At 35.8% G+C, this 115982-nt stretch overlaps 17 protein-coding genes across 44 annotated transcripts; 7 read left to right on the forward strand and 10 right to left on the reverse strand.

The window, feature by feature from the left end:
- The first annotated feature begins 5089 nt into the window (after positions 1 to 5089).
- LOC109155652 (protein trichome birefringence-like 41) lies at positions 5090 to 7088 on the forward strand. The gene is made up of 5 exons (XM_019303274.1): positions 5090 to 5415; positions 5541 to 5721; positions 5894 to 6069; positions 6210 to 6368; positions 6785 to 7088. The coding sequence occupies exons 1-5, from the start codon at positions 5090 to 5092 to the stop codon at positions 7086 to 7088; spliced, it is 1146 nt and encodes a 381-aa protein (XP_019158819.1).
- A 4435-nt stretch (positions 7089 to 11523) lies between these two features.
- Positions 11524 to 14086, forward strand: LOC109155653 (protein trichome birefringence-like 41). The gene is made up of 5 exons (XM_019303275.1): positions 11524 to 11843; positions 11947 to 12127; positions 13148 to 13323; positions 13474 to 13632; positions 13782 to 14086. Exons 1-5 carry the CDS (start codon positions 11524 to 11526, stop codon positions 14083 to 14085), a joined length of 1140 nt encoding a protein of 379 aa, XP_019158820.1. The 3' UTR covers position 14086.
- Positions 14087 to 14666: 580 nt separating this feature from the next.
- LOC109155971 (dirigent protein 22-like) lies at positions 14667 to 15431 on the forward strand. Its single transcript, XM_019303708.1, has one exon. It carries the CDS (start codon positions 14691 to 14693, stop codon positions 15249 to 15251), a length of 561 nt encoding a protein of 186 aa, XP_019159253.1. The 5' UTR covers positions 14667 to 14690; the 3' UTR covers positions 15252 to 15431.
- Positions 15432 to 20219: 4788 nt separating this feature from the next.
- Positions 20220 to 22921, forward strand: LOC109155972 (dirigent protein 22-like). Its single transcript, XM_019303709.1, has 2 exons — positions 20220 to 20826; positions 22905 to 22921. Exon 1 carries the CDS (start codon positions 20263 to 20265, stop codon positions 20812 to 20814), a length of 552 nt encoding a protein of 183 aa, XP_019159254.1. The 5' UTR covers positions 20220 to 20262; the 3' UTR covers positions 20815 to 20826; positions 22905 to 22921.
- A 137-nt stretch (positions 22922 to 23058) lies between these two features.
- LOC109155968 lies at positions 23059 to 25428 on the reverse strand. 2 transcript variants are annotated; one of them, XM_019303704.1, is made up of 5 exons: positions 24929 to 25428; positions 24027 to 24739; positions 23831 to 23948; positions 23237 to 23791; positions 23059 to 23121 (listed from the first exon to the last, which is right to left on the reverse strand). In XM_019303704.1, exons 1-4 carry the CDS (start codon positions 25223 to 25225, stop codon positions 23252 to 23254), a joined length of 1668 nt encoding a protein of 555 aa, XP_019159249.1. In that variant the 5' UTR covers positions 25226 to 25428; the 3' UTR covers positions 23059 to 23121; positions 23237 to 23251. The 2 variants fall into 2 exon arrangements, with proteins under 2 accessions (XP_019159249.1, XP_019159248.1); XM_019303703.1 differs by having other exon boundaries at positions 23831 to 24739.
- A 2762-nt stretch (positions 25429 to 28190) lies between these two features.
- Positions 28191 to 32619, reverse strand: LOC109155969. Of its 2 annotated transcripts, none has more exons than XM_019303706.1 (9): positions 32117 to 32619; positions 31126 to 31422; positions 30554 to 30882; positions 30145 to 30297; positions 29771 to 29863; positions 29627 to 29685; positions 29426 to 29519; positions 28809 to 29016; positions 28191 to 28634 (listed from the first exon to the last, which is right to left on the reverse strand). In XM_019303706.1, exons 1-9 carry the CDS (start codon positions 32553 to 32555, stop codon positions 28612 to 28614), a joined length of 1695 nt encoding a protein of 564 aa, XP_019159251.1. In that variant the 5' UTR covers positions 32556 to 32619; the 3' UTR covers positions 28191 to 28611. The 2 variants fall into 2 exon arrangements, with proteins under 2 accessions (XP_019159251.1, XP_019159250.1); XM_019303705.1 differs by having other exon boundaries at positions 31126 to 31452.
- Positions 32620 to 33134: 515 nt separating this feature from the next.
- LOC109155970 (xanthoxin dehydrogenase) lies at positions 33135 to 35324 on the reverse strand. Its single transcript, XM_019303707.1, has 2 exons — positions 35201 to 35324; positions 33135 to 34137 (listed from the first exon to the last, which is right to left on the reverse strand). Exons 1-2 carry the CDS (start codon positions 35248 to 35250, stop codon positions 33336 to 33338), a joined length of 852 nt encoding a protein of 283 aa, XP_019159252.1. The 5' UTR covers positions 35251 to 35324; the 3' UTR covers positions 33135 to 33335.
- A 3752-nt stretch (positions 35325 to 39076) lies between these two features.
- Positions 39077 to 42722, reverse strand: LOC109156126 (U-box domain-containing protein 44-like). Of its 3 annotated transcripts, none has more exons than XM_019303966.1 (4): positions 41736 to 42722; positions 41274 to 41574; positions 39493 to 40974; positions 39077 to 39173 (listed from the first exon to the last, which is right to left on the reverse strand). In XM_019303966.1, coding segments are annotated over exons 1-4 (2508 nt in total). In that variant the 5' UTR covers positions 42459 to 42722; the 3' UTR covers positions 39077 to 39171. The 3 variants fall into 3 exon arrangements, with proteins under 3 accessions (XP_019159511.1, XP_019159512.1, XP_019159510.1); XM_019303967.1 differs by having other exon boundaries at positions 39077 to 39181; positions 39491 to 40974; XM_019303965.1 differs by having other exon boundaries at positions 39077 to 39170; positions 39490 to 40974.
- A 7263-nt stretch (positions 42723 to 49985) lies between these two features.
- Positions 49986 to 56633, forward strand: LOC109156068 (protein LNK2). 5 transcript variants are annotated; one of them, XM_019303869.1, is made up of 9 exons: positions 49986 to 50342; positions 52280 to 52631; positions 52712 to 52841; positions 53420 to 53720; positions 53834 to 53923; positions 54767 to 55462; positions 55546 to 55694; positions 55831 to 56217; positions 56295 to 56633. In XM_019303869.1, the coding sequence occupies exons 1-8, from the start codon at positions 50238 to 50240 to the stop codon at positions 56186 to 56188; spliced, it is 2181 nt and encodes a 726-aa protein (XP_019159414.1). In that variant the 5' UTR covers positions 49986 to 50237; the 3' UTR covers positions 56189 to 56217; positions 56295 to 56633. The 5 variants fall into 5 exon arrangements, with proteins under 5 accessions (XP_019159414.1, XP_019159413.1, XP_019159416.1 ...); XM_019303868.1 differs by having other exon boundaries at positions 56315 to 56633; XM_019303871.1 differs by having other exon boundaries at positions 52699 to 52841; positions 55831 to 56633.
- Positions 56634 to 57379: 746 nt separating this feature from the next.
- Positions 57380 to 59903, forward strand: LOC109155897 (F-box protein SKIP5). Of its 2 annotated transcripts, XM_019303586.1 has the most exons (6): positions 57380 to 57663; positions 58027 to 58171; positions 58261 to 58339; positions 59151 to 59209; positions 59313 to 59466; positions 59534 to 59903. In XM_019303586.1, exons 1-6 carry the CDS (start codon positions 57489 to 57491, stop codon positions 59648 to 59650), a joined length of 729 nt encoding a protein of 242 aa, XP_019159131.1. In that variant the 5' UTR covers positions 57380 to 57488; the 3' UTR covers positions 59651 to 59903. The 2 variants fall into 2 exon arrangements, with proteins under 2 accessions (XP_019159131.1, XP_019159130.1); XM_019303585.1 differs by having other exon boundaries at positions 57386 to 57663; positions 59313 to 59874.
- Positions 59904 to 60269: 366 nt separating this feature from the next.
- On the reverse strand, positions 60270 to 61855 carry LOC109155894 (pentatricopeptide repeat-containing protein At1g77405). The gene has a single exon (XM_019303580.1). It carries the CDS (start codon positions 61688 to 61690, stop codon positions 60362 to 60364), a length of 1329 nt encoding a protein of 442 aa, XP_019159125.1. The 5' UTR covers positions 61691 to 61855; the 3' UTR covers positions 60270 to 60361.
- A 593-nt stretch (positions 61856 to 62448) lies between these two features.
- LOC109155893 (translation initiation factor eIF-2B subunit beta) lies at positions 62449 to 85247 on the reverse strand. 4 transcript variants are annotated; one of them, XM_019303577.1, is made up of 10 exons: positions 84896 to 85247; positions 84322 to 84657; positions 65174 to 65251; positions 64481 to 64768; positions 64037 to 64166; positions 63655 to 63762; positions 63423 to 63525; positions 63213 to 63338; positions 62875 to 63068; positions 62449 to 62766 (listed from the first exon to the last, which is right to left on the reverse strand). In XM_019303577.1, exons 1-10 carry the CDS (start codon positions 85005 to 85007, stop codon positions 62676 to 62678), a joined length of 1566 nt encoding a protein of 521 aa, XP_019159122.1. In that variant the 5' UTR covers positions 85008 to 85247; the 3' UTR covers positions 62449 to 62675. The 4 variants fall into 4 exon arrangements, with proteins under 4 accessions (XP_019159122.1, XP_019159121.1, XP_019159120.1 ...); XM_019303576.1 differs by having other exon boundaries at positions 84319 to 84657; XM_019303575.1 differs by having other exon boundaries at positions 84313 to 84657.
- LOC109155896 (E3 ubiquitin-protein ligase SINAT5-like) lies at positions 67381 to 69811 on the forward strand. 3 transcript variants are annotated; one of them, XM_019303582.1, is made up of 4 exons: positions 67381 to 67560; positions 68280 to 68512; positions 68722 to 69108; positions 69289 to 69787. In XM_019303582.1, exons 2-4 carry the CDS (start codon positions 68303 to 68305, stop codon positions 69607 to 69609), a joined length of 918 nt encoding a protein of 305 aa, XP_019159127.1. In that variant the 5' UTR covers positions 67381 to 67560; positions 68280 to 68302; the 3' UTR covers positions 69610 to 69787. The 3 variants fall into 3 exon arrangements, with proteins under 3 accessions (XP_019159127.1, XP_019159128.1, XP_019159129.1); XM_019303583.1 differs by lacking the exon at positions 67381 to 67560 and adding an exon at positions 67593 to 67740; XM_019303584.1 differs by lacking the exon at positions 67381 to 67560 and adding an exon at positions 67778 to 67974 and having other exon boundaries at positions 69289 to 69811.
- Positions 69894 to 72782, reverse strand: LOC109155895 (uridine 5'-monophosphate synthase). The gene is made up of 7 exons (XM_019303581.1): positions 72187 to 72782; positions 71581 to 71920; positions 71268 to 71351; positions 70801 to 70883; positions 70621 to 70708; positions 70289 to 70540; positions 69894 to 70176 (listed from the first exon to the last, which is right to left on the reverse strand). Exons 1-7 carry the CDS (start codon positions 72663 to 72665, stop codon positions 70048 to 70050), a joined length of 1455 nt encoding a protein of 484 aa, XP_019159126.1. The 5' UTR covers positions 72666 to 72782; the 3' UTR covers positions 69894 to 70047.
- Positions 77636 to 79314, reverse strand: LOC109155898 (two-component response regulator ORR9-like). Of its 2 annotated transcripts, none has more exons than XM_019303588.1 (4): positions 78703 to 79314; positions 78205 to 78290; positions 77781 to 78119; positions 77636 to 77731 (listed from the first exon to the last, which is right to left on the reverse strand). In XM_019303588.1, the coding sequence occupies exons 1-4, from the start codon at positions 78836 to 78838 to the stop codon at positions 77717 to 77719; spliced, it is 576 nt and encodes a 191-aa protein (XP_019159133.1). In that variant the 5' UTR covers positions 78839 to 79314; the 3' UTR covers positions 77636 to 77716. The 2 variants fall into 2 exon arrangements, with proteins under 2 accessions (XP_019159133.1, XP_019159132.1); XM_019303587.1 differs by having other exon boundaries at positions 77636 to 77726; positions 77776 to 78119.
- Positions 85248 to 87669: 2422 nt separating the features above from the next.
- Positions 87670 to 92411, reverse strand: LOC109155617 (phosphatidylinositol 4-phosphate 5-kinase 6-like). 3 transcript variants are annotated; one of them, XM_019303237.1, is made up of 8 exons: positions 90864 to 92411; positions 90587 to 90815; positions 90326 to 90493; positions 89773 to 89938; positions 89570 to 89686; positions 89283 to 89476; positions 88499 to 88738; positions 87670 to 88380 (listed from the first exon to the last, which is right to left on the reverse strand). In XM_019303237.1, exons 1-8 carry the CDS (start codon positions 91765 to 91767, stop codon positions 88095 to 88097), a joined length of 2304 nt encoding a protein of 767 aa, XP_019158782.1. In that variant the 5' UTR covers positions 91768 to 92411; the 3' UTR covers positions 87670 to 88094. The 3 variants fall into 3 exon arrangements, with proteins under 3 accessions (XP_019158782.1, XP_019158781.1, XP_019158780.1); XM_019303236.1 differs by having other exon boundaries at positions 90587 to 90692; positions 90732 to 92411; XM_019303235.1 differs by having other exon boundaries at positions 90587 to 92411.
- Positions 92412 to 93794: 1383 nt separating this feature from the next.
- Positions 93795 to 106303, reverse strand: LOC109156074 (exportin-7-like). Of its 11 annotated transcripts, none has more exons than XM_019303892.1 (30): positions 106144 to 106303; positions 106006 to 106063; positions 105090 to 105405; positions 104631 to 104791; positions 103753 to 103818; positions 103009 to 103126; positions 102812 to 102921; positions 102582 to 102677; positions 102106 to 102229; positions 101831 to 101898; positions 101014 to 101100; positions 100747 to 100899; positions 100552 to 100647; positions 100359 to 100418; positions 100141 to 100262; positions 99897 to 99984; positions 99197 to 99301; positions 99006 to 99110; positions 98877 to 98929; positions 98723 to 98786; positions 98458 to 98592; positions 97364 to 97476; positions 97196 to 97289; positions 96657 to 96876; positions 96414 to 96544; positions 95255 to 95401; positions 94953 to 95081; positions 94694 to 94792; positions 94323 to 94361; positions 93795 to 94194 (listed from the first exon to the last, which is right to left on the reverse strand). In XM_019303892.1, exons 3-30 carry the CDS (start codon positions 105328 to 105330, stop codon positions 94057 to 94059), a joined length of 3162 nt encoding a protein of 1053 aa, XP_019159437.1. In that variant the 5' UTR covers positions 105331 to 105405; positions 106006 to 106063; positions 106144 to 106303; the 3' UTR covers positions 93795 to 94056. The 11 variants fall into 11 exon arrangements, with proteins under 11 accessions (XP_019159437.1, XP_019159436.1, XP_019159429.1 ...); XM_019303891.1 differs by having other exon boundaries at positions 99897 to 99987; XM_019303884.1 differs by having other exon boundaries at positions 99897 to 99987; positions 102812 to 103126; positions 106006 to 106051.
- Between the last annotated feature and the right edge of the window lie 9679 nt (positions 106304 to 115982).

A 115982-nucleotide genomic window follows, 5' to 3' on the forward strand; every position in this document is an offset into this window, starting at 1 on the left:
CCCATCCCATTCCCCTACCTCCCATCCCATTCCCCATCGCCCCATTGGGCCCCGAGAGCCATATCACCAAAGCAACCCACCTCCACCCCCTTCCCCTACCTCCCATCCCACTCCCCATCGCCCCGTTGGGCCCCAAGAGCCATATCACCAAAACACCACCTCCACACCCTTCCCCTACTTCCCATCCCACTCCCCATCGCCCCGTTGGGCCCCGAGAGCCCTATCACCAAAGCAACCCACCTCCACACCCTTCCCCTACTTCCCATCCCACTCCCCATCGCCCTGTTGGGCCCCGCGAGCCATATCACCAAAGCAACCCACCTCCACACCCTTCCCCTACTTCCCATCCCACTCCCCATCGCCCCATTGGGCCCCGGGAGCCCTATCACCAAAGCAACCCACCTCCACACCCTTCCCCTACCTCCCATCCCACTCCCCATCGCCCCGTTAGGCCCCGAGAGCCCTATCACCAAAGCAACCCACCTCCACCCCTTCCCCTACTTCCCATTCCACTCCCCATCGTCCCGTTGGGCCCCGAGAGCCCTATCACCAAAGCAACCCACCTCCACCCCCTTCCCTTACCTCCCATCCCACTTCCCATCGCCCCGTTGGGCTCCGACTGAATTTGGGAAAGAAACCAGGATTGCTATTTGGAGGCATTGCTACGCTATTACTGGTGGTGTTTGTGGTAGCATTCTTGGTAATCAGGAGGAGACGAATGTTAAAAGCTTCAAACGTAAGTTTAACACTGCAATGATTTATTCTATGAAGTCAAGTTTGCTTAGATACGGAGATATTATTGAATCTGTTTTGTATTACTCCAACCCAAAAATATCCAATCTATGTTTCTGAGTATTTGCATTTAATTTAAGATATATGGTGTAATATCTTGGGTTGGAGCATAGGTTGCCACCAAAGCCCTTTTTTGGTAGGCGATTTATAAAGTGATCATATGGGGTGGTTTTTTTTTTTTTGTAATTTGAACTTTGAATGATGGTACCTCTGTTAAGGAAGTTTGCTGATATATTGCCATCTTTGTGCTTGCATGTGAAGAGTGAAGAAAATTCTGTTGTTGGAAGAATCTGAAACTGCAATGTGTCGGGAGAAACTAGTTAAAGTGCTGGAAAAAAGCCAAGAAAGAAACATGTTTACTTGTAATTATCTTCTCTAGTTCTAACTAGCTTTGCTTGTTGAAATTGCACCGTGACACTTGAAATATAAAAGCTATGTATTTTACTTGTTAATTAGGTTATGCAGTAGTTACGTTCATTAATTAAACTTGTTTAAGCAAATGTAAATAATGAAAGTTAAAAGCATAAAGAATGTAAAGCATAAAGTAAATTAAAAACACAAAGAAATGTTACGCAGTTCGGAGCTCCTTCTCCTACGTCTGCGGGGCAACCCACGTCTGCCCAATCCACTATAGATGTTCTCCAAAAGGAGTATTACAAGAGGTAAATACAGATGGCCTCCAGCCTTTACCACTACCACTCTTTCTAACACCTATCCAGGATTGACACACGAATACCCGAACAATCTTCACAAGATGCTTCAGCAGTACCACGTACTGATCATGCAGTACAATATAAATATTCTTACGAATTAAATCAGAAATTACATTCAAAATATAAATTGCTTTGTAAAATCAAGAGAGCTCTAGCAGTGTATAATTCTCAAAGTTGGGCAAATGCTTCCTTCGAACCGTGTGAATTTATAGCACTTCTTGAACCATTAGTTAGGATCCTTAGTAATAGCTTTTTCCTTAGCCACCACTTGTTCAAATGAATCACCACCACTTATTCTTGTTAGAATAAACCACTGCCTTTCCTTGTTAGAATAAACCACTGCCACACATTTTATTTCTTTGACATCTTCACACGCTGACTTCATACTCCAAGGCACAACATTCATATATTTATATCACATGGTCCAAAAATATAATTAACTTTAACAACTCTAATTAATTAAAAACAATAAATTAAAACTATTTACTAAATAAAATAGCCAATAACTTAATGTGTAAATTATTTTACACTTACAATTACTAAGTACAAACACATTGTCGAAATAAATAAAGAGTTTGATTCTCCTTAAATAAAGTCTCGTGTTTTATTTGGCTCTTTCATCTGAGATTTAACAATAATTCAACGATAAATTAGTTGAAACTTAATGTGACTACGAGATACTAGAAGTTTTCCTGCTGGCCATCTGAACAAATTAAATGAACTCACTCCTTCATTTTCCCTCACAGGGGCTGAGGCTCCTCTACACTCTGCAGCCACACCAAGTCATCTAGGCATGCATACTCATTTCTGGCTCAAAATTCAAAATCAGAAAAACAAAAAAAAATACCTTCCTGCTTTGGAAGAAACTCTAAGTTTGATTGGGAAAGAGTTCTACTGAAGCCATCTTAGTATCAGCAAGAAAGAGCAACAATGATGATTTAGTAGTCCCCTCCTCTCTTTGTGATCCATACAGAACAGGGAACGCTGTATATCTCAATAATAATGTGTATAATATGTTTTAAAAAAATTGAAGAAAACAAGTCTTCTAAAGGTATACAGCTTTGTGTGACAGTGAAAATGGGTTAATTATGAATTTTATGAAAATGTGACAGTGAAAATTATGAATTTACAGTTATGTAATTATGAATTTTCTGTAAATTTATAATCTCATAAAAGAAAATTCAGAATTTCATAACTGCACATTCATAAATCCATGCCTACACATTCATAATTTATGAGTGTTGAAGAAGCTTGCGCGAAAAGGAAGTGAAACCGCGAAATGTGAAAATTAAGAAGAAAAGTCGCACTGTTAATTAAAAAAAAAAAAAAAAAAAAAAAAGAAAGAAAGATTGGTGGAAGATAACGGTGCCACTTACGGGCACCGTTACGGTTTAGGACATGGTGGACACGGTTCCATGGCATAACGATTGATAAAAAGAAAACATGGAAAAAATTACAAAAATCGCAGTCAAAACCATTATATTCGATTACCATTTTGGGTAGGGAAAATGGCACTTTTTCCCCCTATGTTATATACTTATAGCACTTTTTCCCCCTCAATTATTTATGTAAGCACATTAGCCCCCTCAATTATTTTAAAAGTGGTGGTTTTCTCCCCTAATATATTAAATTGACATTTCTACCCTTAAAGTAAACATTTTATTTATTTTACTTCTCCAACAAATTATTGCGTATATGTAGCGATTACCACGGTTCGGTTCGAACTGAACCAGACACTATAGCAATCGAATTAAAAGTTTTCAGTTATGATTCAGATTTAGAACCCAATATTTGGATTTCAATTTATTAAATTTAAGAATAAAAAAAAAAAAAACTGGATCATGAACCGGCAGTTCCGGATCCCGTTCGCGATTTTGAACCGTCTTTATTTTAAAATTTTATTTTTTATTTTAAAATAGTTTAAATTCAACTATAAATGTATTTTATTTTTTCAGTTTGGAACATGAACCGGCCATTCCAGTTCGCGATTTTAATAAACTCTAAATATCGCGTTTTGATTATAAATTGTAATTGGAATATTTTGGTTTGGTTACCATAGTATCTGGTTTGAACCAAATTATAGTAATAATTTATTGGAGAATAAAAATAAATGAAATATTTATTTTAAGGGTAAATATGTCCATTTAACATTTCAGGGGGAAAAAGAGCCACTTAAATAATTGAGGGGGAAAAAGTGCTATAAGTATATAACATAGGGGGAAAAAGTGCCACTTTCCCTTTTGGGTATTAACACATTAATAAATTATTCATGATTTGTCAATTCATCTCAATATATATATATATTATTGAGAACATTATTGTAAATTGATCAATATAACCTAAAATATAACACTTAACCAAACAAGGTAATATTATATCCCACAATCCACACCAAACACATAAAATAATCTTACATTCCTAAAATCTCACATTACCTTCCTGGAGGTAATCCTATTACTTGGAGTAATTCAAAATTCCGTGAACCAAACGCCCCCTAATTGTTTATTATTAATACTAATATTATCTTTTATATATTATAATTCCTTTAAGATTTTTTTAATAAAAAAATTATTGCAAGCGCAATAAGAGCATCCCTAATAAATGGTTTTAGGGTGATTTTTTGTGATGTCAAATGTGGGGTGGAAGAGAGGAGGAGAACAGATCTGAGATCAGAATGTGAGAGATCTATGCAGGAGAATCAAATTTTTTACTTTTATTGTGAACCTCACTAAATAATTAAAAAAACAGTTCCTAGCAATTTCCTTTTTTTTTTTTTTTTTTCCGTTCTCCTCTCTTACTTGGCACCTAAATATTTTTGAAAAAAAAAAAAAAAAAAAAACCTATATTATGAAGATGCTAAGAAGATAAAGAGGGAGACAAAGTTCTGACTTAAAAAAAGGAACGCAAACCTGCAACATAACCAATACAAAAGTAAGATATAAGTATATTAACGGGTGTAGCTTGATTAACATGTAATTAAATTTTTTTATTAAAAAAAAAATTGGTAGTTACTATTAAAAAATATGCATTTATTTTTTTGTTTAATAACTCACAAATCACACAAGAGAATGTAAATATAATATTATAACAACAACAACAACAAAAAATTAAAAAAATTAGCACTACTGGAAATTATGGAATTTTCGACCACCTGAAAGTGATCTTAAATCAAATTGAAACAAAAAAGTGATTGAAAATAGCAACAAAGGTTTTTTCGAATACCAAAAAGTGGTCGGAACAAGGCTTTCGACTTGATTTAAGATCACTTTCAGGTGGTCGGAAATTCCATAATTTCCAGTAGTGTAGATGAATTGATTATGAGAGGGTTATGCATTTATTATATATGTGTGACTAGGTAAGCTTTGCTATCGGGACAATAAAAGAATTTTAATAGCATCTTCAATTCTTATATAACTTATAGTAGAACGGTTACAGATCCCGAAACACAATTCAACTAGTTACTCAAATTTAATTTATCACCCTCTTTAAACCCAAACACCAATCTTCTAACATCTCCCCCTAGCTCCTCTCTATATATATCAAACTCTTCTGTCTCCATTGGCAAACACAAGAAGACCTGGAAGATGGGAAAGGGAGCTTCTTCTAGTATTGTGCCATTTATGGCCGCCATGCTAATAATGGTGTGTGCAAGTGTTTCCACAGAAGCAAATGGAGCCCAAAAGGCGGCTGCAGCCGACAGTGGTACGAGGTTGACGATAATGTCGGCGCCGAAAAAGAAACATTCTTGTAACCTGTTCGAGGGAAAATGGGTTCGGGACAAGTCATATCCCATGTACAATTCCTCGGCCTGTCCCTTCATTCGCAAGGAATTTGACTGCATCAAATATGGTCGACCCAATCAACAATACCTCTCGTATCGATGGCAACCCAAACATTGTAACTTGCCCAGGTATAAATTGTTCAAACTCTATCGCATTTAAATAAGTCAAAATTAACTGATAAGTCACTATGTTACTAAACAGACCGGGCCAAAGTCTATTTTGATGGTATGTTAAGTTATCATTTTGCTTGTAGATTTAACGGCAAAAATTTCTTGAAGAGGCTCAAGGGGAAGAAGATCATGTACGTTGGGGATTCTTTAAGTTTAAACAATTTCAATTCACTATTGTGCTTGCTCAGCGCTGCAGCTCCCGGCAGAATCACGACGAAACTGAAGACCATAAACTCTCGAAGTTTTACTGTCGTCACATTTCAGGTATGACCTATAATGTTTTAATGTTTGTATGTTATTTTATTCTGTTTTTTTTTGCTTTTTTTTTTGCTTTTTTTTTTTTTTACAATTCAGGTGTCAGTGCTGTCATTGACATAAGGTGTTGAGATTCATACAATTATCTAATTTAATACGCACAATACGCAATAATATGCAGGATTATAGAGTTGAGGTCATTATGTTCAGCTCTCATTACCTCGTAGACATCGAAAAGGAGAGGATTGGCCGTGTGCTAAAACTAGGATCCATCAAAGATGGAGAAATATGGAAGCAGGCAGATGTTCTTATCTTCAACAATTGGTTGTGGTGGGGAAGGACCGGACCTAAACAACCGTAAGACAATCATCAATCTTTACAATATTTGATATGATGTGCTCACATTATTTTAGTACGATACTAACGTTAACGTGTCTTGTGACATTGTAACATTATTTTAAGTTAGTTTAATGTAAATGAAAACGTTTTGTATATAGGTGGGATTTTATTCAGAACGGTAATAAGATTGTGAAAGATATGGATCGAGTAGCTGCTTTCAAGGCAGGTTTAAAGACATGGACAAAATGGGTGGAGACACAAGTTGATCATAACAAAACCAAAGTGTTTTTCCAAGCTGTGGCTGCCATACATTACAAGTAAGATTATATTTTACTCAGACTAATCATCGTTTGCACCCCGTACTTTTAAGCTCGTACCATACTCAGACTAATTCCCGTTTCAGACTAAACTCCGTTCACACCGGGCCCACCTTTAAGCCTGTATTATACTCAGATTAATTTCCGTTCGCACCGGGCCGACCCAATTAAGGGACAAAGTGCTAGCCAGATTAATTTTTCCATACGAAAGGGGTTCGAACTCCTGACTTCTCTTAAAGGACAAGAGTGCACCGCCACTCATGCCAACCAAGCTGGTTACAAGATTATATTAGGTTTATCATATCATTGAAGAAGGTGACAAATTCGCCCTCCCATTAAGTGAATAGTACAATTTAGTTTCATATTTTCAATGAATTTTTCAAACTGTTATAATTAACTTATAATGAATGGTACAGCGGAACGGAATGGGGCGAGCCAGGAGTGAAGAATTGCCTGAAGCAGACGACGCCGGTGAACGGATCGAGTTATCCGGCCGGACTGCCGTTGCCGGTGCGGATAGTGAAAGGAGCCCTGAAGAAGATGAGGAAACCGGTTAAATATCTGGACATAACCGTTCTTTCCCAGTTAAGGAAAGACGGACATCCTTCTATGTACAATGGTTTCAAGGGCATGGATTGCACCCATTGGTGTGTCGGCGGCGTGCCGGATACTTGGAACCAGCTTCTCTATGCACTTCTTGTTTCTCCGGCGACAAAATAGATATATAGATGCATATATGCAATCATGCACCATTATATGTTTACATTATTATCTGTGGAATATAATGATAAAGGCAATTTTTTTTTGTTAGGAAGATAGTGTTCTAGTTCTTAGTAACTGATTGTGTTTGATGTGGTAAATACTTTCGGGTATACAGATATGAGTAGAGATTATAATATGATAGTTCGGATAGTTAAGATGTGGGGTTGGAGGGTCTCGAACTTTTGAATATTCTAGAGAGAAAATGTTTTAAAAGTCCCCTCTATCATCATTTAATGTGATATTTATAGGAATTTGGAGGAGACACATGCCAAGAAATCGACATGTGTGACACATGTCTTCAACACATCTTCCTAATATAAAAATGAGAGCTATACTATTAACTCCTTGCATGACTTTCACTACCGTCACGTTTTAATCACTCTCTAACTCTACCATTTTTCAACCAAAATGAAGTTCATAATATACCGCCATCATTGAGGATTGAACTCTTTATATTTATTAATTGTTCATGATTTTTTTTTTTTTTTGGTGATGAAAGAGGAGTTGAAGAACTCCAAAAAGAAAAACTAAGTAACTCTGCTAGTAGCCACCATGTTCGTATCCCGATCAAGAAGAGAGCTTATCCCAGCCGGTGGATCCTCTAAAACCGTGGTCCCCCAGTCAGAAAACTGTCCCAAGTTGGCCAAGAAATCAGCGCATTGGTTTCCTTCACGTAAGACATGCACCAGCTCAAAGTTTTGGAAGGCCATCATCAATTGTTTGCAATTTGTAATCAAGGTGTCAGCTTCAGGCTTTGATCCAAAGTTATTATTATTGAAAATTTGAACTAAGGCTTCCGAGTCGGACTCTGCAACTAGATTCATGAAACCTCTCATTTTAGCTAGAATGAGACCTTCCCGGAGACTCCAAAGCTCAGCAAGAAAGCTATTTGTTGAGCCAATTTTAGTGGTAAAGCCCACAATCCAATATCAACCCATCTTATTTTCTTTTATTGTTAAAAAAGAGATATTATTAGAGGTAAAATTAGTGGTCCAATTAAAAGGATTAAATTTCTAATGAATTTGACATTTAATTCTATTCTTAATTATCTCGAGATTAATTAATTTTCCAATCAGAATTTTAATTTCACAATTCGGTATATGATCAAACGTCATTACTAATGTTATTTAATTATTCTTACTACAGAGTTACTCGTATTTAATATCAATTAATTAATATTTATTAATTTCTCAAAACGTAATCAACTTCAAAATTTTAATTTCAACTTGGAATCTAATAATATTAAAATTGTACTTTTTTCGACGAGAAAAATTAGCAACCACTATCTGAGGACGTGCATTAGGTAAACTACACTCTTGCGTGCAACAAGCTCAAGCAAGATGGGATTGACAAAAAGTCAAACTTATGACATTTAGGTACGAGAATTATGTTTCATCCGCTCGTCGATCTATCCCTTTCGGGGCATAATTAAATATTTTAAACGTATCAATCAGTAAACTTATCACTGTGTCAAAATTTATATCTAACTACACATTAAGAAGACCCTATACAATGGCTAACAGGCTTGATCGAGAGAGTGTTGGCAAGAATCAAACTCGTGACCTTTAAGTACAAGAATGATCTTTCACCCACTCGACCACCCTACAAGATCGACTATATTTTTATCGTAAATTATATATATATATATATATATATATATATATATATATATATATATATATATATATATATATATATATATAGACTTGCGTTCAAATGAGGACAAGTATATTATAGAGGACTGTGAGGACAAATGTAGTGTGTGCCATTAGTCTGTATGTCGTGTGCATGGCCGAATGTAGTCGTGTGCCACAGTTTGTATGTCGCGTGCATACATTTGTTAATTAATAGAGTCTGGGTTCGAAACCTGATGTTTACATGTATTCTTGTGTGCCATTATGTATAAATTGTGTGCATGATAGTAATTTGTTGTGTGCCCATTATTTGTCCTCACAGTCCTCTATATATTGTTGTCCTCATTTGAACTCAACCCTACCCTCTATATATATATATATATATATATATATATATATATATATATATATATATATATATATATATATATATATATATATATATATATATATATATATATATGCTAAGCACTTGGCCTTGTGTTCAGATGGCATGTAGTGATCTCTTCCATGTGGGAGGTCATGTACATTGCTCCGGATGATGATTGGTCTTCAATCTTCTTGGGCATACACGTGTTCCCCACTACTTGACATCAATAATCTTCACATGGATAAATAAAGTATCCTACCTTTTTGTATATGATATTTTGAATAACTTGGGCGTTTGGTGCTTGTGTTATTATGTTAGAGGTCTAAGGCTTGAAACCCCCCAATAGCACCTGTTAACGTGAAAATGGGGTGAGATCTAGGTGAAAAATGTGTGTGTGTTTTTTAATGGTAATAAGGGGCTTTTTGTCTTTTTTCCTAATAATATCCATAAACGTTTTTGTTAACTGACTTTTACTATTCGCATGAGATCAAAGCTCTATTCTTCTTTCTTTGTGTCTAAATTTCATGTGCATAAATTTGATTCTTAAGGTGCATAAGTTTGCTCCTTAAGGTGCATGGATTTAAAGTTTAAGGTGCATTACTTTGAATTTTGATTGTCTTACATTAAAAATTAAAGCTAATAATTAATACTTCAAAGCCGAATGTGCACAACTTTACTCTTTAAAGTGTATGAATTTAAAACTTAAGGTGCATTACTTTAAATCTTGATTGTCTTGCATTAAAAAGCTGAGAATTACTACTTCCAAACCGTAGGTGCATAACTTTATTTAAACATTAAGGAGCACAAGTTTCCTCTCTTTAAGGTGCATGGATTTAATTGATGTGTTGAAGATGCAAAGATAACAGTGAGTAGTGGAGAAGATGTTGTAGCTTTGCTTTATTTATTTTTTTGTTTTTTATGTTTTTTACTTTTATACCCCTCAACACGTGAATTCAAACATAATCATCGGCGGATTAAAAATTACAATCAACGGGTAAAATCAAGTGATGAGTGTTAGATGCATGGATGGTTATGATTAATACATATGTTTCACCTGAGAGAAGTTACGTATGATCCATTGTCTATAGTCAAAGCACAACTGAAGCCTAAAGAAAAGAGAATAACAAACTAACTGAAGACTAACTCAAGTCACATGTTTGCCCGTTAAGCACATTTGACTTATCGCAATCACAGAATAGGTGATTCACTAGAAAGTAAGCATAGTGTAGCGATAAAATCTGATATATATATATATATATATATATATATATATATATATATATATATATATATATATATATTATTCTGATTACACGTGACAAATTGAATGTTAGTTATATTTATTTATCACACAATTCATACAATCCTAACCTTGGACACTCATTTTATAACGGAAATTGTTGGATGATTGATCGGTGTCAAGCAAATAGTTGCAGACAATAATTAAAATTGTATTTATTATCATTATTAATTATTATAAGTTAATGAAACGACGTGCAAAAACGAGCCATGCACAGATCGATGAGTTGTAAGGCATGTGGAAACAGCAAGTGCATCTTGGATCTCGTTTTGCATGCACTAATTGTTTATTATTAATACGAGTACTAATATTGTCTTTTATATATTATAATTCCTTTAGAATTTTTTATTAAATTTTTTTATTACAAACGCAACAAGAACATCCCCAATAGATAATTTTTAGGTGATTTTTTATAAGGTCAAATGTATTATGGAAGAGGGAGAAGGAGGAGAGAGATCGAATGTGAGAGATCTTTGCAGGAGGATTTAATTTTTTGATTCTACTGTGGATTCTAGTAAATAATTTATAAGCTCTCGGTGACCATTAGGCACACCAGAAACGTCCAGTTGGACGCGTAATATTTTTTTTTTGTTCTGACGACAATAATTTTTTTTTTTTTCCTTCTTACTTCTCTCCTACTTACACCTAAAAATTTGTGAAAAAACTATACGAGGATGCTAATAAGATAAAGGGACACAAACCTGCAACATAACCAACACAAAAGTAAGATACAAGTATAGTAACGAGTGTAACTTGATTTACATGTAATTAATATTCTTTTATTACAAAATAAAATCTGTAATCACTATTTAAAAATATGTATTATTTTTTTATTTAATAACCCATAAATTACACAAGTGAATGAAAATATAATTATAACAAAAAATAAAATAAAATTTAAAGAATGGCGAAGCACATTGTGCTCAAATAGATGTAGTGGCCTCTCACATGTGAGAGGTCATAAGATCGAACCTTAGAGTCTGGTAGCATCTAAAAAAAATTAGAAGAGGGTTATGCATGGATTATATATATATATATAAAACTCTGCCGTCTCCATTGGCAAACCGCAAACACAAGAAGGCCGGGAAGATGGGAAAGGGAGCTTCTAGTATTGTGCCATTTCTGGCAGGCATGTTAATGGTGTGTGCAAGTAGTGTTTCCACAGAAGCAAATGGAGCCCAAAAGGTGGCTGCAGACGACAGTGGTACGAGGTTGACGATGTCGGAGCTGAAAAAGACAGATTCTTGTAACCTGTTCAAGGGAAAATGGGTTTGGGACGAGTCATATCCCATGTACAATTCCTCGGCCTGTCCGTTCATTCCCAAGGAATTTGACTGCATCAAATATGGTCGACCCAATCAGCAATACCTCACGTATCGATGGCAACCCAAACATTGTAACTTGCCCAGGTATAAATTGTTTGAAATTTCTAACTAGTTTTGATGGGTGGTTGGGAATAGGGTAAAAGGTGTTATGTTTATAACTTAAACTCTATCATTTGTGTGGTTGTAGATTTAACGGCAAAGATTTCTTGAAGAGACTCAAAGGGAAGATGATCATGTTCATTGGGGATTCTTTAAGTGAGAACAATTTCAATTCACTATTGTGCTTGCTCAGCGCTGCAGCTCCCGGCAGGTTCACAACAGAGCAGAAGACTATAAACTCTCGAAGCTTTACTGTTATCACATTTCAGGTGTGACCTATAATGTATTAATGTTTATAGGGAAAATGGCACTTTTTCCCCCTAAGTTATATACTTATAGCACTTTTCCCCCCTCAATTATTTATGTAAGCACATTAACCCTCTCAATTATTTTAAAAGTGGTAGTTTTTTCCCCTAATATATTAAATTGGCATTTCTACCCTTAAAGTAAACATTTTATTTATTTTACTTCTCCAACAAATTATTGCGTATATGTAGCGATTACCACGGTTCGGTTCGAATTGAACAGACACTATAACAATTGAATTAAAAGTTTTCAGTTATGATTCAGATTTAGAACTCAATATTTGAATTTCAATTTATTAAATTTAAGAATAAAAAAAATTGGATCATGAACCGTGAACCGGCGGTTCCGAATCCAGTTCGCGATTTTGAACCGTCTTTATTTTTTAAAATTTTATTTTTTATTTTAAAATAGTCTAAATTCAACAATAAATGTATTTTATTTTTTCAGTTCAAAACATGAACCGGACATTCCAGTTCGCGATTTTAATAAACTCTAAATATCGCGTTTTGATTATAAATTGTAATTGGAATATTTTTGTTTGGTTGCTATAGTATCTGTTTGGTTTGAACAAAATTATAGTAATAATTTGTTGGAGAATAAAAATAAATGAAATATTTATTTTAAGGGTAAATATGTCCATTTAACATTTCAGGGGGAAAAAGAGCCACTTAAATAATTCAGGGAGAAAAAGTGCTATAAGTATATAACTTAAGGGGAAAAAGTGCCATTTTCCCATGTTTATATGTTATTCTTTTTTCTTCCAAAAGGCTGAACCCCAACCCTAAGGGTCCCCCATACCCCGACCCGAGAGAGTATTTGGGAGAATGTAAATCATGGTAACTCAACTGAACATGAACCACATAGGTTAGACCTGTGCTCACTGCGCACAAAGAACCCTCCTCACTTTGAGATGTGACGACCTATGATTCTTGTCGCTGACGTAAGGTCTTGACTCTTGAGATTCATATCGTTATCTAATGCAGGATTATGGAGTTGAGGTAATGCTATTCACCTCTCTATACCTCGTAGACATCGAAAAGGAGAGCATTGGACGTGTGCTAAAACTAGGATCCATCAAAGATGGAGAAATATGGAAGCAGGCGGATGTTCTTATCTTCAATACTTGGCTCTGGTGGAGAAGGACCGGACCTAAACAACCGTAAGGCAATCATCAATTTTTACAATATTTGATATGATATGCTCACACTATTAATTACTTTAGTACTAACGTTAACGTGTCTTAGCTTGTGACATTGCAACAATAATTATTTTAAGTTACTTTAATGTAAATGAAAATGTTTGTATATAGGTGGGATTTTATTGAGGATGGTAATAAAATTGTGAAAGATATGGATCGAGTAGCTGCTTTTCAGGCAAGTTTAAAGACATGGACAAAATGGGTGGAGACACAAGTCGATCATAACAAAACCAAAGTGTTTTTCCAAGCTGTGTCTACCTCACATTACAAGTAAGATTATATTAGGATTATCATATCATTGAAAAATGTGACAAATTCTCCTACACAAAGAGTCAAACTCACAACTTCATATAAACAACTTGGTGCCACTAGATCATAAGGCCTTTCAGAATGTTTAATATAATTAACGAATGGTACAGCGGAACAGAATGGGGCGAGCCAGGAGTGAAGAATTGCCTGAAGCAGACGACGCCGGTGAACGGATCGAGTTATCCGGCCGGACTGCCGTTGCCGGTGCGGATAGTGAAAGGAGCCCTGAAGAAGATGAGGAAACCGGTTAAATATCTGGACATAACCGTTCTTTCCCAGTTAAGGAAAGACGGACATCCTTCGATGTACAATGGTTTCAAGGGCATGGATTGCACCCATTGGTGTGTCGGCGGCGTGCCGGATACTTGGAACCAGCTTCTCTATGCACTTCTTGTTTCTCCGGCAACAAAATAGATACATGCACCGTTATATATATATGTGTTTACATTATTAAATGTGGAATATAATGATATAGAAGCAATTTTTTTTTGTTAGGAAGATAGTGATGCAAGGATGACAACATGAAGCACTAGTGTGGTAGGTTAAAGGCTAATCAATTAAAGGTGTGATGAGATCTCAATGAATAGAACCAAACATATTGGAGTAGCAAAAGTTATGCTCCAAGTGCAAGTCTTCATCATATCAAGCTAGCTTTAAACGAAAGCAAAACTCCATCCATCACAAGTCTAAGTCATGAGAAAATAATAGTAAAATGGTAAAAATAATAGTCTGGAATTAAATTTAGAATTATCCAAACACAAAGGACATCAGATGGAATTAACTCTTAAAATCAAGATTTAACTCATTATGTATCAATGGAATGATTAAATTTATTCTGAAACTCGAAGTTAAGGTAAACTTGATTTATCTTTTCATGGGTTTAAGAGGGGTTCATAAGATTCAAGATATAGCCTGAAATAGCTAAAAAATCTGGATTTAAAAAAAAAAATATGTATCATTTACCTATGCAACCACCTTAAAAACATCATATATTTGACACTTGAAACTAAAGTTCAAAAATGGCTTCTTTGCCTTGTTATTCTCTGTGCTTCTTCCTCTTCGTCTTCTCGGCGCTGTTTATTACCCTCGATGGGGCTTTCTACCGGGACGTCTCCGGAGCGGTGCCGGCGAAGAGGGTGAAGAAGACGAGCCACTTCCATTTCTACTTCCACGACTTCACAACCGGGCGAAACACCTCCGCCAAGATAGTTGCGCCGCCGTCGGCGGGGCTCTACGACTTCGGCACCACTTTCATGTTCGACGACGCTTTGACGGAGACCCCTGACCGGAGATCGAAGCTCGTCGGGAGAGCGCAGGGGATGTACGCCGTGACGGCGCAGCAGGAGCTGGACTTGCTGGTGGTGGCCAACTTCGCGTTCACGGAAGGTAAGTATAACGGGAGCAGCATCGCCGTTGTGGGGAGAAATCCGGTGGCCGACGACGTCAGAGAAATGCCGGTGGTCGGTGGCAGCGGCCTGTTCCGGTTCGCCCAAGGCTACGCCTTGGCGCACACCGTCTCGTTCGATCGGAAGACCGGAAATGCCGTCGTGGAATACAATGTGTTTGTCCAACACTTCTGATACGTATCATATCATATATCCATCGCTTCAATTCCTTCATATTTTGATATCTTACTATTGTTATTCATCAATAACACAAAACCATGATGCAAATATATTTTATTGGTGAACTGGCACCGGACGGAGTTGGTCTATCGTTGACTTGATAAATTATAAGATTCAAGTTTATTCTCTTGATCATTCTCTATGGGTTGTTCTATTTGCTTTTTCGTACACTGATAGTTTTTTTTCTGCTATTATCGACTACTCATAGAAAATGGTCAAACCCACTGGACTACCCTAGAAAGACCTTGTACGTGGAATTATGTTTTATTCACTTGACTATTTTTTTTTAGGCAGTTATATAAATTTTTGTGAGCGATTAATAATGTATAACTCTGTCTCATTTTATCTGTCATACCTACTATTCATAGGTCAAACCAACTATTTATTCTTTATTTATTTTCTTTAGTATTTTTTATTTATTTTTAAATTTGATTTTTTGTGTTTAATAGTACTGTTAGTGTAGTTTCTAAATATATAAATTTTGCATACTAATACTAAATTTAATATTATAAAAAATTAGATTAAAAATAACTTCAGTCAAACTCCGTTAACCAAATCAAACATATAAAATGGGACGGAGAGAGTAATTGTTTTATCTTTTGGACTATGGTAATTGGGCTACTGTAATTGTTTAATCTTTTGGGCTACCAAAATTGGGCTTCTCATTATACCAACTAGAGATTGGGGATGGACATACACGGAATGTTATGCTATGCAACTCTGTGTACCATGTTAGGTGTCGGTTTCAATTCATAATTTTTATATTGTAGATTCCTAATTTTTAAATTATAGATTCATAATTTAAATACGAGTAGATTAATAATTTCTATACTGTAAATTCATAATTTCTATTCTACAGATTCATAATATATGTACTGATGTAGATTCATAATTTCTAAATTGTATAGTTATCAAATTATGAACATATAGTTCTGTGATTTGTGAATACAAAGTTCAACAATTGAGAATATGGACATATAGCTCTATAGTTATGAACATATATTTATAAAATTATGAACATATAGCTCTATCACATGTTCACAAATCTAATACTGTAGATTCATAATTTATATACTGTAGATTCATAATTTAAATACATTAGATTCATAATTCCTAAACTGTTTGATTGCGAAGAAAGAATGGAATGTTTGATTGCGAAAGAAAACCGCAAAACACCGTTAACGACGATGAAAAAGGAATTATTTTTTTAATTTAGAATGGTGTCATTTTGTAACAGTATGCACCATGCATGGGCGTACATACACTTGGGCCTCTTGAAGGACCATTTCAAAACCTGAATGGATAAAGTAAATAACTGAATACATCTCAACAATTTAAGTAAATTATTAAATGTGTTCCAACAATTAATGGATAAGGTAGGTAAATCGTCAAATAGATACAAACAATTTAAGTAAATTATCTTATATGTTTAAGCCCAATAACTTCCTGGAATTGCTTACGCCAAACCAGGAGTAGGAGTCTAGGGATAGTTATGTTGTGCATCCGTATGCACTATGCATGGTGCATATGGATGCCAAAACAACGTCGTTTTATTAAAAAACGCGTGTCTCCCCTTTAAAAAAAATTCAGGTTCGACTCCCAGCAACAACATTATATTGTTCATTCATTCTGGAATTTTAGTTCATAGATTATGGAATTATAGTTCATTGATTATGGAATTATAGTTCATCGATTATGGAATTGTAGTTCATCGATTATGGAATTTTAGTTTATAGATTATGGAATTTTAGTTCATTCATTCTGAAATTTTTAGTTCATAAATTAGATTATGGAATTATAGTTCATCGATTATGGAATTATAGTTCATCGATTATGGAATTTTAGTTCATATGTTGTTGCTGGGAATCGAACATAATTTTTTTTAAGGGGAGACGCGCGTTTTATTAAAACGACGTCGTTTTTGCATCCGTATGCACCATGCATGGTGCATACAGATGCACAACATAATTTGCCGGAGTCTAGTGTTCCGACCAGCAGCAAAGAGAGGGGTTCGACCAACCACGGAGTGATTGGTCGGTCGCGCCTTAGTATCTCATCCACCAATACCGATCAAGGATGACCTTTTGAGATACTAGCTATGTGCCTCTTAGGCTAACCTCAACCCACCAAGTGGTTCACTTGCTAGGTGAGGTGGCTAAAAAAATATTAATTTTTTATTGCATATCATGTCATGTGTCTAGCAAGCTTTCTAACACTCACAAATGCTATCGCATGGTAGCTTTTGTGTACTTTTTTATTTATTTCTTATTTGTGTACTTTAGTTATTTATTATATTATTTTATTATTATATTTATAATATAATATGAAAGTGAGAGAATATTACAGAGGTGTAGAACAAATAGTAGATAATTTATAAATTTGATGATGTTGAAGTGGAATCCATTTTAAAAAGTGAGAGAAATTTCTAGGATGAGTATAGCCTTACTAGCTTGTTTTTCTAGGGTACGTATGACATGTAGAAACAAGACACTTTAATATGCCATGGACAAGGAAGAGGTTTTGCCACTATGGAGCATGCTCAACTGAGATGGTATTAGTAAGAATTGAATCCATGACCTTTTATACCATAGAGTTTTACTACATGTATTTTTAAATGTTACTCTTTCAAACTTACTCTCATGTAGCGAGCACTGATATGTTAATTTTTTTTTTATGTGGGCCCTTGTAAACATGTCTACATCAAAATTTTAATTGTATGAGTAAAAGTTTGACATCAAAATTTTAATTGTATGAGTAAAAGTTAAGAGTAGAAAAAATGAGGACATATAATATTTTCTTATACCATAGTTATGTTAGTTTCATACACTCAATCACCATTTTTAAGACTTTGATTTAGTTAGGGTAGTGATGTAAGGATGACAACATCACACACTAGCTAGTGAGGTAGGTTAAAGCTAGGCTAATAAAGGTGTGATCGATGAGATCTCAATGAATAGAGCCAAACATATTGGAGTAGCAATAGTTATGCTCCAAGTGCAAGTCTTCATCATGCTTTAAACGAAAGCAAAACGTACTCCATCACAAGTCCAAATAGTTGTTGACTGCGCAACTGCAAGGAAAATTATACTATGGTCCATGGTTCAAAATGGGACAAATTATGTTGTGCAAGCCATACACAATTGAATTCATAATTTTTATACTATAGATTCATATTTATATACTATAGATTCATAATTATTGAATTCTATATTCACAATTACAAAACTTTATGTTCATATTTCCAATTGTTGAACTTTGTATTCACAAATCATATTGATAACTATACAGTTTAGAAATTATGAATCTACAGTATAGAAATTATGAATCAATAGTATAGAAATTATGAATCCAATTTCGTGTGCACATTGCATGGTACACACGGTTGCACAGCATAACGCTACAACACCCGTTCCGCATAAGTAGTTCTGTTTGTATAACATATTCAGTTTCATTTTATATACATTGTAGTTTCATTTCAGCACAAATATAGTTGCATTCGACATTATACATATAATAATAGTCTTACCACCCTGATACATGTTATTGAATTTCATTTTATACACACTGTAGTCTTATTACAACACCACTGAATTATAATTCTAATTCAATTACGGTTTCATTAAACGATATACACCCAAATATGTGAAATTGTTATTCAGTTTCATTTTATATACATTGTAGTTTCATTACAACACAACTACAGTATCATTTCGATATAAGTGCAGTTTCATTGCACAATATATACTCAAATATGTGAGACTGTTATTCAGTTTCATTTTATATGCATTGTAGTTTCATTACAATACAACTACAATATCATTTCTATTCAACTACAATTCTATTTGACAAGAATTAATTTCACTTTTGGTCCCACGACTTTAGAGGATCTATCACTTTTGGTGCACAACTTTAAAAATTTTTAATTTTGGTGCCTAACTTTGTTGTTTTTATCAATTTTGGTCCTTTCAACCAAATTGACGGCGAAATATTGCCGGATTTTATATTTTTAGGGGTAAAATCGTCATCCCAATGAAACATCTTCAATATCTAAACAAAATCACTCTAAAATCATATCTATAAGTGTTTGATCGATGAGAATAATTGGGAAGACGGACAAAAACTAGACACAAATCTATGAGATTTATAGCATCGACGATTGCCAAACTCTTATATTTCTCTTAACATGATTTTTCTTTTGTTTAGATATTGAATATCTTTTCTTGGGATGACGATTTTGCCCCTAAAATGTAAAATCCAGCAATATTTCACAGTCAATTTGGTCGAAAGGACCAAAATTGATAAAAATAACAAAGTTAGACACCAAAATTGAAAAATTTAAAGTTGTGCACCAAAAATGATAGAAACTCTAAAGTCGTGGGACCAAAAGTGAAATTAGTTCTATTTGACAATATACACTCAATATGTGAGACATTATTCAGTTTCATTTTATACATACTGCAGTTTCATTTCAACACAACTAAAGTATCATTTCAATTCAATTACAGTTTCATTTGATAATATAAACACAATATGCGAGACATTTTAAATACACTGTAGTTTCATTTTGTTATGAACACATAAAAAAAAAAAAAAAAAAAAAACAGAATTTGTTAAAATGTAACGGTTACTGCCGTTTCTTTAAGGCGCCGTTTTCTGACCATGGTCCACAGTATAACAACCGCAAGTGCAACGTGTACCATCAAAATTAAACCTTACACGAATAATTTAGAGATGAGTTTCACCAATTTAGTCTGATGTTAAAATTAAGATTAAACTCATTATATACATATTGAATGATTAAATTGGAAGACTCAATTTATCTTTTCATGAGTTTAAGGAGTTCCTAACATCCACATAAGCTAAGAAAACTGAAATTTAAAATTTTTTTTAAAAAAAAACACATTATTTACCTATCCAACAACCTTATAAACATCATCAGTTTGACACTTGAAACTAAAGTTAAAAAATGGCTTCTTTGCCTTGTTATTCTCTGTGCTTCCTCTTCGTCTTCTCGGCGCTGTTTGTTACCCTGGATGGGGCTTTCTACAGGGACGTCTCCGGAGCCGTGCCGGCGAGGAGGGTGAAGAAGACGAGCCACTTCCATTTCTACTTCCACGACGTTACAACCGGGCGAAACACCACCGCCAAGATAGTTGCGCCGCCGTCGGCGGGACTTTCCGACTTCGGCACCACTTCCATGTTCGACGACGCCCTGACGGAGACCCCTGACCGGAGATCCAAGCTCGTCGGGAGAGCGCAGGGGATGTACGCCGTGACGGCGCAGCAGGAGGTGGACTTGCTGTTCGTCGTCAACTTCGCGTTCACGGAAGGTAAGTATAACGGGAGCAGCATCGCCGTTGTCGGGAGGAATCCGGTGGCCGACGACGTCAGAGAAATGCCGGTGGTCGGTGGCAGCGGCCTGTTCCGGTTCGCCCAAGGCTACGCCTTGGTGCACACCGTCGCGATCGATCGGACCACTGCCGTAGTGGAGTACAATGTGTTTGTCCAACATTTCTGATGCCTATCATATCACTTGATCGGCCGGTTGGCCTAATGATTATAAGATTTTAAATTTATTTTCTTGATCATTCTCTATGAAGTGCTTTGTTCACCTTCTTGTACAGTGAATAGTGTTTTTTCCCTATTATCAACTGTTCATAAAAAATGGTCAAACCCACTCGACCACTCTGGAAAGTCTTTATGTACGGAAATAATGTTTTATCAACTTGAGTACTCGACTATGAAAAATTATACTTGCACCAGAGCACACAATGTATCGTGCGGGCCCAAAATAATATCATATTGTACATTTTCGTGTGTCTGCTGTTAATTTTTTTAAAAAAAGTTTAATGTTTCTAATGTACATAATTGTATAATAAAAAACACCGAATTTTATAATTAAAAATTCTAATGTTTCGAATGTACCTGAAAACACATAATTTTATAACTGAAAATTCACATGTTTCGAATGTACAGAATTATATAATAGAATGCACAGAATTTTATACCTGAAAACACATAATTTTATACCTGAAAACATAGAATTTTATAACTGAAAATTTTTATGTTTCAAATGTACAGAATTTTATGCCTGGAAATACAAAACTTACCAAAACGACGTCGTTTTGGAATGCGCGAGGTGCACATTGCTATGTGCGCCCTGGTGCACGATATAACGATTGCTCGACTATCCCTTTTGAGGCAGTTATATAAATTTTTGTGAGCTTAATTATATATATTAATGTAATTGTTCTATCTTTTTGGGCTATGGTAATTGGGCTCCTGTAATTGTTTAATCTTTTGGGCTACCAAATTGGGCTTTTCATTAGGAAACATACCAATTAGATTGTCAATTGTTATATCGTGCACTAGGGCGCACAAATGCATTGTGCGCCCTAACCCAAAACTACGTCCTTTCAGTTAAGTTAGTGGGGAATTACGGTCACCGTTTCGTCTATCCAATCTTATTACAGTTTTTTTAACACTTGTGTTTATGTGTATTATGTTAAGAGTTTATGTATATTATGTATTATGCTAGATTATGTGTATTATGTTAGGAGTTTATGTGTAATTGTGTATTCTACTATACAATTCTGTATAAACGAAAGATGAATTTTTTTTTAAAAAAAGCTAATGGCATAAACGGGTTTAGGCCAAAGTGTACAATGCATTGTGCGCCATTGATATAAAATTTGCCTTAGATTTTGGGGTTGGACATACACTGGGGCATCTTGAAAGATCTTTGCAAAATTTTAATGGATAAGGTAAATCGCTGAATAGATCCCAACAGTTTAGATAAATTACTTGATACGTTCTGATGGAAATTTTTCTTAGTTTTTGCAAATGCAAGTAAGAGAGATAAGGAAGAGTTAAAAGGAAAAAAAAAAAAACAAAAACAAAAACAAAAACAAAAACAAAAATCTGACCCCAAAAACAAAAAAAAAAAAACAAAAAAACAAAAACAAAAAAAAAAAAAACAAAAAAACATAATGAATAGTAACATGCCCAAACGCCTGCCCCAAGTAGCAGGCTTTCTGCTTTTTTTTCTCAGCATAGTGAGTTCCATAAAAAAAAAAAACTAAACTTACAGGAGAAAAACTCATAAAAAACTTATCTCCCGCATTAGTTAAAAACTCATTTATTAATTTTTGTTCAGCAAAAAAATCCAAAAAAAAAAAAAGAAAAAATACCAGTGTGATTGTTGTAATGGATAAGATAAATAGTTAAATAGATCCTAACAATTTAGGTAAATTATCTAATATGTTCCAATGGTTAAAGTAAATTGTTGAATATCCATAACCGTCTATAGATTATTTCACAAAGTGGTCGTACACAGTACACGGGGTTGTTTGAGCATGCATACGACAGAGTTGATACATAACCTTATTATTTCAGAACTACTGCCAATGAAAAGAAAAAAAAAATTAAAAAAAAAATAAAATCACAAGGTTAAGAAGTTATAAACACACCACACAAAACACAAGCTAAAATTACACAACAGATTGAGGGAATGGTTACCCTCTACAGCAGGAAAGGATGGATGAGCTATCAATCTATCATCATCCATTGGAACAAGTTTAGAACACTGTCAGTTGCTTTCAGTTATTACATATATATATATATATATATATATATATATATATATATATATATATATATATATATATATATATATATATATATATAAATATATTATATATCCCTCCCCAAGCAGCAAACTTTCATCTGATTTCCATCAACCCAAGATTTTCTTGATCTTGCATCATCACTGCAGACAAGGATTCCCTCTCTTTGACAGCAGATTCATGGAACCAAGAATCTTTGTCTGTAAAGATTCATCCCATGTTGTAATTCAGTTACACAAACAGACAATTATAGAGATTCAAGACTATTTAGTACCAAAAACTCAAAAACTCAAAAAGTATGTTTTTTTTTTTAACCTGTGAGTGGTGTCATCAGCTGCAAGCTTGGATGGATCTTGAGGGTGGTGGGGGGAACAGTTTTGTGGTATGGCTAAGGTGAGATTCAAATTTGGGGATTGGGGAAACGGTTTCGAAAGCTTCAACTAGCAATGCCACCTTCTTTCGTCTCGCAGGGGCGAGCTTACTCACTGCTTGTCTCAGTGCATAGTCCACCATCCATTCCTCTCCATTCTTTCGTTCCTCCATCATTTGATGCTTCAGATTAACTCTTTCTGCTTCGGGATCAGGCTCTAGTGGCAGAAAATTCGGCCCTCGTGGATTGAATTCTCTCAGTTCCTCCTCCTCGGTCTCTCTATTGTTCTTGCCAGTTCTTCTCAGGTTTGGCAGCTCATCAAGATCTAAAATCTGGTTTCCAGATTTGTTGTCTGCTTTCGCCATCTTCTTCACTTCAACCATCAATTCTTCATCCACATTGTGAAGTTCTTGAACACAATCACTGCAGATAGAGTCATTTGAATCATTGGATTCTTGATTTTCTCTGCAGATTTCCTCATTAGAAACTTGAGTGGTTTCATTCTCATCTTCATTGTGGTGATCGCAGCCCGGGGATTCTTCAACATATACACAGAAACTGGATGATTCTGGGCATGAAATGGAGGATTGGGTGTCATCATCATCATCATCATAACTCAACCATGCTCCAGAGGACATACTTTCTTCATCAAAGGATCTTTGCAGTATATTTTCATCAGAAATGAAGCCTGTTTCTTCTTCTTCTTCTTCTTCATCAAAGGATTTTTGCACCATATTTTCATCAGAAATTTCATCAATAATGCAATTTGTTTCCTCTTCTTCTTCTTCTTTATTGTGACAGATGGAATCAGAAACCCCAGCATCAATAAACAGAGCAGAATCCTCCATCCCCTCCATATCTGAATCTTCAGAATCATGATTTTCTTCACTCAAGCATTCATACCTTAATTCCTCTGCCGCCATGGAAGCTGGATGAATATCTTCACCTTCTTCTTCTTCTTCATCATCTTCACCTGCCCTTTCTTTGCAGTAGATTTCAACGGAAAAATCCATATTTTCTTCTTCTCCGGCAGGGGGCTTTGCTCGGCGGGGAGACAGGCACCCAATCTTGAAGCTCCTCTGCGTTTTCAGCGCCCGCCGCCGCGCCGACACGAAGCACTTCAACGGCGGCAATGGAAGACGATGATGGCCATTGAGAGAGCAGTAAGTGTAAGGGCAAACCTTCATGGCAGATGTCCCCTGAGATTCCGTGCCGCCGGGACTAAGTTCCAGGTAACATGGAAACTTGGAATCTTTCAACGTTGAAGAACACGTAGCTCTCTGCGCGTCCAAATCCTCGCACAGAACAACCTGCGAACATTTCTTCGACGAAGCTCTAGCTCTCGCAGGTTTAAAGCTCGGAGCTTTCGTCAACGCCCTCAAACTCGTCGCCCTAGCTGAAGCTCTCGCCGGATTCTGCCCGGATTTTGATCCGCTTGAACTCTTATGTTAAGATTATCAATTACAAGAAACAAGATTTACGTGATTTGGCAATATAAACAGAGTGAAACTATTCTTTTATTAATTGTGATGAAACTATTCTTTTATTAATGTGATTTGGCAAGAGTGAAATTATTCTTTTATTAATTGTGATGAATCTATTCTTTTATTAATTGTGATTATGGTTCTGGAACTCACCGGAGACCGCTCTTTCCTGGCATCAGAACTGCTGGTTGACTTCATGTAGTTCGGCGTGGAGCTCGGGGAAGCTCTGACCGGAGAAGACCGCTGCGGCGGCGTTAGCGGCGGCGGCGGCTTTCTCAGAGGCGGTGACCGGAAATTCTCGAACGTTGTTGTTTTACCTGATTTCTTCATCTTCTTCTTCTTCACATCCTGGTGTTGGGGCAGCAAAGAAGATGGTTTAAGGCTGGGTAGCAATGGCTTGCTGTTCACCATTATATGATCGAGCTTGCTGGGAAGTTTTCTTTGCACCATGTTGGGTTCTTGGGAGGGGAAAGGATTCCTTCACGGCAAAGCCATAGCCATGAAGGAATGATGGTTCCCTGAGAATGAGAAAAGGGACTTTTTAGTTATGGAAGAAAAGAAAGGGAATCTCAACAATTCCAAGATTAGGCAGTGGGTTTTGGGTTTGAGTTGGTGGTGGGCTCTGATTTTTTTGATTATTTTTTTTTTCCAAACGTTTGATTTGAATATTTTGAATAGTATTTTTGTTTTGAATATGGTCGAGATAAGTATTAGGTGACACCGACCCTAAGGCACTAGATTGGGGGTAGGGTAGCCTAGTGGGACCTACTTTATGATTTTGAAAAAATATATTTGGGATATTAGTTTATGTAGCAACATAGCATATTATGCTAAATTTTTTTTTTGAAAGTAGATATTATGCTAATTCATTACAAATTGATACGATTCCAAAAATATCTAAAATATGGTAACAAGTTATCCATATTGTTATTTTCATAAATAGAAAATCTCATCTTGAAAACTCAAGTTAACTGTGCCAAGGACAAGGACAACCAGACCCCTTATTTTCGCCCATCAAGAATTATTTTATATGATCATAAAAGATAAGACGTAGTTGAATAAATATTTGTTATAGTTCTCAACAAGATTTTCTACACCTATCCTCGGCAAGGTCCTTTGTATTTATTCTCAACAAAGACTTAACAAATTGCTCTATGTATCATGTATGTTTGTAGTGAAAACCCTACATGTATTCATAAAAAACTATTTAGACTACATGCTCTCTAAGCTTTGAGTTGACAATTTGAATAGCATTGATAAATATATTAGAGATAGACCCGGTGGAGAAGAGCAAAATGGGTTCAAGTGGTCTCGGGGCCCCGAGATGGAGCCTTGCGTTTGATCCTAGGTCGAGCCCGTGCTCGACCTGGGCCTCGGCCTAGGCCCCATGCCATGCTTGGCTTGGGCCTCGATTCAGGCCTCCGGTGCCCGACAAGGGCCCAGCTGCGAGGCTGAGCGCGGTCCAAATTGTTGCAACTAACTCCCTTTTTTTTAGGGGACAGTTATATAGGCATTTAGTATAACTATCCATTTAATTGTCTTGTTAAGACATCATCCAATCTATTGTAATAGCATTACAGAAACAGTAATACAATCTTTATCTCCGTAGCTACATTTCTTGTCTTTGTCACTTGTTATTTATTATATCTTTTCGTTCTTTAATTAATTGGGTTATTTAGTTCCGACAACCCATCTCAATTCATCCATCAAGCATCATCAAATATTCTTAGATAGTATGGACCATCCTCAAATATGAATAAAGGAATTACAATTTTATTTGTTTATTCACTTTTAGATTTAGATAATTTGGTTGTGGAAGAAAAGAGTGCAAGGTTGAAGATCTCTATCGAAATTGAAAACAAAATTGAGTGCTTCCAATAGATTTCTGGGGGCATTAAATGCATGATGAAGTTGATAGATATGAAATTGTCAAAGACGACATGGAAACATGGAGAGTGACAAAGTTTGTATACAGGGAGGTGAAGTGATAACGTTGGACCATCAAAAAGGCAAAAACCTTAAAGTGGTCGGCACGCTACGCTTTAATCTGCGAAAAGGAAAAGATTTTGGGTGGCAGTGGTCGGCCAAGAAAAGCAAAGGGCCGCCAGCAGCACGGCGGCAGGAGCGTATATGTGCACGGAACGCCCAGCGGAGACGCTCCACCCGGCCTGCTTTTCAAAAAGGTGAAAGCTTTAGCTTAGGCCCCACTGTTTTCAGTGCCACCAATGCCTAATTGCTGACTGATTGATTGATGCCACCACCACCTCGTGTCATTTTTAAAAGTGAGAAATATATACTCCATAATAATTAATTCATATGGTTCTCCCAGAGGTTGAAATCTCAACCCTCCACGTCCCGACTAAACAGAATATTTGAAAATGTGTAAATCATGACAATTCAGTGGTTTAGTAAACAAGGCCAAATGACAATACGTGCAATGGATCTATCATAATTCCTATATTATCGTTGTCGAGATTCGAACCTCGTTAAACTAATAAAGCAAATAAATTAATCAGCTGAATTATGACCAAGAGTTACGTTATGCTAATATTATAGTAGAGATAGATGCTTTACAAGTAGAGTTATAGGTGGTCTAATGGTACCCGGGTTTAATTTTCATTTAGAAGATTATGTGTTCGAGCCTCAATAGAGGCGTTATTGGTTCTTTGTGTTTCAATAGGTTGAGAAAGTATATAAACAGATGCTACAATGTAATAGAGCCAGTAACTTTCAAAAAGAAAAACAAGTAGAGTTATAGGTCTTTTTGCCTTTTTTTTTTTTTTTCCAATTTGTTAAATGATCAGAAAATAGTGTTACTCATCTTAGTCAGACATTTTTCTTAACGTAATGTATGATGTGGTTTGACACTCAAAATATTAGTATTATGCAACACTATTTTATTGTATTTGATTATTATATAAACTCTTATTAGTTCATGATGAAGTCAGCTAATAAGCTAATTTGATTAATATAAAAATATAATCCAAAAATAGAAAATAATATTTTCTTTTTTACTTAATAAAGGGTTAAGAAAGAACAAAAATTGTCTTGGTCAAGTGATTAAAGCATGACTTTTATATTTGAAGACCATGAGTTTGGTTTTTGCCAGCACTTTAACCCTCTTAATTGAGCCCATCCATCATACAGTAATTTGTGAGCTGTTACACAATAGCAAAATTTACCCAACACATTTCTCTTGCCATAAAAAAAAAAAAAAAAAAAAAAAAAAAAAGGAATATAATTTCTAAAAGTCTTATATCATATGAATAAATTATATAATAATTTTGGGTAGCAACTAGCAACATAACATATGATAGTCAGTGGGGTGGGGTGGGGATTTATAGAATCTTTCATCATCAACTAACTAATGATAATTGACAAAATTATTATGCAATGAATATAGGATGGCATACACACTTCAACAATCCTAAAGCAACCAAAATGTCTCAAGTCTCAACATAACATTATGTTATCTTAATTGTCTTCTTGTCTTGCTCTATACTAATGCCACCTTCCATAATGCAAGTTCATTGTATATCTAACACCTTTTCAAACTGCACTTTCTTCTGGAAACTCATCATAAGTCACAAAAACATTATGGTAGCTCAGAACAAGTTTTTTTTTTTTTTTTTTTTTTTTTTTTTTGAGTGACAATAGGAACCTGCAGTCATTACCCGAGGATATTCATTGGGTAAACCCCGTCTTGTGATCTTATCTAGCAAAGGACCACAATGAGGTAAACCAGCCCAGATTGCCCATAGCGGACTGGCCCAAACCAACAGGGCCAATAAGTCACTCTCGATGGGAGTCGACCTTGTAACCTTCTGGTTATCAAGTCAACAGTTTGACCAACTTGAAGCTGCCATTGACAGTTAAGAGTTCAATAATATGTATCAAATTCTCAAAAATCGAACCATATATAGACATCCCAACAGGCTACAGCTCATACAAAAGTGCAGTTGAAAACTAGCATTCATTTTACACTGATTCTGAGATTTGGGAAGATGAGAACTTCAAGTAGTTAGTTAGTTACCCTTTAGTGCAGCAATGAGTAGCACGATAAATACAGGGGAAACGAGAAAGATGATGTAGGGGAGAACTTGACTGAGTGTGCCTTCATCAACCTCGGCTTCTTTAAGAGGGTAGTCAGCTTTGTCCTCGACAAATGCATCAAAGTAATTTTGATAGCCCGTGGCCTTTGGAGATTTGGTCGAGCCTCTAACCTTCATCATTTCCATGGCCTGCCATCAACCAAGCCAAAACATTAGTTTCCCTTCACCATTCCACTTAGTTTAACCAAATAAATTGTTTTTATAAGATCAACAAGCCAGGCCATTAACCAGCTTGGTTGGCGTGAGTGGCCATGCTCTCTTGTCCCTTAAGAGAAGTCGGGAGTTCGAACCCCCTCAAACCAATCTGGTCAGCACTTTGCCGGGTTTGCCCCTTAATTGGGCTGGCCCAGTGCGAATGGGGATTAGTATGAATATGGTACGGGCTTAAAGGTGTCTCCTACAGTTAGAGCATGCTCAGGACACCTCGTGGTCTAACCCAAAAAAACAAGGCCAGGCCAGCATCCAACTATTAGTTTTGTTTTTACGTGTTGCATTTGCATCGTTTTACTATCTTTGGAGATTTGATTAGTTTAATTACCTGGAAGCTGAATGCAAATTGCTTTGCTTTCTTGCTCACTTGAAAGTTCGGGTGTGACTGAAGTTTCTCATACATGTTTCGAGCTTCGTTTCGCCTGTAGACATTTTGTTGGTTACGATTTCTTTAACTACTGAAAAATAAAGATAGGTTACGACACGCCAAAGAAGAAGACAAGAGAAAGGATCATTATTATGCACATGCCTTTGGAGTGAGTCTTGGCAAATAGACCATTGCAAAGCAGCAAGTCCGTAAAGTTCAGTCTACAAAAAAGGAAGAAAATATTAATTCTTTTTCTTTGGCCGCTTCCCCCTCAGTGTTTCAAGAATAGATACAAAATAGTTATACCTGGAATGACAGTTGATCCATTACTTTTTCATAAAATGGAATCGCTTCTCTTAGCTTCCCAAGTTCCATCAATGAATCGCCATCATTTAATGCCTAAGCACAACAGCGCTATAACTAAGAAGTAAGTTGTATGTTATGACTCTTAATCCCGAGAAGAATGAGACACAATTCACGCATATCATCATGTTAATAACACCAGTTCATCACTTTGAAGAAGGCTTCAAAGCTTTTTGCCAACTCAATTCAAAAGGTAGCTTTCTTATCGTAGTTCAAGATTTGTTTTCAGTATAAGGCGGCAAGTGAAGTAATTAATTGTTATATACTTATATTATATGCTCAAGGAAAAGAAAAGCAATTGAAAATAGTCAAAATACCTTCTGACACTCAAGTTTAAGTTTCGGGTCAATAACTAAGCCTTTTTTGGCCTTGTAGGCAGCAAGAAGCTGTCTCGATCGTGCCTCTTTGGCTGCTTTCTCTTCTGGTGTTTCAAGTGCCTCACCGGGATTAAGAGTTCTTCCACCACCAAACTATGCACAAAACAAAAAATAAATGTGTAAAGAAACAATTAAACGTATAACCAGGTTGAGATCAAGTTTTTTAACTTTAAAGACACTAAAAGGTTTAATCTTTTATAATAATTTCATTTTTCCAGTCCAAACAAAAACTCGGGCATATCATCAAACGAAGGATAAACCCTTTCAACCGTGCAAGTCTGATCTTGCAGCACTGAAATTTGTCAATAATAATTCATTTTATAAAGAATGAGGTCCATAGACAACTTACGGTTTTAGATATGTTGCTAGGTCTAGGGAAAACACCCCACGTGGAAACCTTTGGCTTGTAGACATCCATTTCTTCCTCCAAAACAGGTTTAGGCTTTGTTGACGCTGCATCTCCAAACTTGCTAGTATCCCCAACTATTATTTCTACTTCTGGCAAGTCGTCTTCGGGGAAAGGGTCCGATAGTGGAACTAGCCCGGCAGGCAGTCGCTTGCCATCCTTCTTATCAGAAAAATTAAGCCCCATAAAATCTATACTCGAAACTGTGAATTCTTCCTTTTTACTTTCTTTCATTTTGGGTAAACTATTCCCAGGCCCTTTGTCATTAAGTCCTACAAACAAATGCAAGTATACCCTTCAGTTCTGGAAAACTACAGTTTCATAGGATATAAAAATCAAGAGGATACTGCAACACAAAAGTATGTATACACAACCTTAAAAAATTAAACTATGTATAAATGTACACAATTAACTAAATGTAGAGCATTAAGGAAACACTTTTTCCCAGAAATTTCTTGAAACATCTAGAACCATATAATTTTGCAAAAAAAAAAAAAAAGTCATTCAGAAAATACCTGGTATTTTCTCACTGCCTTGTAAACCTGTACCACTACCCATAACTTCTTTGTTCTTCCTATACTCCTTTGCTCTCTCGAGTGCAAGTTTGGCTGCAGAAGGCAACTCCTGTTCCTCACTAACATTACCTTCCTCCTCTGACCCACCACCTTGCTTTTCTGTTTCTGCAGATTCCGGAACTGGGTTTTGAACAATCTTTGGAATGGGGTTGGTTTGAACTTCTTTCTTGTAGGCCTTGGCTTTGGCAAATGCGAGTTTTACAGGATCAACTTTCTCAGATTCTGGAGTCTCCTCTTCTGAAATGAGTGATGACGATTCCAAAGAAGCTGAGATGTTTAGTCATGAATTTCAGGGTTTTGAAGTGTAGAGTTGTTGGATAGAGGTCAGAGTTATGAACGAATGTTGCTGTATCTAATTCGTTTTCTGGTCCTAGATAACAGTTCTTTGGTTCCCTTCACATTTATGTATAAATAATAACACTGTTTTAACAATAGAATCAATCTCTTTGTCATTAAAGTCCTACAAACAAATGCACTTCACACCCTTCAGTTATGAAAAACTAAATGTCCATAGGATTCCAAAAACTTCAAGAATGCTGCAAGTTTAATCAAGAGGATTTTTTTTGGGTGACGAGCAAAACCCGTAGCCACTGCCCGAGGGTAAACCCCGCCTTATGGCTCAAACCAAGAAGGCCCATTTATGCTGGAAATTGAACTTATAACCTTGTTGTTAACAAGTAAACCGTCTGATCAACTTGGTTGAGGTTTTCCCTACTCAAGAGGATATTGAAATCACAAAAGTATGTATACTGCAGACACAACCTCAAAAAATGATACAGTACTATGTATGAACTACACGATTAACTAAATGCAGAGTGTAAAGGCAGAAACTTTTTCACTAGAAATTGCTTGAAAGCATCTAGAATCATATAAATTTGCAATAATAAACCAAACAAAATTAGAAAAAAGTAGAATTCATCACAGAAAATACCTGGTTTTTTCTGAATGCCTGGTAAACCAGACCTACTGCCCACAGTTTCTGTGTTCTTATACTCATTGGCTCTCTGGAAAGCGAGTTTGACCGCAGAAGGCAGCTCCTGTTTCTCGCTAACATTAGCTTCATCCTTCGACCCATCAATTTGCTCTTGAGTTTCTGCAGATTCTGGAACTGGGTTTCGAACAGTCTTCGGAATGGGTTTGGTTTGGATTTCTTTCTTGTACGCCTTGGCTTTGGCAAACGCAAGCTTTATACGATCGAATTTTTCGGATTCTGGAGGCTCTTCTTCTGAATTGGGCGATGAGGATTCCAAGGAAGCTGAGATTTTTAGAGCCTTGAACTTCAGTTTCTTGAGGCGTAGCTTAGTTGGATAGAGATCAGAGTTAATTGTCCTGAAAGAAGAGAAAACTGGGGTTTGGGGGACTATCGCCATGGCTCTTTGAATCAATGTTTCTGGTCCCGTGCTAGATAAGCGTTCTTTGGTGATCCTATTTTCAGCCTCATTTTCTTTTCATTTTTGGTCTCTTAATTATAACAAAATAGTAAAGAAAAATAAGGAGTAATAATGTTCGAGATAACTTTAGTCAAATTAGTCCGACTTTGACTTAATAAGTATATTAGATTATAAGTTAATTCTCAGTAAAAACGATTTATTGATATTTTTATAGTCTTTTACTGACTAGGACACATGGAGAAATTTATTCAATACGCACTCTCAGAGTCTTAGGTAATGGTTAAAGTTTTCCCGCATCATTCCAAAAAAAAAAAAAATGTTAATCTAGTCATTACTTAAGGGTGTGCAACTCCTGCCTCATGACCCTAACTGACAAAAAATCACAAAAAAATAAACCAATATAGATTTTGCATAGTTAATCGACTCAAATCAAGAAAGACAATAGAATGGTTCCACGAGAATCAAATTTGAAACATTTTTGTAATTACCAAATCAACAACCTGAGTTCCTGACCAACTTGGGTATTAGTCCATATCTATATCTATCAGGTAGAAACATGTAAAAGTTCTAAAATGTCCACAATTTTTTGCAAAGTGATACAAATACAGCAATTTGGTACACAGATTTGAGATTCTTGTGCATATGATACATAATACATTGATCTCATCAAATCTGAATTTTGAATGCTAAGGCAAAGATACATGTTTACATTAACCGCTAACCGGTATCTGCTGATTGTCAAACAAGGCCGTTATGGCGTTATCCTCTAAAGACTCGAAGAGAATGATTGACACAAGAGAAACCACCATCCACCATAAGGTTCACCCCACTAACATACCTTGCTTCATCACTAGCTAAGAACAGCACAGCATTGGCAACATCCCGGGCGGTCAACTCCACGCCCTGCAAGTTAGCGTTTCGGGCTGCAAACGCCCGAAACCCTTCCCACGCTTCCTCGGTTCTCTCGTCCTCGGGCAAGTGAGCCAGCGCTAAGGGCGTGGCAACGGCGTAAGGGCCCACGCAGTTCACCCGGATCCCGTGTTTCCCCAGCTCTGCAGCCACGTTCTGAGTTAGCCCCAAGACCGCGTGCTTTGAGGCTGTGTATGAGTGCGGTCCAATTCCAGCAATCGCACTCGCAACGCTGCTGATAGACACTATCGAGCCCTTCCCCAGCGGGATCATTACCCGAGCAGCGTGCTTCATCCCCAGGAAAACGCCTTTCACATTCACATCAAGTATCTTCTCGAATACTGACAGCTCAAAGTCCCGGATATCTGGAACAGCCGGCCCTGACAGACCAGCATTGTTCACTATTACGTCGAGCGTGCCAAACTTATCAACTGCAAAGTCCACCGAGCGACTAACATCGTCTTCGAGCGAGACATCACAGTGGACGAAACATATACTGGACTCGCCCCCGAGGGATCTGCAGATTTGCTGACCAAGATCATCTTGAATGTCTGCAACACAAACTTTCGCACCCTGCTTGTGAAATAGACGAACGATGCTCTCCCCTATCCCACTCGCACCCCCAGTCACTAACGCAACTTTCCCGAATAGCCTGAAAAATGAATTTCTATAGTTTTATTGACTCAACAAGTATCTTCATACACAATTGACACCCCCTCTCAACATTTGGCAAAAGAAGTTTAAACTAACAAACACAATAGAAGAATCAGCACATTTCACTTCATACTCAATTGACAAGCAAAATATTAACTAGAGGGACACTCCAAAATATTAAGAATCAAGATTCATCAATAAGAATTAAACTTCTGAATCAAGATTCCTGTTCTTTTTGTGCTATGCCCCAAAATTTCTGGGGAAAAAAAAAGAAGTTGCAACTCTCCCATCTGTCTTTTCTATCTTAATCAATGTTTCTAGCCTGATGTCAAATCTTGTGAGCATCTTTATGGTTCTTTTCCATCTTAATCCAAGTTTCTAGCCTGATTTGCTAGATCTTTTGAGTATCTTTATGATTCAAAAATTGTCCCAGTTGTGTTATGATTACCAAGAATCTGAAACTCAACTTCTGCAGATTGTAAAGCAAGAGGACTATTGGACTAAGAGGGTGTTCTTGATTTGAACCTGTCAGCTATAAGAAACCTAGGTCGGGTTTACCTCGTTGTGATCCTTTGCTGGCTAGGGTCACAAGGCGGGGTTTTAATTAGTGGTTGAGGCTTTGTTAGAGGAAACAATCATGGAAGAAAACCTGCATCTTCAAAACCCAAACTCAGAACAGCCTAACATGAACTGGGGTAAGAAGAAAACAGCCAAAGATTCCACCTTTAATCTCTCCCTTCAGGATAGTAATATGTGGTCTATATTCTACTAAAAGGGGTGTTTTCTTCTTGGTCCTAGAGTATGCATGTTCAAACCACATTAGATCTTTCACTTTAGCTAAATCCCATCTGCGATTCTCAGCAAACAGAGCAGAAACTGAGCTCCCAAGAGTAAAGAGGCCATAAAAACACACACCCAGCTCAAGATCCAAACATGCTTAATTTGAACCAATCAGATTCACATGCGAGATTATATATTTAGCTCAATCAAATGCTCTAATCTGAAGAGAACTGTGTGGAGAAAAGAGGAAAGGCATCTAAAAATGAAGTCTTGAATGTTACCTTTGGCATTGGATAGGAAGAGGAGCTTCAGTACCAGTACTGTCTGCCATTGCTGATAGCAACAGATAAACAGAAAAAACCAAAAATATAGAGGAGTTGTTATACAACTTTTCTTTGGGTGTGGACTGAGGAATAACCCTTAAGTACAAAAGTTATGCATGCAACTAATTAATTTCATTTGGCTTGGACTAAAACTTCACTATGTGTCTTGATTTTATTAGAGGAAGATGAAATAAATAATAAAAACTTTGCACGCATTTTTTTAATGAATCAAAGGGTAACATGTAAGTAGAGAGTAGAAAATGGGATAGAATGCAGAAATACATGTAGTATTTGTTGAGCATACAACCATTAATGTGAAATCCAACTATCAGCTTAGACTTTTAGTTGAGATGTAGCACATGCTTTAATTTAGTATCAGAGCCAGACCAAATGTCATGGGTTCAAACTACGGTCCATGTGTTGCTCGGAATCCGCAATCCAACTATCATCAATAAAATGATATATGCGCATTCCAAGGTAGAAAATGGGGTAGAATGCGGGAATATATATAGTATTATTCTGATTCATTTTTAATCTATCATTTTGAAAGATGATCTATGCACACCCCAAGAGAGTAAAATTCCGTCATGTGTCTTGATTTTGTTAGAGGAAGAGGCAAAAAAAAGTAATAAAAACTGTGGCTCACATTTTCTTCAATGAATAGAAGGATAACATGTAAGCAGAGAGTAGACAATGGAGTAGAATGCAGGAATACATATAGTATTACTCTTTCATTTTTTTTTTATGTACAGAAAATTTATTTTGAACATATTATCTACAAATAGATATGTAATATACTAAAAATGATTATTTATTAACCTCAACTAAGTTATTAGGTTTGATTTGATAATTAGTTAATTACTGTCTTTTTATATTTGAATCGATCAATTATAGATAATATAAATTGATTTTCGAATCACAAAAGAAGATTTACCTAATACTTTGCTCTCAAATATTGATTTTGACTTTTGAGTTTCCCTATGATAACCTATAAACATAAATATATAATTCGCCGATGGGGCGGTAGAAAATTCTTATCGGCCCATGTGTGAGCAAGTGATTGGATTAGGTTTGAGACAAACATGCAAATTTGAAAAGTCATGCGTGTCAGAAACTTGCAAGCTAGAAATGACGTCCAAACTTCAAAGTCTTGGATGATTACAACTATTATTTTATTTATGAGTTAATACCAAAATTATCTTTCACTAGTGGTTTTTCTCAATTTCGTCCTAAACGATTTTGGTGACCTAATATAGTCCCAGACTTTTGTGTTTCGCTCAATTTAGTCATCCGTTTGTTATTCCGTCAAATTGGTGTTAAATAAAGGGACAATTCAATAATATTAATATTGACCTCTCTTTACTTCCAACCTGCGAAGTGAGAAATCTCTCTTTCTTACACGAATTACACCCAGGGTTACTCTCAGACCTATGAATCAAATTTTATATTCGCAGCTTTAGAAGTGATTCTGGGAGTAATTCGTAAAAAAAGAGGAATTTCGCACTTCACATGTCTATGAATAAAGAGATGCCAATATTAAAATTACTGAATTGTCTATTTATTTAACAACAAAGGGACGGAATAACAAATGGGGGACTAAATTGAGCAAAAACACAAAAGTCTGGGACGAAATTGAGTAAAAACACAAAACTCTGGGACTAAATTAAGTCACCAAAGTCGTTTAGGACAAAATTGAGAAAAACTACTATAGTCGAAGACGATTTTGGGTATTAACTCTTTTATTTATTATAAAAAAATCATAATTATTTTAAAATTTGTCAAATTTATTTAAATTATTATTTTACCTAAAACACTACATGTACGTCCACTTCTCACTCTTATTTTTTACTTCTCACAAATTTTAGACATTTTTTTTAGAACCCACACGATAAAAGTATCTTTATCTTTGATTGTCACATCATAGAATATTGATGCCAAATGGTACAAATATAAGCTATAACTACACTACAAAAATTAGTTTATAAGAGTAGATTTGATTCAAATATCATATTTTTATCCAATTTTTAATTGAGAATATGATATATCAACAAACTAAGAACAAATTTTGTGTCAGACCATATAACATGAGATATGTAATACTTTTTATGAATTTATAGAAATATAACATTTTAAATATAAAAAAATTACCCCATCTAACATAAAATCCTCTTACATCATACTTATTCACAAACTAACGGAAGTAATTATATTATTGGACAAAATGACAAACATTACTTCATCCATATCTACTACTCTTTAAAAAATTACACTTCAAATTAATAAAAAATTGTGCACTTAAAAACACAAAAATATGCACTTGAAAGTACAAAAATGTGCATTTAAGCATCAAAATTCTTCACTTGAAGACATAAATATATGTAATTAAAATAATTTATGGTACCAAAAATAGAAGTTATTCAATTTAAGTGTTATTAAAGCAATTGTTTATACAAATCGTTTGTAAATCTCATAATTTCATTAAAAACAATTCACATTAATATTAAAAAGGAAAGTTATTTAACTAAAGTGTTATCGTTTGTTTAACTTTTGAGTAGTTTATGTTCCCTTTGCTCTCCATTTACACAGATCAAACATGGAAGGAACATCCTTTGCCTCTGCTTTTTTCTTTTCTTTTTATTCTCTCTTTTAGCTTTAATTTGGTGATTGATGGTGGATATAATTGGGTGTGAATAAATGAGACCAATACTTTAAACTAGTTCTACATATTTTAAACTAGTTTCTTATTGATTAAAAAGTATATTTTTTTCTTTAACATTAGATTTGAATCTTATATTCAGATCTTAGTGCATTGCATTAAAAACAAAACAAAAAAAAAAATAGTAATAATCTATTAAAAATATATATAGAGGAGTACTATAATAAATATAGTGTACAATGCATGTCATATTGTCATTTGTTATACAATTTTCTTTTTTTAAAGGTATAAGGTAAATTGACATTTATGGTGATGTCAAGATGGTGGATTGGGATTATTACTAATGATGGTAGTGTCCTACCTAATGGTAACGTGGGTTACGTGGCGAATATTGTTAGCAAGTGTAAGCGATGGATTCGAAAAGTTTGGGATATTCGGGTTGTGCATGTATATCGGGAGCTGAACAGAGTGGCAGATTGGTTGGCTAAGAAAGTTCTTGAGTACCCTTGGGGCTTAAGAATGATGCCTTAGTTGGAGACTAATATCCTTGAGCTTCTGAACGATGACTTCATGGATGTGCCTCAACCCCGTGTAGTCAACATAAATACTTAGTCGGGGTTTTCTCCCTCCATTTGAATTATTAAAAACTCCTCTTTTTTTTTTGAGTACTATTGACTCTGCTACAATGTAATATCTGTTAAGGGATGAAAATGCACCACCGCTAACGCCAACCAAGCTGGTTATATATAATTTCAAATCTACATCAGTCTAGTATTTTCTCTTAGTTTACTTTTCTTATGTAATTTGTAAACTATTACACAAGAAATGAAAATTTACCTCATATGCATACGTAATAATATGAGCGTCCATTGTAACCCAAAAAAATTGACATCACTCATTATTCTCTTTTTGTGGTTTTGTTCTCTTTGGCCCTATTATACCGACCAGCCATGGAAGGAACAACCTTAGCCTCTGCTTTTTTCTCTTTCGGCTTTGTCTTTTTGCTCTTTCTTGTGTTTGGTGATTGATGAATGATATAAAGAGATGCTAAAGAGGAAAGCAAATGAATTAGAGCCTAGGGATATCAATTGCAACATGATTTGATGGGATGAAATTTTTACTTTCACTATGAGGTGAGTAAATTGCAAAATATGTCACATTGATCTTTAAGTTCTCTAAAAAATCGTGGATGAACACAAGCAAAAAACCAATGAAAGAACCCTGTAATTTGAAACTAATGTACATGTGTTTGAAGCAGATGAGATGAGTGATCTCGGAAGTAACTTCTTTTTTTTTGTGTTCTGAGTCGGTCCTAACAGTAGGAGACACCTTTAAATCTGTACCATATTCAGATTAATTCCTGTTTGCACAGAGCTTGCCCAATTAAGCCCGTACCAATTTAGGGATGGCAATGTTCTCCGTCTCCAACAGAGATCCCCGATCCCCGCCCCAACGGGGACGGGGATTTAGTAAATTTTCGGGGAACGGGGCGGAGACGGGGAATGTATGTAATTCTCAGACGGAGACGGAAAGTATACTCTCCTCCCCCGCCCCGCCCCGTCCCGTCCCGTTGCCATCCCTACGTACCATACTCAGAAGTAACTTGATTGAGCTTGCAAGAGCTCAAGCTGTGCCAGCAGCTTAGCCACTGTTGGCTTGAGAATTGCATCCCCAGTCTGTGCCAAATCAATCAGCAATGGCTGTGCACATTCCCCATGCTCAACTCTATAAGCCTCAATTCTGAAAACCCTTTCCAGAATCCACAGAGCTTTCTCCTGAGCCTTAATGCTCCCCAATTCCAGAACTTTAACCAAACACTGAACACCCTTTTCCTTCACCAGGTACTTGCACCCAATCTCCCAGGTTTCGTCTTGCACCAGAGTCGATAAGCAGCTCAAGACGGCCTCGTCGGCTTCCCTATCGTGCCCCTCGAGTATCTGGACTAACGGCGTTATGGCACCCGCCTTCACCAAGCAGAACGTGGTTTTGACAGAGCAGTAACCATCATGGAGTTCACAGAAGCCGTCAGTGGAGGAAGGGCCACAGAACCATCTCGGCTTTCTCGGTTTCCTTAGAGACAGTGAGTTTTGTGAGAGCTGTGTCAGGCAAGTGGCTGCTCTAGATTTCGCGGTTATTGAATCCGAGGAGGCGAGGAGCTTGACGAGAACGGGAATGGCGCCTTGATCGGCGGCGAAATGCTGCAGTTTCTTGTCAGAAGGAACGGTGAACCGGATTAGTACTCCTGCAATGCTCTCACCCAGCCTCGTTGCCATTGAAGCTGCAGGGCTCGGGTTCAGGCTGGGGTTCAGGCTCGGGCTCGAATTCATTAACGAAACCAAAGCAGGCAGTAAGTTTGCGGTCACGAGCATGCTCGTGGCCTTCTTGTCGCTCACGGGCAAATTGCTTAGGATTCCAATTGCCACAGCCTTTTCATCAGGTGAGGATGATACCGAAGAAACAATGTTGGCAATTATGCAAATGTGAGTCTCATCCATCTGTTCTGTCAGCTCCCCTTGCATATTCTCTGAGAGCAGACAAATCAAACGTAAAGCCCCGGTTCTGATCTTGGCATTAGTCTCGGTAAGGAAAGGCAACAGCAGCCGGATCGCCCCGTTCTCCTTCATTTTCCTCCTCACTTTCGAAGCACCCGAATTCGAAGCAATACTATTCAGTGCCTCCAGGAGATGGCACTGGATGACAGGACTAGTCAGGTTGAGAAGCGAAAGCATCTGTTGAGCCACATCCGGTTTCACCAACAACCCTTCCGAATGAGCTATTTTCGCCAGAATCGCTGATGCTGGCTCCCGCAGGGTCATCAGGACCGACGTGACAGAGAAAAGGAGCTGCAGAAGAGTAGCCACGATGCCCGAATTCACCAAACGCTGCACGTTCTCGCTCAGACCGGACAGGTTTTGCAGCGCGCTCAAAGCAGATTGCTTGGACTCGAGGTTCCCGGTGCTGAACATTTTCACTAGAGGATGAATTGCCCCATCTTCCCCTAGGGAAGCTCGGTTTTTATCCGTTAGCTCCATTCTTGAAACCGCGGTTGCCATAAGTACCTTACTCATATCAGAACCTGCCAAGCAGGATTAACACCTGTTATCAACTGGGCTATAATGCACATGGGCCAAACTACACTAAAAACTGAATCCAACCAATTAGCTAATCTAATCCATGACCTTATCAACTCATATGTTCTGTCTTATATTTTCAATGTCAGACTCTTAACAACACCAATCCTTACTCACTCAATCAGCTAACATTTCACTTAACCAAATACCAAATGCAATTTATGCTTCTTGGACCAACAAAATGAAGTTCTTGGAAGACCTAAAAGGATACAAAAATGGAGAGGGCAAGAGCCAAGACGCTAACCTTCTTTTAGGTAGTGGACTAAGGGCTTGAAGTAGCCAGCCTCAGCCATGTGGAGAGCATATTGAGTATTGGCAGAAAGGGCATTCAACAACTTCCCGGCATCCCGAGAAGCCGCCTGATCCTCACCGTTGAAAATGGCAACCAGCATAACAATGCAGCCCTGGATCCTCCCTAGTCTTCTCCTAACAGACACGAGCTCCGAGAGAGTCGACAGCAGCCCCACCGCCTCTCGCTGCTCGTCCACGTCCCCCGTCAACGACTTAACCACCGTCGACAGGCACCCAATCTCCGCCATCTTCTCCTGCAAACTATTAAGCTTCGTAAGCACAAGCAAACACGTAACATTACTATCGGGCCGAAGCCTGAAGGGTCAAGTCCAGCACCAGATAGGCAAGTATAAGGAAATAAAGTTAACGTTTGATCATAATTCATAAGGCATAACATCTATGAATCTATGATTACCTTACTGTCATTGTTCTGATTAACTAAAATTCTCAGTGTGTGAATTATAGCCAATCTATTCTCTGCTACACTTGTGCTTAGCCTACTAAACAGGATTGGGATTATATCTTCATTATCAAGAGCTTCTTTAGTAACTCCACCCTCACCAATCAAGACGTTCAACCCGAAAATCGCCTGCTTGAGTTCTTCATCATTGCCATACTTTAGCTGCAAAGCAATACCATCAATATCTAATGTGATCCTATCTTCTTCTTCTTCTTCTTCTTCCACAATTTCCTTGGATGCCAGTTCCAGATCATATGAGAACTCAGACTCTCTCTCAGAACAGAAATTAGACCTGGAATTCATAATCTCTTTGCGCAGAGCCTCCATTTCTGCTCTCCTGGCTATCCCCATATCATGGCTGGCAAACAGCACAAGCCCCAAAGACCTCCCGAGATTCTCTGTCTGGTCATCAATCTGCTTCAGCGGCGAGGAATGGATGTTCAGGTTTTTGGTTAAGGCTTTTGCAGTTTTGAACTCTTGTTCTAGTGATTGAATAGCCTTCTGGATCGTGGGATCACTCGAGAGATTCTTGTCGTCCTGAATTTCGGCCAGAATTGGGCTCAGTTTCTCCACGAAGACTGACAGTTCCGAGGTTGACTCCGTCGTGTTCTCGTCGGTTGACCACCGCTGCTCGGCCTCCGAGGAAATCTCCGACACCGGTTTGCTGTTCTCGTCCATACCCACAATCTCTCTCAAACTAAACAAACAATTCTGCCCACAAACATTACAGAAAAAACTGCGAAGAACAAGCAATTTCTATTTTCTACCCTCCTTCGAGATTAACATAGAAGAAGACAAAGACCTGGCTTTATGTTGTTGTCTTACTTGTGTGTCTTGTGATGGTGTGCTCGCTCCATCTAATTTTATTTGCGTGAATTACAAGGATACTTCGCATATACTCATTAAGATACAACACCAAAATGCCCAGTGGCTCAAATCTTGTCTGCATAGTTATGAAGACTGCAAACTTCGGTTTTGTTGGGTAAATTAATGACACCACCAAACTGGATCCTATTCTAATAGTTACTCCGTATAATGTTAAGTTACATTCAATGTTGTCAGCAGACAGGACCAAATATCGGTGCGCATAACAAATTTGACTATTATGGATATAATTTCTGCACTGCTGCTGCTGAGATTCAAACAGTCTATTATCCTAAATACTACCTACTGAACCATTAAATTAAGTCGGCAACTTGTGATTTACTCTTTACTGTCATATCATTGCTCACGAAAAGTAAAATTTCGTCCCCCCAAAGTCTCACGTCCTAACCTTACATGATAGTGGAAGATAAATCATGATGACTCAACAACTTATAGGTGAGATGATTAGTATCTGGTGTCCACGAAGAACCTTTCACATCTAATTAACTCTCAGACTGTAATTATTAGAGCTCAATCATGTGTACCCACTAAAAACTAACCGAACCGAGTCGCTTTCACAAGAATTGTTTTTTCTATTTGACCGTTTCTTCCTTCCCCAGCTTCCCTCCCATCTTCCTTTTCCTTTTCCTTTGGCCATAAATACAAAAGAAGGAATTAAAGGCCCGCTTTGAATCAGATGCTAAAGAGAGAGAGATGACTCAGTCAGCCGTTTGGTTTCTGCTTTCCCATTGGATCGCTCATCGCTTTCCATGCGCCTCAATATTAATTATTATATATATTTTTTGTTTTTAATAAAACTTTTCCAGATAATCAATGGAGTGTTTGTCTGTTTGCTCATTAAATGCTTACATATTAAGGTATGCATGCTGATGTAATAAATTTACAAACTTTGATATATTTTGATATTCACGGTCGTACATTTGAGGAGTGTATTATATTTTGAACTGGTAAACTCGATTATAAACTAATCAAATAAACACGTCAACATCTGATATTATGTCCATTAATAATTATATTTAACTTTGTTCATATTCATTTTAATACGGAGTATTTGTTTGTGACAGTGACCCTTACTGATGGTCAAAAGTATAAGTTTAGCCTGATTGTACGAGTTTAATTCAATGGTTCAGAATGTAGTATTTGAAATAAGAGATCAAGGTTTTAACATCGACAACTACAGTGTGCGAATTATGTCCAAAATAGGCATATTTTTTGAGCCATTGAGTCACCGTGATTTACATCATCTCAAATGCTCTATCGAGCTGAGGTGTGGGGAGCATTGGGGGTTGGGGATTTAACATTTTGAGAGAAGTATAAGTTTATACTATTGTTTATGGTACGTAATATAACTAGAATGAGAATACATGTTAGAAATATGTTACACTACTAAAGTTTCATAAATTTGTTCGCTCTTTGAGTTGGTGGAGTGCAGTATTTAATTTATAGGTTGGAGTAAGGAACATATGTTAGAAATGTACAGACGATGTTTGTGTGGCTAACGTTTAAGCGTGGTTTAACTTGGTCATGATATGATCTTCAAGACAATAATGACTAATGTGATACTTCTACAATGATGGACAATGCTAACTTGGCTAATGTGATTGTGACCAACCCAAAGGTTAAATTTTCTATATGGGAAGTTGAGAAGGCATAACTTTATAAATAACTGACCAACTTAAATTAAACTTAAATTAAGAATGACTTCAATAAATAACTCCCATAAAAAAAAAATAGAACTTGAAATTATTTGATTATCAAATCAACTATCCGGCCAAATTAACTTGGTAACTTCACTTTGAAAACTACTCCTTATATATTTAAACCACATATATTTCCCTCCGACTAATGAACGACAACCATGTAAGGAAACCTCAATCTCCAAACCTTATCCACGCAAATGACATACACACATAGTTTAAATGACAAAAGTTCTGTCGTGGCAAGGTGGGCGGCACACGGCTTCCTGCATTAACGCTAATAACGTTTACCCCCATATGCCAGAATCAAATTTGCAGCACAATATATACCTAAGCGAAGCACGTGTAGTAAGGAATTATCTAGAAACCTTGACTTCAAAACCACAACAGTCAAGAGTTTCCTAAGAGCATCCACATTAGTTGGGAAGAATATGGGGATAATGTAAGAGTGATCAGGAAAGAGAATGGGGGAGAGGAGAGAAAAAAAAGAAAAAAATAAAAGAGAAAATTGATTTTTTTTTAAAAAAAATAAAAAATAAAATAATGCTGTCAGGCGCGCCTGACGCACCACCGGGAGCGTGCAGTGCACGCGCCCGGCTTTACACTGGCTGTGCGCGAAACGCGCACAGCCATACCTCTTTCTTTTTTTTTTTTCTTTTTTTTTTTTTAAAAAAATTCTGACATTAACTCTAAATTTGCAGAGTGATTCTTTCTCAAATAATTCGCTCCCACATCAGTATTATTTTTGACTGGAGTGATTTATTTCTGAAATATCTCCCTATTCTCCCCTTAGTGTGGATGCTCTAAGACGTTTGACTTCTTGTCATGCGTCCTGTCGGGGTCCTTCCATCTTTCTCGTTAAGAGACCGGTGCATAACGAGAAAGGTCTGAAATGAAAATTATACAGAATGATAGTCGTTTGCTCGTCTGATGCCGCTAATGCAGAAGAAGGTGGAGGAGGAGACAAAGGAATATAACATGGCATTTGGTTGGAGGGATTTTAAATTCCCTTGTCACTTAATTCCCACCTAATTCCAAAGGCCATTAAATTTCGTAGTTTGGTTGGAGGGAATTGCAATTCCATGGAATTGCAATTCCCTCATTTTCATGAAATTAAAATCCCATGTCCCCCTGGGATTTTAATTCATGGGAAAAAAAGATAGTGATGAGTCAAAATTACCCTTTTATTTTTTAATTTAAAATTAATGTCTAACAACAATAATGGACATTTTTGACTTTATACTACTTATTCCTTTTCAATTTCCATGTATACCAAACATTGGAATTGAAATTCCCAGTAATTATATTCCTGTCAACCAAACACTGGAATTTAAATTTCCACTTTATTCCCAATAATTCAACTCCCATGGAATTACAATTCCTTTCCCACATAATTTCCCACCTCCGACCAAATGCCCTGTAAGAGGAGGAAAGTGTAGAGTGGTGGAAGAAGCTAAGGGAATGGGAGAGTGGAGAGAAGAGATAAAGGTGTTGGAGGAGACAATAGACAATTGTTATATCGTGCACCATTGTGCACTCTACAAATTTCTTATTTTGTATGTACTGTATAGTAAAATACACATAAACTCCTAACATAATATATAATTTTACTATAATACATAATACACATAAACTCTTAACATAATACACATGAACTCTTAATATACATAAACTTTTAACGTAATACACATAAACTCTTAACTTAATATACATAAACTCTTAACGTAATACACATAAACTCTTAACTTAATATACATAAACTCTTAACGTAATACACATAAACTCTTAACATAATACACATAAATTCTTAAGATGCTTGTACACTCTGGTGCACGATATAATTTGCCGACAATACAATATAAGAATTAAGAAATGGGAATAACAACAATAGTGGCCCATATCACGCTAGTCTCCAGTAGCCCAAATGAGTCCAATGATCGGTAGGCCCATTTAGAAGACCCAAATATTTTACGATATCACAATTCAACCATTATATTTATATCGTGGACCACGGTATACGTACATCGCGGTCAAAACGGCACGTCGTTGAAGTTAACAGAAAGCGCATATTTGATGTATTAATTATCAATTGACACTACAATGTATCTAAATTGATACTGCCTCACGTATTATTTTATATATTATCAATTGAAACTGCAATTCAATTGAAGTGAAACTGTAGTTGTGTTGACATGAAACTAAAGTATATCTAAACTGACACTGCCTCACGTATTATTTTTATATTAGCAGCTGAAACTACAATTGAATTGAAATGAAACTGTAGGTGTGTTGAAATGAAACTGCAGTGTATATAAAATGAAACTGAATAACATTTCACATTTTTGAATGTATATTGTGTAATGAAACTGTAGTTATATCGAAATGATCATGTAGTTGTGTTTTAATGAAATTATGGTGTATATAAAATAAAATAAAATAACATTTCACATACCAAGACTATGTGGTCTAATGGTACTCGGGTTGGACTTTTATTTGGAATGTTACAAGTTCGAGCCTCAGTGGAGGCGTTATTGGTTCTTTGTGTTTCAGTAGGTTGAGAAGGCAAATTATGCCTTGGACTCGTGTCCACGATGTCGTTTTTCAAAAAAAAAAACGCGTCATTTAATTTAAAAAAAAAACGCGCGTTTTGCCGTTAACGGCGTTTTTTTTTTTGGATTATGAATGTACAGTTATGCCGTTATGAATGTACAATTATGAAATTATGAACACAGAGCTCTAACATTATGAACTTACAATTATGAACATATATAGTGATAAAATTATGACCATGGAGCTTTAAAATTGTGAATATAGAGCTTCGAAGATTATGAATGTACAGTTATGGAGTTATGAATTTACAGTTATAGAGTTATGAATCTACAGTTATGGAGTTATGAATCTACAGTTATGAGATTATGAATATACAGTTATGGAATTATGAATGTACAGTTATTGATCGAATTATGAATAAAGAGCGCTAACATTATGAACTTACAATTATGAACATATAGTGATAAAATTATGAACATAGAACTCTAAAATTGTGAACATAGAGCTTCGAAAATTATGAATGTACAATTATGGAGTTATGAATGTACAGTTATGGAGTTATGAATGTACAGTTATGAAGTTATGAATGTACAGTTATAGAGTTATGAACGTACAGTTATAGAGTTATGAATGTACAGTTATTAATATATAGTAATAAAATTATGAACATATACTCCTATAACGAAGCGGTCTGAAATTTTTAAAAAAAAAAAAAAAAGGAGGAGATAACAGTGCCGTTAGGCACTGTTACCCGTGTCCAGCAAGCATGCTGGACACGCGTCCAACGCATAACGATTGGGTTGAGAAAGTATATGAACAGATACTACAATGTAATAGGGCCAGTAACATTCAAACAAAAAAAAAAATAACATTTCACATATTTGGGTGTTATAATATCGAAATGAAACTACAATGTATACAAAATGAAACTGAATAACAGAGTTACTTTTTGCGCGAAACGGCGCAAAACAGATTGCGTTTTTTTTCATTAAATAAAACGATGTCGTTTTGACGCGCAGTGCATACTCGATTATGCACCGCGGTGCACGATTTAATTTGCCATTATACTGTGAACCGTAAACTATGATCAATATTGTAAGGATGTTTGATTTGATTATTGTGATTTTTTTACAGAATAAAAGTAGTTAAACTATGTTAGCACGACAGGTTCAAAATCCATTTGTTTTGTACGGTTGTTGATGACATATGACTTTAGGGGGAATAGTTTTGTTAAACATGTGAAACACAAATCAAACTACTAACACTAGCCACAAACGGTGTTTTGATGGGTCCTATGAAGGGACTCTTGAATCAACACTAGCCACAAACGACGTCAATCCGGACCGTCATTTTCGAAATTTGGTCTCCCATCCTTCAACTTTTGATTAATTCCACACTTGCTCTTAGTCTTTCTATTTTGAACCCTAAAAATAATACCCATTACTGCTTCTCCTTTAAAAACCGATAAAAAAAGTTAATCGTGAAATTTGTCTCAACTGATCTACATACCTCAATCTCTCCAATTGCTTGTATATATAATAACACCTACAACAAGGTCAAATTTCTACCATTCAAATCTTGTACTCAGTATCAACTAAAAAAACAAACTTTATAGACTTATGTTGGATTGGTTGACTATCTGAGTTTTGTTTCGTGACATGCTTATAATCCTTTTATGAGAATAGATACACCTGTTAAATAGAAAATATTAAGCTACTTCGACTCTTAACTTTTACTTCATCTCTCAAAATTTTGGATGTCAATATTTTTTCTTGAGATTCACTTGATTAAGATAACTTATCATCTCTTGTCATATCAGGGAGTAAAAGTAAGGAATTGAAATATAGATAGAGAGTCCATGTAGTAAAACTCCCAGTTAAATTTTAATTTAGTCACGTGAGAGGTCATGAGATCGAGTCTCAATGGAGGCGTTGTTGACTCTTTGTGCTTCATTAAGTTGAGAAAGTATATTTGAAGAGATACTACAATGTAATAGAGTCAGTAACATTTAAAAAAATGAGAAGTTTTAATTTGCCTTTATGGCTACTATACAATCATTTTTTTATTACAAAGGAAGGGGGCCTCCCACATAAGGGAGCAATCTGATACTAGTGGACCACAAGCCACCGGTGGCTACTATACAATCATGAAATATCATTTATTTATATTCTTTTATTTTATTCCTTTCTTAATTTAATGAAGGTAGTGTTTCTCAAACGTTGGACATAATGTGCTAGTTATTAATACATGTGTGTTAGACGAAGATTGCATGCATATCTAATGTAAAAATTTACTATTTATCAAGGTTGAAAAAATCGCTAGACGTCTGGGGACCGCCTAGGCGGGCGCCTAGAGTAATTAATCGGCGCCAAGAGCGCCTAGGTGGCCGATTGCCTAGCGCAATCGGCACTTAAGTCTGATTTTTGCAACACTGCTATTTATACACATGAAATATTTTGATAGTTAGGTTCGATCAATAAGAGAAGAGTTTCTTTGCCACTCACCATAATCTCTAATGTGTTGGTCTTATGTTAATTCAACACGTGTCTTGATTTATAGTGTTCTATATAATTATTTATGAGCCAAGTTGCAAAATTCTTAGGATTAATAACATTTGTATTATTAAACTTATTATCTTCAAGAGTGTTAACTAGTTATTTTGCTAGTATGTTGAAATTCAAATTTTTTGTTGGATACACAAATATTTAAGCAAGAAAAGGGAGAAAATTAAAGTGAAAAATCCACAAGAGGTGTTTGGTCAAACCATAAAATATGAGGGGAGTATGTATGGGCAACTTAGTCGGTCATATGAGGGAAATTTTAGAGCAATGATCCAGGATCGAGTCTCACCGGCGATAGTAAATAAAGGTCTAGTCTTTGTCGGGCCATTGGGGAGAAAAGTAGATAAACAAAAGTAGAGGGGGTCTCCTTATAATTTTAAAAAATTTCGAATCGTCCAAACCAATAACAGCCCAGCAATAGATCTGGTGCTTTCAGCCACACAAATTAGAAATTAGATACGCTCTTCACACGTGGCAGTATGGCAGACCATAAACTACAAAACCTTGCTCCTCACGTGGACTTGGGACCCACGCCCACTCTCAAACCATTCCTCCCAAAGTCCCCTCCCTTTGTTTCTCTCTCTACAATTTCTCTCTCTACTCTGTGTCGCCCCCTCCGAAAAGCCCTCTGCTCTGCAGGCTAAATCCCCGGCGAGCTCAGTTATCGGAAAAATTACCGTAATTGTCTGCTGTAAAATCCCGGAGGAATCGATGCAGTCAAGCGGAGTCGTATCTGGAGTGACCTGAGCAGCCGCGATTTGGCGATGCTTAGGCTAATTCCGGAGCGTTACGTCGGAGACCGTCGCTTTGGAGTTGGAATTTTTTTCCTTTTTTCTTTTTCAGCTATGTTTGATTGGAACGACGAAGAGGTACTCTCTCTCCTTTTTTTTTTTTTTTTTTTTTTAGATTTTTTTTTATATTTTATACATTTTTGCATTTGCGAAAATCCTGCTTCGCTTACGAAGTTTCGATTCGATTGTATGAAAGGTAAATAAGTCACCAAAAAAAAAAAAAGGCAAAGAAAGAAGAAAATCAGAGGTTGTTTCGCGAACTATCCATCTTTTAGCCTGTTATATTTAATATTTATATTTATTTGATGTTTTAGCTCTCAAAGAAAAGTATGAAACGGAATTGTAGCAATTAAGTTTAGGATTTAGGAATAATTTGGCAAGTCATCATAAGTACATCTGTATATGGTGTTAATGGAAACCAGTTTCACTACAGAATTACAGTATGTAACTTGAGAGCTTATGGATGTTACAGATTGAGGAGAGCATTTCAAGCTCTCAAAAAGAGAATTGTATCATTTAAATTGGATAGTCTAATTTTTTGCTTTTTTTTTTTTTTTTTTTAAAACACTCATAATTCTTTACAAGTAGTATATGCTCTATATTTTCTCAATCTTTTTATGTCCAAAGAATCAATGCGTGCACCACTGTGGTTTGATCCGGTTACCACCCATTTTCTATACTTTCTCAATCTTTTTCATCCCATAGAATCAATGCCCTCACTACTGTGTTCGATCCTGCGACCACCAATTTGGAATGATATCACACTACATAGTAGTTGGCGCTTCTCTTATTTCTTAGTTCAGGTAGGTTTTTATGTATTGCAGTTCCTGCTTCCTACTCATATTTTGCGAGTATCCTCCCTGATCATAGTTTAGATCACATCATAGAACTGTACCTCAAAGGAGAAATGTACCACTTAAGTTGGATAGTCTAGCTTCTTTCTTCTCTCATTTCTTAGTCCAAGTATGTTTTTTTATGCATTGCAGTTCCTGCTTCCTATCCATAGTTAGGTTTATCTTCCCTGGTCATAGTTTAGATCACATTATAGAACTCTACCTCAATTTTGTTGCCCTGGTCAGTGAACTAGAGCATAGTGCATAGGTTCTATGCAGTGTAGCTGGGACAAAACCATGTAGCATACTTCACTTGAAACTTTTGATAGTATGATCAAGACTGCTTGATGTTTCAGAATATGAAACTGTATCTTTGCTTAGTTGTGATCTTTCATTTCTATAACCTCCGTGGCTGACTTGATAATATGCTCAAGACTCTGCTTGATGGTTCACAAGTATGGAAATCTTCTTTTCTCTTCTATTCTGCATATAGGAAGTTTTACTTTCAAATACATTCAGAACTCTATATTAATTTATCGGTTTGTAGCAACCATTTGCAATAGCTATTTTTCCTCATTTCTTCATGCTACAAAAATAATAGTTGTCAGATTTGCTTATTTATCACATTCTGTGAATTCAAGAGTCATCAGGTTATTTGAAGAGCCAAGTCTTATGACTAACACGACACAAAGTGATTAGACTCTTATTGCTTATAGACTTATAAGCTGTTGTAATAATTCCATCATGCTATCTATCTTGTTTTGTGTCTTCTCTCTTTGTCCCATGTTATTTTACTACTTGCTAAAGACATATAGCTTCTGCATTATTGGTTGGTCCCTTGGTGGTGGCTTCAGATGTTCAAATCTCCATTCCCTACGTCTTCAAACGTTCAAAACTCTATTTCCTGCTGATTCTGATGCTCTGAAATCTGAATCCAATTTTGTAGTCCAAATTCCAAGATTCAACCTCTAAATGCTATAAAGAAAAATAAGATGATATTTTGCTGCACGTTTTTTTTCTTCTGCTGTCATGCTTGTACTTGTGCATGTGCATGTGCATGCTAATGTCTGCTAGGCAGCGATTTGGACAATGCCCATTCTATCTTCTGTATATTTACCTTCAGATGGTTATTTGTAAATCTCTATTTGTGCTGTAACAATTCTTCATTTTATTTTTATTCAGTTAACAAACATAATATGGGGTGAGACTGGGGAAAGTGATGATCATATAGTTCCATATCCAGATGAAAGTGATGGAAAACCTCCAGCTTCACACAGGGATAGTGTCAAGGAGGAATGGGATCTTGAAGCTTCAAATGTTAAGCTGGGTGATCAGAAGAAACCTGCACCCAAAAGTGGTTTTGATATTAAGTTAGAAAGCAGCTCCAAACATGCAACGGATGAAGCTCTTCCTGCGCTGGCATTTGGTAAGGACTTGTGGCCCGACCTATCCTTATCAAACACTACGAAAATGGATCAAGGTTCCTCATGCAAAGAAACAACTAATGATGTAACAGAAATTTCCAAACATGAAGGTGCAACATCTTTCTTTTCCAGAGTAAACACTTCAAAAATTTCTTTATTGTTTTCATTTTACTTTAGATGCTTTTAGCAGATGGGACAGCTCAACCAGGAATCAATTCTGAGATTTTTCAAAAGCAGAAAGTGGATGGGGAGCAAAGCGACTTTATTGATTATGGTTGGGATAATATAGGAAGTTTTGATGACCTCGATAAGATCTTTAGGTAATGGAGAATCTAAATACAAAATATTCATTTTTGTTATCGAAAATGCTTGCCCTTAATCTTCTTAAAATTATACTTTGCTTATATAAAGTACTGATCTCATTTACCACTGCTGCATGGCCACTGAACACCTGTTTATATAAATGTAGAAGGTGGAGTTATTAAAAAAAACTGTTGTTAGATATTTCTCTATGCTTGTGTAATGCTTGAATGCTTGATCCCATCTTATTTTCTACATCAGCAATCCTTTCAGCATTAGATCCAAATAGGAACTATATACATTGATTTCTGAAATACAGAGTAACTGTTAAAATGTATAATGCAATTAAACTGTTGAAGCCATTTAACTTTGGCCTCTCCTTTTACATACAGTATGATTGCTGTACTAAATTAGTAAGATGATATTTGAATTCTCCATCTCCTGCTTTTCAATATTAACAATACTTGAAGATGATACAACTTGAGAGTCTTCTTTTCTTATCATCTGGTGCCAACTGAGCATGGACTATATTTGGTTATGTCAGCTTGCATTGATGTTCTTCATCTGACTCAATATCCTCACAAGTGATATTTTGCAGCAATGACGATCCAATATTTGGACATACAAGCCTTTCTAATACCGAGGAACTATGGTCATCTTCCAAGGATCTTACAAGCAGTCCTGATAAATCTATTCCCATGTCTATTGACTCTCCAAGTTTGGGGCTCGGAGCACTCAGAAGTACATCAGAAAAATTTGAGACTAAAGCAGAATACATGCTAGACCAAAACCAGCCTTTTGCCAGAGCCTATGGTGAAGTGAATAATATCACACCAAATGTTTCAGAGACTTTACATGCATATGCTGGAGGCAAAAATTTTCCCATTATGAAGGAAAAGGTGCAAGCAAATGATATGCTGTTATTTTAAACCAAATTTCTAACCCTCCCCCCCCCCCCCCCCCCCCCCCCAAATCTAAGAATCAATTCTCACTCATGCATTGGTTTTGACAGACAGCTTTGGAGATGGTTGGGAAACCCCCAGCATTCAGTTTGCAGCTTGACACTGGAATTGCTGGAATACCTAATCAACCGACAGGCAAGGTATTTTCTCTTTTCCCTTCACTTTGCATAATGCCTACAAGAATGAGCTAATACATTTAGTAACTTCTTTTATTAATAGAAATTATGGAATTTCTTTTACCCTTCCCTTTTGTTAGTTTGGTAAGTTTTTTTACTGGGTTTAATTACAAAATTTACCTGGTTCATCATATTCATGTCTGCAAAGGGTGATTGCAGTTAAAAGTTTTCTGCAAGCCAGTTCTAGTTTGTTGTGTGACCCTATTTCTCATCAATTGATTTTTTATTTTTTTTTCATGATGGTTTTTGTTAGTACAGTTACTTTGGTTTTTATTTACACTGTGGCCAACATCTCTTATAGATGTATGAGGCTTCTCCCCTGTCCTTTTCCACCTTTTTTCTTTTAGAAGCGCTTGCTTCTCACAAATACTTAATGTCCCTACATCTGCTTTGACCTAAATCATGCCGAACAGAGTCCTGAAACCCTACATTTGGATGTGTGGGAATACCAGAAATGTTGGGATGTACAAAAGAAGTGAACTGGTGTTGGAACTGGCGTATACCAGCATGTCTTCAGTGCTCCCAAGTCCCAACATAGAAGTCTTTTTTTCATTCTCTAGTCTTAATCTTTGAACTTAGACCTTTTAGGAAGGTGTACTTGAGAAGTGCCTATATTCACAAACACTAACCTAAATGGGAATCACAATTGGAGTTGAAAATCTATGGTTTCATATAACACATTAGCACATCAAAGATCAAACAATAAAAAACAAATACTAGTATACTACATTAAAGTATACATGCAGCTGTTGCGTACAATTATTTCCATTGCAATTTTTGTTTTTGAACATCAGAGTGTTGCTCTAGTTCATTTCATTTGTACAGGAGAACTGTCAAAAGAGACCATTGAAAGGTCGAATTAAATCAGAAGAACAGAGTCAAATCAGTCAGCTGCAGGATATATGCGGATCTTGGTCGCCGTCCATGAACCAACTAAATAGCCACTACATATCAGTGAACCAGCATTGTCCACCTGTTGGCATTCCTCAGCCAAGGCATCTTCGAGTACCTCAGTCTTTGCAGTATAAGCAATATCCTGGCCACATGTTAGCTTCTTCTGTGTCTGGGGATTTTTCAAATCAGTATCCCATGCCTGCTTTAACACAGTTCCATGCCGGTCAGGGTTGTCATCAATCCATCACTTCAGGCTATGATGCTTCTCCTAGGAGTATAAATACTCTAAACAAGTCATCTGATGCACCTTCAAAAAGTTTGATGATGACGCCTCAGGAGAAAATTGAAAAATTAAGGAGGCGGCAGCAGATGAGGGCAATGCTTGCAATCCAGAGGCAGCAGCAACAGTTTGGCAATCAAGTCTTATCTACAGACCATTCTATGACGGAAGGAGGGAATGTTGAAGTTGAAGAAAACCTTTGCACTATTCCCACTCTAGACCCAAACTCACCTTTGGAACAGAATGATTCCAACACAGTTGGCATTGCAGTTGAAGATCGTTCAATGGAGGAATCAGTGCTTTATCGTCTTCAGGACATCATCTCAAAGGTTGTTGTATGTTAGATACTTGAAGTTCTTCTAGCCTCTTTGTTACAGGCACACACATTACTAAACCAATGGTGTTTATTCAGCTGGATATCCGCATTAGACTCTGCATCCGAGACAGCTTGTTTCGACTGGCTCAAAGTGCAGCACAAAGGCGGCATGCTAATGACACAAGCAGCGCAAACAAGGGCAGCAGAGAAATGGTTCCCAACAATGAAGAAATAAATAGTAACAGGTTTGTGATAAAATGCAGTTTTGTTATGAAAAGTTTAAAACCGTGATCCATGTGAGTCCAGAGAAATTGTTATTTTTCTGCTCAGTGCTGCAACTATATGTACTCACTTCATTATTTATTTATGGAAACTTCACAGGATTGCTAGACTGCCCAATGTAGAGACTGAAACTAATCCAATAGACCGAACTGTTGCTCATTTGCTCTTCCATCAACCCATGGACCTATCAACAAAAGTTGCAGAAATGCCTGAGTCACAACTTTCAGATAAGCTCTACTATGAAAGCAAAGCAACTTGTTCAATGAGCTTGCCAACGAGGAATCTGCCCCCGAGTTCTGAAAGTCATCATGTTATATCTCCTCATGGCGTAAAAACTCCTAGTTCCTATCCTGAAGGGGAGCAACCCCAAAACAGCCCCTGCTTGGAGGCTTCTGAGAATGCATCAAACAATGAAGCTGCAGACAGCGGAGTAGTACGGATCGAACCCTCCATATGAACCAATGCTATATACCGCCTAATACAAGGGTAATTCCTTCCTTTATCACTTAGTCATGTTAATGCACCCACCTGTTAATCTCCGGGCTGGTTCACTAGTAATGTAGAACTATCCTTTCCTTGTCAGCCAACTGGATACAGATTCAAGATGATTGTACATTTATACTAGAGGAGACCCCATACCATGTCCGCAAGAAGTCCCCCCAAGTCATGTCTGCGACGCTGCAATTCATGTGCTAATCCTGTTTTCCCCAGAAACTATCCACTCCAGACTTGGAATAAATATTTACTACCAGTGATAATTCTATAATGTTGGAAAGGTCTGAAATATTGAAGGTACTACTAAACTTCAAATAAGTAAGGCCTGACTTTGTATATCTACTTTCCCTTCAAAGTTACTTTCTCTCTCTACTCTCATTCGTATGTGCTATGACTAAATTTGTGCACTTGGGGGCGTTTGGTTCACGGAATCTTGGATTACCCCACGTAATAGGATTACTTTCAAGAAGGTAATGTGAGATTTTGAGAATGTAAAATTACCTAATGTGTTTTGTTTGGATTGTATAATATAATATTACCTTGTTTGGTTAAGGGTTATATTGTATAATGTGTGTTATACACTTAGGTATGTCATATGTGGTTACTTTAAACATTAATTACATACACATTGAATATCATTATTGTTTGATTTACTGATTGACTTTTGGGGATGGGAAAATTTACAGTGTCGATAGTATTATATACAATTATGTATATACTTTTGTTGTTGTTGTATTGGATGCTTTTAGTATTGATATCAATAGTAATTAATACAATCAAGTATATCATACACAGTTGTACTCAATATTATTGGCACTGACTAAAATTTCATGAAGAAAGTATTATTCATATAAGCTCAAAAATGTAAAGCCCATTAATTGCTAATCTGAACAAAGACCAATGGTTAAATTATTGTGTGGACCATGAATATCAGGTATACTGAAGGTATATTATATAAAATATGTATTAAAAATGTATCTTACATATGTAAATAATGTACTTTTAGTATATTAAAAATATATTTTTTATTTATGATTCACACAATAATGATTGAGACCAATGGGATTGGGTTAAGGTTCTATCGAAATGGCCCAAACTTCATAGTTGTCCATTCAAACTATGGCCCAAATAATGGGCCTTGTCTGGCTTCGTCACCGTCTTCAACCGAACACCACAGTACGTTGATAACGTGGAGAGAAGAGCAACTTACGATGTTCGATCGGCGTCGCAGCGGTCTCGCAGGCAGAAGGTTTCTGTGAAGAATGGCGGAGTTGGTTGAGGAGCGGCGTAAATTGAGACGTCTTTCTAAGGAAAGCCACCCGACGACGGCGTCGGAGCTGGAAGCGGCTCCGTACTACTGCTACTCTCGTCATGATATTAACAACCTCGATGACGGCTGTCTCATGCATATCTTCAGCTTCCTTTCTCCTATCCCAGGTATCTATGCATACCAATTCTCCTTTCGCATACCTGCACACTCTCCAAAAGCACCAACTTCCATTAAAACCACAAGCTTTGAAGTTTTCATTTCTTAATTATCATCGTCAATTGAATTGAGCTAGTGAGCTACGCAAATCCACTCACTATCTCTATTTTGATGAACTACGATTTGTTTACTGCTCAAATTGTGTAGTTAATTTACGTCTGCGTTCGGGCTCAATTCCCAATTTTGAAACCCTAATAGAGCTGTTGGTGCTTTCCTGTATATAGAGTAACTGTCTGTACTTAGTCTGACCTCGTAATGTAGATGCATGTATGTTGTAATATCATTTCTGTCACAAATTGCTGCTGAGTTTGCAGATCGGTATAACACCGCACTGGTTTGCCACAGATGGCGTTTCCTGGCATGTCACCCGAGGCTTTGGCTGCGAGTTGACCGTTCCGTGAGAGATTCATCTCTACCTGGGATTTTCCCTAACATTGAGACAGCTGTCTCTTCTGCAAGGTTAGCAGCACCCCAATTGAAAGTATTTTACTCCCTGGAATTATATGCACCACAATCTAATGTCTGCTTAGTGGCTGAATGCTTTACAGACCTGGGGACACCATTCTGATTGCTGGTGGCGGAAGTCATCGTGTATCAAATATTCAGATTAAAAAGCCACTATGCCTGGTAATTTAGAATTTTCAGTAATAATTGATTTAAACAGATTTAGTCCCTAACTTCTTAGCAAAGTGCCCAAGTGATGAATTTGGTTCCTAGGGTTTTTGTTTCCCTAGTCTTAGGGACCAAATCTAAGAACCCAGGAACTAAATTTATATTGTGAATAACTGAGGAACTTAATTATATCATGGCATAGCAGTGTTTTTTTTTTTTCCTCTTTGTATTTATTATTATTGCTGTTTAGTTTTTTGTTTTTTTTTTTTTTTTTTTTTTTTTCAAGTCTCACTTTATGTGCTGGGCATTGTTATTGAAAGTTTTTCTTCTTGATTTCAATTAGGGAATTTCAAATTTGTATCATCTGAATAGAATCACAAAAATTACTTCTATTGCATTTTATGGTCAAATTGTTAAGTAGTCCCCTTTTTGCATTGTGGAACAACTATACCTATACAAGCCTGAGGCATTGAATGAATTAAATGGAGTTATCAAACACCCCCCTAGTCACCATTAATTGTTTCAATTCAATATATATGTTGATCTTGCTACTCAAGAAACTGCTTGAAAGTGTATCAAATCATCTCCAATAAATGTGTTATAACCTACACAAATGGAAATGTTCTAAAATGCAGGCATATCTCTTCTCTCTCCACTTTTCTTGTTTTAGGAGGGAGGGGTTTGGATAGTATTTAGTAAACCATCAATGCGTTGAATAATACTAAAACAAGTGGTATCTTGATCCATAATTCCATATAGAATAGAAAGGAAAGAAATTTCCGTTCATATAGTATTTTCCTTTTGCTGCTTCAATTTTGTTCTACAGATTGGTGCAGGTGAAATTCCTGATGATACAATACTTACTTGCTCCCGTGGTTCAGACAGGTTTGCGAAATCTTCATTAACATAGCAGAATATGTCATACGGGTCATTGAGTCTGTCTTCTCTTGTGAACCTGTTTCCACGTTTTCTTCTTTTGTTTCTCCAGTGCATTGGAGTTCTTGTCCACATGCAAACTAGCCAACCTTACTGTGAGGGCAGAGCTTGGCTGCTGCTTGCTTCATCGGAGTGGAAGATTGACAATCGATGGGTGTATTCTTCAGTGTGAGTCGAACCCATTGGATCATCTGTCCTACGCAATTGTAAGCACTGCCAGTTCCCCGAGAGACCTCCCTACTACACTGAAGACTAACGCTGATAGTGTTTCAGTTTTGCGAACACGAATTGAAGGAGGTGCCAAGGCTGTTCTTACAAGTGGTACACTTACGTTGCAGCAAGTCCGGGTCATATATAGTCGAACATCCCTTTTCTTCTGGTTCAATGTAGAGCAAGATGGCAGTAGTACTCCTCAAGCTCCATCTGGTGAAGTAGTAGTTGGTTAGATGCAAATTTCTTTATTCCATATTTTCTCCCCTTCTCATGTTCTTCTGGCTTGTTAAGCTGGTTGTAATTTAACATTGTTGTATAATTAGTAGAAATAATTTAATGCAAGTTCTTCATGAAAACCTTTCACTGAAATGTAAGCACTGTATATTTTGATGGATTGAAGACATGACATGAACTAACACATTGAAGTGAAAAACATTGTGAGTGAAATTTGTCTTATGACCCTACAATTGTCAGGAAGTAAGCTTTTTAGGTGAAATGTACCTGATTTTAGGATTAAGTAAATCAGTCTATATTGTTCATAGGAGATCGTTTCAGACCAAGATGACCAATAGACAGTTCTCATATAGAATTGAATTTGGAACAATGTAGTTACTAAGTATACTTAGTTGGAAGTTGTCCCGAGTTCATTACTTTTACATTGCACATGTTGCAATTTGCATTCTTGAACCAAAATATGTTCGAATAAACTATCTCGTGAAAAACAAAATATGTTTGGATAAACTTTCTCGTGAAAAGAGTAAAGTAATCAAAATTGTCACCTCGTTAACAATCAGGAGACCAAAACCAAACTAAAACACTAATTTCTCTATATATTATTATGGTGTTTTTGGGCACCAAAGACTGCACAAAACTATGTAACAAATGTTGTCACAACACATCTTTCCGGCTAAACAAAGGCTTCAGTTTCTTTGCTTGTCCAATTCTGCACTGTATACCTTCTTCCACTCTAGAACACAATCTGCCATCTAAGAGCTGCATTTCTCCAGCAGTTTCTAATGCCTTACAAACCAGAGCATAAGTATATTCCCTCGGAATTGATCCTCCTTGCACCAACTCAACAAGCAAATCCCATGCCTCCACTGCCCTTCCAGCTTCACACAGGGCATGAATTACAGGGGTGAAAGAACTATTAGTTGCCACACCATGATTCCCTTCCTGCATTCTTCTCATCATCTCCATAGCTTTATCAGTCTCATTCACTGCACTGTAATATCTAATGAAAGAATTGTACGTAACCCGGTTAGGGGCACAACCCCTTTTCTCCATATCCTCTAACAACTCCAACGCCCTCCCGATTCTGTAGGTTTTGCAGCACCCATTGATCAAGCTGTTGTAGGTCACAACATCGGGGACGAATCCCTTGAACAGCATGAGACGAAAGAAGTGGTTTGCTTCCCACATTCTCCTCCTGATAGCTTTCCTGCATCCAGTTTGCATGGCATATCTGCAAAAAGAACTGATGAGAACAGTGTAAGTGAATGCATCAGGTGGGCACCTAAACCCGGGCAACTCCATTTGCTCCAGTAAAAACTTGGCTTTCTTGAAGTTCCCAACTCTACAAAGGGCATATATGACAGTGTTGTAAGCATGGACATCGGGTCTGCAGTGAAACTGTTTCATCCTGTAAAAGGTGAAGAGTGCTTCGTTTGCCAGCCCTTCCTCTCCCAGGACTTTTATCAAACAGGTAATGGTCGGTGTGGTGACAAGCCCTCTTTTGGACATTTTCTTGAGGAAGTCCAGGAGGAGTTTCAATCCACCTCCGCCTTTCGCAAGAACAACACCCATCTCTCTGCAAGTGAGGTCATTGTGAGTAAAACCGCAACTGGTTTCAACCCAATCAAAAAATTCCAATGCTTTGTCCAGCCCTAGCTGAACTTTCTCGGGGTCCCTGTAAGCCGCCGGACCGAGAACGAGTTTTCCATGGAGAGCCTTGTCGGATTCTTGTCTGAGATTTCTTTGTTTCAGAGGGGAGCGATGGCGGAAGCCGTCCTGGCGGCCAATGGACCTGGGTGACTGGAAAAGGAATCTGGGGATGGAGCGTAGGACCTCAGAAACCGTTTCCACACTCCAAACAGGTCGAGTAGTTGAAGCCGGGGCGATGGCGTCAAACGGCCGGTTTTGAATGATTGCGGCTAAGATTTGATCTGCGACGGCGCTTTGGGAGAAAGAACGGTAGAGTGGTCTTGATAAGAACATGAGTCTCACACAACTTCATCGTCTTTACCGAGGCTCTCCTCCATATAAAGGCCACTGCATATTGCAGAATACTCTCAACCATCTATCTGCATTTGGATTCATTGAATTTAAACAAAAATGGCTATTGGCTATTGGCAACATTGATAAGTTACTATCTTTATTTTGTTTGTCCCAAGAAAATTGTTTGAGCGAGAGTAAAATTAGAGAGTTCATGATCCCGAGTCAGCTATTTAGCAAGACATATGATTCGAGTATGACATGATTGGTCAAGGTAGCAGTCGTGAGCTTTTCATCAAAACATACGATTTGAGCATGACATGATTGATTGAGGCAACAGTTGTAAGCTTTTCAGCAAGACATACGATTCAAGGATGACATGATTGATCAAGGCAGCAGTTGTGAACTTTTCAGCAAGACATACAATTCGACTATTCGAGCATGACATGATTGATCGAGGCAGCAGTCATCAACTAATTGGAATATGAAGGTGGCGGGCAGTTAGCTGATTATGTGTAATCAAGGCATGGGGAGGGGAATTATGCAAGGTTGTATGATTAGGGTAAGCATGACCCCAAAGACATACAAGCATGGCATGGCATGATTGATCGAGGCAAGAAGTCGTCAACTGATTATAACATGGGGGTAGTGTGGCCTCCTTGTTTTTGCCGGCTATTTATCCAGTGCATACCCTCATTTAGTGATTGTGGGTTACCCGCGTAGCCCAACAATACCATTCTACTTCATCAATAATAGCTACATACCCAAAAACCATGTGTATCTAGTCTAGTACTATAATATGAACCCTGCAGGCCAGAATGGTATTCGCATATGCTTCATTGATCTATTACCCACAAAAAAAAAAAAAAATGTTGAAAATCAAGCAGAAAGTGTTGAAATCAAAATGTGGTCAGTGGAAGGCACTGAATCACATAAAAGATTATCATGGTACGCAGGATCCGTAGGATAACAGAAAGAAAATACACCATTAAGATGCTGCTCTTTGTTGCACCACCAAGTCATCGGCAGAGTAATAGTCAGCAATGAGACGGTACATGTATGAAGGATTATGCCCACCTCTGTAAATAACCACAGTGTTTATTAGTATGCCATACATTGGACTATCCGCGGGTAAGCACAATGGGTTAGGAAAGGAATAATAAAACATCCAATGAAGGTTAACTTACGTGTCTGTTATGAACAAACTGACTAGATTTGGTGGGACGTAGTCGAATGCAGGATTGACAACTTGTAAAAGTGGAGAACCAGAGCCACTCCCGAAATCCAGACAATCTGAGAATTCTCCAAAATCCAACAGCTCAGCTGGGGACTTCAGCTCGTTTAGCAACACTTCAGGATTGTGTGGATAGAGAGGACACAACTGTCATTTAGGGAAGTGGAGTTAGGTCAGGTCATGTTCTGTGTAGTGTAATATTGTATTATGGATAGCGAGGATAATGGGAGTTGGTCTATTTGTTCCCTAAAGAGATTGAAGGAGAATTAGAGCTCCACTGGTGCAAAATACCTTGTGAACGCCTGCAAGTACAACAAAAGGAACAGCATGCCTTTGGGCTGCTAGGGCCACCATATTCATCCCTACTGGTGCTATAACTCCCCCGTTGGCCATGACAGCATGAGCTCCTACTATAACCTTCAAACAAGAAATGTTGGAATTCAACCACGGAGTGTATTGGGATGAGAGCCAACTTGGTAACAGGGAAGTGCAGTGCCATACCATATTCACTCTAGAAATCATTGCAAAAACAGCAGAATCTGTAATGACAGTGGTCTGCAGCCCCCTTGCAACCAAATCTTTTGCAAGAGCATGCCCCTGATATCTTAATTAGCCAAGGAGATAAAAAGCAATTAGTTGATGAAAAATAAACTGGGAATAACTAGTTGAAATTAAAGCTGTGTTATGGCCCTTCACTAATAACTTGGTGTAACTAATAAGCTGCTTTAACAACCTTGGTGCACCCTCCGCAACAAAAACTCGAAAAGACCTTTTCTTTTCCTTTGCAGCACATAGAAATTCCATTACTGTTCTTGAACTGCCTAAAGTCAAGATTACCTCACTGAAAAAGAGGAGAAAGGATTGGCCATAAGGGTTTGAAATTACGCGTGCAAACAAGAAATTAAAAATAATAATAATGACAATAAGTAGTTGTTGATGTTAACCAATAGTATCAGATTGCACATTGACATTGACATTGTTGTCAACAACAAAAGCCAGGTAAGCTATAGGCAAGGTAACTTATTGTATACCAAGACAGCAGATCATGTTAAACTAGCAATATGAAACATTGTAGGAGTTAATGTAGCAATAACAAAGAATGGTTAGAAAGATACTTATGATGTATATGCTCCACTGCCTGTTCTGCAATCTGTTCATGGCAAGTGGCTATATCTTGGATAAGTTCATTAACAGCCTCAATGACATTATGCTTCAGTTTCCGAGTCTGCGAGTTCTTATCAGCAGCTGTCAAGTAAACACAAAATTACCATGCAGCCTGTGGAACTATAGAATTACCAAAATTACATCAATGATCTAAGTTCCATACCCTAAAATTGATCAATAGTTGAATACTATAAACCAACATGCAGTAGACATTGACAGCAGCAACAAAATTCTAATCTTGTAGAAACTATAAAAATAAAGATCCCTTTTTAATCATTGTTGGTTCATCCGTTCATAGGCTTTACTTTTTCTTGGGATAAGTCACCGTGGGTTGATAACAAAGATGTTTTGCTTAGAAAGCATTTCATGTGACTAAAGATGACTTCAAAGCTTACATTTACTTTTTCCTTCAGAATCTCCTCCGGAAGAAGATGCATGAGGAACAGTTGTTGAGTGTGGCAAATCCTCAAGGAGGGTCTGCAGGGAAGGTGCCCTCAATGTGCTCCTGGCAGCAGCAGCCACAGCAGCAGCAGATAAAACTGGATGATCGTCGTTCTCTCTTTCATCTTCATCATCACTTCCAGCAGATATACTTAACCCGCCAATAGCAGCAGTAGTTAGGGATGCATCCTCCTCCCTAATAATATGTAAAACGCGCCTCACAATGTTACCAACAGCAAGTTCTGCATTTAGATTACAATATATCCTCAAAAAAACTTAAACTGAAAAAAGTGGATAAGAGAAGATCAATGAGAAATAAAAGACAAGGTCCAGACAGAACGACACTGCGAACCTTTTCTAAGGCAACACATTTTCAAAACAAACTTACTATGTTATTATCTCAATTTCATGCCACATTTCCTTCCTTATCATCAAATTCGAAATTCAATGCAAGCTTACATGAAAGCTACTACTAATATACAATGTTTAAACACAATATCCGAACCAATGAAACTACCATACTAGTGATGAACTTGTATACAGAGTAATTTCTAACAGGCATAATCTTTCAGTTAAAAGTGCACAACCAGAAGATAAACCATTATAAACAAGAAGCAATTTATACTCGGTAACTACTAAATTTATACCTACGGGATTGGCAGCAATTAATTTCTCCCCGACATCTTTAACGGCGTCGATGAGAGCTGCGGCCTGGTTGGTATGCGGAAGCCTCTGCTGTGAAATGAAGGAGCGAAGCAGCTCCACCGTCAGCTTGGCGGTTGCTTTGGATCCTTCAATTTTACTGTTATCACAGACACGAGTAAAGGCTAGGGATGAAGATTAACAATATAATTCATGGAAGAATCGCCGAAAAGCAGAGAAATCGATACCGTTTCTTGAGCTTGATGATGAAGTCGTTAACTAGGGCAACGTCCGGCATGGTAGCGGGAATGACTGAGTAAACTGGAATCGGAATCTAATTTGCTCGCGTCGTCGTCTCTACCTTGCTGTTATCCGCGCCGTGAGCTCTTCTCGCTGGGGTTTTGTCGAGTAAAACTCTAGCCTTTACAATGGAAGCTAATTTCACTGTCAAATGGGTTGTTTTACGGGTCATTCGGATTGAATTCGGGTTAACGTTGGGTTTTGCAGTCGGCCCGTAGTGGTAAGCTCAGGCCGGGCCTCTCCGAAGATGTTAAGATCAGTTTCGAATTATTCGGGTTAATTTAGGGTTTATATCTCACAAATTACACAAGAGAGATGAATGATAAATCACATTAAAAATCAGATTTTTAGATATGGGAGTGATATTTCATGCAATCGGTCACCTATTTTTAAGACAATTTGAGTTACGAGATGATGAGTTTGGCTAAATTTGAAATATGTACCGATTCTCCGATCATCATATTTTATCATTTAATTGTGTAAAACTTATCTTGTCATAATTATTTTATGAAATTTTCAATTACTTTGTGTTATAATTTGTGTCAATTGGTAAGCCGCCTAGCATATTTACGAGTAAAAATCAAACTTTATGAACTTTACTCACTCTAAATACAAATAAAGATGCGTATGACTTAGATTTTCTCTTTAAATTACTTTCATAGTAAAACTCTTTTCATGAACTTTTATTTTTGGTTATGTACATTAATAATATAAAATTATTTGCTCTCACGAGTAGCTCAGTTCGTTATTGAATAGGTGCACGATCGAATTTTGGCAGTCGAAATATAGGCTCTTTTGTGGGGGTAGCTCATTGTAAGCACTAGGTATTGATCCTCCTATATGAGGGATCGTTGAGTTATTATGATTTAACTTCTCTATAATTTCTGTATGATTGAAATTTATGAATTTGGGATGATGAATTTTATCTTTCGCACATGAAAATAAAATTACAAAGTCTTTTGAGTTTTGGTTAAATTGCATTCACATGGCACTAAATATACACTTTTTTTTTTAATGCTATTGCATTATTGGAAAATGAAAACTACTTTGTACTAGAGTGTCTTTTGAGCTTTGCCTATACAAGCTCAATGATGGTAACAAATATAACAATTTGGGCAGCTTCTATTGTGCATACATGCATTATGCACACACTTTGCAAAAATATCACATACATTTTATTTTAATGTTAATATATTATATTTTAAATCATAAAATAGAGTGAGTTGAGTACTTAAATGTCACAAGTTCGATTTTGACCAATAGTCATATGCAATTAAAATATCAAGGGGGTCATAACTATGTTCGTACAGTACAGATTTAATTTACTAGTTCAGCAACACTATTTGTCTCTGTCTATCGAGCTAGTGAATAACCGAACAATAAGAGACTAATCTTCATTCACACAAAAGGAGTGCACGACTACTCAAATTAACCAAACTAGTTAAAATAAAATCAAAGATATTTAAATGCATAAAAATAGTAAGCACATAAATATGGTTATATGAATACGAAAAGAGCAGTGAATCTGTGAATGTATGAGTTTGTTTAAGCAAAAATTGGATGTAATGACGACAGCATGGTGTCTGTTTCCCTTTAACCAAACCCGTTTGGCGGCCACCGCGGCGGACGGTGGTGTCTAATCGCCGATTGTTGCCCTCGGTTTCCATTCAAACCCAGTGGGGCCCCAACCCGGCTCCCATCCTGCCTTGTTTTCTTCAAATTGGATGCATTTTTGTATTCACTCGAGATATAGCTCATGGCTCCACTCTCCTCTCTCTCCTAACGGCTTTAGTTTGAAAATTGAAATCCCTCATTTCTCTCTTCTTCAATACTTATCCTCGCAACCGTACAGCGCCACAACAAAAACTATATTCTTCATTGCCACCATCTTTTCTTCCTCCTTGATTGTTATGCTTGAGGTATTTCTTGTTTTGATTTTTGTTTGGAGTTCAAAGAAGAGTTGGATGCTTGGATGTACTGATATAGCTCCAAGGGTGTTGTTTTTTTAGGGTTTCTTTTCTGTTTTGATGATGGGTTATTGAGAACGAACTCACCCACCCTACCCACTACCCACCTACCAGTTGAATATCAGGTAGTTTCCCCTTATTCTCCTTGTTCCAATGCTCGAAGGTGGACCATTTCTCAACTAAAGATTGGAACTTTTTTGTGTTGGGATATTTGGGGATGATCTTATTGAAAATGCTGGTTTTGTCTCTAATTGATGATGGTAACTGAGTGTTGTAGATCTGCTGTCTGTGTATTTTGAATCTTGGTATGATTTCACTCGCTGTTTTAAGGCTATTTTTTTTTTCCCAAAATTTGGTAATGGGTAGTTTTGGTTTTGTGATTTATTTGTGTTACCTGCTTTGATTCTCTGATCTTTCTATTAGACTGAGGATTTGGAGGGAGTGGAGACCTGATTGATAGAAACTGCTCAACATATTCTCCTTGCAGCTCTGTATTTTGTTTACTTTTCCTCATAGAAACTGGAAATTTAAGCTATTAGGTACACTAAAATTGATTCTCACCTATGAAACAGGAAAACAAATAATTGTTTTTTTTTTTTTTTGGTTGATAGGAGAATAGTTTGTTGTTTGCAAAATGCTACAAATGGTGAAGTAAAACGGATGTCTTAATTTGCCTATAAGTGGTGGTTTCTTGATTTGTTTTTGTTTTGGTCAGAATAGATAGTCTTTCATATTAATGTTGTCGTGTTCTTTCTTTTAAACGTCTAGGGGGATCTCAACATCTAGCTCTCAAGATGAGCGATTATATTGTTACATTTGACTGATACGGGGGTGGTATGTGCAGGACCGACCACTCTCATATTAGCTATGGCGACTGGAAGTCTTTATTTCGATGACTTGCGAAGTAACTCTGAGGTCATTGATTCTCCCCAAACTAAAGACATGATGGATGTGGGGGAACATGTTAATGAGACCACACCGAATTCTTTAAAGCCTAATCCAGCAGTCTCTAGTAGTGTGCGTGAGCTATTGGAATGCCCGGTGTGCCTAAATGCTATGTATCCACCAATTCATCAGGCACGTATTTCTTTTTGGAGCTTCCATAACTTATGAATCCTAAAAGATTATATTTGCTGCTTCCCAGTGTGCCCTTGTGTTCTTTTCCTCCTGTTGAGCATATAACCATTAATGTGTAATCCAACTATCAGGTTAGGCTTTTAGTTGAGATGGAGCACATGCTTCAATTCCTCCAACATTAATGCCATGAATCTTCTATTCTTTTTTAGTGTTCCAATGGTCATACGTTATGTTCGGGATGCAAACCTCGGGTACACAACCGTTGCCCAACTTGCAGGCATGAGCTTGGCAATATTAGATGTCTCGCTTTGGAGAAGGTTGCTGCTTCTCTTGAGCTCCCGTGTAAATATCAGAACTTTGGGTGCGTGGGGATCTATCCATATTATAGCAAGCTGAAGCACGAGTCCCAATGTGCGTTCAGACCCTATAATTGTCCCTATGCAGGGTCGGAATGTTCGGTGGTTGGTGACACTCCCTACTTGGTAAATCACTTGAAAGATGATCACAAGGTTGATATGCACGCTGGGAGTACTTTCAACCATCGCTATGTCAAATCAAATCCGCACGAGGTTGAGAACGCCACGTGGATGCTCACGGTAAAACATTGTTTTCCTGTTTCAACTGATTCTCTTTAGGTTATGGTTCGAGTGGTAGAAACATATCTTAAAATGGGTGACAGTGCCCGCTAAGGTTAACTTCAATTGGCCTAATGTAACCTCACACTTACCCTACGGTTTGATTTCTGAAATGCTTTTTGCGATGTTACTTGTCACTAGGTTTTCAGTTGCTTTGGGCAGTACTTCTGCCTGCATTTCGAAGCATTTCAGTTAGGGATGGCACCAGTTTACATAGCATTCTTGCGATTCATGGGTGATGACAACGAGGCTAAAAACTATAGCTATAGTCTCGAGGTTGGAGGGAACGGGAGAAAGATGGTTTGGCAAGGGGTGCCGAGGAGTATAAGGGACAGTCACCGAAAGGTTCGTGACAGTTTCGATGGCCTCATCATTCAACGCAACATGGCCCTCTTCTTCTCCGGTGGAGATCGCAAAGAACTGAAGCTCAGAGTCACCGGTAGGATATGGAAAGAACAGTAGTGATTGTGTCGTCTACTCGTCTCTAGAATCTAGACAAAACTCTTTCAATCCTAGGATAGAATTTGTTCATTTGTTGCTCAATGAAACTTTCTGGTCTTGTATTTTTTGAACTTTCAGAAGCAAATTCTGTTTGCTTGTCCACAAAATACATGACAGCCCAAGCTGCCTGGTTAAGCAATATAGTGTTTGAATTACTCAGTTATGATTCAAGTGCTTTAATGCCCTGTTTCTTTTGATGAAGATTCAAACTGGAATAATACTTAGTTCGATTGAGCTATTAAAAAAAACAAAACAAAATGCATCTAATTTCATAGATCATTCATTCATTAAATTGCACAGAAAATCCTCCATTTGATATCAAACCAAATGGTAGTAATATTACATGTCTTGTTTTCTAAATTTATTCCAAGATGGCATCGAAGTAGCATCCCTCCATTCTCATTTACAGTTAGACAAATATGCATCCCAGCCTTGGAGCCTGTATTCTCGAGCTGCCTCTAAGGGGTTAGCGGCCTTTATGATCCCACGACCAACGATAATTATGTCACTGCCTCGTTCAGAAATGACCTGAAACGAGAAGCAAGGATCATATCCGCGTTTCATTAGTGCAAGGAAACAATATATACGACATGATCATTGTTGAAATCTATTAAATTCTAAGGCGGGTGCATAGACTTACAGAATGCGGGGTGTTGTATTGCTGGCCAAGAGAATCTCCACCTTTCACGAGCTGCACGCCAGGAGTTGCGTGAATCAAACCTGGATTTCCAGAATTTGGCCATGATGCAGGATTGACAGAGATGAAGCCAATCACAAAATCTGAATGATCCTCAGCAATTTTTGCAGTTGCAGCTGTATAGTCTCCCTTTGCAAGGTTACCGGCGGAACTCATTTCAGCGAGCAGCAGTAGGCCTCTCCCACGGGGCAAACCCTATGATCAGCATAAGGCACAAATTAGATATGAATTCTGAAACTTAGAGTAAAAAATATATATGTATAGAAGAAAGTAACCTTCAGTTTCAGCCCATCCACTATTCCTGGACCCGGGATAATATGGGCGTTTACTATGTCTGCCCAATCCAATATACGGAAGATACCACTGCAAAGAATACAGTTAAACTGTTCAGGCATAAATCATTGAAGGGAACAGGAGAAGCTTAAGACACACTACAGAGCAATTTATTCTCTCACCCTTCATATTGCATTGTGACTGTGTTGCCAATGTCAGCAAACTTGCGATCTTCAAAGATTAAGAAATTATGCTTCTCTGCAATCTACATATACATATGTAAAATAATCGATCATATGTTCAGTAAATAAATCTCTACATGATGGATTTACAAGCAGCAAAATTCACTGGATGGGGATATGATATTTATAAAGGGATCCCGTCATCTTAAGAATCTCGAGTGAGGGAAAAATAGAAGCCACAGGTTGTAATACAATTCAAGGACCCACATTATAAATCCTAAGATCTATCAAGGTGAATATTTTAAACGCCATACAATCTGCAATCATGAAGAAGTTTGCATACACCAAAAGTAAACATGAACAAAATTACCAAGCATCTTGAAATTATGCAGTACACACAGTGGAGTTGATTCATGGAGATTCAATAAATAACAAGCAAGACTACTACATTATCTAATCCAACTTACAGATCGAAGTTTAGAGCCAAAATCTGGGGTGAAATCTGGCAATATGTCAACATGGGTTTTCAACATGCAAATTTCTGGCCCAACCTGAGAAAAGAAGAGATGCCATTCAAAATATCTCCACCATGACAAGAATTAAAATAACATTAGAAGTCAGAAATATGTATGAACTGACAAATACCAGCCAATAACTGAGCAGGCAAAGAACAAACCACTTTTCTGCTTTTCATGAAAATCTATACAAATTAACTTCTAAAATTGAACACTCCCATTTGTTTTTTTCTTTCGACAACTCATTCCATTTTATTTTGCTCACCTTTTCAGCAATATCAAGCAATGCAGCTGCAGTAGAGACATCAGCAGACAAACACAAGTTAGTTTCCTTCTGCACCATTATCTCAAATAGCCTCTTCCCTGTAGGGTTTTTTGCTATCTTAGCCCTCTCCCCAAATGGCACCCTGGCCTTAACCTTTGTGTCTACCTTTGGCACTGGTACAGCCACTTTCCTGTTCTCCTCCAAGAACTTCATCACCATTTTCTCAGTCTCCTCTGACACTCTTCCCTTCTCCTTCAATATCCTCACCATCTCAGTCAACTTCACCATGGCGTGCAGCCTAATTCCATTCTCAGCCAAATTCTCCCTACCTCCTTGTTCCCTGTCCAAATTAGTTCCAATCCAAAAACAAAATAATTTGTCAATCAAAATGAACATTGAAGAAATTCATTATGCTGTATTAGACTTAGTTGAAACAGTGATGCATTTATCAATTTTATACCAAAAACGCCATATAAGCACGTAACACACAGGCATATCTACATACAATAATTTTTCACAAAAAAAAAAAAATCTACATACAATAATTAATCAGTGATCAGCCAGTTTGAAAAACAACGGAACAGGGACCGAGAGCCGAGAGGAGACCTGTCAATCATGACGACGGCGTCGGTAACCTTGAGGCCAGCGGCGCGGAGAGGTGCGGCGGTCTCGAGAACGGAGGCGCCGCTGGTGACGAGGTCCTCGATGATGAGGCAGACCTGGCCGGAGCTGAAGGCTCCCTCAATGGCCTTGGCGGTGCCGTAGTCCTTGACCTCCTTACGGCGCATGAGCATAGGAACATTGTTCGCGGTGGAAATACAGGTGGCGATGGGAAGGGCGGTGTAGGGAACGCCGCAGACGAGGTCATAGGCGGAGGCGGAGGGAGGGATGATGGCGGTGAGCGTCTCGGAAATCTGGCGGAGGAGCGAAGGATACGAGACGATGAGGCGGAGGTCGATGTAGATGGGGGAAAGGATGCCGGATTTGAGCTTGAACTCGCCGAACTTGACGGCGGAGATGTCGTGGAGCTGGAGGATCAGAGACTCCATAGCCTGTGCGGAAACTGATGATGGAAACGACGTCATCTCTTCTTCTCCTTCCTCACCTTCACAGCTTAAGCACAGAGAGTGAACAACAGGTGCAGTTATAGTGAGAGAAGCGGCGACTGTGCTTTTGCTTTTGTAGTAGCAGTGCGGCGGACATTAAAAGAGAACCTAAACTAAGGAGAAAAAAGATTATTCCTCTAGGCCACTACTAGGGGTTGGTATTAGTGGATTTTTTTTATTTTTTTTTTGAAATATTGAGTAATTCTATTTATATGCCAATGACTTTTAGGTCGTTATGATTCTCAAAAAGTTGAATCTTCATCCCGACAAGGAAATTTGGGAGAATGTAAATCATAATTAGTTAACTGAACAAAATGTTACATCTTTGCTTTTCACACAAGGAGTCTCTCTCACTATGGTCGTTGTTCTCAAATTTTACCCACGTGACCAATTGAATTGCCTATGCGCGCAATGATCTTTAGGTCTAATGATACGAAATGACTCTCTCAACTAGAAGATCATGAGTTCGATTCCCAGTATTGACTCTTTGTGCTTCAGGAGGTGAGTCAGGATGCTATTTAAGAGTGAGGATGAGTTTGAATAGTTATATTTAAGAATGGGGAAGAGTTTGAACTTTTGCACCACAAATAATAGAGCGGGGTATTGAAACACACCATATAAAATAGGAAATTGGTGATAGAGTATGAGTTTAAACTCGGATCATTAACAAATTTGGGACGAAATAAGCGGATTGTTAAGACAATAGGGAGATGATGGATTGTGGGCTTGACCCAACAAAGGAAATTTGCGTCTAGAAAAGTTATATAGAGTATTCTAATTAGGAAGAAGGGCTAAAAATTAAAGTTTATGACTCGAGAATTCTAAGTTCGTCTACATAAATACAAAGTTTCTTTGGTTTAGTGCAATGTAAAACTAGGAGGATTTAGCAAGGGAATTGATAGAGTCCAAAGACCAACTGAATTGAGCTACTGACTAGCATTCATCAATGGAGACACTACATGAAGAAATCCCATAATAAGTCAAAACCTAAGAGAACAAAGAGCTGGCCTAGGTAGCCCACAGATGATCAGTTCAAATTAAAATAATACAGAGTAATAGACAACTCCTGAAGTTGAATTCGGACGTTTACAACTACCAAATCAACTATTTAATCAATTCGATTGGAATTGTCCACGTGAATTATTGAATCTGCTCATATACATACATGTAAGAATCTTACCAAAATGTACCAATACAAGCTTCAGAATGAAACAAATATAGTGACACAAAGCATAGTATTTCAGAGGGCCATGAAATGATGGTGACAGATAGAAATCAGCTTTGACATCTACACATACATCCCCGACCTTTACAGTTGCATTAGCAAATAGCAACCCTCATAATTCATATCAACTTATCCCCCAATGCAACAACTACCCTGAACCTCCTCTCTGCAAATACACATTCTGAGATACCTGTTATCTTTAGACTTCTGCATTGTCACAATGGATACACACCATTCTACAGACAATTGTAAAAACATTCCAAATCTTGTAAAGACAGACAGAGATCAGGTAGCAGACAGCAATTCAGAGTAGTAACAATATATATATATATACAGCAGAAAAACAATGAATATGTATATATATATATATATATATATATATATATATATATATATATATATATACACACAAAGCAAGCATAAAAAAACTGTGATTTATTATTATCTTCAATGGAGTTTTGAAATGGCCATATATAAGCTGCACAGAGGATCCTGCAGATGCAACCTTCACAAGAAATATATACACATATATACTAAAACCTTTAGTATCTCACAATGAGATACCTTACCCATCCATCCAAGCTTTATGTAGTCAATCACAGCAGTAATCGCAGCGAATTAGGCCGTTCTCGTTGCAAACGGGGCACCTCCTGACCTGTCCGTCGTCCTCGTCGAAGAATTTCCTGCTGCCATCGCAATTCGTGCACGGAACAAAGCGTACATCGCCGCAGCCTTCACAGACGTAGCCGGGAGGTCGGATGGGGAGTCCGCGGAGCAATTTAGGCAGCTCGCCGACTTCGTTTAATTGCTTGATCACCTCGGCGCCGCCGATGTACTTTCCCTTGATGAAAATCTGTGGTAGAGGCACGCTCTTCTGCCCTAATACGTTCTGCAGCTCCATCTTGTACGCATTGTCCATGGAAACGTCCCGTTCGTCCACGTCCACTCGGAATCCCTTGAGGATCATCCTCGCCGTGTAGCAATCCTCGAACGTCCGGCGGATTCCGCGGAGGCTCGTGAAGTACACCACCACTCTGTCCTCCGTCCCCGGCAGCCGGAGCAGAGAATCGCTGGAATCCGATTTCGAGGTGGGGGACAGCTGCACGGGCAATAAATTGGACAATCCGCGCGCCAATTTCTGCGAGTCGAAGATCGAGCAAAGCTTCTTCACCTTCCCCGATATCGAATTCCCGGCCACGGACACCATAGACTCGAAGGTGTTCAGGTGTTTGATGGACCCCATCCGTTCCACGGGAGCCTTCTTACCGAAGCCAAATGCGTCAGGCGAGGTGGTGCGGCTATGGAACACCGTCATCGACCGATTGAAATACGATGAGCTCTTCATATTCGGATTCTTATGAAACTCATTCTCCCTAGGAGCCATCAAATTGCACAGTTCCTCTTAAAAACCACAAACTCAACCGTTCCGCGCACGATCGCGATGGCAGGATGTCAGATTACGGCGACGGCGACGGCGACGGCCGCGGCGACGGTGGAATATACCGAAGGTATTGCAAGGAGAGAATCGAAAGATACGATTATGAATAAATGTGAAATGAGAAGACGAAGATGACAGATGGTTTTGTTCGTGTTATTCTGGGGAAAGAAAGCCGTAAAAAGAAAATAAAAATTCGAAAAATATTATTCGGTTGCGGGAAAAGGAAAAGCCGTTATTATTTTTATCCGTGATAAGGATCATATACATACAACGTAACAACACCGATATGTATCTATTTTTATTTTTAGTAAGATATCGTAATATCATAATATTTTAATATGATCTATAAATTTTAGAAAATCATTCTCTATTTTCTTTAATATTAATATAAAGTATCAATAGTGTAAATACGGGTACTTATTAGTATTTCATAAAAAAATAGGAGTGTCAAAAAGTGAATTGGACCTCGTGTGTTAACCTTAACATGTCTCAAAGTAGGGTGTTTGGATTAAAATTTCTTTCCCAAGAAAAAACTGGTCTCGTGAGCTGATATGACTAATATTAAAAAAAAAAAAAATTAAACAAATATGTTGTAACTCGTTTTTACATTCAAATATTTATAAAACATCCACTTTTTAAATCATATTATACAATATTGTTTATTATAATGTATATAATATAAATATAAATTAATATAAGTAATTTCTTCTTTTTAATTTTTAAAAATTATTTTTAAGCTAGCACATGGGTTACTTCGCAAGGCTCACCGAACTTCTAGCCTTCGACATAATATTAATTCTTTTCATAATATTATGCTTTTCGTCTCATTTTATATTTATATGATGAAGATTCAAGTCATATAAAATGAAACAACAACGGTATATAATTAAAGAATTAAAATTAAATACCTATAATTAAACTAATGCAATTAATTTACAAGATTTTTAACAAGTATTGAGGTTAAGGTGCATGTACCCAATCCATAATTCCTTAATTGGTTACTAATAAGGATAGAATCACACTATGTATAAATTATTGGCATATAATTGCTTTGGCAAGGATTTGGTGAGTAAATTTTTATTTTCATCTTCAATTTTTAATAATAATAATCATCATCAGAATCATTATCATAATCATAATTTTAGAGCATCCATAATAATGGGGATATTTTGTGATTTTTGAGGAGTTTTTATATGCGTGATTATGAAAGAGAATATGGGAGGAGAGAAAACAAATAAACAAAACTGATTAAAAAAAAAAAAAAAAAAAAGTGATGCGCCCCTCTGGGCGCATGTGTGACAGCTACACGAGACTGTCACAACTTGTCCAAAATCAGTGCGGGGCTCACTTTTCTGTCATTATTTCCTCTCTTACAGAGGAATCTCAATCCCCCCTCTTTCTCAACATGGCTATTTTTTTCGTGCAATATCCTCGGATGGTGATGCTCTTATAGACCCAACTCGAAATACTAAAAAATAATATATAACATAAAGGAGTCTTTTAATTAATTTCAAGCGCTTTTAGTCATTCATAAAGGCCTTTCATTGCGAAAAACGAAGCCACCAAAGAAGGGATAGAATAGAGTTATGAGAGTATGAGTTAGGGCATACCCATCAATTGTTCTTGAGTTTTTTTTTTTTTCCAAAACAAACAAAAAAAAATGGTGAAAGGGTGTTAACTAATTAATGGGAAGGAGGGTTTTTTTTGTGGTGTATGTTTTTATTTTTCTTTGTGGGCCTCATTAGTTGGGAATAAATTGGAAAAAAAAAAAAAAACAACAACCTCAATGCACGTGTTAGCTGGGCGTGTGACAGAACTTTTAAAAAAAAAAAAAAACTTTTTCTTTTTCGTCATAATTTTTTTCACCTCCACTTTTCATCTTGTCTCTTTCATATATTTTTCTAGTTGGCTATGAAAAAACTTCAAAAAATTTACACTAGACTCTTATAAGAGCTTGAAAAGAGCTGAGTGATAAAACTTGACATTTTGAAGTCTCGGACACTTTGAACTCAAGATATTTTGAAGTCTTGTGATAGTCTAATGGAGAGTGATTGCTGTGTGTATAGAGATTCACCTATCATAATCTATCATCATTATCTTTTTTATAGAGCTTAATTTCAAAGAAAATTAATTAGATTTAATTTATAAATAACCTTCTTTTCATCAAGTCTTGAAGATTCAAATGATTCTCTGATACCAATGCATCTTTGATTCAATTCTCAAAACATTCATAAATCTGTCTGCAATTATGGGTATTTGTATTCGATTCGGGAACGAAACCCAAAAAGTGAGAAATCTCAAACTTTTATTTCGACCATTGTTTAATTTTCTAGCAACACATTTAAACAAAAATCAAGAATTATTTATTTATCGGTCCGCCGGCGGGAAGATGAACGGCTGTGTCATACAAGACCGCCGTCCTGTCAGCCGGGGAGATAACAGTTTCCGTCGCCGTCGCCGTCGCCGTTCCATGTCGATTATCATCGACGCCTGAACAATACACCGGCGAAACAACGTCGTTATTATTATCGTTGCCTTTGACAAACAGGCGCGGTTTGATCAGATTGTTGACGTCAGATTGCCGGACGGGCTTCACCAGAAACTCCTGCGCGCCTTCTTCCAAGCACATGTTGATCCTCGACGCTTCATTCTCCGACGACATTATCACCACCGGAATGTCTCTCCGGCATTCCTTCACCTTTCTCAGCAGATCATACCCCGTCATCCCCGGCATGCAGTAGTCTGTGATGATCAAATCCACTTCCACTTCCTGCAGTTCATGGACAACGTTAATTAACAAAAATAGTTTATGTTTAACGGTGGTTAATTATATTAATTACTCCGATCGGCCGTACGTGGTGGTCGGAGTTCATAGCCGTCATGGAATCTTCCAACAGCCCAAGAATCTCCAGCGCCTTGTTCCCAGAATCCACTGCAGTCACTGTCCAAACAAATACAACAAATTATTAAATTAAAATCTTGGTCACAAAAGATGAAATTCCTCTCCATCCAGCACCCCAGATCCCGGTCAACAGAATTATGGAGGGATAGATAAATTATGGTGACTCGAAAAACTCAAATTATAAGGTTACAGATTTAATTTTTCAAAAGTAGTTAATTGACCACTTTAATTTGAGTTGGTTAATTATGTACAATAATTTAAATTAGTTTATTTTTTTTATAGGTCTTTTACTAAGGTCACAACATCGAATTTACTTACTATAACAGCCAAGAAAATGAAAGGTGAAATTCCCACAATGCAATTATTGAGATCAGACTAATGCATATTTGCTATTCAAGAACTAACTGAGTTATCCGTGATTAATGTTTATAATTCTCAAGAAAAATGGTACCTTGGAAAGAACAAGTTGTGAGAAGCCTTTCGATCAACTTTCTGTCCACGAGGTTATCATCGACGGCCAGAACGTGAAATCTTGATTCTGATGAAGCATGAGTGGCCGCCGCCGCCACCGCCACCGCTGCCGCCATGGCTAGAAAGCTTGCTTGCTTTGGTGAATATATGGTTTAAGATCAGAATTGTTTCAATTCGATCAGATGAAGTTATGAGAGAAAGAGGATTGGAGAGATGAAGATGCAGCCATGTTCATATGCCATTGCCGGCCACATGAAAGGGAAGGCACCTCTATATATATATATATACACACACAAAAGATATTATGAGAGTACAGATGATATGATATGATTATGATGATGATCCGTACGAGCAGAGGGAGATCATAATATATATTATATATATAGTATATGTGATGTGAAAGATGGGTATATGGTAACATGGGAAGCAGGAATGGGAGGGGGATACGATGATCATTTTCAAAGATTCTGACAGTTGGGAGAATGGGAGATAGCAGAATTTGATCCAAGATATGAGACCACATTTTCGATCTTCACAATCCGTTTGATTCAGATGGCCGGCCTGGTCACAAGCAATCCCACTTTTCTTTATTTATATATTATTATAATTCACCGGTCAACACCGGTGTCAATTATATCCGGAGTAATTATGTATGATGAGTTAATACTCAAGGGTCCTTGGAGTATAATGATTTTGACACGTTTAGTCCTAAACTTTCAAATTATCATTTACGGTCCTTCAACTTTTAAATTGTTACCATCTTAATCCAAGTTAACCACCTTGGTCCTTCAACTTTTAAAATTTAATCAAATGTGGTCCTTCTGGAAGGACCATGGGTGGTTAAAAATTGATAGTTGAAGGACCATGTGTGATTAACTTGAACCACATATGGTACAATTTGAAAGTTGAAGGACCATGAATGGTGAATTTGAAAGTATAGGACTAAACGTGACAAAATCACTATATTCGAAGGACTCTAGATGGTATCTCCATGTATAATTGTATTATAATACAAAAAAGGATGGATCCATTTATATTCGAGCCTACCACCGCTGAGATGACAGCTTTAACATGACTCGTTCTAGATGGTGGACCTGAAACTGAAGCTTGAAGCAGCTACTTTTGAAGTAACTGAAACAAAAGAAACGACTGGGCGAGAGAGATCAGGTCGTGCGTAGGTCAAACAAATGGCACAATATGTCTAGCATACGTACGCTACAACTAGTTAACTCAATATTGCCATAGATATAAATTAGTCTAACTTGGACCGTCTATGCAAGTTGATTTTCCTAACATCCTTAGTCGGTCAAAAACATTGAAGTACTATCTGACCTATCTCTTGGGCATGATTTGATGAGTTTACATTTATTTATATTATTGAGTTAATTTGACTATTCCATAATAACCTCATTATATGTCATGTTACTAAATGCTATTAAAACCGTTTTCAATAATACTCTTATCCCAATTTTTCAATAATACTCAACAATATTTATTGTATATACTGAATATTATTAGAAATCATTATTAATAATATAAATATCGAGTATTATTTTTGGATTTTACACTTTTATATATACATATTCCTCAATATATTCCTTGATTCTTGTTGTGGCCTTTGGCTCTTTGGATGAGGCTAAGGGCAGGGCTATCCATTCATTGCCCTTTTGGAAGAACAATATCGCGTAAGGCAACGCCGACGAATCCCATGAATATATGTGAATCCGATTTTATTAATTATTTAATTTGATTGATTATTTTATAATTAAACTAAATCCATCCTTCAATATATTATTACTTTATTTATAAGCAACTTGCTTATGGAATCCTAAATTCGTTTTAGAAATAATGATTTATTAAGAGCGAATTGAAGTACGTACTTGCTTTTGCATGCATGTTAATTAATTAATGGATTTTTCTTGCAGTTTTAGAATGGGAAGATATTTGGGAATCATAAAATATTGTCAAAGATTTTTTTCCCACCTAATACTTCACAAATCACAATTATCTTTGAATGATCTCGATCAGCTGAGGAGTGGTGCTACATGCATAGATATATAATAATAATTATTATTTTCTTATGTGATTATATAATAATAATTATTATTTTGATTAATTAGTAGATTCAATTGTTAATGTAGGGTGAGATTAGACAATTTACGGTAATGATTTTGTTGTTACTAATAACTTATAAGTGAGCGATTATAAGGTAAAATCAAGACGAAAGAAATTAACATTATTACTATTATTATAATTTTATGATATCTTAGATATTTCAACGGTGCCAAGACCTTGTGGTCACCCGGGTTGCACTTCCATATGGAAGGTGTAGGTTTGAGCTTCAATGGAGGCGACATTGACTCTTTGTATTTCAGTTGGTTGAGAAAGTAGTTTATGAACAGATACTACATTGTAATAAAGTCAGTAGCATACAGTGCAATATAATATCATACAATAATTTATCACAGTTAATTAGAATTACTACATTGAGATAGCTAGGCATAATGGTCCAAAGAGGGGAGAGTCATCTTAAAGCTTTTTCGTTTGTGAACAAAAATAAATCTTCGTCGTAAAACTCTATTCAAATTATTTATTCATTGTTCATCGAGTTGGGTTTAGTAGTTAGCACTAACTATAAGTGTTTACATCCTTACTGCTCTGTCTGATTGGAGTGTGGGGACACTTGGAGTTGGAGATTCAAACTTTTGAGAGGAGAGTACATTTTACAAGCCAAAGAAGCAAAGACATTTGACAGCTAATAGCTGCAATTGATTATAGGTTGTAGTTGGGAATTGGCAGATTATTATAAAAAAATAATAATATGTTGTTTACATTTTGTAATGGAACCTTATAATTGATGTCGCCAGTTCCCAGAAAGATTCCGAGAATCGTAATCGTCGCTCCCCAAATCGATTCATAAACTCCCCGACACGGACGACACGGACGTACGTCGGAATTGCCGGTGCACGTGCTTCCCTGTTTTCAGCTCCCAACACTAATTTAATTTCCCAGGTTTTAATAAATTAATAACATATTATTGTATCTTACCAGGATAATTAAGTTGATAAAACATTATTCTCGCATATAAAAATTACAAGTTTAATAATTTGTAATCGGGACAATTCAAATTTTTTGACTTCGTTGGATTATATCAAGGATCCATAAATCTACCTATACATGCACTTGATATTGAAGAGGTAAATCAAACCAACACTAAATTGTACGTTTTTACGCACAAAAAGTTCAACTCAAATCTCTAATGTCTCACACGATTTATAAAAATTAGTCTTAAGTGAGACTTTTTATTATTTAACTAACAGTGGGAACTTGTACACCTTCCGAGGACCAAAATGTAAACAACATATTATTATTTACCGAGCAAATACCAATTTTAATCCCACGAGTATTTGCAAAATGACAGTTTTAGTCCACATGTTTAATTCCTACCAATTTTCATCCACGACTATTACTTTAGTACCAATTTTCATCCACGACTATTGTTTTAGTGCCAAAATTCATCACGGCTATCACACATTTGTTTAAAACATGTCGAAATATGAAATTATTAAGGGTATTTTCGTCTTTTTAAAATTAAGATCCCAATTTGAGCATGAATAAAAAGATTTAAGCCCTAAGATCTATCGTGATTCGCAGTTTTTCTCCTCAAATTAAAGTAAGATGAGGAGGAGAACTGCCAATTGGGATTGATCTTAGGACTTACATCCCTTTATTCATGCTCAAATTAGAGCCTTAAGTTGAAAAGGACGAAAATGCCCTTAAAATTTTTAGATTTCGACATGTCTTGGATGGAGGGGTGACCGACGTGATGGATTTTGGTACTAAAATAATAGTCGTGGATGAAAATTGGTACTAAAACAATAGTCGTGGGATGAAAATTGGTAGAAATTAAACATGTGGACCAAAACCGTCATTTTGCTAATACTCGTGGGACCAAAATTGGTATTTGCTCTTATTTACCTACAGTATAGTTGTCTCTCTTTATCTCTGATATTGTGACACATATGTTTATTCCCACTTGAAGCATCACTTCTGGAATTATTGCTTTTAGATATTCATCCTCTTTTACAGCTGCAAAATTACGTGGTGTGACGTAATTTATACTTTTAACTTTTCATTGTATGTAAAATAAAAATAATAATAAAAGTATTGCTTTTAAAAGTGTATGATAGCTGGTTTTAAAAAAAGAAAAGAAGTGTATGATAGCTACATTTACTCTATTATATATACACCAGTAAAGTATATGAGGCTAATCACATTCAAATTAGTCAGGTCATTAATTGGGACAGTTGGCTGGTTTGGAGCTATTTATTCGATTGGCCTTTTTATTTGAGTCGCTTAGAGCTGTATGTTGGTTTTTCTTCGGCCGATTGGTTTAGAGCTTGGGAGTTGGGACCTTCTAATTTAAGTATGAATAATCTATTGGTTTGACTTTTTTTTGATTTGAGTCGAAGGAGAATACACAAATTATTTGGTCTACACAACTGTGTCGATTATGGTTCAAAATGACGTAGTTAATTTTATTAGTTAGAATAATATATAATAGACCATCCTCAATAAGTGGATTTTGCACAAATTTTAAGAAAAAATTGATATGTTGAAGGAGAGAGAAGAGAGAGGGTTAAGGTTGTTATGTTATTTAAGGGATTTTGTCAAGATTTTGGAATTTTAGGAGGGGTTTTTTCAATTTTTGATTTTATTTTTTATTTTTTATTTTTCAATCAATTTCTTTTTCCTAATCACACTTGCAAAATCTGCTCAAAATCCTACCACTATTGAGGATGTCTGTACATTATATGTTAAAATAATGAAACTTCTTATGTAAGATAATGTACTTTATGAATTAAAATAATGTATATTATGATTTAGAATAATGTATGTTACGGTCATGTGATTTTTTTTTTTTACGCAAAACGAGTCATCTTTTAGACCACACGCAATAACTATTCTCACTTGGGCATTTTTACTTAGAAGTCCAAGAGAGTTGGGTTGAACTTAGTGGGCCGAGACATATGACAAAACATGTAAAACTAATCCAACAACTAATTAGTTTTTTTTTTTTTTTAGTTAATTTGTGCATTTCTGCTAAAAAACAGTTGAATTTCTATGCAAAGTTGTTATAATGTATTCATTTACTAACCAAAATAAGCACTACAAGCCATTTGTAAGTTTCAAAAAGTATGTATATCTGTATAAAATTGTGGTTTTTAACCAACAAATGCTACAAAATCAGCAAAAAAATTTCTCTCTTTTGGCAGTTCCGGCGGATTTACAGTGATCGGAAACTCGAACTTGGCCGGAAAATACCAAATCTGCAATATATAGGTTCAATTGCAGGCCGGCCCTGAATCTTGAATTTGATGACCGAGAACTCCAGCAGGAAGGAAGATTGTGTATAATTACATCTCATCTATGATTCAATCTTGAATCCTCCAATCCTCCTTCAATATCTCTCAGATCTTCTTCGATTGATCCAATTCGATCCATCATCGGCCGGAGTTTAAAGATCAAACCAGTCTTCTTCTTCTTATCGGCCTCGTTAGTTGCGGAGAGACGTAGAACTCCTCCTCCTCCTCCTCTTCCTCCGCCGCCGCCTTCCTTTTCCGGCTGGGCAAAGCTTCTGGAGATTTGGGCGTCAGCAAATGGGAACTCAGGCGGTTCACGTCCGCCTGCCGCACCGGCTTCAGGAAGAACTCCTCCGCCCCTTCCTCCAAACACCGGTCGATCCTCGCCGGAACATCCTCCGACGACATGATCACCACCGGAATATCTTTCAAGGAAGAACACCCCTTCACCTTCCTCAGAAGCTCGTACCCCGTCATCCCCGGCATACTGTAATCCGTGATGATCAAATTCACTTCCTCAATCCGCCCCCCCAGAAACTCCATCGCCTTTATCCCGGAATCCACCACCGTCACTGCAAAATTACCAAGAAACATCAGAACCAGAGCATATAGCCATTACTGTGCAAATCAATTACCAGCTTAAGCTGGAGCACATACTTAAATTTGGTATAAGGTTATGAGTTCGAATCTCTATTAAGCTTCTAGTTGAGATGGAGCACATGCTTCAATTCCCAACACAGATAATTTCATAATTCTTGCCAAAATTTAAAAAAAAAAAAAAAAAGATCCAAAGATTTCAAAGCACAGTACCTTGATAAGAACAAGTTCTGAGGAGGCGCTCGATGAGCTTGCGATCAATGATGCTATCATCAACAGCCAAGACATGAAACTTGCCAAGATCTGAGCAGGGAGAAGACGCCATTTCTTTGCTACCCAGAAACAGATGAGAGGAGAGAAGAGAGTGTTTGTGAAGAACACAGAAGAGGAGACAGAAGCATATATACGAGTTGTTGATGGATTTGGGAGAGAAGATATAAAATGATTTTGGAGAAGATTTGGTGAAGATATAATCTTTGAAAAAGTGTGGATAAATCGAGGGAAATAAGATCCGAACAGAGCAGACATATCTATGAGAATCTTGAAGATCTTGTTGGGTTGATCTTCTGACTGGGACAACCAAGATAGCACCGAACCTTCATTTATTACAAGTCTTCAACATAGTATTCTTTATGCTTTTAATTTAAACTCATAATAAAATAAAGAGAAAAGGGTCAAATACACCCTCAAACTTTAGCTTAAAAGTTAATTAGGCCCTTAAACAATTTAAAGGTGCAATTACACCCATCAACAATTCATTTAGATGCAATGAAGCCTAAAAACAAGTTAATGACCTGCTATCACAGGTCATTAGGGTTCAGGCCATTTTCCGGCGAATTTTTCGGCAAAAAAAGTAACCAGCAACCGACCCAGATTTGTCAAAAATTTCGTCGGTCACTTTTTTGTCAGAAATTTCGCCGGTCATTTTTTTTTTTTTTTTTTTTTTGCCAAAAATTCGCCGAAAGGTGGTTTGAACCCTAATGACCTGTGATAGCAAGTCATTAATTTATTTTTGGACTTCATTGCACTTAAATGAATTGTTGAGGGGTGTAATTGCACCTTTAAAAAGTTTAGGAGCCTAATTGACTTTTAAGCTAAAGTTTGAGGGCTTATTTGACGCTTTTCCCTAAAATAAAATAATAATAAAAAAATATAGTTTTTTTAATGAGTTAATTTCATTTTTGTCATTCTTCCAAAAGGTTGAACCCCAACCCTAAAATTTTATTTTTGTCATTCTTCCAAAAGGCTGAACCCCAACCTTAACGGCCCCTTCATACTCCGACCCGACAGAGCATTTGGGAGGATGTAAATCATGGTAATTCAACAATTTTATTTTTGTCATAGATTTATAGGTGGTAGTCTGCCTTTAATTTTATTTTATCAAACATCCATTTTGGTCCTAGTATTATTTTGACATGACTAATTCCTCTATCAATAAAATCGTTGAAATTTTGTTAAATTAAAAGACATTTTGATCTTTTTAATACAAAGTGCGTTGACCCGTTATATTTTACATGTTTATTTTTTAAAAACATTCATAATTGAAAAGCGAAATGTCCTTGTATTTAGGGAAAATAGTGAAAAAGGTAATATATATAAATGTTTGCACAAAGTAATGCTTTTCACTAATCCGCATTCCTTCCACGAGGCATAGAAGCTAGGCTAAAGGAATTTGTTACTTGTGGGGATCAAATCGGGTTATCTCTAGGATTGTCCCTACAAAGAAGCTTATTTGCCACTTGAACTACCCCTTTGAATTACAAAGCAATGCTTATAATAATAGCAAAAAAGAAGTGAATTTGGACTAGTTGAAAGATTCTCGAAAATATGCAAGTAAATGTAAAAGTGATCGTTGAATGTCACGCTTAATTTATACAAGTATTTAACTTTCGGTGAATGTATTTTAGTGGCTAATTTTAATTTCGTCCCATAAAATCTCTTAGAGGTTCAAGTGATAATAGAGTCAGGGAGATTTCTAAACTTTTATTTTTTGTTTTTCCTATATTTATATGAAATAGAGATTTTAATTATATTGCTCAATTATTGATGTAAATATTATAGCCATTTTGTTTTTATTTATTTATCAAGATGATGGTTTTGGTTTATCAACAGCAAAACGTCAAAACAGTTAAAATTCACCACATTTACATTGCATGTGTGGAGCCAATTAGTCAATATTATAAATTATAATTTACAATTTTATACCATTAAAGCCTCCATTAAATGGTCGAAAAAAATCAAAATCGCCCAAAAAAGATCGATCAATGCTTTTACCCCTAAACATTTAAGTGTTAATAATGCTGATATCACTAATGAAGATATATTTAATTATTTATTTATCACGGAAGAAGTAATCTAGTAGATAGAAAATGATTTTCATTGAATTTGTCATACAAAATCTACTTAATACAATTCATCTTTTCAAAATTAAAACAAAAGAATGAGATAATATCTGTAAAATGTTCATCGCTAAATAATAATAATAATAATAATAATAATAATAATAATAATAATAATAATAATAATAATGGAAACAAAGGGTGCCCCTTCTCTCTATGTGCGTGGGCCGGTGGAGTTAATGGTGACGGGTGAGGGGGAAGACCTTTCTTCTTTATTTAACGGTCGACCACGACCACGACCAATTCTTGCCTATCAATTTTGATTGTTGACCTAAGTTTATTTATAATTTATATATGCACATAAATTGTCTCAAAAGAAATTACTAAATGGATAGAAGTATTATTTTCATACTTAATTGAACCCATCGTATAAGATCACAGTCATTAATAGTAACTGGATGTTTTCCTCGTCATCTTATATATTTATTTATTTATTAGCTGTTTATGAATTGTGGTTGCCCGCAATGAGCATATTGTTGAAATTTTGCTGACAAGTATGATATGGTCATCATAATCACTTCATCAATATTTAAAAAAAAAATATATATTACAGTATCTAAAATAAGCGTCACTCAATACAAACTTATACACGATCGACCAGGTCAACTACACTATCCTCATGAAAGGCAAGGCTACCTATTCACAACTACCCAAACAACCAAAATCTAATAATCCTATCAACAATTAGGGCATCAAGATTCTAGCAAAGACCTCCAAATAAGTTTCAAATTCCCTTCTATTTTTTCATGTACAACAGCACCAACCTTATAAGTGTTACAATATTCTCAGTGTACAATTTGTAACCTATCTGTATTGCTGATTTGTGTATATATACTACTGTTTTACAGTTCTGCAACACGAAACACGAACAAACAAAATCTTGCAATGCCACTAAACCGCGCTATGGGATCAAGCTCGCTAATGAGTAATGATACAAAATTGTTTTTTTTTTTTTTTTCGTTTGATATTAAACAACTAAGATTGCCAGTGTAGTAATGGTGGGGAGAGTACCTTCAGCTGTCTTCTGCAAAAACTTTGAATATGAAGTTCCGGAAACGCTGTGAGTACTGCCTGGGATCAACGGCCGAGATGGAAGTAGGGTCGTATTGGAAGGCCTTATATGCGTGCTCGAGCTTCTTGCTTATGTCGTAGTCTTGAAGGATGTCTATAATCCCGAAGAAGAGAATGACATCGTAGTACTGTCCTGTTGGTTCTGTTAGTTGGACATCGCAGTTGTTTCTCCTCGCTGTTAATTCCGCCTTTGCTGCCATGTTCACGCCTAGTCTCATCGAGGCCCATCTGCCAAGTTGGAGAGAACATATGAGTTTATAAGGCCATGAGTTAGACTAGCTAATTGATTGGATTCTGTCTTTTAGTGTGGTTTAAAAGCAGAAAGGCAAATGCGGGATCTTATTACCTGGAAGGGTCATCGAGAAGATCCTTGTCTGCTCGGGAAATTGTAGGGGTCGTTGTAGGGGTCGTGTTTTCGCCTTCCAAGTCTCCATTCGGTGCAAAAGGTGTATTAACACCAGAAATTCGAGAACCAGAGAGGAGTGCCTCCCCGGATTGTGAAACTTCTCGAAAGTGAACACCAACCAAGAGACTATAATCCATGATCCTCTCCTGTTCAAGGAAATCGCTGTCGTGATCCACTTGCCTGCATCTCAAAAACGAGGATTTTGAGTTCATGTTTTGCTGATCATAATTGCAAATAATCCATAAAATGACCTGTTAGCAATTGTTACTTATAACCCACGGGGCGCTGTTTATCATCAACTGGTGTTACTTGCTAATTCTTTTTTATTAAACCCTGGTAATTTGCTACTGTAAGGAACTGTCGACCACACTAAAAGATTGAATTCAACCAATTAGCTAGTCTAGCTCTGGCCTTATAAACCCATCTCTTCTCTCCTAATTTAAGGCTCTGATGCTTTGGTCACTCAACTAGGCTATAATACACATGGGCCAAACCACGATTGAATTCAACCAATTAGCTAGTCTAACTCTGGCCTTATAAACCCACCTGTTCTCTCCTAATTTAAGGCTTTGATGCTTTGGTCAGTCAACTGGGCTATAATACACATGGGCCAAATCACACTAAAAGATTGAATTCAACTAATTAGCTAGTCTAACTCATGGCCTTATAAACTCATATGTTCTCTCTTAATCAACTAAAAAAGAGAAAGAGATGCAAGTTTCACCTGCAGAACTCATGGAACCACACCTTCTGAAGCCGGAACTTAAAATTGAGATCGAGGTCCTTGAGGGTTGTAGTGGAATCAATTTCTGCAGCGGGTATATCAGTCAAGCGCCCGAGAGAAGATCCTTTCAAGTCGTAGCGTCTATGGATGGCACACTCGGTGCAGAACAGGTTCCCCATGATAACGAACCGCACCTGCACATTAGTCCGTATGCATTGAAGGCGTGAAGTGCAATGGCCAGTCAAGTGCTAGAAATCGTAATGCAAAACGCAAAATGCAAATATTACCTTCTTTTGAGCCGGTCCAATCATCTTCACGCAATGAAGGCCAAAGAATTTGGTAACGAGAGTATTCTCGAAGGCACAAACATGATTGTAGTAAGCGGGAAGCATTCTTAAGAGCATCTGCATACAAGTTGACCAAGAAAAATGATACATATCAGATTATTTCCGGATTAGACATGGATGGAAGGGCGGGCGGGGGAACTCACTTTTACTTCCGACTTCTTCATCGTCTTTATCATGTACTTATCGTCATGGGTCAAGTAAAAGAAACTCCCACTTTTTCCAGGAGACGAGAGCTCCCGAAGGGCATCATTGCCACATATGGATATCATGTAATCGGCTGGATCCACCTTAAAACATTTTCTTAATGTCCTGCATCGATAGATATTGTATCGTTTCAGAATTATCCCCACGGTTATGGTCATGAATAATGCTACCCTGACAGTTTTCATGTCAGCTATATAAGCAGGATTAATGTTTTCGTACTGAAACTCGAATTCAACTAGTATGCAAGGAAGATAAGGCTAGCACGTAAAAATGTCGGTTTAAACCCCCTCAATCAGTACCTCATTGTCACACACACAAAACGAAATATCTGTGTGTTCATACAAACTATGACATGATTGACCACACGGTTACAGAACTATGAGGACGAATTTTAGAAAGCATAGTCTAATGGAGTCGAGACAATTGAAGCCTAAGCTGATAGTTGGATTGCACATTAATGGTTATATGCTCAACAGAGACGAGGGTCCTGACCTGAAAACCAAGGGACAATAATCCTTCCATTTAAAATCACACGATTGATGGGGGGGCGTGTGCTTCGATCCTTCTGGAGGAAATCGGGTCCATATCTTATCCTTGGTGTCAAAAGCCGTAGCTTTTAGTTCAAGAGATGAAGCTGGAGCAGGCCTTCCTACAGAATATCTGACCAATCGTGACATAAATGAGCTACAAGTAGCACGATTTACAAACATACAACGTTATTTTCAGTGAAATTTAGACTTATAGAGACTTAACCTTACTCCAAGCTGCAAATTAAGCATAAGCTCATAGTTCCTATGACCTTTGCATATCGTTTCACCCTGTCTCTTTGGGGGTTGGATTCTGAAAAGCGGTTTTGATTCCCTCGAACCATCTGAATCACTAACGCCACAGCTACCACCGGTCTCTCTTTCCAAGCCAGAAAGGCCGCCATTATCAAAGTCTGGACGAAGATCGGGACTAGGGGAGGCCAAACTATTAGCATCTGCACCGCTAAGCCTTCCATCCACAGACTTACGCCCCCCGGTCTGCTTTGCAGCTTTAGGAGTCTTGCTGATGAGGTGTTTCTGCAAGAATTTGCCTTCACAAGGCCAATTCATCATCTTTTGGGAAGGGAACACGGTTATCTTCTCGCCAGGATCAACCTTGCATTCGACCAAATGGAGAAAGTACATTTCTTGAGGATCCCAATCGAAAATGCTAGTTTCTAAACTTGAAGGGTAGTAAGTCCCACTTTGCTCCCTAGGGTCTCTACTCCAAACCCCTACATAGAAACTTCCATCCTCCCATCGAAACGTGCCATTTCCTTTAGGCTCCCCGTCTTCCCAGTACCCATCGAACCGATTCCCATTGCTCCATAGAATTGTTCCATTGCCATACATCTTCCCATTCCTCCACTGCCCAATATACTGAGTCCCATTGCTCCATTGATACTTCCCCTGCCCGTTTAGCTCCCCCCGTCGCCATTCCCCCACATACTTATCCCCATTGGGATAGTACCTTGACCCTCTACCATGTTTCATGTTATAAACCCAAAACCCTCTATAAGCATCATTGGAGCTGCCAGTGTAAATGCCCTCACCATCAAAATAACCATTCTTGAATTGGCCTTCATAGGTGGCACCAGAGGGCCAGCTGAATCTCCCTTTGCCCATAGGCTTCCCATTCAACCAATCCCCAACATACATACACCCATCTAACCAGAGATATTTGCCTTGCCCATTAGGGCAATTGTCTGCCCACTGCCCTGTATACATGTCCCCATTGTTGAGGACCTTCTCAGCATGGTATACCTCCCCTGGGGTATCAAGCTCATCATCCACATGGGCCACTGACATCCTTGAAAATATGGCCCTTTTCTTCTTCCTGGCAACTGCTTGGGCTTTTCTTATGGTCAAATCTAAGGCCTTTACAATGCCACTCACTTCTCTGCTCATTCTTTCCCCCACCCCCACCTCTTCAATTCTTCTCTATTTTTGCCCCTTAACCCAGATCAATCTCCCCTTCTATTGCTATTGACAGCTTCATAGCAAAACCCACCACCATTTCTCCACCCACACCAGCAACAACAAGAGATACTGGCTGTGGATTAAAAAAAAAAAAAAAAGAAAAAAGAACAATGGCTGCCAGCAACAATGTGCCAAAATCAAACAACAACTGTACCAAAAACAGGTCTTTTTTGTCTATGTTTCTCAATTTTGCAATGATTTTCTGATACAAATTGGGATAGATGAAAATGATCCCAATATCAACAACAAAAATTTGATTTTTTTTTTCTCTGTATTTTTGACTGATTTGCTGAAGAAGAAGAAGAAGAAGAAGAAAAGTGTGTTCTTTTTTTGGTTCTATGAAATGGGTGTTGGAGAATTTTGACAAACAGGAAAGAAAAGAGGGACTTGAATCAATTTTTTTTTTTTTTTATTTCAAAAAAAAAATGTTAATTATTTTCAAAATTCGATCTTGATTGTACGTCAACTAGAGGTTGAGCAAACATGCTCCTCTTGCGACTTCCTCGTATCCGAGGTTGGTGCCTAGAGAATCTACTAACCGACCAAATAGATGAAGGGATGAGAGACAATTTGTAGATGATGCTTGCCATGTCTACCTAGCATTTAAACTAATTTATCTTTCACTATAATCTATGGAGTATAAAGATTTTTATTGATAAATATTATGTCATATTTTTTTTTTTTAAATAAGTAATAAAATTTTAAATATTATAAGATTACATGAGTTTATTCAAGATCTGAGTAATTTATTCATTGAAATACAATTATTTTAAAATTTACCTGAAATATTGGATTAAGAGCAAAAGGCTCGATAATGTATGTATTGAGATGAACTATCAAGTGGTTGTTCGAGCTCTGTTAGAAAATATTATCCCTCGATCATATCTGGGTATTGTCTTTAGTGATTGTCTTAAATTAGCTAAGTTTATCGAGTCTGTCTCTTTTTCTTTTGTTAGAAGGTCTGAGAACTTTAGCTTCTTTAGCTCATGGCTAATTGACTCCTGGCCTCTGGGAGACAATTTTCTCAAATAGTATTTGTCATCTTATTCAATAATAAATTATCAATTTGTTGACTTTCAAAAAAAAAAAAAAAAAACTTACCTGAAATATTTTATCATCCTTGAGTCTTGTCCTGATATAACATAATAAAAGAATCCTGACGGATCCAATTTTTGATTGCAGGATTGCCTACAATGGAACACCCATATATAGTTTGAATAAAGAAAGTCGGTCACGAGAACATGCTATCAACGTATCTATGAGATTTTGACAGCGGAGACAAAAAAGTTGCTGAGTTTTTCAGAATAAATAATTGAAAGAAGTAAGTTTAATGAAGATAAAGTGATAAGTTGTATGTAGAGTATTGATTGGGGCTCAAGGCGAGTTGGCAGCTATAGATCTCCTCCGTGCCGATGCAAGAGGAGCTTGTATGCGTAGAATCACTTAGTGGGGTCTTTACCCCTCCGTTGTACCAAATTCTTTTTATTTCTAAATAGAGATTTATTATTGATTAAATTGTGTTTAGAAAGTACGGGATGTATTTATAGAGATATAAGACAGTCTTAAGTAGAAATCCTAAAGATGATGATTTCCTCCTTTGCAGAAATTTTGGCAACAAATTGCTAAAGCTTTTGAGAGTTTTTATGTTTTTACTCCACATAGGTGAGTACGCACGGCAATTGCACATAAGATCCTTCAGGCATGTATAGGAACAGAACACAATGCAATTATGTAATAATTACGGTGAAATATTTCACAAGTTCGAATGTTAAAGTTAATTCTCACCTGATTAAAAATCTGTATATATCAATATATATATTTAGAGGGAGAGTCCTATTCTTAATACAATTACAATTTCTGTCCGACCATGCATGCTTAACAATATTACATCCCTATAATGCGCAATATATACTGTTAGCAAATAGCAACCTATTATATTTAGAAGTTTCGAAAAATAAATCTAATTAAAATTTCTATTTTGCGGTATACCATCAAATAAATTAATAATAGTATTTACATTTGGCATTACAAGCCAGCCAGAATAAAGCTATTTGAGTTGTGCTATTAATCTACAATTCAAATATCACATTTTCATCTTTTAAGAACACAACAATAGCTGTACAGTTCTACCAGCACAAATTTGACCTCTAGAAAAAGGATTCAAATAATCTCCCAGCAATGTAATGTGCACAGTATCCCCACGAGAAAGCTATGAAGCTATTTTACCCGAAATTCCTGCCTGAATGTTGTCAGGTTCTGGGTGAATTTGTCGCGGTTTTTTGAATCCAAGCTATTGGTGACATCCGTCATTAACTTGTCAAAACACATGGAGAGGCGCTGGTGCTGACCAATTGGCTGCAACAAAAACACTGGTATTAGTTTGAAGCATGAGAAGAAAACCCAAAACAGGAGACATATTAACAGGAATGGAACGGAAGAAATTGGGAACTCAAATAATTGGGCGAGGGTCAGAGAGTGCTTACCTGAGAAGCCAGAATCTGTGCTTTTAAATCACTGTATATCTGCATACAAAAACCAAAAGCAAGATGAGTTTACAAACACCATGATACTCCCCCAAACCCTGTCCAGAGATATAATTTCATGAACTTTTGACTTAATTTGGACGAAATATTTATGAGCATTTTACTGATCCTATACATGTTGAAGACAGTGTGCAAGACTCGTGCATTGTTTAGACAGTGTGCAAGACTCGTGCATTGTTTAGACAGTGTGCAAGACTCGTGCATCGTTTAGGGTTTATGGAAGGAAAATGTAAGCAATTTTGTTTTAGTATATAGCTTGTAATTAACTAATACAACTTTACAAAAGTAGGCATAGAACTATAAACAATCACCTGTTGGCTAATAAGTATCAACCCAAGCATTGGTCTGCTGAGGTTCCACTGGTTGCCATTGTCCTCAAAAAGAACAATCTCAAATAATGTTTTTAGCATCTGACAAGAGCATATAGAAAAAAACTTAATACACATCAAAATTCACATAATAGCTAACGTGAATTCTATCAATATTAAAACTTGCCAGTGACGCATAGTTTACACACTTGTGCGAATATTAAAGGCATTCAATTGTAATAAGGGAAAACTCATAACTCACTTGAGGAAACAAATTTTGAGATTCTGCAATATGTCCAGCGAGACGAACAGCAGCAGGTGAAGTGGGTGATTCCCCAATTGTGATGTTGTTGAAGTAGAATGAAGCGAGATTATCAATTGCAGATGCACACTGAGGGGTAAATCAAAAGCAGGCAGGATGTTAATAGTGCATGACAATTTCTTTGCTATGATATAACATATTGGTTTCATTACACAAAAGGAAATAATAGACAACTAATATATGGGTATAAGGCCTGTGAAGCTTCAAAACTTCTGCTTGGGATGAAAACCATAAGATTTTACCTGAGTGGATATACCAGCATCCAGAGCTTTCAGACCAGATTCCAGCGAACCAACCATAAACAGAAATGTTTTTGTATCAAGGTTCAGTACAAAAACTATGTGGCTGTTGAATAGGACTTCCAAAAAGGCAAAGTATGCCCTTGTCAGCTGCAAAAAGAAGAATTTATTGATACTAAGTTATCAATTTTATGCAGTGTGAAACCAAATATGCTATACTTAAAATATATGGCTGATTGAAATAATATGAATTACAACTGCACATAATATCACATGGTAAATTAGAAACGCAAGTGCAGACACATAAAACAAACCTTTGATGATTAACATAAATGGGTTTTTTAACATTTGATGTGTCAATGTGTTCAAGAGTCATGGCTTGTAGGAAGTAGGAATTAAGAATCCAAAAACAATGAGGGTTATGATATAATTCATGATTAATTTCTTAGCTTGTAGGAAGTAGGAACTAGGAAGTATAAAAAACCAACAAGGTTATGATATAATTGGTGACTGCATTTTATTATGCATCTATAGCTCTAATAGGGCAGTAGTAATCATGAAAACATCTCCATCTAGAAGTGGCCAACATAGAAGAAAAGGAAACAAAAATGAAAAGATGGATTTGCAAATTAAAATGTAAAACTCTGAATTCCAGACTGTACTTGGGGATATAACAATACTTGGTGAACAGGCTTATTTGGGGGTGTAGCGGGAAAAAGCCTCTTTTTCAAGAAGTTCTACGTGGGTGAAAGAGGTACTTAATTGAATATACTAATGTGATTTCCTGGAAAAAACAATTTTAAGCAGAATCAATGCTGCGCCAATGCGCCATAGGCCTCTGAAAAGGATAATTAGCAGGATATTCTTCACTAAATCTACAACCACAATAAAATCAATAGAAAAGTCACTCAGCACATACACTTCTCAATTTTCTTAGCCATTTCACCATTTCAAATGAACAATGACTCCTAGCAGAACAGAGAATGAGGTAATTTCAATTAGAAGAAGAGGGTCAACCCTTAATCTCTGATAAAAAGAAGAGACAATAGTTGATCTCCTAAGCCATCAGACTAGGATCTGTATCAATAAAGCAATTACTGAAAGAAAAAGGATCAACTGCACTCTGGAACTAAGTGCAAAAGTTCTTTTAGAAGCCTTTTACCTTCCTATAAGCAAAAATATCAGCCAGAGGAATTGACAGTGTCATTTTCAGGGTGATGTCAAGTACATCTGCAAGTGCTCTATCTCCATAGAGTTCAAACACACCGAAGTTCACATAATTCCCGCCAAGAGCTGTCATTTAGTCAAAGCCAATATTCCAGCATGCATAAAACATTTGCTGAATCAGACTCGGTGATTGCCTTTTAAATATATTTTTGCAATTATGTGAAAACTGAAAAATTACCTCTTGAAAGGATGGTTAAAGAAATCCATATTCCCTTGTATTTGTAGGCATAAATATCAGTAGGATTTGGAATTGACAAGATTCTTGATCCATAGGCAACAAGCAATTTACTAACTTCCCTAAAAAGAAGTATGCCATTTGGGGAAGATGAATCAAAGGTTAAACGCTGAGCTTTGTTTAACACAAACTCTGCCATAAATTTCAACAATGGCGTTGTGACCTATGAAATTCAATAGAAGAATTAGTTCACAGCTATATATGATTAAAGAGGGTTCTGTAGTCTCCTTTTGGAAAGCCATAGAGTGCAAAACATTAAATTAAAAATCTGCATGCAATTAAAATAAGAGGGGCAGTAATTAAAGCTAAACAGATACATTTATAATACAAGTACACAAGAAGTAATCAGGAAATACAGATAACAAAATGTTTACCAAGGCAAGCATAAATTTATATGCAGAATATTATTATGGGAATAAATAAACAAACTTAAATCAGTAGCATAACACTTCAATATAACATGGAATCTCATATGCACTTACCTCTGGAGTATCAGCCCAGTGTGAGATGCCCTTTAAAAGTACTGGCATGTGGGCAGGATATATCCAGTCAAAAAGTAGTCCAAAAGTCCTTCGACTGAAACAAAGAGAAAGGTTTATGTACAGCACAAGTCTTGACTAAAACCAATCTTGTAAAGTCATAATACATACTTATGAGTAGCCATCACAATCCCACGAAGATCCCTCACGAGTCCGATTAGCGCATGCTTCACTGTATCAGTTCGAAACATTGTGTCCGGTACTGATTCCAAAGTGAGAAAAACCTAATCAGACACCCAAGAACATCAAGTTATTTCAAGTTCAACTTTAACTACATTCAATCATGCCATATACATAGCAGTATTTAACACACACACAGTTCCATAATTCAAGAAAGGCGACTTCAATATACAAGACATGCTTAACAAACTACAAATAGAATGAAATATATTGAAATTTTTTTTAACTGACAATAACTTAAACCAAACAACTTCACATATAGTTAAATAGGACTGTATTCAATTTAATACTAAAGCATCAATTTCTTCAAAGAGGTCTGAGAATGATAGGAAGGATCATTTAGTTACTGAGAGAGGTGTGTTCTTACAAAGAAGAGAGGCTTGAATTTGGATAACTTGCAGAACAAAAATGATTATGCAATAGGAAAATGACAGCCATTTCCCTCATGAGCCAAACAGGTATATCTCTCCAAATCTACAAGTTCGTTGTGCCTTGTGTGCAAATATATTTTATTTCTACCGTTATTAAAGACTGAGAAGAATTTCCTAATTGGATTGCTAAGAGCGGTAACACTTCTGATCTTATACTAAAAACTTGTGACAGGTATTTGCTTGGTATTAGTAGGAATCACCAATTCACTCTTTCTCCCAATACTTTTCATGCTTGAGTACAACTATAATAACAAAAGCACCAGAAGAGCTCATTGAAATTTCACATTAAGTACTTGGCAAATCAATCATGTATTTTAATGAGGTAAACCAATAAAGTGCACTTTTTTCCACTTTCTAGTCCTCCAAATGGAAAACACTTTTCCAAATAAATAAATAAATAAATAAATAACAGATCTGCCTGGAGTGGAAAACTATCCTCCAAATTTCCATTTTTCCAATTTGAACACAAAATCCATTTTTCCTTTTTTGTTTTCCAATTTTTGGGAAATTTGGAAAACTTTTCTTTTGCTGAAGAGCCCCTAACTATAAAAAATGCATATTTGCCAAGTAAGAAATGAAGGGGATAGATTGCACCTGGCGAAGAGGATCCATTGATAATTTGAATTTTGCAGAACTATCCTCCACAAAGATCAGCCATCCAATAGCGTAGTAAAAGGTTGTTCTAGTTCGAGAGCATACATGCTTTTCTAGAAATGGGAAGTGTTCTTTCTAAAGATACAAATCCATCAATACCAAAAGAGGAAAAAAAAAAAACTAATCAATTGTATGCAGATATTTTATAAAGTAATCATCATTAATAATTAATTTATTGACAAGTGAGATTAAAGAATAGAACTACCGTATGATGCGCAATTATAAACTTAACAGTATCCAACTTGAGAAGTAGCTTCTGAGTCATGTAACTGCAAACAAATTCATGCTTCCTCTAGTTTGTAAGATATTTGAAATATTACAAAACTCCAACTGTCAAAACTTTATAAAGTCAAACTAACCCAGATGCCAGCTCCAGAAAAAGATTCAATGTATGATCAATGAGTTCTTCACTCTGAATGTTAGAATAGAATGAGATACAACATAAACCACTGAAAAATGATAGAAAATAAGAGATCAAGAAGATTCACCTCTGTATAACACCTGAGGTTTGTTGCAACTTTCCGGACAAAGAAATCCAATAACAAAAGATGATCATGAAGTCCAAGAAGCTCAGACAATCGGACATACAACTGCTGCAGCAGAAACAGATTGCATTAAAGTACCTATTCATTCAATATAATGGTTTAGATGCTAAACGAAATTCCACATTTCCTATTACCTTTGAAGAATGCATAGCCTGATCACCTACATAAGACTTTCTGAAGTGCTGAAAAAAGGTAAGAATTGCCTTATCAAGCCTCTGCTTGCTTGCTTCACCATATCTCTGCAAATCACTTGTTAACTTATCACAAGCACAAGCAAAAAGAAATGGAAAACAGGCACTATTTTAAAAGTAATATGGTTAAAGAAGGCTCAGAATATTGCAAAAACAGAAAAAGAGCAATCTATGTCAAAATAAGATAGCATCACAACTGGAGAGAGCTTTCCTGCGGCAAAGGAGTCATGTGTCAGAGTATAATAAATCATTAAAAACAAGCAAATAGTATGCACTATAACTGGTACGTCGTACTTGTGCAGTAGTTGTGCACTCTCCAGTGATAAAAATGCCACAAACAGAACTCTTTTTTTTATAGATGCTTGCATCAGCATCAGAAAATATTAAACCAAAAAGGATTGCTCCAGTACTGGTTTTAGTTTCTCACAATTTTGGCAACTTCAAATTTTTATGGTGAGTCCAGAATAGTTCAGTTATTATAAAAACCAAAATCATTAAACATGAGCACTGAAGGTCTACTAGCAATGAGACAAATCCTACATACTATATCAAGAACATAAAAAACCAATAAATAAGACAATAAGACTTATTTCGCCATCTTAAATATAACCTAATATAGTAAACATCATTGACAGCTGTATACCTGACTATGTAATCCACTATCTGTCACATTTACTAAACGAATAACACGAGCTGAGAGTTCTGCATCAATCACTTCTTGGGAATCTGTGCTGCTGAGACATGCCATGCAAATAATAAAACATTTCAGGTTGCAACAGAGATTTCATGACCTACTACTGTAAATGATGGGCATAAATTGTTTTCAAAAGTTAGCAAAATAAAAAAGGTGAAAAACGGAAAACAGACTTGGTAATTTAATCTTTTACCTGAAACCGACACACTGTCTTATCTTTAAGACAGCAGAAATTATATGAACAACCCAAGCAAGCTTGTCTTCAATAACAGACAGCTCAAAGTTACTACTACCATTCTGAAGCTGTGCTCTTTCCTAATGAGGCCAAGAATAGTTGGAACTTAACTCTTGAAAAGTCTAAATCTAAATAATAGAATATCTGCTTATTGCGGAATACAGATACAAATATACCGTGTATGCCTGCAGTATAGGCTCCATGATATTTATTATAAACAGGCTGCATCTGTCATACTGGAATCAAAACAATGAATGGCAAACAAATCAGTCACTAGAAATAAAATTCAAACAGTATAGGCTAAAAAATTAAGCACCAGATGATTTTGAAACACAAACAAGGAATCCAAAGATGATATGCAGCATATACCTGAAACCTACAAAGTTGTGGAAAGCAATCAAGATGATCTTGAAGAAGCTCAGTGTTGTCCAACAAGTTCTCTGATAGGTCATCAGGAAGACTGGCCTATAATTGGCAAGTCTATAATTTTCGAATATAATATATATACAGAGAAAATGGTTAAGGGAAAAGCAGAAGAGGCCAGATATGTATTCTGAACAATACCTCCACAGAATCAAACCTTGATGTGATAAATCCTTCAGTGATTTTTGGAACAAATTCATCAAGCAAGCTTGGCGCATCACCCTTCAGGTATGGTACAGAACTTACCAACCTAGACCATAGTCCCAATAGGTAATATACGCTGCTGCTAGCCCACTGCATGTAAACAGAAGAAGGCCACTATTTCAAGAGCCAGAAACAAACATTCACCCAATAACAATAACAATAACAATAACAATAATATAGAAAAGCTTTAAACAACAATTTTACCTGCCAAGACTGTAATGACTTAAATGTGAATTCTGCCACCAACCGTATCCATTCACCATATCCTTCCACATTCACAAGTTCTGATAACTGCAAACAGAATGAACTTACTGGAGGAAAAGCATACATATCTGCCATATAAAATTTGAGGCTCTATTTTTCAACTACACATAAAATACATAAAAATAAAAGCTCCAATTATCACTAGGAACATACACGAACCAACCTCAAATATATACAAAGCCTAATCATATCTGAAAGAACAGCACAAGATAATAGACTAAATTTCCAGAGAATTTTCACACTATAGTAATTCATAATTTTAGAAATGCCAAGGGCAGTCTCTCCATGCTTTAGACAGGTACAAAATATTCCTTCAAATATGAAGGAAGAGCAAATTTGGAGCAAGTAGTCGTAAGTCCTGGATTTTAATTTTTAAAGCAATGTATAGCTCAGGCACAAAAGCTTACCCTAAAATCAGCCCATACTTTTAATTCCAATACCATCCCAGTGACTCTAAATTTTCTTACTCTTAACGTATACCTACCCCAAATGTAGAAATCATGCATGCCACTTAAAGTTTATGCATAATTCTCCAAAAACTAGAAGTAACATTATATTAGTAACAGCATGACATTGCATAGACATGAATGTGTGCCTACAACAGTAAAACCTATCCTGAGAAGAAGCACAAAATAATCTGGTAGGTACTATCCGGGGAAGAAGCACAAGATAATCTGGCGGCATCAACATTCAACAGTCAAGGACATGAAAACAAAGCAATAGAAGAAAGAGGGGAGGGGGGAAGGGGAAAGAATACCTGATAGTTTATTCTGAATCGTCCAAGAAGACGACAAAATTCATGGTAATTATCATGATCACTGAGACCTGAATCCAAATCCAAGATGAATAAAGCACATGAAACAGATAGAAAACAAAGGGAACAAGCCTGTTATAGACAAATATCCAAATCCATATAACTTCAAATCAATTGAAGTTTGTCAATATATCACGAACGTAAATGCACCTGTTATAGACAAATATGGCACTAAGTGTCAGAGAATACAATAAAGAATAAGAAGGCAAAACATATACCTATACCAGATCGTAGAATATCTTTGGTTCCTGTCATAAGATGGGCCAAGAACTTTGAGCGTGCATCATCATCTGTGAAAACAGAGCGTCTTATAGAAGCCAGCCGTACCAGACACTCCAGCGCCTAGGAACAGAACAAAAAAAGTCAAGGAGAAAAACTTAACTCTTCAACAGAAAGCTATAGCACATTCAGAAGTTAAAAGCAAAACTACTCAAAATGTAGCCAAAACCAGCTCAACAATATTTCTCAGACACAGAAAATTTCAATCATCACAATCGCCATATGAAGGATGTACTCTAGATGGAGCGGATGCGCTCAAAAAGAACATAGAAGTTAAAGTTGCCAATTTCTGTCAAACTAAAAAGTGAAAACCAAAATAAATTTAGATTCCTATATTGATCTTCAAATATCCAAGCAATATGCTCAAGCCAAATGCTCGAATGAAATGCATTAAGAAAATCAATAAGAAATTAACCTCCTTGGAAAGAGGGGCCTTCGCAAGAGCATAGTAATCAAAAAAGATCTGCAGAGTATTGGGTTCCTCTAAGATCGACTTCCAAGAAGATGAAACCTGTAAAATAAAATTGACAGTTTTATGAATAGTGTAAAAAGAATAACTGCAACAATCCTGACTATAAAAGAAATGGACAATCTCATTTAGTATTCTTGATGAAAAATATTCATTCCTCAAAAACTAACTTGTACCTGAAGAGTACCAAACTCGTCAGAACTTTCATCTATAGATGTTCCAATAAAATCAAAAGACAAACACTTCATGGAAAGTGATAGTGCCAATTCCTGCAATCGACTGATAGCTGCAGTTTGGGCATGCAACCACCATATGTGGATCACATAGTGAGTATCAACAAAAATCAAAATGACAAAAACTATCAGCACATTACCATCATTTTTTAGCTGATGCAAGGAAGTTATAGATATCCGGAAAACTTGCAAAAGAGACTGATCCCGGAAGGAGAATGCCACCTTCCGATGATGAGTTGAAGGCAACCCCGGGTTTGGCTGAATGTTTAAAGAGAAATCAATACTGAGAAAATCCTTGCTGTAAAAGAAATTATGAAGCACGGTATCTTGTGGAGAAGTATTTAACAGTTGATATGGAAGTAATGGAGTATAACCTTGACCTCAGGCCATGCATAATAGCACAAGTTAAATGGTAGTAGTACGTAAGCAATCAAACCATAACATTTGAACTTATATACATCACGCAAGATTTTGCAACTTCAGTTCTTCAGAAAATATATGTATAACTGATAGATATATATGGTCTCTTCTTGTAGTAAAATAATATATACCCATGTTCTCTTATTACTTATAATAATACACAAACCACAAGTAACAGTTCTTATGAGAAGTTAGCATTAAATAATTCATATCATACACTGAGCATATAATAACATTCAACATATACGAATCATCAAAAACAAAATAACATTGACCCATTGTTTCAAAAATACCCAAAAGAGGAACTTATATCAATTTAAACAAAAAAAAAAAAAATTACAAAATATTTTCCTGCAGGTTTCAAGATCACCCCCACCCAACACCCACCCACCCCCCCCCCCCCCCGAAAAAAAAGAAAAAAGAAAAAAGAAAAAGAAACTACTAAACAAATTGCAAAACTCAACCTGATTCATCTCACAAACCAGCTGATTCAAGATCTTTAGACCAATGGCATAATGATCAGATGTTGCCTGTAGAATGAAAACAACATAACAGGATTAAATCTTCCATTTGGCAATTTGACAAAGGAAAATAATTTTTTTTGCATGCATTAACAGTAAATGCATTTAAAGGGAGTCTTCAAGACATTTCAGAGTAAATTACCAAGTCAAGTAGTCAACCATTTGGTTCATTCCCAAATGCAAGGTGGAAGAAGCAACCTCACCTAATACGGAGAAATTGGTCAATTTCAGCCCAATTCCACATTTCCACCTGCTACTACCTCTAACTTGCCCACGCCCTATTAGACAGACAACTTTTTTAAATTTAAATTATTTTTAAAAATTTTATTGTACTCCTATCACCAACTCTAAACTAAACATAATATTGTTAGTCTGATCATTTCATCCCATTGATATTTCTCTAGACCAAACACAGGACTAACTATCCAGTCCCATACAAGCATGCCTTTCCTCCAAACTTTCATAGTCCCCTCAATATCAAGCTCATAATGCCCCAATTTCTTGCCACAATTTACTTAAGGTAGCAAAAAAAAAAATTCAAATCAATGCATAAGTAGTGCAAGGTTCAAGATAATTGCCATTATGAATGTCAGGTAGCATTATTGGAAAAGAAAAGGATGGCTTTGATTTTCAAAACCACACCTAGAGCATCATTACTGTAAACCATAAAGGGGTATAACTTCATCAGATATTGTAGTCACTATCCCAGGTTTTTTATGCTCTGTTATTGCAAATTTTGAAGTGGAATATTGCAACTTCTTGCTTTGTAAAGAAAAAGAAACCATAAATAAATGCCATACTTACATAAATCCCAAAATTACCTGAGTCATAAATTTAATTGATTCTGTAACCAGTTCTCTAAATCTATCATCATCAAACCACCCAAACTTGGTAATTCGGCATAAGAGTTGAATAAGAGATCCAATCACAAAAGGCTGCAATTTAGGACCTCTGCTTGCCAGATAGTTTATGAGATAGTTCCCTTCATTAAAAACAAAGTCCAAGAACAGAAATTTAGGGAGAATAAAAGTGTCAGTTACAGATCCATTAATACTAGAACCAAAAATTTATAAATTTTGCAGATAAGGAATGCAACAGCTTGAGATTTATTCGCTTAAAAGTTTGTTTGCTTCTGATCATGCAAGAAAAATATAACAAGAGATGATATACTAACTAATATCATGCACATATAGTTTAGTAGCAGACTAACCCTGGGAAGAGAAAGCATTAGCAGTTCTTAATTTCTTATAAATTAAAAAGTAAAACAAAAAAAATATTACAGAGATCTAGGCGGAGCTGCAAGGAAAGACTATGCGCAGAGACTTGCTTCAAGAGGCTTGAACTAGCCAGCATCAGTGCATAAGGAGTCAATGCATTATCCAGAATAAACTGGCATTGCGAAATGTAATCAATATTTGCAGAAAAGCATTTAAGAGTATTCTCAACATGCGCTCGTTCAGATGAGTCCTGGGAAGTGTATAGCCTCTCACACAATGCCTCTAATTGTGCTAAACTCTCCATTATCAAACAACCAAACCAGAGAGTCTTCAAAAAATTTCAGAGCAATAACTGAAGCTTATCCAATCCAATTCCAGTCTACAATTTTATCAGAACACGAGGTCACTTCCTTGGAAAACATGGAAGCACATTATATCATTATAAACAGCAAAACATTTCCTTCAGCATAACATCAACAACAATTAGCAAATGAAACAAAACATAAAAACAAACCAACAGGGGAAAAAAAAAATTGTGCTTGCCATGAGACACACACCTCAACCATCAGGCAGGCATTGCTAATTGCTATTTGCTAACGTATAATTAAACTTGATTATCCAACAAGGGAAACACAACTTTGTCTTCTATTTCTAACTAATGATCACTTTAGTTTAAAAAGATGAACTATAAAACTCAGCACTGATCGCACAAATCCATAACCATTCTCCAACAGCAAGAATAGCAACACAACATTCTTATTGAAAACAGAACCATTTCAGCAATGCTGATGGATCACAACATAATGTTCTCACTTGTGAATTTATATTACAAATAAAAATTCCTCCCATTAACAGGAAGTGAAAATGAGATTGAAAAAAAAAAAACAAAAACAAAAACAAAAAAACAAAAAAAAAAAAAAACAAAAAATGTACAATTTCGCATATACAGAAAAGCTTTAGAATAAAAGATTTAATGAACCGTGAGCCGATCAGCCGCGGAGAGACTTCTTCTGCGATAATCCTGTCTGGCAAATAAACTTACAAAAATGAAATGAAAATGGATAATTTATAGAGATGCGATAAAATTTAGAGAAAGAGATGAAGGATGTGGAATCACCTTATGAATCGGAATTATAGATATTTAGGTCGTGAGAGGAATCGGCGATGGCGATGTTTTTGAGGTTCATATAGCAGTGCCTCTCTCAAGTCTCAACGCAAGCGCATACGTACTAATTTTATATTTACCGCCGATAAAATGGAGATTCCAACCCGCGAGTCCGCGACCACTCCCCCTTAATATACTCCTTTGAGATTTTGAAGGCTAAAACAGTAAAACCAGCCGCACCAAATGAACTTTAAAATATATAGAAACAATTTATTTTTTTTTCCATTTTAGGTTTATCTAATTCCAAATTAGGTCCTGATTATCAAGATTTCATTCTAGATTAGGTTTTTATGCAAAATTAGTATTTCTGCACGTGCGATGCACGGAATGAATTTGTTGTAATATATTAAGAATATTTGAATTGCTATATAATTATTTAAATTAAAACATCAAATATTATATAGTGCTATTTTTGTCTAGATACATAGCAATTTTGTCATTTCAAAAAACATAATTTGCGCTTCTAGAGCTAACACCTTCAGTCCATCAGGATGGGTGACTCGGGTGAAAAATATTATAATGATAGAATATTAGTGAATTAATTAACGATCATTTTATATTTTAAGTCAATTAGTAATATCAAATTCATTTTCAGTCAATTATTCTTTTTTATTTTTAGTCAATTAGATTATCATATGCCGTGATATTTTAACCTAATTTATGTTCCTTTTATTTATTTATTTATTTATTGATGATGTATACTATTGTTATTGAAATATTTTTGTTTCATTTTTAATTTCCGTTTCATTGTTTAAAATTGTGAAAAATTTACGACTTAATTGTGATTTGATTTATTATACTGTATAATATTATTGTGAAAATTTAAAATGCAATGATTTGACTATTTCTTTTTTCATTTTAGTCAATTATGAATCATTTTTTATTTTCAGTCAATTATTAATATTCATTTCCTTTTTAATTAACCTAACTTATGTTCTTTTTTATTTTTATTTTTAATTTCCAGTCAATTATTAATATTCATTTTTTCTAATTTACCTCATTTTCATTACATTTTTAATTGATGATGATGTAGAATATTATTGTGAAATATTTCTTTTTTTTTTATTCGTATTTTCATTCTTTTTTTTTTAATTTATCTTTACTATTTACTATTGTTTGGACGAAAAATCAAGTAAATATGATTTTGTTTTTAATTATAGTATAGATTAGTATGACAATGATGTTCAAAAAATATCTCTCATTCCAATTAACCTAATTTATGTTTGTCCCAACAAATTTTCCTCCAAATGTTAAAACATTTATTGTACATATTAATTTATAAATATATTCATGTAATTCCCAAAAATTTTCCTTCCAAATGTGAAAACATTTATTGTATTCGTATTAATTTATAAATAGATTCGTGTAATTTAACATGTTGAGTAAAATAAAAATATAATATCAGTTACTATTATTATTACTATTATTATTATTATTATTATTATTATTATATAGATTATAGTAATTATTATAGTAATAATAATTCATATACAAAACAAAATTTTCACATACAGAAACGCGGAATCATACAATAAATTAATATGAATAGAATAAATGTTTTCACATTTGGAGATACAAATTTTTAGAATTACATGAATCTATTTATAAATTAATATGAATACAATAAATATTTTCACAAGTAATTATAGTAATAATAATTTGTTACAAGGCTAATAGGATGCATGATTTCGTGTTTCTGTATGTGAATTATTATTACTATAATCTCTATCTCTATCTCTATATATATTAAAGCAAAATATTTGTCCCAAAAATTTCTCTCCAAATGTGAAAACATTTATTATATTCATATTAATTTATAAATAGATTAATGTAATTCTCAAAAATTTCCCGCAAAATGTGAAAACATTTATTGTATTCATATTAATTTATAAATAAATTCATGTAATTTATTTAATTTAACATGTTGAGTAAACGAATAATATAATATCAGTTACTATTATATATATATATATATATATATATATATATATATATATATATATATATATATATATATATTAGTAATTATTATAGTAATAATAACTCACATACATAACGAATTTTTCACATACAGAAACGCAAAAGCATGCATCGTATTAGGCTTAATGAATTATTATTACTATAATTACTTTTTACTATAATAATAATAATAATAATAATAATAATAATAATAATAATATAATAATAATAATAATAATAATAATAATACTATAATACTATCTCTATCTCTATCTCTATATATATATTAAAGTAAAATAATTGTCCTAAAAATTTCCCTCCAAATATGAAAACATTTATTGTATTCATATTAATTTATAAATATATTCATGTAATTTCCAAAAATTAGCCTTCCAAATGTGAAAATATTTATTGTATTCATATTAATTTATAAATAGATTCATGTAATTTAACATGTTGAGTAAAAGAAGAATATAATATCAGTTACTATTATTATTATTATTATTATTTTATTATTATTATTATATATTATAGTAAGTATTATAATAATAATAATAATTCACATACGGAACGAAATTTTCACATACAGAAACACGGAATCATGCAATAAATTTATATGAATACAATAAATGTTTTCACATTTGGAAGGAAAATTTTTCAGAATTACATAAATATATTTATAAATTAATACGAATGCAATAAATGTTTTCACAAGTAATTGTAGTAATAATAATTTGTTATAAGGCTAATAGGATGCATGATTCCGCGTTTCTGTATGTGAAAATTTTGTTATGTATGTGAATTATTATTACTATAATCTCTATCTCTATATCGCTATATATCTATCTCTATATATATTAAAGCAAAATAGTTGTCCCAAAAATTTCCCTCCAAATGTGAAAACATTTATTGTATTCATATTAATGTATAAATTGATTCATGTAATTCTCAAATATTTTCGCTCAAAATGTGAAAACATTTATTGTATTCATATAAATTTATAAATAGATTCATGTAATTTAACATGTTGAGTAAAAGAATAGTATAATATCAATTACTATTTATATATATATATATATATATATATATATATATATATATATATATATATTAGTAATTATTATAGTAATAATAACTCACATACAGAATGAATTTTTCAATCATGCATCGTATTAGGCTTAACGAATTATTATTACTGTAATTACTATTTACTATAATAATAATAATAATAATACTATAATACTATCTCTATCTCTATCTCTATATATATTAAAGTAAAATAATTGTCTCAAAAATTTCCCTCAAAATGTTAAAACATTTATTATATTCATATTAATTTATAAATATATTCATGTAAATCCCAAAAATTTTTCCTTCCAAATGTGAAAATATTTATTGTATTCATATTAATTCATAAATAGATTCATGCAATTTAACATGTTGAGTAAAATAAGAATATAATATCAGTTACTATTATTATTATTATTATTATTATTATTATTATATAGTAATTATTATAGTAATAATAATTCACATACAGAACGAAATTTTCACATACAGAAACGCAGAATCATGTAATAAATTAATATGAATACAATAAATGTTTTCACATTTGGAGGGAAAATTTTTCAGAATTACATGAATCTATTTATAAATTAATATGAATACAATAAATGTTTTCACAAGTAATTATAGTAATAATAATTTGTTATAAAGGCTAATAGGATGCATGATTTCGCGTTTCTGTATGTGAAAATTTTGTTCTGTATGTGAATTATTATTACTATAATCTCTATCTCTATATATATTAAAGCAAAATAGTTGTCCCAAAAATTTCCCTCCAAATGTGAAACCATTTATTGTATTCATATTAATTTATAAATAGATTAATGTAATTCTCAAAAAATTCCCTCAAAATGTAAAAACATTTATTGTATTTATATTAATTTATAAATAGATTCATGTAAAAAAAAAATATTGAAAGTTAGGTTCATTCTTTGGTACTTGGTAGTAAAAATAAAAAAATAAACATTCAATGTAATAAAAAATGGATATTCAATATATTAAATTTATAATGATTATATATTGATATATTGATGGTGTAGGCCTTGTGACATAAATTGCGTGGAAAGCATATTAGTGGTCCAGTTCTTGAGATTAATTCAGTCAAAATATTCATTTGAAAGTAATTATGTTGATCGTTACAAATGTAATGACATTTAAAATAGTGCTTACCATGATTAATGACCACCAACGTAACCAAAGTCATCATCTAACCAATCACGCCATCCAACAATTATAGGTCAATAGATTCACTAAATCCTCTAAATTAAGAGTTATTATCCTAACTAGTATTTTCACCCGTGCGATGCACAGAATGAATTTGTTATAATATATTAAGAATATTTAGATCGATATACAATTATTTAATTATAACATTAAATATTATATAATGCAATTGAATATATGGTTTGGATCGTTTATGTTTGTTGATGTTATCATTGCTTGAATTCGAGCAAATAATTGCCAAAATTAATAATTAATTTGCAGATGTATGCATGCGGTGTTGTAAATTTAGAGATTTTATACTCGCATGGGCTTAGCTCAATGGTTTAGTGGGCAGTATTTGGGATAAGAGACCAAGGTTCGAACCTTGGTGGAGGCAGTGTGGGAATTATGTCCAAAGTGAGCAGATTCCTTGTGTGCATCGGCATTGACCTTGCCTGTGTGGGGAACCCATTGAGCCACCGTGATTTTATATATCATTATTTAGGATTTTTATAAATTGGGCAAATATGCTCGTTATCTGATCTAGCAAGTTAGTTATAGTAATCAATTGTTATCCTAATTCATTTATTTGAGGATATATATTTTTGTCTAGATATATAGCAATTTTGTCATTTTGAAAAAAAAAATAATAATATCATCGACTGTATTTGCACATTATTGAAAACCTCTTTGTAAACGACAATGGTAGTCACAACACAATATTATTCATCCTCGTCTAGAGCTAACACCTTCAGGCCATTAGGATGATGACTCGGTAAAAGGCATGTACAATTGTCCGTGACTAAAGACTGATTCTTTTAGCAATAACCCAACGTGAGTTAGTGTTTGACCTTGACTTTTTTGAATATTCATGGCATATGCAAGCATCGACGGGAATTGTTTATGCTGAAACTTGATGGGCAATCTCGTATTAGAAGGAGCGAGAGACATTCGAAGGATAATAACTTTGGTTCTTTCATGTGTCCCGTTAACTATTTTTGCTCCATTCATTCATCACATAGTCGTAAACATTATTTTGCTCGTCGGTCAATTGTGTTACCAATGTTTCATGCTCTGTCTTCAACGATTCCTTGTCATATGCCAACTCTTCGGCTATCAACATGTTTTCACTCAAACTCATGCTAGTTTCGTTGTAATTGGCATTTCTGGAAAGTCATTCATGCTCTTCCCCCACAAAGATAGCAACTTCTCCAACTCCACCAGGACAAACTTTTTTTTTTTTTTTTAAAATATGAAACTGATAACATCAATTCTTAAAATTGAAAAAAAATATTATTTATAAATAATGAAAAGCAAATAACAAAGTCGAATAAATAGACTGGAATAAACTAAATATCATTGATTCAATATTGAGTAGTTACAGAAAATAGGAGTAAAATTTTTAATATTGTTATACTTTTAATATTAAATAGATTGCACAATATAATATTTGTTATTATAATTTATATAATATAATTGTATATCGATTCAAATATTTTTAAAATTCTAATATTTTTACACATGCATTACACGAAATTGAGTTGTTATAATATTTTAACAATATTATATTGTGCAATTGATGAAATGGATTGGATCCACATTTGAAAGTAATTATGTTGATCGTTACAAATGTAATGACATTAAATAGTGCTTACCATGATTAATGACCACCAACGTAACCAAAGTCATCATCTAACCAATTACGCCATCCAACCCTTATAGGTCATCTAGATCCACTAATCCTCTAAATTAAGAGTTATTATCCTAAGGAATAAGGGTCAAATAGGTCATCGAACCGCACACAATAATGCAATTAGTCCATTGAACTCAAAAAAGTAACAATTAGGTCCCTAAACTAACCCATTTCAAACAATTTGTCCAATTTACAGATTTTTCCCTTTCTAACAGGTCACTCAATTTAAAATATATTTTAAAAATAATTTTTTTTTAAAAAATTTAATTCAAATAAACTAAAATTATTTATTAAACAAAAACAAAAAAAAAAACAAAAAAAAAAAACTTAAACTTCGTCTCCGCCGGAGACGAAGATCCCTTCTTCGTCTCTGGCCGGAGACGAAGAGTCTCCTCGTCTCCATGGCCGGAGACGAAGAGTCTCCTCGTCTCCGGCCATGGAGACGAAGAATGGATCTTCGTCTCCGGCCGGAGACGATGATACGGATCTTCGTCTCCATGGTCGGAGACGATGATACGTTCTTCGTTTCCGGCGGAGACGAAGTTAGTTAGTTAGTTTTTTTTTTTTTTTTTTTTTTTAATAAATAATTTTAGTTTATTTTAATTAATTTTTTTTAAAAAATATTTTTAAACATATTTTAAATTGGATGACCTGTTAGAAAGGGGAAAATCTGTAAATTGAACAAATTGTTTGAAATGGGTTAGTTTAGGGACTTAATTGTTGTTTTTTTGAGTTCAATGGCCTAATTGCATTATTGTGTGCGATTCAGTAGCCTATTTGACCCTTATTCCTTATCCTAATTAGGAATTGTCCCGTGCGATGCACGGATTATTATTAATTTAACAAATTTATCAATTAAATTTTTGACATCCTCTGAATTAGCAAATAAAGTAATAGTTGTGGAAACATAAAAATGTACTTGAGTTCTTGAGCTCAGAATTAGTTTGATTAAAAATGTAAGTATAACTATACAATGTAATATTTAATTCTAAAAAAAAAATGTAATATTTAATATTTTTAAAAGTTTAATTATTATTATGTTGATTTTAAAGTTTATTGTTGCTTGTATTATTATTTGAATTTGAATTTTTTTTAAACGAAATTGAATTTGAAATAACTACTTTAATTATATAACTAACGTATTTAACTAACATGCGATATTTGTCGAAAATCTCCACAAAAAATTTATTCATTTGAAAAAGATTATTTATGTAAGAACTATATTTATTTTATATCTAATTTCTACTCTTTATATATGTGGAGTCAAAATTAATTATACTTGAGGTTTAAATGAATATATACACAAATTATATTAAATATAAAACTTTACCAATAAATTTGAACACAATAAATTTTTTTCCACACTTCATTATGCTTTAATATATATAGACACTGCTGGAAATTATGGAATATACGACCACCTGAAAGTGATCTTAAATCAAGTCGAAAGTAAAAAGTGGTCGGAAATAGCAATAAAGGTTTTCCGGATGTCAAAAGTGGTCGGAACAAGGCTTTCGACTTGATTTAAGATCACTTTTAGGTGGTCGGAAATTCCATAATTTCCAGCAGTGAGAGAGATAGAGATAGAGCTAATAAAATATAATTTATAAAATATAAATACATATACTAACTTCAAAAAAATATGTATAAATACATCTACCCACACAATTAATGCATTCATACTTGTTAATCTTGTTTCTATCAAAATGAGTTTACACTTTGAATTTTTGTAGCTAGATTCTGCTTTATTATATATAAAGAAGATAAAAATAAAGAAGATAAAAGATATCTCCATTACCCGTCATTATAAAGAGACATGAATACCATACACACCACCGCTTTCCCCCACAACCCATTATAAAAATGGTCATGCAATTGAGAATAAAATGGGAGAAGCTCTTCCATCATTTGCTTTGAACTCTACCAAAGTCCATAAAAATATCCCAATAACATTTTAATAGAAAGTACTATAAAAGTTATGTGTATATATATATATATATATATATATATATATATTAATGAGTAAAGTTACTTAGTTAGTTTGGGATATTTTGCACATGTAAAAGTTTAATATTTAATAAAGTCTTAAAATAAGCAAATGTATTACTCCATATAATTTACATTCTTTAAATATGCAATCAAACTCACTGCTTTATGCTCACCTCCTAATGAATCACTAAATCTCCAAGCTAACCCACCTTATTAAAAAGTCGGTTGAGCTAGGCCCAACTCATTTTAACAAATTAAATATAATTCAAATAGTTGACTTGCTTAAATGGAGACTTGGAGTGAGTAAAATAATTACTCAGTTTGATATAGTTCTAAAGTGCTATGTGTATTGTTTAAGTGACCAATAAGGTTAATGCCCCTGTGAATGACAAGTTTAAAAGCTCGTTATTATGTGACACAAATAAGAATTATACTATGTGTATTTATAATTTATATACACTCACTTTTACTTTTTGACGTGAGAAATCATGATACATTATTTTGATCATATGAGTTTCAATAAAAGTGTTTACATAAAAAAATTGAGAATAAGAATAAAAGTGTCTACACCATGGTAACCCCCGCCCCATAATGGTCTATCGAGTCAGAGAGTACATGGTAGGGGAGGACGTTTCAGGCTTCAATTTGATTTTTTTCGGTTTCGATTTTTTGATTAAAAAAAATCAAACTATTCGGTTTGACAACAGAGTTCAATTCGGTTTTGGTTCATTTTGAAAAAACACAATCAATTTCTGTTCGGATTTAATTCGGTTCGATTTTGGTGGAACTTGAAAGTCCACTATTTGAACGTTTCATTTTTTGCCTGACCGATTGTTCAGTTGGCTCACTTGGAGTGCCACTTGAAGTGTTTTGTTGATGACAAGATGAAGAATCATCCATCAGTGTAGTTAATATAATATTTGAAAATTACGAATTATTAAAACACCAAATATATTTCAGTTTACTACAGACACAAGAAAAACATAATAGCAATAAACCATAAGTCCATAAATAACAATACAAATAGCAGCACCAAAGTTAACAAAATAAAAGCGAAGAAGAACCTATTGCGCGTGTGTATTACTACATATTAGGGATTTCACGTTTCATATAATCGTAGAGCAGATCATATAAACATTAAATTAGGTTTAATAAATGAAAATAATGATGAAGAAGTATACATACCTTGATTTTTATCTCTGCAGCGGAGGGGTAGAGAGTTTAGCGGATGGCGAAGTGGCGGACTGCGTGAGTGTAGACAATAGACTGATTTGGGACTTACGACTTAGAGTCGAGGTTATTAATTATTAAAATATCTATATATAATATATGTATTGTTATAAACAACAACAACAATAACAACAACAATAATAATAATAATCAGTGGCGGATCCAGAAAATTATGTGAGTAGGGGCATACTTACAATGACTTTAGAATTGTCAATGACAAAATATCAAACACTTATAATATAGTTTCTAATACATTATTATAAATTATAATACAATGTTTAGGATAGACAACATGATAGTTTAGGGCGGAGCCAAAACTATACTTCGGTTGGGTGAAATTGGCAAAATATAAAACATAATCAATTACATAAAATAGTTTAAATAGAAAAAAGACATATATTCATAAATACTTTAATTTTAATTTTCTTTTAATTAGATAAACTTTAAATTTGTCTAAACTAATTTGAATATAATGAAGTATAATATAAACTTGTGGACTACATTGACTAAATGATTCACCCTAAAAAAAAGTAGACTTTAAAAGACATTTAATTTATTGAAGGGTGGGGAGAGCTAAAATAAAATAATTTAAAAAAAAAAAAAACAGAAGCTAAAATATACACACACAAAACGTTCTTGGCAAAAGATTAGT

Source organism: Ipomoea nil, unplaced genomic scaffold, assembly GCF_001879475.1.
Source record: "Ipomoea nil cultivar Tokyo-kokei standard unplaced genomic scaffold, Asagao_1.1 scaffold2704, whole genome shotgun sequence".
Classification (NCBI taxonomy): Eukaryota; Viridiplantae; Streptophyta; class Magnoliopsida; order Solanales; family Convolvulaceae; genus Ipomoea; species Ipomoea nil.

Coding starts and splice junctions, on each gene's coding strand:
- LOC109155652 (XM_019303274.1), top strand. CDS start 5,090: ATGGGAAAGGGAGCTTCTTCTAGTATTGTGCCATTTATGGCCGCCATG. Junction 5,416..5,540: donor AAACATTGTAACTTGCCCAG/GTATAAATTGTT, acceptor TTTTGCTTGTAG/ATTTAACGGCAAAAATTTCT. Junction 5,722..5,893: donor TTACTGTCGTCACATTTCAG/GTATGACCTATA, acceptor AATAATATGCAG/GATTATAGAGTTGAGGTCAT.
- LOC109155653 (XM_019303275.1), top strand. CDS start 11,524: ATGGGAAAGGGAGCTTCTAGTATTGTGCCATTTCTGGCAGGCATGTTA. Junction 11,844..11,946: donor AAACATTGTAACTTGCCCAG/GTATAAATTGTT, acceptor GTGTGGTTGTAG/ATTTAACGGCAAAGATTTCT. Junction 13,633..13,781: donor GTGTCTACCTCACATTACAA/GTAAGATTATAT, acceptor CGAATGGTACAG/CGGAACAGAATGGGGCGAGC.
- LOC109155971 (XM_019303708.1), top strand. CDS start 14,691: ATGGCTTCTTTGCCTTGTTATTCTCTGTGCTTCTTCCTCTTCGTCTTC.
- LOC109155972 (XM_019303709.1), top strand. CDS start 20,263: ATGGCTTCTTTGCCTTGTTATTCTCTGTGCTTCCTCTTCGTCTTCTCG.
- LOC109155968 (XM_019303703.1), bottom strand. CDS start 25,225: ATGGTGCAAAGAAAACTTCCCAGCAAGCTCGATCATATAATGGTGAAC. Junction 24,740..24,928: donor CCAGGAAAGAGCGGTCTCCG/GTGAGTTCCAGA, acceptor TGATAATCTTAA/CATAAGAGTTCAAGCGGATC. Junction 23,792..23,830: donor GTTTCTGTGTATATGTTGAA/GAATCCCCGGGC, acceptor GAAGATGAGAAT/GAAACCACTCAAGTTTCTAA.
- LOC109155969 (XM_019303705.1), bottom strand. CDS start 32,555: ATGGCGATAGTCCCCCAAACCCCAGTTTTCTCTTCTTTCAGGACAATT. Junction 30,298..30,553: donor CTAGCAACATATCTAAAACC/GTAAGTTGTCTA, acceptor TTTTGTGCATAG/TTTGGTGGTGGAAGAACTCT. Junction 29,520..29,626: donor TGCCAAGACTCACTCCAAAG/GCATGTGCATAA, acceptor AAATGTCTACAG/GCGAAACGAAGCTCGAAACA.
- LOC109155970 (XM_019303707.1), bottom strand. CDS start 35,250: ATGGCAGACAGTACTGGTACTGAAGCTCCTCTTCCTATCCAATGCCAA. Junction 34,138..35,200: donor CTTCCTATCCAATGCCAAAG/GTAACATTCAAG, acceptor TTCATTTTTCAG/GCTATTCGGGAAAGTTGCGT.
- LOC109156126 (XM_019303966.1), bottom strand. CDS start 42,458: ATGGACGAGAACAGCAAACCGGTGTCGGAGATTTCCTCGGAGGCCGAG. Junction 41,575..41,735: donor ATCAGAACAATGACAGTAAG/GTAATCATAGAT, acceptor AATAGTTTGCAG/GAGAAGATGGCGGAGATTGG. Junction 40,975..41,273: donor AGTCCACTACCTAAAAGAAG/GTTAGCGTCTTG, acceptor CCTGCTTGGCAG/GTTCTGATATGAGTAAGGTA.
- LOC109156068 (XM_019303867.1), top strand. CDS start 50,238: ATGCTTAGGCTAATTCCGGAGCGTTACGTCGGAGACCGTCGCTTTGGA. Junction 53,721..53,833: donor TTCCCATTATGAAGGAAAAG/GTGCAAGCAAAT, acceptor TGGTTTTGACAG/ACAGCTTTGGAGATGGTTGG. Junction 55,463..55,545: donor TTCAGGACATCATCTCAAAG/GTTGTTGTATGT, acceptor GTGTTTATTCAG/CTGGATATCCGCATTAGACT.
- LOC109155897 (XM_019303585.1), top strand. CDS start 57,489: ATGGCGGAGTTGGTTGAGGAGCGGCGTAAATTGAGACGTCTTTCTAAG. Junction 58,172..58,260: donor ACAGCTGTCTCTTCTGCAAG/GTTAGCAGCACC, acceptor AATGCTTTACAG/ACCTGGGGACACCATTCTGA. Junction 59,210..59,312: donor TGCTCCCGTGGTTCAGACAG/GTTTGCGAAATC, acceptor TTGTTTCTCCAG/TGCATTGGAGTTCTTGTCCA.
- LOC109155894 (XM_019303580.1), bottom strand. CDS start 61,690: ATGTTCTTATCAAGACCACTCTACCGTTCTTTCTCCCAAAGCGCCGTC.
- LOC109155896 (XM_019303582.1), top strand. CDS start 68,303: ATGGCGACTGGAAGTCTTTATTTCGATGACTTGCGAAGTAACTCTGAG. Junction 68,513..68,721: donor TGTATCCACCAATTCATCAG/GCACGTATTTCT, acceptor ATTCTTTTTTAG/TGTTCCAATGGTCATACGTT. Junction 69,109..69,288: donor ACGCCACGTGGATGCTCACG/GTAAAACATTGT, acceptor ACTTGTCACTAG/GTTTTCAGTTGCTTTGGGCA.
- LOC109155895 (XM_019303581.1), bottom strand. CDS start 72,665: ATGACGTCGTTTCCATCATCAGTTTCCGCACAGGCTATGGAGTCTCTG. Junction 71,921..72,186: donor GCCGTCGTCATGATTGACAG/GTCTCCTCTCGG, acceptor TAATTTGGACAG/GGAACAAGGAGGTAGGGAGA. Junction 71,352..71,580: donor TGCTTGATATTGCTGAAAAG/GTGAGCAAAATA, acceptor TTCTTTTCTCAG/GTTGGGCCAGAAATTTGCAT.
- LOC109155898 (XM_019303588.1), bottom strand. CDS start 78,838: ATGGCGGCAGCGGTGGCGGTGGCGGCGGCGGCCACTCATGCTTCATCA. Junction 78,291..78,702: donor CACAACTTGTTCTTTCCAAG/GTACCATTTTTC, acceptor TTGTTTGGACAG/TGACTGCAGTGGATTCTGGG. Junction 78,120..78,204: donor CTATGAACTCCGACCACCAC/GTACGGCCGATC, acceptor CATGAACTGCAG/GAAGTGGAAGTGGATTTGAT.
- LOC109155893 (XM_019303575.1), bottom strand. CDS start 85,007: ATGGCGTCTTCTCCCTGCTCAGATCTTGGCAAGTTTCATGTCTTGGCT. Junction 64,769..65,173: donor AATTGCTGCCAATCCCGTAG/GTATAAATTTAG, acceptor ATCTAAATGCAG/AACTTGCTGTTGGTAACATT. Junction 63,339..63,422: donor TGATTTCTAGAGTGAATATG/GTATGGCACTGC, acceptor TCTTGTTTGAAG/GTTATAGTAGGAGCTCATGC.
- LOC109155617 (XM_019303235.1), bottom strand. CDS start 91,767: ATGAGCAGAGAAGTGAGTGGCATTGTAAAGGCCTTAGATTTGACCATA. Junction 89,477..89,569: donor TTGGACCGGCTCAAAAGAAG/GTAATATTTGCA, acceptor ACTAATGTGCAG/GTGCGGTTCGTTATCATGGG. Junction 88,739..89,282: donor TGGTTCCATGAGTTCTGCAG/GTGAAACTTGCA, acceptor TTTGAGATGCAG/GCAAGTGGATCACGACAGCG.
- LOC109156074 (XM_019303884.1), bottom strand. CDS start 105,330: ATGGAGAGTTTAGCACAATTAGAGGCATTGTGTGAGAGGCTATACACT. Junction 96,877..97,195: donor ACTGGGCTGATACTCCAGAG/GTAAGTGCATAT, acceptor TGAATTTCATAG/GTCACAACGCCATTGTTGAA. Junction 94,195..94,322: donor CACAGATTCTGGCTTCTCAG/GTAAGCACTCTC, acceptor TTTTTGTTGCAG/CCAATTGGTCAGCACCAGCG.